The 144179-nt window shown below is 46.9% G+C and overlaps 1 protein-coding gene across 2 annotated transcripts; it reads right to left on the bottom strand.

The window, feature by feature from the left end:
- Nucleotides 1-60049: 60049 nt before the first annotated feature.
- Nucleotides 60050-132810, bottom strand: CYRIA (CYFIP related Rac1 interactor A). 2 transcript variants are annotated; one of them, XM_066589179.1, is made up of 12 exons: nt 132713-132810; nt 113959-114024; nt 87054-87133; nt 75782-75903; nt 74469-74574; nt 70732-70868; nt 70571-70648; nt 67992-68108; nt 67815-67894; nt 66764-66890; nt 64391-64461; nt 60050-60701 (listed from the first exon to the last, which is right to left on the bottom strand). In XM_066589179.1, exons 3-12 carry the CDS (start codon nt 87121-87123, stop codon nt 60638-60640), a joined length of 972 nt encoding a protein of 323 aa, XP_066445276.1. In that variant the 5' UTR covers nt 87124-87133; nt 113959-114024; nt 132713-132810; the 3' UTR covers nt 60050-60637. The 2 variants fall into 2 exon arrangements, with proteins under 2 accessions (XP_066445276.1, XP_066445274.1); XM_066589177.1 differs by lacking the exon at nt 87054-87133 and adding an exon at nt 86776-86855.
- Between the last annotated feature and the right edge of the window lie 11369 nt (nt 132811-144179).

The following is a 144179-nucleotide window of genomic DNA, read 5'->3' as shown; positions in this document are numbered from 1 at the left end:
AGAGGCTTTAACCTCTTCATTAGAGATGAGCGAGCATACTCGCTAAGGGCAATTGCTCGAGCGAGCATTGCCCTTAGCGAGTACCTGCCCGCTCGAGAGAAAAGGTTCGGGTGCCGGCACGGGTGACAGGTGAGTTGCGGGAGAGAGCAGGGGGGGGGAGAGGAGAGGGAGAGAGAGGTCTCCCCTCTGTTCCTCCCCGCTCTGCCCCGCCGCTCCCTGCCCGCCGGCACCCGAACCTTTTCTCTCGAGCGGGCAGGTACTCACTAAGGGCAATGCTCGCTCGAGCAATTGCCCTTAGCGAGTATGCTCGCTCATCACTACTCTTCATATATTAGGTGCATTGCGCACCAAACGCAATTAATAATATTAATAATAATCTTTATTTATACAGCACCAACATATTCTGCAGCACTTACAATACAGGGGGTACAGAATCAAAACCACGGTTACATGAAGTAATCAATTGATGGAGACGGTAGGGGTGAGGGTCCTGCTCCAATGAGCTTACATACTACAGATAATGGGGTGACATAGAAAGTAAAGGGGCTGCAGATGTGCATAGTATGGTGAGGTGGGGAGTGTGGGATGCTATACACACAGACAATAGTCAAATTGGGCCGTGTAGTGGCTGAATCGGTATGACTATTGGTGGCAGTTGATTACGGCTGGCAAGGACTGCCATCCATAGGACAGGGAGCATGTTATCAGGCGGAGTACAGAGGGGTTTGGTTTAGGGTATATGGTATGCCTCCCTGAAGAGGTGCGTTTTTAGAGCATGACTGAAGTTTAGTGTGTCAGTGTTTGCCCGCATAGTTTGGGGTTGCGTGTTCCAGAGGACCGGTGCTGCTCTGGAGAAGTCTTGGAGGCAGGAATGAGAGTTTTGAATCAAAGGGGCACTTAGCCTGATTTCATTAGCCTGGGCTGGGTGGTGGATTGAGATGAGGGAGGCAATGTAGGGCGGCACGATGCTCTGGAGGGCTTTGTGGATGAGGGTGCTGAGTTTAAATTGAATTCTATATTTGATGGGCAGCCAGTGCAGTGACTGGCACAGGGCAGAGGCATACGAGTAGCGGCTGGACAGGAAGATGAGCCTGGCTGCTGCATTCAGGATGGATTGGAGAGAGGAGAGTCTGGTGCAGGGGAGGCCGATCAGCAGAGACTTGCAGTAATCAAGCCTTGAGTGGATGAGTGCAACAGTGAGAGTTTTTAGCGTGTCCACGGTGAGAAAAGGGTGAATTCTTGCGATGTTGTTGAGGTGCAGCTGACATGTTTGGGCCAGAGATTGGATATAGGGGGTAAAGGAGAGATTGGAGTCAAAGATATCCCCAAGGGAGTGGGCATGCTGAGTTATGGTGGTGCCACACACTGAGATTGAAATGTCAGGAAGAGGTTGGTACGTAGGGGGTGAAAACAGGAACAGGTCTGTTTTTGAGAGGTTCAGTTTTAGGTACAGAGAGGACATAGTGTTAGAGACAGCGGACAGACAGCGGGTGGTGTTCTAGAGAAATGTTGCTGTGATGCAGCGGTAAGAGGTGCATAACTAAGTGTCATCAGCATAGAGATGGTACTGAAAGCCAAATCCTGATGGTTTGTCCAATAGGGGCATTGTAGATGGAGAAAAGGAGGGGGCCGAGGACCAAGCCCTGGGGTACCCCAACAGCAAGGAGAAGAGGGGGGGGAGGTGGAGCCAGAAAAGGAGACTCTGAAGGAGTAGTCTGATAGGAGGAGAACTAGGAGAGAGCAGTGTACTTTAGTCCAATTGAGTGAAGCATACTGAGGAGGAGTTTGTGGTCAACAGTATCAAATGCTGTGGAGAGAACGAGGAGGATCAGTAGGGAGTAGTCACCCCTCGATTAAGCCTTCAGGAGGTCATTTGACACTTTGGTCAGGGCGGTTTCTGTCGAGTGTAGAGGATGGAAGATGGACTGTAGAGGGTCAGGAAGAGAGTTTTCGGAGAGAAAGCTTATAAGGCGGGAGTAAACCAGGTATTCTAATAGTTTGGAGATGAAGGGGAGATTTGAGATAGGTCGGTAGTTGGCAGCATTGGTCGAGTCAAGAGTCAGTTTCTTTAGTAGTGGGGATATGATAGCATGTTTGAATGAGGAGGGGAAGATGCCAGAGGTCAGAGAGAGGTTGAATATAGTGGTTAAGTGGGAGATGATCACTTGGGAGAGGGACCGGAGGAGGTGTGAGGATAGAGGGTCGCTGGCGCAGGCGGTGGGTCGAGCAGAGGAAAGCAATCTAGAGACTTCTTTCTCTGTCGTTGGTCTGAGTACAAACAGTGAGCAGGAGCTAGATACAGTACTGACGAGACTAGGGCTAGTCTGGGATTGGGTTTTTTTTCCTGCGGGATGTCATCGATTTTCTTTTTGAAGTACCGTATTTTCCGGCGTATAAGACAATTGGGCATATAACACAATGCCCAACTGTCGACTTATACGCCGGGAATACGGTTTGGAAAAAAAAATCAATACTCACCTCCCCCGGCGCTACTGCAGGCTGTCGCTCCCTTTTCCTCGCCGACAGAGCATTGCTTTCTGGATGTGGGGCTTGAATGCCCCACCTCCAGAAAGCTAATGCTCTGATTGGCTAACTCAGAGCAGCGTCAGCCAATGAAAGCCAGCGCTGCATTAGCCAATCCCAGCCATTTAATGACATCATTGAATGGCTGTGATTGGCTAATGCAGCGCTGGCTTTCATTGGCTGATGTTGTGCTGAGTTAGCCAATCAGCGCATTAGCTTTCTGGAGGCGGAGCATTCAAGCCCCACATCCAGAAAGCAATGCTCTGTCGGCGAGGAGGAGGGAGCGACAGTCTGCAGCAGCGCTGCAGAATGCCGCTGGAGATGAGTACTGTTTTTTTTTCCTACAGCTTATACCCGGCGTATAAGACGACCCTCAACTTTGGAGAAGATTCTTCTGGGTTAAAAGGTCATCTTATACGCTGGAAAATACGGTAAGCAGCCAGCTCTTCAGCACTGAGATCCATCACCGGGGGCTGCAATTTTGGGCTGAGAAGGGAGTGAATAGTGGCAAAAAGTTGTTTAGGGTTGTGAGATAGTGAGGAGACAAGAGAGGTGAAGTAGAATTGTTCTGCATGGTGTAGGGCTAGGTTGTAGGTTCTGAGCACCAATGTGAAGTGGAGGAAGTCTGCAGACTTTTGGGGCTTTCTCCACAGCCATTCAGCACATCTAGAACACCACAGGATGAAGGGAGTTTGAGGCATGAGCCATGGTTGCAGCGGTCTGCAACGGATGGCTTGGATCCTGGGGGGCACCGCTTAATCCAGGGCATGTTTGAGAGCGGTGTTGTAGTGAGCGGCAGCCAGGTTGAGGCAGGAGAGGAGAGAGATAGGGGACAGAGAAGACTGTAGGGACTCAGCAAAGTTATGGGTATGAATGGCCTGAAGATTCCTGTATGTATGGTGGATAGGAGGGTCTGGAGAGATGCTAGGAAACTTGACAGAAAAAGAGAAGAGGTTATGGTCTGAGAGGGGGAGAGGGGAGTTAGTGAAGTTGGAAGCAGGGCAGAGACGGAGGAAGACCAGATCCAGAGTATTGGCATCCCTATTAGTGGGAGAGACAGTGAGATGAGAGAGACCAAGGGAGGAGGTGAGCGATAGAAGCTGAGAGGCAGATGGGGAGATGGGGTCATTGGTGGGGACGTTGAAGTCTCCTAGGATGAGGGTTGTGATTTCGCAGGAAAGGAAGTGGGGCAGATAGTATTCCAGAGACAGGCGAGGAGCACCTGAGGGCGGTAGATAACTGCTACTTGCATGGACAGCGGACAGAAAAGTCATAGGGCATGTACCTCAAATGATGTGAAAGTGAATGAGGGTACAAGGGGGATTACCTGGAAAGTGCATTGTGGGGAGAAGAGCACACCTACTACTTCCCCTTGTCTGTCTTCTGGTCTTGGGGTATGGGAGAACTGCAGGCCATTGTAAGACAATACAACAGGGGAGGCCGTGTCAGACTGCTGCATCCACATTTCTGTGAGAGCTAGCAGGTTAAGGGATTTAGCAGTGAAAAAGTCATGGATGGTGGGGAGTTTGTTTCATGCCGACTGGCAATTCCAGAGTGCATATTGAAAGAAAACCGGGGAGGGTATGCACAGACTAGTGGTTGGGCTAGAATGGTGTCTCAGTGGGGCAGGTTGAAGGCAGTAGGTAAGGGCACTAGAGGGTGGGATTGGGATAAATGTCCCCTGCTGCTAGTAACAGCAGGATAGCGAGGGTGAGCAGGTGGATAGGGGTTTTATGAAGGCAATAGTTATGTTTCACTGTGGCTTCAGGGGGATTTAGGTGTTTTAGGAAAGTGAAAAGTGCATGGGTGAAGAAAGGAGAGAGGGGCTGATATGGATAGAATGCCCCAGAGGTGGGTGTTGGAGGTAAGTTTGAAAGGCAACAGTAAAGATAAGAATAAAGACTACAGTAGTGGTGATGGTCAGGAAGTGCAGGGTTTTTAGACGTTTTTTGCGGCATACCTGTCTCTTGCCATGTCGAACTGCCATGTTTAAAGGGGTTGTCCCGCGAAAGCAAGTGGGGTTATACACTTCTGTATGGCCATATTAATGCACTTTGTAATATACATTGTGCATTAAATATGAGCCATACAGAAGTTATTTACTTACCTGCTCCGTTGCTGGCGTCCCCGTCGCCATGGTGCCGTCTAATTTCAGCATCTAATCTCCCGATTAGACGCGCTTGCGCAGAAGGGTCTTCTCCCTTCTCTTCGGTCTCGGCACGAGCGGCGTTCTGGCTCCGCCCCCTTCTACGCATCATCGTGTAGCTCCGCCCCGTCACGTGTGCCGATTCCAGCCAATCAGGAGGCTGGAATCAGCAATGGACCGCACAGAACCCACGGTGCCCCATGGGAGAAGACCCGCGGTGCATCGTGGGTGAAGATCCCGGCGGCCATCTTGGCTGCAAAGAAGAAAGAAGCTGCAGAGACGGGATTCGGGTAAGTAAAATTATTATTTTTTTTTTATCACGTCCCTTGGGTTTGTCCCGCGCTGAACGGGGGGTCTATGAAAAAAATTTAAAAAACGTTTCGGCGTTGGACAACCCCTTTAACTGCATAAAAGTACACTTGATCCCGATCACACTTTATCCAGAGAACAGCCACATGCATGTCAGTGAATGAAAACTACTTTTAAAACCAAGCAATAGCCAATAGCTGGCATGGACTAGTTTATTTAGTTTCATTAAGCAACTAGCCAGTGACCCGCCCAGAGGTTTTATAAACAACACCTCCACACTAAAACTGGACATAGAAGTGGGGGATGATACTATATGGGGAAGATGCACAAAATATGAGCAGTATTCAATCTAGGCAAGAGACACGAACCATAGACATAACATTGGAAATATGCAAGGATATAGCAATGATGCAGATTAAGCAGAGGTGAGGAGCACAGTGTTTCAGCACTTCAGTAGGAGCAAGAGACACGTACCTGTTGATAGGAGAACACCCAGGGAACATCCACATGTGTGCACTGCCACATTGGAAATACCAATTTTAGTAAATTTCCCCGCAACATCTGTGATGGATTTAATCTGCAATTCAGCAATTATATTTGCATTTTCAGAGTTAACCAATATCTCATATTTATCAGAATTTTTGCAGGACGTAGTTTGGTTTTAAAATGCATTGTCTACAAAGCCTCCCTCAGAGTAAGACCAGTCACACATTGTAGAGGTGACATTTCATTGACTTTGTAACATCTATCTGACATTTCAGGTTGGCATGCTCCGACTTATAGAGCAGCTTATTCTCTCTATATAAAGTACTGTCCAACTTTTTGAAATGGGTCATGCTTTGGCAGCATTTTGCACTCACTGCATTATAAATTATTCGATGCCCTAACAAAACTAAACTGCTGGGAGCGGTTACACAAATATAACAACTCAATGAACTTCCATTTGTAAAGATGTCGGCAATTTGCAAGCAGCTCTTTCCACAACACCCTTACAGGATGGAGGTCATGGAACAAGCCATGCGATTTCTCTTATCTGTTCAGTTTAGAGTGATGTGCTTCACGGAGTACACAAAACTCTATATATGCTGGCTCAGTGAGTTATTCCCAATGTGCAATAGTAGTCAACAGTTTAGAGTTCTTATATCAGCTAATCCGAGAGTAGACAACCTTTTTGGGTCCAAGGGTCACATTGTCATATTGAACTTCTCCCAGGAGTCGCAGTAAAACAAAGGGGTAGGACCATTTGAAGACTTTTATGGAACATCAACGGTATATACCATAAATGTCTGATAGTAGTCCTGTAAGAGGAACCTGGGCCTATCTATTTCAAGAATGGTGGTCTCCTTTTCCCTTAATGAACAGTCCAAGGAAGAGTAGACCACGCGTGTTTTGAGGGTCTTTCACTAAGCCTGGCTCAAGGGGTGCTGGGTTGGAGGTAGTAGTAGACTCTTGTAGCTCCAGGAAGCATGTTGCTGGTGTAAAACCTCAATACTAAAAGCAAAACTACAGCCTCACAAGGACTGCAGCCAAAGGGACCACTGCTGAGACTGTTAGGCTGGGTTCACACAGGGCGGATTTGCCGCAGAAATTCCGTCCAGTATTTTGCCGTGGCAAATCCGCCTGCGGCCGCTAATCCCAGAATTAGCCCGCCATGGGAACGAGATTTCTCACACGGGACGGCAAATCCGCCGCGGCAAAGCCGGCAGAAGCCGACGCTGAGGCGTGGATTCGCCGGCCGCAGCATGTTCATTTTTTTTCTTTCTGCTGCAGCTGCGCTCTCGTCTATGGAAGAGCCAGCCACAGCGGAAAAACATGCGGCCAGGCTGCTTCAAAACCCGCGTCTAAGTGCTGCAGGTTTTCAAGCAACGGATTCCCAGCGGAAATCTCGCGGTTTTTCGCTGCGGCCGAACCGTGAGATTTCCTCCCGGAATCCGCCCAGTGTGAACCCAGCCTGAGAGAGAGAGGCATGGTACTGCAACTCTTTGCATTAAACATCTCCTTCAAACTTTAAAACAGCTCTCTTGCCATCTGTGGTACCCAGTATGCCTGCAGAGCTGTAAGTTGAGGGCGGTCCTCGATAAAAATATGCTCGATATATAGCGTTTGCAATATTGCTGTAGTGTTTTTAGTGCTTGCTCAAGCACATTTATTGCTTGTTTGCTTGAGCAAAAACTAAAAATACAGAAGTGTGACTGGAGACAAGCCCATCAGTTGCAAACAAGTCATCAGTTAAAACTTTAGTGACATTCGGACTGTGTTTAGTATGTAAACTGCCCTTTATTACTTGGTTAACATGTTCTGTGGTAATATCACCTGTTCTAATTAAAGTGTATTACAGAGCTTTGTGATTAACGAGAGATTGCTACATCATCCACTAATGTTAAAGGGGTTGTCCCGCGAAAGCAAATGGGGGTATACACTTCTGTATGGCCATATTAATGCACTTTGTAATGTACATTGTGCATTAATTATGAGCCATACAGAAGTTATTCACTTACCTGTTCCGTTGCTAGCGTCCCCGTCTCCATGGTGCCGTCTAATTTCAGCATCTAATTGCCCGATTAGACGCGCTTGCGCAGTCCGGTCTTCTCCCTTCTGAATGGGGCCGCTCGTGCCGGAGAGCTGGTCCTCGTAGCTCCGCCCCGTCACATGTGCCGATTCCAGCCAATCAGGAGGCTGGAATCGGCAATGGACTGCACAGAGCCCACGGTGCACCATGGGAGAAGACCCGCGGTGCATCGTGGGTGAAGATCCAGGCGGCCATCTTGCTAAGGTAAGGAAGAAGTCGTCGCAGCGCGGGGATTCGGGTAAGTACTAAACTTTTTTTTTTAACACATGCATTGGGTTTGTCTCGCGCCGAACGGGGGGCCTAGTGAATAAAAAAAAAACCCGTTTCGGCGCGGGACAACCCCTTTAAAGCTATTCCTACTTTCAGTTAGAGCTAGTAATGTTGTCTGATGCTTCTGTAGTAACTGACAGAACCTTCCATTCCGATTTCATTCTCCAAGCTCAATTGTTATAATAAAAATATATGTTTTTGTTACCGTGGCATTGGTAGACGTTCTAGGAGCTAGGCTTTTAACCAGAGGCTGCTGCAGCGATGTAGTTAGGGGACAAGACCACACAGTGACACGGAAACAGAGATGATGCAGAAGAATTTTCAATTCTCAAGACTAAGGTATTTCAATGATACAGCTTCAGTGCAGCCGAGACTTTAATAGAATCCAGCACCAGTACTAGAAAAGCCGGTCCTCAGCAGGATCACCCAATCCACAGTTGTTTCCACTACCTTTCACAACTCTTGCGATACTATAGCATCCGGCAGTCCGCTCTAATTTGCCTGCGGTGTCCGCCACAGTAGTCATGAGAAGAACTACCCGTTTACTGACTACCAACACAATTTTTTGCTGCAACACAGCTCCCATTTTCTCACCTCTTTATATCTCCACTACACCTGCTAAATCTCGTGAGGAAACCTGAGAGCCTTCTTTTTGTCTCCCTGGCAACCGGAACTCTGAAACAAAACTGAGGAGGAGCAGGAGTATTACAGATAAGAGCTATATAAAGCAAATAAAAGCAAGAGTGTGTTCTGTATTCTAAAGTGTGCTGTTTCTTAAGTGTGTGACTTCAGATTAGTGACTTTAGATTCAGGGACTTTGGAAAAGTCACTTATATTTATTTACTGCTTATGTATTTTAATTTTCCTTTGCATATACTACTTGTATCTGATCTATCTGTATAATCCCCATTTAGAATATGCTCCATGATTCATGCGGATCTTGACTCAATATCAGTTGTGTATCCGCAGCTGATTTTAGCAAATACAGCACTCACCTCACAGTGCTTGTGCCAACACCCGGCATCCTCTAGTGAGCGTCGAACCACTAGTCAGATGATGCGACTTCTTTATCACCTGACCAATGGCTCTTTATTCACTAGCGGGTATTGGGGCAAGCTGACAGCGCAAGTATTGCAAGATGAGGCGAGCACTGTATCTGCTGAAATCAGCTGCAGATATACAGCTGATTTTCAGCCTAAATCCACATTGATGCTGCAGATTTTGGCTCTGTTTGGGATGTGAAAATGCTGAGGAATTTGCAGCTGTGGACATTCTGCAGCATTTCTGCTCCCTTTGAACATACACTAATATCAGTAGCTTTTGTGCTCTCATATTATTAGAGTATGTTCACATGGCAGATACCACTGCAGAATTTTCCAAATGGAATCCACCAGTAAAAATGCAGCAGAAACCCGTGGGTATTCTGCTGTGGTTTTTGCCATAGATCTGTGGTACAATAGCCATGGATTTTTGCCATCGTTTTTGCAGGCAGATTCCATGCGGAAAATTCCACTGTAGAGTCCACCGTGTGAACATTCCCCAGGGGTGCATTTGCACATTGTGGATTTTGGTGCAGATATGCACCAAAATTCTCAACATAGTTTTTACTGTAGATTTTAGTGTGGGTCCACACCAAAATCCTCATCAAAATCTGCACCATATTGTGTGGATTTTGATGCAGAATTTGAAGTGGTTTTGGTGCGGGATTTCCACGGCAGAAAACCCTCATGAATTTCATTATGAGTAAACATGCCCTAAATAGTGGCCCAGCTACTACTAGGGTGTAAAGACACAGGAAGGGTCACAATTTGATATGAAGGCACAGAGGGAGCCATTATTAGAATGTGGGGGCATAGAAGTGGTGACTATTAGAAGATGGGGGCACTATTAGAATATTGGGGCATGGAGGGGTCGCTATTGGTTTGTTGGGGCACTTTAGGTTTGTAGGCACAGAGCATCATTACATTGTGGGGAGTGGGGTACAAAGAAGAAGAGTTACTGTGTTGGGACTACAAAGGGGGCACTGTTACTATGTAGAGACATTGATAAGAGGGGTTAGTAGCAGGATGGGGAGAGAGTGTACATGCATGGAGAAAGGTTGTGGCTGAAAGTCTCCACGCTGGTCTGGAAATCTGACATGTGTCTCTTTAACATAAAATAACTCCATAAAGGTTTTGCATAGCCAAGTGATTCTGACATCGTTTTTTCACCACATATTGTACTTCATTTAGGTGGTAAAAATAGACCCATAGAATTTGTGAATATTTATTAAAAGTGCCAATATTGGGAACGTTTTGAAAAAATTGTAATTTTTCACATTTTCAACTGTAATATCTCAAATATGTGCAAACATACTGTACAAATTTTTGATAAGATATATATTTCCATCTGTTTACTTTATTCTGAATGCACATTTTTGTTTTTTTTTTAATCATTTAGGAGACGTACAAATTTAATATTACTTTTCATCATTTCGAGGAACACTTTGTTTTCCTACACAAAGCCAAGATTGCAAAAGCTCATAGATGTCAGAAGGATAGATGAGGATAACTGATAGGAGCAGCTGGTGGCTTTCAGAAAAGAGATTTTGCTCGAAGGCATTTTAGGCCTCATTGCCCACTTGTAGAGCCCTTGAGCGGCCAAAACGATGAAGAACCCCCACAAATGACCCCATTTTGAAAACTAGACCCCTTAACGAATTTATCTAGGGGTGTACTACCTATTTTTACCACACAGTTCTTGAATAAATTTAAGCAGAGCAGAAGGAAAAAACTAAAATTTCATTTTTTTGCCATTTGTGTCATTTTAATAAAAAGGTTTTTTTTGTACAGCACATATATGAATGAAGACTTGCACCCCAAAATGGATACCCCCATTTGTCCCGTGTTCAGAATCATACCCATTGTAGCCCCAATCTACTTACTGGACACATGGTGAGGTCTATTGGAGGGAACACCCTTTGGATTTCAGGACACAGCTGAATAAATTCCAGGCCTCATTGCTCACTTGTAGAACCATTAAACTCCCAAAACCAAAGAGAACCCCCCCAAATGACCCCATTTTGAAAACTAGACCCCTTCGCGAATTCACCTAGGGGTGTACTGTGTTATCAACCCCACGATTTTTGAATGAATTTAAGCAAAGTGGAAGAAAAAAATTACAATTTTCATTTTTTTTGCCAATTGTGTCATTTAAAAAAAACGGTTTTTTTTGTACAGCACACATGAATTAAGACTTGCGCCCCAAAATGGATACCCCTGTTTGTCTTGTGTTCAGAAACATACGCTTAGGGTCCCTAATCATATGTCTGGATGCACAATGGAGTCCAAAATGAAAGGAGCAGCCGGTGGCTTTCAGAACCAAAATTTTGCTTGAAGGCTTTTTTAGGCCGCATAGCACACTTGTAAAGCCCTTGAGTGGCCAAAACCATAGAACCCCCCCCCCCCAAATGACCCCATTTTAAAAACTAGACCCCTTAACGAATTCATATATGTGTGTACTGAGCATTTTAACTCCACTTTTTTTGCAAAAATTATTATAAATGATTTGCAAATGAAAAATAAATAAAATTTCATTTTTTTCATAAATTTGTCACTTTCATGACAGTTTTTTTTGTTTCAAGCAGGAAAAACTGGGGAGACGCACCCCAAATTGTATAGCACTAGTTTTTCTGTGTTCAGCAATAACCCATTATAGCCCCAATCTACTTACAGAACACATGGTTAGGCCTATAATGGAAGGAACACCCATTTGATTTCAGGGTGCAACTGAATAAATTCCAGGCCCCATTGCAAAGAAAACGAAAATTTAACTTCCCTAAAAAGAATCCCTCCCCCCTTCCTTTTTGGCATTCCCTACATATTAAATAAAATTAATAATGTAAGACTGTTCGGTAGTTTTCAAAGCAGGAGTAATTACAGAGGCCTGGTTTGGATGGACACATGGGGCAATAAAATTGGGCATCCCTCCTCCTCCCAAACTCGACACTTTTTCGAGGGGTACTTTTTGCCTACAGTTTCAGGGATGGGATGCAGAAAGTGGCACTCTGTAAGACTTCACACCTCCTCGAACTGTAATGCATCCTGAGGTGCGTCGGTCTGAAATAAAAGGTGCTCAACAAGCTGCACCTGGAACTGGAGGAAGCTCAGCGTGCCCCCGGATGACTTATAAATCATGTACTCGTTATATGTAGCGATCTGTATCAGTATTCTTTTTTGCGTTGCAGCCCCCTCTCCCTTACTGCAACACAGGTGTCTGTGTGCACCATTGAGAGCATGTAGACATCTTTCTTGTCATGCCACTTTATGGCAAACAGGAGGTCATTTGCCATCATGTAAGACGGCCCCCTTTCTACGCGCCTGAAAAACAGGGATTTTGGGAACCCCACCCTGTTTTTGCACACGGTTCCGCAGGCCCCTGTATCTGCGTCGTGTAAGGCTTTGTACAGTGGGAGACTGGTTCAATAGTTGTCTGTATACACGTGGTACCCTTTATTTAAAAATCTCCCACACAATTTTTCAATTTATGCCGATATTCTCTGGACTGTTAGGGAGATTTAGTTGGCGGTTAGAGATGAGCGAGCGTACTCGGAAAAGCACTACTCGCTCGAGTAATTTGCTTTATCCGAGTATCGCTGTGCTCGTCCCTGAAGATTCGGGTGCCGGCACGGAGCGGGGAGCTGCAGGGGAGAGCGGGGAGGAACGGAGGGGAGATCTTTCTGTCCCTCTCTCCCGCCCGCTCTCCCCTGCTCCCCGCTGCGACTCACGTCCTAGAATATAGAGACATGGGGTGCGCTGTAATATATTGTCCAGCGTAGATCTTAGTCTGCTGGACAATAAGCTCCAGGACGCTAATAGTGATGAACAAATTTAAAAAATGAAAAGGGATAAAATTATCGACATCCGTATTGACACCTTGAGTCGTGGTAAATTCGGGGATGCCGGGTGAAAATAAATTAGCGGAACTCCACATTGTAGCAGACACTGCGTTACTTGGCCCTGCTGCCGCAATCCCTTCCTCAACCTTCATGGGGCTAGCGGTAGAGTTGTTGCTATCGAAAGCCCCTCCTCTCCCGACTTGGTTGTGGTATCGCTACCAGACCTACTGGCGAACAACAGCGCGTACGCTTGCTCTGTGCTGTAATGTCTACACTCCATTTTAGAAAAAAAATGTTTAAATGGGAGTAGACAAAATGTCTACCTATCTGTAGGTAGCTGGGAGCCCAGAAATTTTAAATTTCCCGGGTGATCCAAGTTTCTGCGCATGCGCCGCAATTTTTCCTTGGCACACATGTGCAGAAGCCTACGGCAAGTGCAGATTGCCGTGGGACATCACGGAGGGCGGGGGCGAGTATTTTCACCTCCCTTCCTGAATCTGATCCATGAGGGAAGGTGAAACTTTTACTTTATTTAACTTTTTTCAACTTTTTCGTGATCCCCGTTAAGCATTGTTTAACGATGATCACGGGCCCAGGTATCTGTCACTGTGGTCCCCAGTGCCATCTCCTGTCTTCCGGCTACCTCTAGGTACCCGGGAGCCAGGAAATTTTCAATCTCCTGGGTGATCTGGGCTTCGGCCCATGTGCCACCATTTTTTTATTGGCGCGGAAGAGCAGAAGACGGCTGAGCGTCTGTTCTAGAGCAGGACATCGCCAGGCATCGCAGAGGACCTGGGTGAGGTGTTACAGATGCAATCTATGAGGGGAGCTGAAACTTTATCTTCTTTTGACTTTTTATTGAATTTAATGCGATCGGCGCTATCCATTGTATAGCACTGATCGCATTGCCGGGGGGGAGGGTGCTCCCCGCGGCCCGGGATGACAGCTCCATGCTGTCAGCTACCTCTAGTAACCGGGAGCATGGAGCTGTCAAGTCCACAGCCTGCAGGGCTTGAATCCTTAGAGGATGCACGTTTTTACAGCCCTGGGGATTAAAGCCCACTTAGGCTTGATGTAAAAAGCTAATGGGGCCGTCACTAAGGGGTTAAGAGACTCAGTGATATAGGGGAAGCCCCCTGCACACGGGCGGAAATGCCGCGGCGGCATTTCCCGCAGAATTTCCGCCCGTGGAAGCTGCCATAGGATTACGTTAGGAAACGCAATGCTAGCCAGATGGCCATGATTTGTCAGCTCGAAATCACACGCGGAAAACAAATCGCGGCATGCTCTATTTCTGTGCAGGTCTCGCAGAGCCCCGCACAGAAATGTCACTCCCCAGCTGCCGGCTCCGCAGGAGAGGTGAGTGCCGCACTGGTCCCTGCAGGAGTTTGGGTCAACTCCCGCTGCGAGAATTTTCGCAGCGGGATCCGACCCGGCCATCTGCAGGCCGCCTATACATCCAGTTCATTATTGCAAAAAAAGTCAACCACAATATATAGGAGACTGTATGACCCCACAGGGTCCATGCAAGTGTAATGAATAAGTCACGCCCACAGATGAAGGTTAACTTGTTTATTTGTTCTACTGCAGCATCCCATAGGGTGACTCTGGAAATAGGGCATACGTTGAGGAGCTGGGAGGGTAGAGTGGTCACTTGTCACGGTGGCACTTACCAGGCTCCCTCCCAGAGGAACACATGTAGCCTCGGCCAGAGAAGCACTGGGCCTCTTCTGGACACCCCTAGAAGAGGGATGGCCAATAAACATAAGGACAGGGGATAAGGTTGTCACGGGTGACACCACCATTCCGTTACCCACCAGAATGACTCTCGGGGGTAAATAAAGAAGCTTCAGAGTGGATTAATGTACCCCAGGCCCTGGAAATGGTCGGAGCCTGGCAAAACTTTCCTGAATAACTTTGCAAAAATACACTTCTTAAAATACTGTTGCATGTAGACAGAAGATTAGAGGTCAGGGAGGAAGCTCAGGATGAAATCGGTCCTGCAGTCCCAATTATCTGTAAGGGACCATTCCTGGAAGGAGAACTCTCCAATAGAGGATAGGGGTAGGGTCACTCCAAAGACACTCTTGTGGTACAGTACCTCTGCACGATGAATTTGGCCTTTCTGCTTTCACGCTCTCTGTCTCTCTCAGTCTCTCCTCCTTTCTATTCAGTCCCTGGCATTCGGATCCTCAGGGTATCGGTCTACCTCTTCCATTCTCTTCACCACATGAGGGTTAAAGATACCCCCATGTGGCCGGCACTCCACTCCTCTCTAACGTTAAAGAGGATAAACCTCTACCACATCAAAAACACTCATACTTATAGACAACCCAGATCACTTTACTAGACAAATATTGATACATTTGCAGGCAACATTAACCTCTCACTTGCTGCAGCTGTGCAATACACATAACAAATGACAAAACAGCTTTTGCACAGCCCATCTACAAAAAAAATTACATGTATGACATTTATGGAGGGGCCAGCATCATAAACTTCTGGCCACTACACTATGCTTTCATTTCAAAGTACATTTGAGACATTAAACTTTGTAAATATCAATAAAAACTGGTAAAATTGAGGTGTTCTAAAACTTTTGACCGGTAGTATATAAGTGATTCCCAGCAGGGTGCCTTCGGAAACAAGCCGTACAAAATCTGCACGGAAGTGGACATGCAGTGTGGAATTTAATTCTGCAGCAAAAAAACAATAAAAAACAATAAAGCAACGTCAAAACCCACTAAATAGTGCCGGTTTTTAGCCAGACTTTCTACTGCTGATCTGCTGCATAATATCCGCTGCAGACATTCTACAGCAAATCAGCCTTGTGTATAGCCAGTTTTAGAGTATGTTTACACTAAGTGGAAAAGTTACAAATTTTGCAGCATTTCCGTAGAAAACACGGAGCCAAAAAAAAGAACCATCGGTGTGGATTTTGACTCTAAACCAGCTGCGCTTCCACAGCTGATGTCAGAAGATACCGTGCTCCTTCTCACCTACAAAGTCTTCGCCAATGTTCAGGTAGGGAAGGGGTTAATTCCAACATCCAAAAGGGTCCACCGTCTTAGGAGAGGTGAGTATAAACATTGCTGATGGTATACTGTAGTTTAGGGGTAAAAAGCAACATAATTGGTGGTCTAGAGTAATTAATGAGTATATGGCAACAACATTAGTAGTCTATGGTAGTTAAAGTGTCAACATCCTTAGTGATCTAGTGTGTTTAAACAGTAAATGCCAAAATCCCTGATGGTCTTGTGTAGTTAAGGGGTATATGGCAACAGACTTAGTGATCTAGGATAGTTAAGGGGTCCATGGCAACATCCCTGGTGGTTTTGGGTAGTTACTGATTAGTTAGCAACATCACTAGTAATCTAGTGTAGTTAAAGGGTAAATGTCAACAATCCTTAATGGTTTATGGTATTTAAGGTGCCAATGGCAATGGTGGTCTAAGGTAATTAATGGGTATATGGAAACATCCCTGGTGGTCTAGGACAATTAAAGGTTCAATAGCAATATCAATAGTGGTTTAGTGTAGTTAAGAGGTAAATGATAACACCTTTAATGCTTTAGTGTAGTGAAGCGATAAATAGTAACATCCCTGGTGGTCTAGGGTAGTTAGAGTGTCAATAGAAGCATTTCTGGTAGTATTGGTAAATAATGGTTATATGGAAACACCCCTGGAGATATAGGATAATTAATGTGTATATGATTACATCCCTGGTGGTCTGTGGTAGTTAAACATTCAACAGCAACATCTTTAGTGGTCTAGTGTAGTTAAGAGGTAAATGGCAACATCCGTGGTGATCTGGAGTAATTAATGGGTAAATGCTGGCATCTTTGGTGGTCTAGGATACTTAATAGGTAAGCAACAACGTCCATCATGATCTATGCTAGTAAAGGGGTCAATGGAAACATCCATGTGGTCTAAGGTAATTAATGGGTATATGGCAACATCCCTGGTGGGCTAGGATAGTTAAAGGTTCAATAGCAATATCCGTAGTGGTTTAGTGTAGTTAAGGTGTAAACGACAACATCTCTGGTGATCTAGTGTAGTAAAGCGATAAATAGTAACATGCCTGGTGGTCTAGGATAGTTAAAGGTTCAACAGCAATATCCCTAGTGGTTTAGTGTAGTTAAGGGGTAAACGACAACATCTCTGGTGATCTAGTGTAGTAAGGCGATAAATAGTAACAACCCTGGTGGTCTAGAGTAGGTAAAGTGTCAATAGAAGCCTAACTGGCAGTCTAGATAAATAATGGTTATATGGAAACATCCCTGGAGATTTAGGGTAATTAATGTGTATATGATTACATCCCTGGTGGTCTGTTAGTAGTTAACCATTCAACAGCAATATTTTTAGTGGTCTATTGTAGTTAAAAGGTAAATGGCAACATCCGTGGTGATCTGGAGTAATTAATGGGTAAATGCCATCATCTTTGCTGGTCTAGGATACTTAATAGGTAAGCGACAACGTCCATCATGATCTATGCTAGTAAAGGGGTCAATGGAAACATCCACGGTGGTCTAAGGTAATTAATGGGTATATGGCAACATCCCTGGTCATCTAGGGCAATTAGTGGATATTTGGCAACATCCTTGATGGTCTAAAGTAGGGGTAAATAAATACCTACTTCCCTGTAGCTTTACAATGCTGCAAGGGTTATGAAAATCCTGGTGGGATCTCGTGCTGTTCTTGTAACTCCCATAGAGAGTAATGAAAAGACTTCATGCTTGAGCTCCTCTCTCCTTCTTCCCTATGTCTTGGCAGTCACTGACCACTTTGGATTGCCACGGGACCCTCTTTGGAAGTGGCGTGACCGTTCATTGAATCCTGTCTCTATGATACAAAAGATGTTTTCTAAAAATGTATGTACTTTATGTCAACAGCCCTCTCCGCATAAAGCTAAAGATTCTCTGGCTGCTCTACGGGGACTCGGATGTTACTGCTCAATTCTCCGGCCACGTCCAAGAATTTCAATTAGAACCAAGCAGGGCCGTTGTGACATACTGTAACTCAGCGGCAGCGTAACAGTGTTTAATTCCCACATATTTGCCATGTTGTGAGAAAAGGATCAGTCTTGTGAGACCCCAAACTTCACAGCGGTGTGCCATTAAGCTGTTTCCAAGTAAGCTGATCCAAAGAGCAGCACTGCGGAGGGAAAACACTGAAAGGTGTAACATGTACACCCCTAAGAAAACATTAGAGCTGCAATGCAGGAACCGGCATTAACGCTTTGGCCATGCCAATCCAAGCTGTTTCTGAAAGCCCCTAAGAAGCTGCTGCTTATATTGGATTCCCAAAAAAAATTTTTATGACGGCAAAAAAACCCAAAAAACGACCGGATCGGAGTTATATGACTTTTACGGTAATAAAAGCTTATAGGACTTAGTATCTGATACTGCCAAAGACCGGAATTAACAATGTAATGCAGCTGATACACTATCCTCCTCCTGGTTTAATGTTTAATTCTTTACTACATGCATCTGTGGGTTTCAATCATGGGAAAATCACTGGCTGGAGTGAGTGGGAAATCAACAGTTAAAGTGTAAACTCTAAGATCGGGCCGAAAGATTGAATTATACATTAGCAGACTATAACCTCCGGGCCGATTCCCACGTGTTACCGAGTATCCTACCTTCTAGTGAATCACATTGCGGGCACGCTGCATTAACCTTAATGATTACTTTTTCTTCAAGGCTTCAGGTTTTACTTGTCACCTACATGGGATGGAAGCAGCTATTCAATACTTCATATCAATTCTGTAAGGAATGCCTGTGCTAAAGCAAAGAAGCCGCCCCCGATATGAATGGGTTGGGGGGGGGGGGGAGTATTTTACTTTCTGTATATGGTACCTGCAACATTCTCTGATGTCGGCTTCTATGAACAATCATTGAACCACGGCTGATTACATTGCTTACTCAGGCAATGCATTTTCAGATCTGGCTTGGTAAAAAAAGCGACTAGGGACGGCGCCGACAGGAAGCTCTTACAGCAACAGGGCGATGGGTAACAGGAATTTTGCCAATGGCTACAAGATGGATTTTTGTTGCACTGACCTGCAGTAAATAAGACGGCGTATGTTGAATTCTTGCAAGTAAAGACCTGACATTGTTACTACCATCAGTATTGTTTTATATTATATATACTATGTACTGTTACTACTGTACTATACCGGACTGCTGGCCATGAATATAATATGATTCTATTAAACTCTACACTGATTGGACAGTTTGTTAGAGACCTCCATCTAGTAGAATGTTGGACCTCCTTTGGGCTTAGGAGCTGTAGCAATTCATCATCACATAAATTCCACTAGGTGATGAAATGGTCCGGCAGGAATATCGGCCCCTGCGGACAGGAAGCTTCTTGTAGTTGCTGGAAGTGGAGGTGCTGACATGTTCTGTACAGCTGACAGGAAAGGGTCATCGATTCATGCTGCTCGTGCCCAATTCTGACCTCCAATCAGCATGGTGCAACAGAAATTTGGATTCATCTGATTAGCTGTTTTTTCTACTGTTCCGTGATACAATTTATTTGCTGCTTTGCCCACTGGAGTTGCGCCTTTCTGTTTCTCTTAGACAGCAATGGTGTTGGAACTGGTGGTATGCTGTTATAGCCCATCTGTGCTGAGGAATGACAAGTTGTGCATTTGGACACCTTAGTTGGTGCCCCAGTGTTATATCTGGTTGCAATTATCTTCACTGTGTACCGCCTGTCATCACATGGATTCTTAACGTCCTCCTTTGACCCCTTTTGTCGATGAGTTATTTACATCCACATCTTTGCACTGGATGTTTTCCTCAATCACACCATTCTCAGTATACTCTCCCCACTACGCTGGCAGTGTATTACATCCTGGTGCCGGCTAGTCTATCAGCAATGTTCAGGCGTTGTTAGAAGTCACTTAAGGCCCATTTACACTGGATGATTATCGCTAAAAATTCGCTAGTCGGTGATTGTTTTAGCGATAATTGGTTCATGTAAATGGACACGGGGCACCTGCATTTCGGACACTATTAGTTGATCATTAAAATCAAGCTCACCTAAAAATCATCTCTCACTTTTATCAGTAGTTCTCCATGGGGGAGTGCTGATAGCATTGTTTTCCTGTGGAGAACAAAGGATCTGAGCACAGATAATAGGCCTCAGGCTATTAACTGGTGTCAGTGAAGGCTTCATTTGCATACCTAATTGGTATTTAAGTAGCTGAGTAACTACTTAAATACCAATTATTTTTTATGCAAAATAATCGCTCAAAACTGTCACTCAAACAATCGTTTGAGTGATCTTTGAGCGATTATCTACTCGTGGATATGGGCCTTAAGATAGCTGGATTTTCCCATCTAAAGGCCCATTTACTCCAGCCGATGATCGCTCAAAGATCATTCTTTTGTTCTCCAGCGGGAAACAATGCTATCAGCACTACCTGTGGAGAACTGCTGATAAGGCTGAAAGACGATTTTTAGTTTGGACTGAATGTAATGATCAGCTAACAGTGCACAAAAAGTGCCGTACATTTAAATGCAATGATTATGATTTTATGCTGCAATCCGGGATCACCGGTCTAATTTCCATACAGGGAAGCTCCAATCAAGGAAGGGCTGGGGGCTCTAATAAAGTGGCCATTTGGTTCATTATTTAGAACCCTACAGACTTCCCCCCTAACATGACTTGACCACTATAATTACCACAATGTCTTCACACCAGGAGCAAACCTAGTAGGTACATTACAGGCGTCTCATACTCCATTTGCTTAGTGTGATGCCATTCAAGCAGTATTGCAATAAAACAAGGGTTTGCTCCAGAACTTCAGGAAGAAATAAAACCAAACTTTATTCCCTCAACTTTAAAAAGTGCAGATATACAAACTGCCCTGGATGCCTACATGCTTCAGTCCAAACCAATGGGCCTTAAAGGGAACCTGTCATTAGTTTTTACTATAGTAAACTAAGCCCAATGGCAGAATCATTACTTGCACCTGTTTTCAAAACTAATTGTTCCATGGTTCTGTATGTAGTCATATCTGAGAAATCGCGGTTTCAAAAATTCCCACGCCATATGTAAAACATGAAGACCAGCCCAGTGGGCAGGCCGGATGGGCTGCATTGCCTGTGGCTATTTCCTTACATGATTCATGCTGCATTTCAAAGTCTCGCCCCGCTGCTGACCGACACATACATAGATGTGCGCAGGGGTTATATCCTCAAAAGGGAGCGCTGATCTGCACATGTGTAAGAGGGTGCATTATTGCACATGCACATTTCGGTGTACTGTTCTATTAAATATTGTTGTGTTGTAATGTTTGGTGTACGATGAGGCACATGTTGCCCCCTGAGTGCTGGTAAGGGCAACATGTGCCTGGCGGAGTGCAACAAATGATCCCCGTCCTCCTGGCAACCAGAGTGTGGTATATATTGGAGGGCAGTGCCCAAAGCGGGGCAGGGAGAGTAAGTATAGAGAAACCAAAAGTAGTCTGCGTAAGACTGTGGAGTGCAAAGCCTAAGGCCTAAGAGCTAGAAGAGCATGGATATGCTACTGAGGTCCACTGATGGTTTCCCCAGCACTCAAGGAGAAAGCAAGCTTCATATAAAGTTAATAAACTCAATCACAGAAAAGGAACCGCGAAGTGGTTAGTGGGCTCATGTATCTTGGCCAACATCCAACCAATGCCTTGCATTTATTATCTATCATTCACATGCAGTGTGGCATTAAGACTCCAGGGGGAGCCCAGGGTGGCAGTACCAATGTGGTTCACTGATGGATATGCAGGTCAACCCGCCGAATTATCATGGCGTCATTAATAGGTTGCTGGTCTGCATGGTGAACTACATATATCAGAATGGTCTGGCACCCTTTATCCACTATGTGTGGGAGTGTACGCCAAGCATCCACCCCCCTCATTATCAGGAGGCAGTGTGAGTGGGTGTTTCATCGGTGCCCTCACAGGTGTTATTGACTCCTCCATTTGGTAGTCAGCTACCTGCATGGTGAGAGGAGGATGCATCTATATGCACTCCTCACTCAGTAAGTAACGGCCATTTTCTGTGATTGTTTTTAATTCTTGATTTCCCCTTCTGTGATGCAAAGTTAATAAACTGTTTGAATCGGACAATGGATGTGAGTTCCGTCTGATGGTCAGACTAAGTCTGGAAACCAGAATGAGAGTTGGTTGGTGACAGCAGGAGACAAAGCAGTGTCTGAGAGGCCAATCCTGAGGAGCCGTAGGTGGGCTGATGACATCCCCCTGGAGGACTCTGACTCCGAAGCCATAGGTAGGCCCCTGACCCCCCCAGAGACCACAACATCCACTAGCTTATTCTGGGGAGTTGAACCTACCACCACCCCAGCTCCCACACATGCGCCAGTTAGTAGTGCTGTGAGATTTTGAAGCGCAGAATGGATGATATAGGGGGAAGCTCATGTGTGCATGAGCCGGTTAGAGGCACCGCAAGATTTTGAAGTGCAGCGTGAATGACATAGGGAAAAAGCCACAGACAAGACAGCTGACCTGGCCCAACCTCTGGACCAGTCTGCATGTTTTGCATACAGAGCGTGAATTTTTGAAACCATGATTTCTCAGGTATGACTACATACAGAGCCATGGGACAATTAGTTTAGAAAGAGGTTTAGGTAACGATTCTACTACTGGGCTTAGTTTACAACAGGAACACATAGACATATTTCTTCACTGAAGATCCTCCCAGGACAGTCCCTTTGGGAGAAGCAATCCATGATTGATCAGTTCTGCCGGCCAGATGTATGGCATCCCAGAACAGAGCAAAACTCCAGTTCTGACTCATTGAATCCTCACAGCCAAGAGCCGAGTAAAGTCCTACAGCGTGCGGAAGGATGGGGAAGCATTTGCTCCTCCCTGGAATCCTCTTTGATGTTTCGGTTACTCCTGTCTTCCTTGGATGAGTGTAGGTAGAATATTCTTCACCACTTTCCTTATTCTGATAGCAGGTACCTACCAGATGCTTGGCATCTGTTACTATGGCTTCAGCATTCCTACCAGCAAGCTTCATACCTCTATTAGCTTTACCCATTCTGCCATACAAACCTAGTATGGTTCTTCTAAACGCTCTTTTATCTCTAGACATTGGTGGTAGTGGTGTGCGGAGATAGAGAAATCTAAGGATGGCAACATTTTGCCTACAGCATGACTGTAGATGGTGGGGGTTGTACATATTGACGTGTGTTTTAGAATCCTGAACCTTTGTTGATGCAACTCTGTCCTCTTGATCAAAGACCCCAAATTGACCTGGCAGAGATGAGAAGTCTACACCAGCCCACTAACAACTTACTAGTAACATTGTTATTTAGGTATTTATATAAAAGTGTTATTTGGGCCCCATTCTGTACACCAGTGGTATACATTGACTGCCTTCTTTATTAGTGACCCCAATCCTTTCCCGATTGGAGTCTCCCTGTATGGAAATTAAACATGATGCCGGAGTGCAGCATAAAATCATTTGACGAGTGTTCTGTTGTTTAGTTTGTGTGAATCCACATTAGATTGGAAAATCCAGCGATCTGAGTGATTTCCAATGAGGCCCGGTCATCGGTACTAGACTAGCCAGGCCAAGATTTCATACACTGCCATTGCCAACCTTGTGGGTTTTCCTCATGCAGCAGTGTGGAGACTATACTGAGAATGGTGTGATTTAGGAAGAACATCCAGCGAAAGGGGATCCTGTGTACAGAAACAAGCTGTCAACAAAAAGGTCATGGGTGAGGTAAGAACCATTCTGACGAACATGCAGTGCACAGACAAGCAGATTGTAGCCGAATGCTGGTGCTCAAACTAATGTGTCTAAACACATAGTTTGTCATTCCTTAGCACAGATGGGTTATAACAGCAGACGACCGGTTCCAGCACCATTGTTCTCTAAGAGAAACCGAAAGACGAGACTCTGGTGGGAAAAAGAGCTGAAGAATTGGATCACCAAGCAGTAGAATAACCTCACTTGGTCAGATGAATCCAGATTTCTGTTGCACTGTGCTGATGGGAAGGTTAGAATTTGACACAAGCAGCATGAATCGATGAACCCTTCCTGTCAGCCGGTCAGAATATGTCTGTACTTCCACCTAATTTATAACAACTACAAGAAACTTCCCGTCCACAGGGGCCGATATTGCTGCAGAATGATTTTATCACCTAGTAGAATCTATTCAATGACAAATTGATGCTGTTTTTTAAGACCAAAGGAGGTCCAGCGTAATACTAGATGGGGGTCTCTAATAGAGTGTCCATTTAGTGTATACGCACTGTATAGAAGTACTTCATATCAGAGAGGAGCACAATTTGAGGTTACTACATAGGGCACCATCCAGCATCAGGCTATCCCTGGTTATGTTATTGAGACTCCAATATCTAATCTATGACTAGAGATGAGCGAGCACGCTCGGATAATGCAGTTACTCGAGCGAGCATCGCTCTTCTTGAGTAACTGCATTTTTGTCCGAGCGTGCTCAGGGGGCCGGCAGGGGTGAGAGGGGGGCGGTAGTGGGGGGGGAGAGAGAGATCTCTCTCACTCTCTCCCCCACTCCCACTCGCTCCCCCCCCCCCCCCCCCCCGAGCCTGCTCGGACAAGAATGCAGTTACTCGAGAAGAGCTATGCTCGCTCGAGTAACTGCATCATCAGAGCGTGCTCGCTCTTCTCTATCTATGACCTATAGCTATGATGTATGTAATTAGTTTGATATAATTCTTTTGTTACCAGCCCCCTATCCACATTGTTGAGTCATTGTAAAATTTTGAATTATTGCTATTCCAAACGTTCCCCCAACTAGCAATCCTGTCTACTAATCCCATGATGTGACTCTGAGACACCAAGCAACAGACAAACTTATACTTCTTATGGGCATTAAGAGGCTCTTTATTTTTTGGCCAGTCTATCTACAGTATATGTACTTTTATGTACTTTGGCTAGTCTATCATTGTCAAAAAGATCACTTCCTTGGAAGGAGTTGTCGGAAAGGAATGAAACTTTCTCTGAGTGATTGTAACGTTTAAGTAAGTGATAACAATATCAGAGAAAAAGCATCATTTATTGAGGAAGTATGAACCCTTGAAGAGAGGCTCTAGTACCCTGTTGTACCACTTCTGGCTTGGATATAAGATGTGATACAGGTGGGCATGGAAGCTCTAGTACCCTGTTGTACCACTTCTAGCTTGGATATAAGATGTGATACAGGCAGGCATGGAAGCTCTAGTACCCTGTTGTACCGCCTATAGCTTGGATATAAGATGTGATACAGGCAGGCATGGAAGCTCTAGTACCCTGTTGTACCGCCTATAGCTTGGATATAAGATGTGATACAGGCAGGCATGGAGGCTCTAGTGTCCTGTTGTACCGCCTCTAGCTTGGATATAAGATGTGATACAGGCAGGTATGGAAGCTCTAGTACCCTGTTGTACCACCTCTAGCTTGGATACAAGATGTGATACAGGTGGGCATGGAGGCTCTAGTACCCTGTTGTACCACCTCTAGCTTGGATACAAGATGTGATACAGGCGGGCATGGAGGCTCTAGTATCCCGTTGTACCGCCTCTAGCTTGGATACAAGATGTGATACAGGTGGGCATGGAGGCTCTAGTACCCTGTTGTACCCCCTTTAGCTTGGATACAAGATGTGATACAGGTGGGCATGGAGGCTCTAGTACCCTGTTGTACCACCTCTAGCTTGGATACAAGATGTGATACAGGTGGGCATGGAGGCTCTAGTACCCTGTTGTACCCCCTTTAGCTTGGATACAAGATGTGATACAGGTGGGCATGGAGGCTCTAGTACCCTGTTGTACCACCTCTAGCTTGGATACAAGATGTGATACGGGTGGGCATGGAGGCTCTAGTACCCTGTTGTACCACCTATAGCTTGGATGCAAAATGTGATACAGGGTGTTAGGTTTTATCTAATCACGTCAAAACTCTAATCATTTGCATATCTGCCAGAGACGTAACTGCATGACAAGTTTTGCAGTAAAATGACAACTACTTCTAGGTGCTTGACTTTATTTCACAAACACTGTACTTAGATATGTCAGAAAAAATGGATGAAAGTGAGGCAAGTCTGGGCGGGTTTCACTTTTCCTTAGGGAGAGCATCTAGTAGGCATGAGAAGACTTATAAGTACATCCATTCTCCTCTAGGAAATGTATGCAAATGGTAAGATGGAAGCATGCACCACCTATTATGCCCCATTTAAACACAATGATTATCGCTCAAAATTTGCTCAAAAGCCGTCTTTTTAGTGATAATTGTTGTGTCTAAACGTGCGGCAATCATGCACGAACAGTGCTCCGGCTGTCTTTTGTATACCCTGCTAGGAGCGCTTGGCTGGATACCAGCTGAGCGCTCCACGAACAAAGCAGTAGTACGCAAAAGACAGCTCTCCAGTTGTCTTCTGCATACCCCCTTTGGAGCGCACAGCGCTCAGCTGCTCTTTGGAATTTACTTTGTCTTCCACTGTCTGCATCTATGTATAGATAGTCAGACACATTCACAGGCTGATGCCAGACAGACAGAAACCACTTGATAGACAGCTCAGCTTCTGATACACCAGTGCCATCTGTTCGTACACGATTCGCTCATCGTTAACTTTCAGCTTGCTGAAAGACAACGATGAGTCTCATCAGGACTGCACGCTGAGTTCTCAGCGGGATACCGCTGATAGTATTGTTTCAGCTGGTATCCCGCTCGGAGAACACAGCAGGAGTATGAAGAAGACAGCGCTCCAGCTGTCTTCTGTATACCCTGCTCAGAGCGCTCAGCTGGATATTAGCTGAGCGCTCCATCAACACAGCAGGAGTATGCAGAAGACAGCACTCCAGCTATCTTCTGTATACCCTGCTCAGAGCGCTCAGCTGCATACCAGCTGAGTGCTCCAAGAACAACAACAATTATCACTCAAAAGATTGCCTTTGAGCAAATCTTGAGCCATAATCGTTGTGTCTAAATGTTCCTTTAGAAGGCGGCATTCCTGCAAAGTCAATATCAGACCCTTTCATAGGTCTTGTAACAATGACTGGGAATATAAACAAAAGCCAAATCCTTCTCCAGAAGGACATAATATCCATGTACAGACAGACTGTTTCAGGGTTTTTGCCCCTCATCAGTGTGTAGTAAGCAGCTAACTGGCAGGGTGAGAGACCTATACACATTGGGCAGGAAGAGTATTGCTTCTCCTTGCACCTAGAAGGTATGAGGAGACTTGTAAGACCATGCAATGGAAATGTATGCAAATGAGATGTGATATATTATATACATAATATAACTTTGTATACCGTATAACAAATAGGGGGAAAAAACTAAATCACATTGCAGAATCAGCACTTTGCCAGTCCCCCCCCCCCCCCCCCCCCGCCCCCGCAAATCACACCAGACAGATACATTTGTGGCCATAGTAAATTGTGAAAAGTTACATTGTCTGTATTGATCATCAGTTAACATTTATTGCTAATCATTATCACTTCCATCACATTGGCTGAGAAAATCCTGTGTAAAGCGATACAAACATTCAATGATTCGGATTTTTTACTACGATCGAAAAGGTTTTCTATAGCAAAATCGTTCCCATGGTAGCGAAAAATCTGCAACTGTAGTAAATGCATGCTGGAACACCTGTCAGATCAAGGTTTCAGGGTGGGAGGGGGGATCTTTATGTCTTAAAGTAAACCGTAGTCATTTTGCCACCACCCGCAGTCTTGGTTATGCTTCATCCATTTCTTTCCCCTTGGTATTGAATCCTTCCCTGAGTTCCTATGCCCCCAAGAGCCCCCCAGAATCTCCTTAATCAGCATCTAGCTGGCTGCTGTCACAGCAAGAAAATTGATAGGATCTGCATTGCAGATGAATCACTAGAGCCAGATTAGCTGCTGATGCTGAGGCGTCCGCTCCAGCTCCGCTGCTCTCTGCAATTTCCTTTGTCTTCCACTGTCTGCATCTATGTATAGATAGTCAGACACATTCACAGGCTGGTGCCAGACAGACAGAAACCGCTTAACAGACAGCTCAGCTTCTGATACACCAGTGCCATCTAGAGGTCAAAAATGATTATGACATGTCGCACCACTTATTCGCGAGAGTTCTGTTCAAAAATAACATTACAGCGAATATTCCGTGCATATAAAATCAATATGAAGAATATTAGGCACGGATACATAGACGACATCTTTTTTGCTCCCCGTTAAACCACTGCTAATAGAACTGCAGATTATATGAAACTGGGCGTTAATTGAGGAGCAAGGTCATTTGGTGGTCACACGGCCGCTTCCTGTGGAGATATGGTCATGAATGGAAGTGGCATGGTTATTTAGACACAATTGGGAGATAGTTAACAAATGACCACTATAGCTAAGTGATAGGATTCGGTTTGCAACCCATACACTAAATAGTGACTTTATTCAAGGCGCATTATTTCTTTCGGGATGTCACACTACTTAGGATACAATAAGGACAATGTGACATTGACTATTTCTTAGCATTCAGAAATGCCACTGCCCTATCAATGCCTTCTAGATAGAGATCTAAGTTCTTCCGAGCAGTAAAATGTGTTCTCAGAGAGGAAGGGTCAGAAGGAATGTCATGTGGCCACTTTGATCTTAATGCAATTATTGGAATTCAGGAGGCAATGTGTCGGTATATAGAGGACAGAGAACTGCGGCTAAAGAGTGAGGGGAAAACCGTCTGCAGGGAGAATGGTTTCATTTAGCCTTTCAGTAGGGGATGTGGAAGGATTTTGTCCAACAAGTTAACTTTAAGGGGAACGTTCACTCTTGAAGACCATTTAATTTGTTTCATTTTTTTTTACCAACAGTACTTTGGAAAAGTTTTAGGCAAGTGTTGAAAAAATGCTGCAAAGTAAGAAATATTTTAAAAAACTGTGATAATAGTTAAAAATGTAAAGTGAATGAACAAAAGAGAAATCTAAATCACATCAATGTGACCGTCCTTTACTTTCACAGCAGCATCAATTCTTCTAGGTAAAATTGCACACAGTTTTTGAAGAAAGTCAGCAAGAAGGTTGTTCAAAGGACCTTGGAGAACTAACCACAGATCTTCTGTGGATGTGACTCGCTCAAATCCTTCTGTCTCTTCATGTACAGACAGACTGGATGATGTTAAGATCAGGGCTCTGTGGAGCCATATCATCACTTCCAGGACTCCTTGTTCTTCTTTACGCTGAAGATAGTTCTTTATGACATTGGCTTTATGTTTGGGTTTTTCTTGCTACAGAACAAATCTGGAGTCAATGAGACACCTTCTAATTCTTACTTTGCAGCCTAAAACTTTTGCACACTGCTGCATATAGGTTAAAATCCTGCACTGACCAATTTGTTAATATACAGTATGTTTACAGTGATCAAAACTCAATTTTTCTCCATAGATCATAGAAGACAAAATTCGGGCTGCCTGGAGTCACCATTAGAGGGAGCTCAAGAGCTGGCTTACTTGAATTCTCTCCAGCATCGAACAGTATGCAATAAGCTTCCTCTAGTAGTGTCTGCAGGTAGTCAACATGTTAATTAAATTAAATTTATGTCAGTATGTATAGTAACCATTTAAGTAGAGGTGTAACTACCACCATAGCGGCTGCTATGAGGATCACATCTCAGGGGGCCAAGACTGACAGGTCTGGACTGGCAACCTGGGCCCCCATGAGACTGTGACTATAAGAAAAAGTGAGTGAATGCTGCAAATTTTTTAAAAAAACAACTGTATATTGAAGGGGGCATAAGGAGGTATTAATAGTTACTAGGGGAGAAAAACCCCTTAAGTAGCACCTACAGTGTGGGACAGTGTGGGAATACTATTATTGTGTGCGGCATAACAGGTGGTGTTATTACTATCTGGGGCGCTATAGATGTATTGTGTAGAGGTGTGGAAAATGTAGGGAAGGTGCTGGACAATGGTGTAGCCGTAGGGATCACAGCAGTTACAGATATGGCCAGGCCCCACCACCCTTACGTCATAACTCAATAGCCTGAGTCCCCCTCATACTGTACTGAGCAGGACCCTATGGGGGAGCAGTCAGGTTACTCAGTCAGTCATATCAGCATGAATGAGGAAGTCTGTCCTGATTACTGGCTGCTGAAGTGGTGTTGAGTTGTGAAGCAGGGAACTTTCTTTGCAGCTATGTGGGATCTCTGCGGGGCACGATACTATTTGGGGGCACTGAGAGGGCACTATACTATAGTATGTGGGGGAACTGCGGGGAAACTATAGCTATGCTGAGGCACTATGGAGGCTCTACAGCTATGTGGATGCACTGTAGGGACACTTCAGCCATATGGGGCACTATTGGGAGACACTATAGCTATGTGGGGGAATTGAGGGGGCACTACAGCTTTATGGGAGCAGTCTGGAGGAACTATAGCTTTGTGGAGGCACTACAGTTTATGGGGGTGTGAGGTGATAGCGGTGCCCCGCTGTCCTTTACTAGAGGCTCTGATAGCCGCTGTCAGAAGTGGCCGATGGCCACGATGTTAAGTCCCACACCCTAGGGTCCAGGACTGGGACGGGAAGGGGACAGGGAAGACAATGGAAAGAAGTGCTGGGAGCCGCTGTGTCCCCCCCCCGCTGGCCCAGGGATTGAAGAGTATAGGCACATGCAGCTCTGGTCCGCGCTCCCCTGCTTAGACCAGCGGTGGGAGTGGGGAACTAACAGGTGCTTCAGGTGCCATTTTCTTGAAGCCTCCTGTGAGGTTGCTCATGGAGGGTCCTACTCCATTGTGATGTGGGTGACGCAGCTAACACATCATCGCCCAGAATAACGCCCCGTTCACAGGAAATAATGTGGGCTAAGCCGGCCCTCAGTCTCTGAGCCCAGGAGAAACTTCTTGGTGTTGCAGATGTCTTCTATAAATAGAAATGTAGCTGGGTCACTGAGGAGAGAACAGAGCCAGACCAGTGACGCTGGAGAGCTGAGGGCAATACCATAACCAAGCTTATAATATAAATACAGCACAAACCAACCTCAGTACACAAATACAATACCCAAACCAAGTTCATGACATTTAACGCAGCACCAGAACCAAACTCATAACATAAATACAGCACCAGAACTAAGCTCATAATATAAATACAATACCAGGACCACGTTCAGAACATAAATACAGTCCCAGAACCAAGCTTATAACATATATACAGTAGCAGAACTAAGTGATTGTGTTGCAGGGGCACCAGTGGGCTGACATCCCGAAACATTGCAAGCGTGAAGATGAAGCCAGGAGAAGTATGATTCATGTTCCAGAAGATGCTGCCACAGAGGAAGAATATTATCTGGCCAAGCGGACCTAAGGTTGAGTGATAGCCCCTAGCCTACACCTGCCTGGTGCCCACCCTACATGCTAGTGGCCAGCGTGCTGTGCAACTGCATGGGTCACACATAGCTAAGGCCAACCATAATTGTATTCCCTCCTTAGCGGAGAGCAGGACTAGATGTGTACAGGTTTACTGTAAGAAGAGTGTTCTCATTCACTGATATCTTGGAAAATGTGAGGAAACAAAACAAATTATATTTAAAAGTTTTGGAACCTTTCATTTTTAATACAGGCATTTAGCTTTATTAGCATAACTGGACCCCCCCCCCCCCCCTTAAGTCCTCATTATAGGCTTCTATATGGATTTGATTAAGCTCTCCAAAGAGAAATATAAAAAAAAAATCCAAGTCAGTGAAAGCTTTCTAAAAACATATAGGAGCGAGTCTATGTCACATACAGTATGTGGAGCGTCATTCTCTGGCTCACATCGCCAATAAGCACCTTGTAAATATGAAGCAGGGATGCAGAAAAGGAAGGATCAATGGACTGTTTGTAATGTTACAGCGCAGCAGTTGGAGGGGCACCACAGCACTGCGTTTATGACGTCTGCTCGGGTACACACCTGCCCCTTCTATGAAAGGGGGGCTCAATATTTCTTATTAATATTAGTTTTTACTGTGTTGGATTATTTGAAAATTATGAAGAAATCTAATAATTGAAATATAAAAACTGAACAGTAAAACCAGGAACCGAGAGCTTTCCGCACTGTGAATATAGGATAGGGTAACCAGCAGGTTATATATAGGCCTTAAAGGGGTTGACCCACAAAAATATGTACCTAGCCAAAGAATAAGGATCTGATCTCAAGAAAAGGGATCTCGATTCTCTGGGAATGAATGGAATGGTGGTTATGTGTGCACAGTGGCAATACATTCACCGCTTGATGACTAGTACAAGAAAGTACTAGTGCTTGCACAGACCTTTATGTAGGCCAACCATGGCGACTGGCCTCCGCCACTTTCCCTGGCCCCTCTGCATCATGGCTCTCTTTCGGTTGCTGTATCACTATATTTTAGGTGAGCTGAAACAAAGCAACTAGTAAGTGAATTTTCACCCAATTGATGGCCGTATCTACACGGAAGAACTGTTGCTTACATTTGCTCTACTGAATGACCAAGTGACGACAGCTGTTCTGAGCAAAGCCATCTTTTACCTTGACTGTGATCATTTCTGCGACAAGTTGCCTTATCTTTAGCAACCGAGAAACGTTTGCTAAAGAAAAGTAACTAAAAGGGTAAATAAACCGTGGCATAAAAAGTTATCATAACATGTTGAGTCATGTACTGCAGTGTATTATGAATATGCCTAGATTATACAGTCATGAACTTCTGGCTGCCATGCCAATTCATGCCCAATCCCCCAAGATTGTAACATGGGGGCTGAAAGGCTGACAGAGAGCTCCCTTCCACTGTCAACTACAGACACACCTCTACTTTCATTGCCTTCTTCTTTGGCTGGTTTCCAGTTTCACCGATTCTACACTGCAGGATTTTGCCTCTACTTTCGTCGCCTGCTTCTAGTTTTGCTGCCGGCCACCGGCCCACGTGATCTTGCTGTTCAATCACAGTTATTCATGGATTGCTCCAATCACAGCCATTCATGGATGAATGGCTGTGATTGGAGCATCCAGTGCTGCCTGTGATTGGCTGAGTCGGTTGTCACTCAGCTGACTCAGCCAATCAGAGTCACTAGCAAGATGCTCTGCCAGCTTCACAAGCGTCCAGCAGCCTGCACGGAGGTCCAGAGAGCGTCCCCAGGGACACTGACGGCACCTGCAATATGAGCGTAGTGATTTTTTTTTCTCTCAGGCAGTGTAGCAAGGGCGTTTAGCGCTGCCAAAAATGCAGGTTCAATGGGCAATGCAGGGCCGAAAATGCTTCCGTAAACAGCAGCATTGAAATAAATGAGAGCGTTGTACAGCGTTTAGCGCTGCGCTGATAAAGTGTGTTTTTTAGTTTGGTGTGTTTTTTTGGAATGTCTAGAACAAATTAATTGGATTTACATTGATTCCTATGGAAATAATTGCCTCTAGTTTCATTGGTTTCAAGTTTAGCCGATTGCTTTCGGACTGATTACCAACGAAACTAGAGGTTTGACTGTACTTAGATACTGCTGTCGCTATTGACTGTGGCATCTGTGGGGTTAAAGCACTGGAAATATCTTCAATCTCAGCAGTTTGCACTGCCGCAGGAGCCCAGCTATGAGTAGTAGCCATGCTCCTTGCTGACCTCGCTGATGGCAGTACGCGGGAGATCAGCATGGTGTATATATCATGGAGCTCAACGTAACCCTTGGTATTCACAGCCACATTCAAAGCGCAACAGAGATAAGGAAGTTCTTGGGTTCTGTGTTCCTGCTTCGTTCGGGAAATCTCTGTGGCTGAACAGCTTTGTCTTAGGACAGAACCAAACAGCGCCAAACTGACTCCATTGCCTATAATCGGCTTCGTTCACTTTCCTCTCAGCTGCCCGGTATTTTGAGCCGGATCTGCAATGGAACCTCTGACCTAGGGATCCAACCAGATGTGAAACCACCTTTATATGTATCACACATGTTAATTGGCAGTGACAGGTGAGCTTCCATCTCGCCAGATCCCTCCCTGGGACTCCCGCTACTCCCTGACAGACCAGCGGTACGATATACAATCACACATCCCGTCACCATACATCTTTAAAAGGACAACAAGCCTGCAGGGTTCTCCCCTCGATGGTCTTCTCTTGTATTTGATACTCTGTTTTCTGTTCAGAGTGGAATAATAGTCATCAAATATTTTATTCTTCACTTTTTATTTAGCAGTTTCATCTCTGAAGAATAGAACGTCTTATGAATAAATGATGGCTCACTTATTATTTAATGCAGCAGCGGTTTGCCTCAAGCAATGCGGTCAATCTGGGATTTGTCTATCTACTTATCTTATTTACAGTTGGAAGAAAAAGTGAATCCTTGCATTTAATAACCTGTAAATCCCCCCTTAACAGCAGTCACTGCCACCAAACATTTCCTCTAGCTGCAAATACGATATGCACAACATGGAGGAGGAATTTTAAACTATTCCTTATTTTCAGCTCATGAATATTTCTGGGATGCCTTGTGTGCACAGCCCTCTTCAGATCATGCCACGGCATTCAGATAGGTTTAAAGGGGTCGTCTAAGGTAAAAATGTATTTTTACAAATGAGTCCCCATGGCACAATATAAATTCGCTGATATGAGTGCTTTACCTGCTTCCCATGTGTCTCACATTGGTGGCTCTGGGTATCTGCAGTCAGCCTGTGACATCCCGTGAAACTGCTGCTGCAGCCAATGACAGGGCTCAGCGATCATCACTGAGCACTGTGATTGGTTACAACAGCCTATTTACACAGGCTGAATGCAGCTTGCAAACATGACGTTCAGCGAGAAGACCAGGAGCCACTGGTAGTTGACACCCAGAGTATCAATTCCTTTGTTACTTATGTTGTACCATGGTGGACGCATTTGTAAAAAATATCTTATTCTGGAAAACCCCTTTAGCCTGGGTTCCCACACCGTGAAATCCCGGCGGAAATCGCGCGGTTTGGCCGCAGCGAAAAACCGCGAAATCTCCGCCAGGAGAAGCGCTGCTTTAAAACCTGCGGCACTTAGCCGTGGGTTTTGAAGTGGCCCGGCCGCTCGCTCTTCCGCTGCAGCTGGCGCTCCCAAGGAGGAGAGCGCGGCCGCAGCGGAGGAAGAAAAAGAATGAGCATGCTTCGGCCGGCTAATTTGCGCCGCAGTGCCGGCTTTGCCGTGGCGAATTTGCCGTCCCGTGTGGACGAGATTTCTGAGAAATCTCATCCACATGGCTGGCTAATACCGGGATTAGCGGCTGCAGGCAGATTTGCCGCGGCGAAATTCTGGACGGAATTTCCGCGGCAAACCCGCCCTGTGTGAACCCAGCCTTAAAGGTCAGGACTCCCAAAACATAGATCTTCTTTTTCAACCATTCTTTAGTTGATTTACTTGAGCTTGAGGCCATGGATGGCTGCCTGTATATTCTCCTATGTTGAACTATCTTAGAATTCATTGTTCTCTCTATGATCACAAGGTGTCCAGGTCCTGAGGCAGCAAATCAACCCCAAACCATGATGTTTTGGTGTTCTGGCTCCTTTTCCTCCAATCATAGTATTGTGCAGTTGTACTAAAAAGTTCCTCTTTTGTTTCTTCCATCCAGGGATGAATGAATGTGACCAGGGGCTTAGTGTTAAAGACTCATAGGCCCCAATAAAAAAAGTTTAGCTTTGGCGCCCCCTTTACAACTTCCCTTCATGGCTGCTGAAAAAGTCTGCTGCGTCACTGGGTGTTTTAAGTCAGGGGTCCCCAACTCCAGTCCTTAGGGACCCCCAACAGGTCATGTTTTCAGGATATCCTATGGTAAGAACACCTGTAGCAATGTCTGAGGCACCAGCAATAATTGCATCACTTGTGCAACACTGAGGAAATCCTGAAAGCATGACCTGTTGGTGGTCCCTGAGGATGGGAGTTGGGGAACACTGTTTTAAGTGACCCATCAATGCAGCACTAGGAGCCAGAAATGGCACTTGTGGTATGCTTTAATCCTTTGCAATCAAATTTTGGATTCAGGGTTTCCTAGGGGGCTTTCTCTTTCTGCCATTATACAATGGCGGCACCTGCTGGCTAGAGCCAGTACTGCAGTATTGGACATACTGGAGAGGCTTCCGACAACAGAGCGGCCAGTAATATACAGTAGGAATACCCTGCCGGACAACTTCCAACATTGGAAGCTGTACAGCTTTCAATCAGAAAGTCTTTAGATGTCAGACAGTGGATTGGAAAGGGTTAAGCTTCTATCCATACAAAATAAATATTCTCTATACATATGAACACACATTGTTAGACAGATAAGACCCCTTTTTAAGACTCAGATGGGCTCAGATATAGCAGCTCTGATTTAGTATAGCTCTAAATAATGCAATCAGCATATAATAGTCAGATACCAGCAGTGATAGTGATTACAGTGCAGTTACTTCCAGTGATCATAGGTGACGTCTCCTCTGATTAGTGTCGTTAACTTTCCATTCTTGTAAAAATGATGTGTCTCTGCGCACTCACCTCATCCTGCCCCTACCCCCAATACCCCTCTCCGTGCCTTCCCATAGTAATAATGCTTGCATTTGTAATACAAACTCTACTAGTGCCCCCTGTTGTGCCCTGGGGAGGTAAGTGGAGGGTCTTCCACGACTTTGATGTGATGTCCTGTCCGGTCAGACCATCACGTATTCCCTGTCTGGACCGGGCAGACCTTACTTTGATCACAGAAAATCACTTCTTTCCCGTGTTCTTAGAAGAACTGCCCTGGGAATATCACTGGTTGTAGGAGCTAATTCTACCAGACGAGCTGATTTGTGCCAGCTGTTGTAATGTAATTAAATCACTGCCCTGTAATCAGGGTGGATCAGCTAATTTCTTTCATCATTTCCAATTTAGAGTCCATTAGCACTGCAGGAGATAAGAGAGAAAAATTTCCTAGGCCTCCACTATGCTCTAAAAAAAAATTAACAAAACTCTTTAAAACTCATCTCAGTAATACCTGGATTATAAAAGGTATGGATTCTTGTGTCCAAAACGGGACGAGCTGCAGCCAGAGGTACTACCTGCCCAATAGATGACCTGCCCAGTTGGTAATTATGTTATCCGCATTTTTAATTGTGGGTAACAAACTAATTAAGCTGTGGTGTGGCAGGGGCCGAATGGCCACATCCAACTACCAACTCGCCAGGTCTCGCTCTTATTCATCCAGACGGGTAGCAAAGAGTTAAACAACCGGAGATCAGTCACTCATGCTTTTACAAGGTTCAGAGGCTGTAATGGATGTCCAGAGCTTATGATAGTGTGAGATCTCTGCTGTTTATTAACCCTTTGCTGCCTGCCTGGAGGTAAGCAGTTAGGGCCACATATGAAGCAGCATTACTACATGGGGCCACAGAAGGGGACATTATTACTAAAAAAATACCCACAGACGTACCACTATTACTAAATAGGGCCACATAGGTGCACTATTCCTGAATGGAGCCCCTGTTACTAAATGGGGCCACAGAAAGGGCATTATTACTAAGGTGGGCCATAGAGAGGGCAGTATTACTAAATTGGAGCACTATTACTACTTTTTTAAATTTTTTTGACGGGGGGCAATTCTGAGATTATCTAGGGATCTATGGGCATCTTTGAGTGATATGTACATCCCAGATAGCTCATTAGCCACCCATATGTTTTTATGAAGGCGGCATTGGCCAGTATCCCGATATAGGGGGCCTCTGATGCTGATGGGGCAATTGTCAGCTGGTGACACAATACAGGAGAGATGAAGAAGAAACCTGTTTATTCTGTATTAATTACCCCTTTCTGCACTGGATCGCCACAATTTCCCAGAGGGGCATAGATGGCTTGGTAAGTCTCCTCATACCTACTAGGTGCTCTCCCTAAACTTCAGCCCTTCCGACCTACAGTCTGGGCAACCTGTGCAAGGTTCTACTTCATGTTACTATAGCAGGTGGGTTGGGTAACCAGGCTGAAGACTACATCTTCTCTCAGCTCCTACAAGGTATTCTATAACAGGGCGGTTATTAACCAGAATAGGCAATGAAATGTCTGAAACAAAACTGTAATCAGATGTGCAGAAGAAGTTGCCTTCAAGCTGTACAGCACATCACAGCAGGGATAGGAAGCATACAGCAGGCCCACCTACTATGTACCATTTAGAATATTGGTGTCTTATGTCACACAGGGGCCTTTGGACCACCTTGGGTATGAGCCGAGTGCGACTGCTACTTCTGCCCTCCTTATAGTTACTCTCCTGGAGTAACGATAATATCAACCTTATATGTATTGAGAGGTAAAGAGAAAATGTTAATGTTTCTGCTTTTTGTGATGATTTTGCCAGTGTCGGCAGTAATGGATTGTCTCCACGGGTCATAAAATAGAAGCACAGGGTGCAGTTTTATGGCCACACCGGTATTGGCTTCCACCATCCATATGTTGTGAGTTAATGTCAAAGGCAAGGAATTGAAAGCAGGCCGATGGAGACATTTATAAGATGACCATTTCCTTTCTCTCTGTCACATGGCAAGTTCACAATTCGTAAATATTTCAGACTCTCTATAACAAATGCATGAAAGGTACCAGGCCAGCGGGTTTATGGGGACTAGTAAAATTCATCACAACTGTTGTGCAAAAGGAATAGCCGCATTCCTAGGTAATCAGCACTAAACTGCTTGTTAAATAGGATTTTAATTTTATTTATTGCAAGAAACAGGCTTCATTAATCAGTGGCTCTCCTGCCGTGCTTAAAGCAAATGTCCAACCCCTGGTGTCCACCGCTAATGTTTAAAGGAGTTCACGTTTAACCCTATCCACGGGATTAGGCATAATTCGCTGATCGGTGGGGGTCTCACAGCCGACACCCCCACTGATCTTGAGAACGGGACTCCCGTGTTCTACTTTCCTGTCATTGCGAGGGTCGCTTCTTTCCTTGCAGTGACATCACACTAAATGGAACGCTGGCTGCACATGCAGTCAGTGCTCCATTCATTTCAATGGGGTTGATGGAAATACCCGGGTGGTTGCCTCTTGAGTATCTCGGCAGTCCCATTAAAAGTAATTAGAGCGGTGATGCATTTGAGCAACCAGCGCTTCACTCAGTCTGCTCCTCAGGGCTCTTTCACGCGAGCATATATCGGCCGTCATTGTCACAGCCTGCCATTATACGCTACCATCTGAGGCGTAAAGACTTGTGAATGAACACATAAATCTAACGTTTGTGCGCCCTTTCTGATGGCATGGACCCGATGCGCATACACCGAGGCCACCATGCTGTTGCCCCTTCCCTCACCCTTGCTAGCTCACCTCTTCTCTGGCTGTTTGCAATGGGAGGAAGTGGGACAGGGCAGCACTTTGCAATGGGTTGTGCGGAACAGGGGCGGAGCTAGGTGTTGCCCTGTCCCGCCTCCTCCCATTGCTGTCTGCAGACGAGGGGCAGGAGCTTAGCTCCAACCCCTGCCATTGCAATCAGCCGGAGGGGAGGAGAGAAGAGAAAGGGAGTTTAGCAGTCACACTGCTAAACTCCCTCCCACCTCCCTTCTCCAGCCGCTGTTATTGGCTCCCATAGGGACCCTTAATGAGATTTTTAGAAGACAGGTATACCTTCTGTCCCACCCTGTAAGGTTCAGATACTGACAGACTCCTCCAACTACGCAACTGCATACGAGACCCCATTTTTCTGTATCTCTTTCCATACTCCCTGCAGCGTGTCTGTGGTGACTTCAGCTGCAGGACAGATGGAGTAGGGATCGCTGTAAGGAAGGGAGGATGCTGACCGTATACACATAAGAATGGAGATACCCCAGCGGAAGAACAAGTTCGGTTGTTTAGCGCAAACTCTGCCAACGGGAGGAACTATGCCCGCTGATGAGCCTTTTCGCCAGCAAACAACCGTAAGTATTGCACTAAATCTTGGTTCTTCCGCTCAGTCTGACCATTAGTTTGCGGGTGGAATGCTGACGAGAAGGAAAGCGACGTTCCCAGGTTTCTGCAGAAGGCTCGCCAAAACTGCGCCACAAACTGAACCCCCGATCAGATACAATGTTTTAGGGAACCCCATGTAGGCGAATTATTTCTTTTACAAAAATTTTGGCAAATTCTATTGCCGAAGGTAGCTTCTTAAAGCCACAAAATGTGCCATCTTTGAGAACCAATCGACAACCACTAAGATAGTGGTGAACTTCTGGGATTCCGGTAGATTGGTGATAAAATCTACCGATAACTACGACCACGGACAAGAAGGTATCGGTAACGGTCTCAGAGGACTCTCCAGAGGACGCCGACGACTTTTATTACGTGCACAGACAGAGCATCCCTTAACAAAGTTGCGGCTCTCCTGAGACATGCCTGGCCACCAGAAGTGTCTAGAACAAAGATCCAGGGTCCCCTGAAACCCCAGATGGCCTGCGAGAACCGTCGAATGAGATTCTTCAATGACTCTGAGACGTAAGGTCTCTGGCACAAACCAGCTGCCCTCCGGCACCCCCGAGGGAGGGTCCTGCTGACAGTTCTGTAGTTGAGGGACGAAGTTAGATTCTACAGCTGCCACCACCACCCCAGGTGCCAAGATATTCTCGGGAGTCATAGTCTCACTTTCCGGCGCCCCGAAACTCCGTGACAGGGCATCTGCTTTCACGTTCTTCTCTCCTGGGATATATGTCACGACGAAATTAAACCTGGTGAAAAACAATGCCCACATGACTTGACGAGCTGTAAGTCTTTTAGCATTGGTGAGATATACCAAATTCTTGTGATCAGTATACACGGTAATTGGGTGTCTAGCACCCTCAAGATGGTGTCGCCACTCTTCTAAAGCCCATTTGATAGCCAGTAACTCACGGTTACCCACGTCGTAGTTGCGTTCTGCTGAACTAAAAACTTTCACGAAAAGAATAGAGATGAGCGAATGTACTCGTCCGAGTTTGATGCTCGTTCGAGTATTAGCGTGTTCGAGATGCTCGTTACTAGAGGCGAGCACCACGCGATGTTCGAGTTACTTTCACTTTCATCTCTGAGACGTTAGCACGCTTTTCTGGCCAATAGAAAGACAGGGAAGGCATTACAACTTCCCCCTGCGACGTTCAAGCCCTATACCACCCCCCTGCAGTGAGTGGCTGGCGAGATCAGGTGTCACCTGAGTATATAAATCGGCCCCTCCCGCGGCTCGCCACAGATGCATTCTGACAGAGATCAGGGAAAGTGCTGCTGATGCCGGAGCTGCTATAGGGAGAGCATTAGGAGTGATTTTAGGCTTCAAGAACCCCAACGGTCCTTCTTAGGGCCACATCTGACCGTGTGCAGTACTGTTGAGGCTGCTTTTTGCAGTATTGCACTTTTTTTTTTTTTTTTGTATATCGGCCGTGCAGAGCATTGCGTCGAGAGCATTGCATCCTGCAGTAATTTTACAGAGTCCACGGCCAGTAGTGGTGGTGAGGCAGGGACAGTGAAAGACATATCCAGTCTATATAGGCAGTGAGCTTTTCCAAAAAAATTGGGAAAAAAAATCTATTTGGGCTGCCTGTGACCGTCCTGACTGTACTGCGTCTCTGCTGGGGGTAGTTGTCCTAATTCATACGCAGCCAGCTAAGTGTTACAGCAGGCTTGCGCAAAATTCTTTCCTGGCTCTGCGTTGCCTCTTACATCACCGCTGTCATCCTGTCCAGAGTGAAACAGTCTGCAGTAATTTTACATAGTCCAGGGCCAGTAGTGGTGGTGAGGCAGGGACAGTGAAAGACATATCCAGTCTATATAGGCAGTGGGCTTTTCCAAAAAAATTTGGGAAAAAAAATCTATTTGGGCTGCCTGTGACCATCCTGACTGTACTGCGTCTCTGCTGGGGGTAGTTGTCCTAATTCATACGCAGCCAGCTAAGTGTTACAGCACGCTTGCGCAAAATTCTTTCCTGGCTCTGCGTTGCCTCTTACATCACTGCTGTCATCCTGTCCAGAGTGAAACAGTCTGCAGTAATTTTACATAGTCCACGGCCAGTAGTGGTGGTGAGGCAGGGACAGTGAAAGACATATCCAGTCTATATACGCAGTGAGCTTTTCCAAAAAAATTTGGGAAAAATTTTTTCATTTGGGCTGCCTGTGACCGTCCTGACTGTACTGCATCTCTGCTGGGGGTAGTTGTCCTAATTCATACGCAGCCAGCTAAGTGTTACAGCAGGCTTGCGCAAAATTCTTTCCTGGCTCTGCGTTGCCTCTTACATCACCGCTGTCATCTTGTCCAGAGTGAAACAGTCTGCAGTAATTTTACATAGTCCACGGCCAGTAGTAGTGGTGAGGCAGGGACAGTGAAAGACATATCCAGTCTATATAGGCAGTGGGCTTTTCCCAAAAAATTTGGGGAAAAAAATCTATTTGGGCTGCTTGTGACCGTCCTGACTGTACTGCGCCTCTGCTGGGGGTAGTTGTCCTAGTTCATACGCAGCCAGCTAAGTGTTACAGCAGGCTTGCACAAAATTCTTTCCTGTCTCTGCTGTGCGTTCCGTAAGCGAAGTCAGCCTCCAACCACAGGCCAATAAGCGGCACATTTAATTACAGCGTTCTGTTTCTGCACTACTGGTAATACAGCATGCTGAGGGGTAGGGGTAGGCCTAGAGGACGTGGACGCGGGCGAGGACGCGGAGGCCCAAATCAGGGTGTGGGCACAGGCCGAGCTCCTGATCCAGGTGTATCGCAGCCGACTGCTGCGGGATTAGGAGAGAGGCATGTTTCTGGCATCCCCACATTCATCTCACAATTAATGGGTCCACGCGGTAGACCTTTATTAGAAAATGAGCAGTGTGAGCAGGTCCTGTCGTGGGTGGCAGAAAGTGCATCCAGCAATCTATCGACCACCCAGAATTCTACGCCGTCCACTGCTGCAACTCTGAATCCTCTGGCTGCTGCTCCTCCTTCCTTCCAGCCTCCTCACTGCATTACAATGACACATTCTGAGGAGCAGGCAGACTCCCAGGAACTGTTCTCGGGCCCCTGCCCAGAATGGGCAGCAATGGTTCCGAATCCTCTCCTACTGGAGGAGTTTGTCGTGACCGATGCCCAACCTTTAGAAAGTTCCCGGGGTCCGGGGGATGAGGCTGGGGACTTCCGGCAACTGTCTCAAGAGCTTTCAGTGGGTGAGGAGGACGATGACGATGAAACACAGTTGTCTATCACTCAGGTAGTAGTAATTGGAGTAAGTCCGAGGGAGGAGCGCACAGACGATTCGGAGGAAGAGCAGCAGGACGATGAGGTGACTGACCCAACCTGGTTTGCTACGCCTACTGAGGACAGGTCTTCAGAGGGGGAGGCAAGGGCAGCAGCAGGGCAGATTGCAAGAGGCAGTGCGGTGTCCAGGGGTAGAGGCAGGGCCAGACCGAATAATCCACCAACTGTTTTCCAAAGCGCCCCCTTGCGCCATGCCACCCTGCAGAGGCCGAGGTGCTCAAAGGTCTGGCAGTTTTTCACTGAGAGTGCAGACGACCGACGAACAGTGGTGTGCAACCTTTGTCGCGCCAAGATCAGCCAGGGAGCCACCACCACCAGCATGCGCAGACATATGATGGCCAAGCACCCCACAAGGTGGGACGAAGGCCGTTCACCGTCTCCGGTTTGCACCGCTGCCTCTCCCCCTGTGCCCCAACCTGCCACTGAGATCCAACCCCCCTCTCAGGACACAGGCACTACCGTCTCCTGGCCTGCACCCACACCCTCACCTCCGCTGTCCTCGGCCCCATCCACCAATGTCTCTCAGCGCACCGTCCATGCGGTCGCTAACGCAAGTGTTGGAGCGCAAGCGTAAGTACGCCGCCACGCACCCGCACGCTCAAGCGTTAAACGTGCACATAGCCAAATTTATCAGCCTGGAGATGCTGCCGTATAGGGTTGTGGAAACGGAGGCTTTCAAAGGTATTATGGCGGCGTCGGCCCCGCGCTACTCAGTTCCCAGTCGCCACTACTTTTCCCGATGTGCCGTCCCAGCCCTGCACGACCACGTCTCCCGCAACATTGTACGCGCCCTCACCAACGTGGTTACTGCCAAGGTCCACTTAACAACGGACACGTGGACAAGCACAGGCGGGCAGGGCCACTACATCTCCCTGACGGCACATTGGGTGAATTTAGTGGAGGCTGGGACAGAGTCAGAGCCTGGGACCGCTCACGTCCTACCCACCCCCAGAATTGCGGGCCCCAGCTCGGTGCTGGTATCTGCGGCAGTGTATGCTTCCTCCACTAAACCACCCTCCTCCTCCTCCTACGCAACCTCTGTCTCGCAATCAAGATGTGTCAGCAGCAGCACGTCGCCAGCAGTCGGTGTCGCGCGGCGTGGCAGCACAGCGGTGGGCAAGCGTCAGCAGGCCGTGCTGAAACTACTCAGCTTAGGAGAGAAGAGGCACACGGCCCACGAACTGCTGCAGGGTCTGACAGAGCAGACCGACCGCTGGCTTTCGCCGCTGAGCCTCCAACCGGGCATGGTCGTGTGTGACAACGGGCGTAACCTGGTGGCGGCTCTGCAGCTCAGCAGCCTCACGCACGTGCCATGCCTGGCCCACGTCTTTAATTTGGTGGTTCAGCGCTTTCTGAAAAGCTACCCACGCTTGTCAGACCTGCTCGTAAAGGTGCGCCGGCTCTGCGCACATTTCCGCAAGTCCCCCACGGACGCTGCCACCCTGCGCACCCTGCAAAATCGGTTTCATCTGCCAGCGCACCGACTGCTGTGTAACGTGCCCACACGGTGGAACTCTACGCTCCACATGTTGGCCAGGCTCTATGAGCAGAGTAGAGCTATAGTGGAATACCAACTCCAACATGGGCGGCATAGTGGGAGTCAGCCTCCTCAATTCTTTACAGAAGAGTGGGCCTGGTTGGCAGACATCTGCCAGGTCCTTGGAAACTTTGAGGAGTCTACCCAGATGGTGAGCGGCGATGCTGCAATCATTAGCGCCACCATTCCTCTGCTATGCCTCTTGAGAAGTTCCCTGCAAAGCATAAAGGCAGATGCTTTGCGCTCGGAAACAGAGGCGGGGGAAGACAGTATGTCGCTGGATAGTCAGAGCACCCTCCTGTCTATATCTCAGCACGTTGAGGAGGAGGGGGAAGAGACAGCTTGGCCCACTGCTGAGGGTACCCATGCTGCTTGCCTGTCATCCTTTCAGCGTGTATGGCCTGAGGAGGAGGAGGATCCTGAAAGTGATCTTCCTAGTGAGGACAGCCATGTGTTGCGTACAGGTACCCTGGCACACATGGCTGACTTCATGTTAGGATGCCTTTCTCGTGACCCTCGCGTTACACGCATTCTGGCCACTACGGATTACTGGGTGTACACACTGCTCGACCCACGGTATAAGGAGAACCTTTCCACTCTCATACCCGAAGAGGAAAGGGGTTCGAGAGTGATGCTATACCACAGGACCCTGGCAGACAAACTGATGGTAAAATTCCCATCCAACAGCACTAGTGGCCGAAGGCGCAGTTCCGAGGGCCAGGTTGCAGGGGAGGCGCGGAGATCAGGCAGCATGTACAGCACAGGCAGGGGAACACTCTCTAAGGCCTTTGACAGCTTTCTGGCTCCCCAGCAAGACTGTGTCACCGCTTCCCAGTCAAGGCTGAGTCGGCGGGAGCACTGTAAAAGGATGGTGAGGGAGTACGTAGCCGATCGCACGACCGTCCTCTGTGACGCCTCTGCCCCCTACAACTACTGGGTGTCGAAGCTGGACACGTGGCCTGAACTCGCGCTGTATGCCCTAGAGGTGCTTGCTTGTCCTGCGGCTAGCGTCTTGTCAGAGAGTGTGTTTAGTGCGGCTGGGGGAATCATCACAGATAAGCGTACCCGCCTGTCAACCGACAGTGCCGACAGGCTAACACTCATCAAGATGAACAAAGCCTGGATTTCCCCAGACTTCTCTTCTCCACCAGCGGACAGCAGCAATACCTAAACAATACGTAGGCTGCACCCGCGGATGGAAGCATCGTTCTCTATCACCATCAAAAACGTGGACCTTTTAGCTTCATCAATCTGTGTATAATATTCATCCTCCTCCTCCTGAAACCTCACGTAATCACGCCGAACGGGCAATTTTTCTTAGGCCCACAAGGCTCAGTCATATAATTTTTGTAAACAATTTTTATACGTTTCAATGCTCATTAAAGCGTTGAAACTTGCACCTGAACCAATTTTTATTTTAACTGGGCTGCCTCCAGGCCTAGTTACAAATTAAGCCACATTAACCAAAGCGATTAATGGGTTTCACCTGCCCTCTTGGTTGGGCATGGGCAATTTTTCTGAGGTACATTAGTACTGTTGGTACACCAATTTTTTGGGGCCCTCGCCTACAGTGTAATCCAATTAATTTTTTGCCCACCTGCATTAAAGCTGACGTTACATCAGCTGTGCTGGGCACTGCAATGGGATATATTTATGTACCGCCGGTGGGTTCCAGGGAGCCACCCATGCTGTCGGTCCAGACAGAGTTGTAACTGCATGTGTCTACTTCTAAAGAACCCCAGTCTGACTGGGGCATGCAGTGTGGGCCGAAGCCCACCTGCATTAAACATGACATTACCTCAGCTGTGATGGGCAATGGAATGGGATATATTTATGTACCGCCGGTGGCTTCCTGGCACCCACCCATGCTGTCGGTCCACAGGGACTTCACAATAGGGAGTTGTACCTGCCTGTGTCTATGAATTAAAAACCCCGGTGAGGTTGGGGCATGCAGTGTGGGCCAAAGCCCACCTGCATTTAATCTGACGTTAGCTCTGCTGTCCAGGGCACTGCAATAGGATACATTTATGTACAGCCAGTGGGTTCCAGGGAGCCACCCATGCTGTGGGTGCACACGGAATTCCCATTGCGGAGTTGTACCTGCCTGTGACTATTTATAAAAAAACGCGGTCTGACTGGGGCATGCAGACACCTTGACAGAATGAATAGTGTGTGGCACATAGGTTCCCCATTGCTATGCCCACGTGTGCAGCTCCTGATGGCGATGGCACAGGATTATATTTCTCATTGCTTCTGTACAGCATTGTTGGCTATCGCCCCGCCCCTTTTAAAGAGGGTCGCTGCCTAGCCGTGCCAACCCTCTGCAGTGTGTGCCTGCGGTTCCGCCTCATGGCAGACGCACTTATAAATAGACATGAGGGTGGTGTGGCATGAGGGCAGCTGAAGGCTACGCAGGGACACTTTGGTGTGCACTGTGGACACTGGGTCGTGTGTGTGTGTGTGTGTGTGTATGTGGGGGGGGGGTGGTTGGGCAGCATGTAACCCAGGAGAAGTGGCAGCGGAGTGTCATGCAGGCAGTGATTGTGCTTTGTTGGAGGTAGTGTGGTGCTTAGCTAAGGTATGCATTGCTAATGAGGGCTTTTCAGAAGTAAAAATTGTTGGGAGGGGGGGGCCCACTCTTGCCGCTATTGTGGCTTAATAGTGGGACCTGGGAACTTGAGATGCAGCCCAACATGTAGCCCCTCGCCTGCCCTATCCGTTGCTGTGTCGTTCCCATCACTTTCTTGAATTGCCCAGATTTTTACAGATGGAAACCTTAGCGAGCATCGGCGATATACAAAAATGCTCGGGTCGCCCATTGACTTCAATGGGGTTCGTTACTCGAAACGAACACTTGAGCATCGCGAAAATTTCGTCCCAAGTAATGAGCACCCGAGCATTTTGGTGCTCGCTCATCTCTAGAAAAGAACGCACATGGACTATACCAGAATCTCCCACTGACTTCCTGAGACAATACAACTCCTGCCCCCACCTCAGACCCATCTACCTCAATGAAAAAGGGGTCGTCGTGCATCCGGCTGTACTAGCACCGGGGCAGTAGTAAACACTCTTTTTAGACGACTAAAAGCCTCTAATCCCATTGCCTCTTTAAGTATTGCGGGAGGGGGATGGGAAATAATTAGATCCTTCACAGCATCAGAAAGACCCAACAAAAACACATCTTTGAGGGAGCCATCATTCCAGGAGGTTTCACCAGCATACTGTCTAAACTTAGAGCAATAGTCTTCAGCACACTGCTGTCCCTGAAACAAAGCCATGAGGTGAGACATTGCTAACCCCGCCCAGTCCGGCTCATCAAAAATACCTCCTAGTTCCCGAAAAAACGAATCAACAGACTGCAGGCAAGCCGGACTCGCGGGTAAGGAGCAGGCCCATGTCTGGGGGGAACCCTGCAGTAGGGTCATGATCAATCCCACCTTCTGGGACTCTGAGTCGGAAGATCCAGGCCGCATCCAGAAATATAATCTACATGCCTGCTGAAAAACAAAAAACTTGCTTCTCTCCCCAGAAACCACCTCAGGGAGAGGACGCTTGGGCTCAGGGATAGACGGGGCGGCAGGAACCTGCGCCAACACCCGCTGCTCCCGGGCCACTATACGACAGGTCTCGGATCACGCCCACTAGATCCTGCAACTGAATAGCAAGGGCACTCATATAGTCTCCATTGGAGAGCAAACAAAAACCCACAGGGTAATTTTAAGGGCCAGTTATTATGTTACGGTATCCTACCCGATGATATGCCAGCCCGGGTTGCCCTAGAACTTACCCGCAACCCCTGTCCCTGCCTGCTTGCCTCCACTCCTGGCTAACCCCAGGCGGGCAACTGGGCAGCTGTCCCTGCTCTCACTAGGGACCAAGAGGGGGGGACTGGCGTACCAAGATGGAACAGGGTAGAATACCGACAGGAAGGGCAGATGAAGAAAACCCACAGGAAATAAATGCAGACCGAGGCAGATGGATAACCTGGCAGATAAAGCAAAAAGCTGAAAAACAGGAGACTGACAGAGGAAGGATGCAGACACACTGAACAGAAACCAATAACTGGCACTGAACGGACCTCACTGCCAGTCTTATAAACAGAAGCCTCCGCCCAGGGACTGAGAGAGGAAGGGCGACTACCTCCCAGCAAAATCCCATATGGGCTTGTGCATAGAGCTACTCTCACTGGCATGCGCGCGCACGTCACCGCCCGGACCCACGGACGCGCGCACCATGCTGACCAGCCACCCGCGCCCCCGGCAGCCACCTGGTAACATGGGGAGTAGAAGGCTAATATGCACACAGGGGTTAGAGCAGAGATTCCGCTCAGATTCTGATGCAGCCTTGCAGGCGCTGATTGGATAACCCCTTTAAAAAAGTTACAGAAACTTTTCCTACAAAATACAAGGTCTACAGGTAAGCTACCTTCCAATAGGTGGTGTGGCAGAGCATTATACATACTATCTGCAATTTGCATACAAAATATGTGCAGCATAAACATACTAGAAAATGGTCTTATTGTTTAAGACGACAGTTCCCCTTAAAGATGAATGTCAATCTACTAAGAACAGGATACAACGTTACTTGCGGAGAACATTCCTGTAACATTATGTCAAGTATGTTCTGAGAACAAGAATTAAAAATCGCACGGAGAAGCCCATTCCATTAGCTGGCAGTGGTCCAGAGGAGAACATTTGGGACGCATTACCAGCCTTATCATAGGTAGCCTACCTTCTAGCTCCTGTATGGAATATTTTAACATGAGACATTTGTCTTTCCTGTACAGGGTGCATAAGGTTACCAGCGTTCTAATACATTTGCACAAGGAAATGCAATCTATTATACAGAAGGAATGCCTGTGAGCACAACGCTCTTCGCTACTTTGTAAAGCCTACATTTTTTTTTATCCTTTAATCTGAAAGCGACACACGGGGGTTCAGCTCGGAGCCCCTTTCACGGGAAGGAAAAACAGATTTGCACATTTTAAAAGTCTCCAGTCGGTAACAAGTAAAAGGACATATTGTTTCAATGTACATTTATTACAGTTATTATGTGCCGGCTGTGGACAATTGCAGGTTAAACTGTTAACTAGTGAGCAATATGGCATTGCTTTATGCCAACAGCTGATCTGGAAACTATATAGCTTTAGGGACCCATTCACATTGCGTTGGAAGATCCATTGGCAGCCTCCGGGCACAGATCCAGCAGAAAATCACAGGCAAAGCCATGCAGCATGCTGCGTTATTTTGTCCAATAAAATGACAGAAGGACCCTATTAGAGTCAACGGGTCCATTTAGTGCTTTTTGGCTTCGGAAATTCCAGTATTTTCGTTGTTCAGCTCCAAAACCGAAGCTCCGGGTGCAAATGTGAAGGGGCCTAAGTTAAAGGAAATATGACATCAACTATAAGCACCGTAAACTAAAGGCCCATTTACAGGCAAAGATGATCTTTTAAACAATTGAAAGTTTTAGCGATCTTTTTGCATAAAGTGTTAATGGGCAGTAATGTTGATTAACACTTTAGCATCTTTATTTGCATGTAAATGGGCCTCCACAAGGTGTTTGCAGAGCCCACTGTGTTTCTAATCACACACCCAGCTGTGCGCACAGCGGCATTGTACTTCACACAGCTCCTGGCAGAATACAATGCAATCTCCTGGCTCCCACGTAGAACAAACAACGTGGTCTGTTGAGAGATACTTTATTCCTCTGCGGCTGGATGATGGATTTTACGTTCACCTTAAAATCAGCGTTGACGAAAAGAGCACGATGGCAGCGTTTACACGTAACGATTATAGCTCATTTTTGGTTGTTTGAACAAATTTTGAGCAATGACAGTTACGTGTAAATGGGCCTAATGTTAGGGTTGGTTTCACATCTGCATCGGGGGTTCCACTTTCCTGCTCTGTTCGGAAATCCCATGGCCAAACTGCTCTGTCTTATGATGAAACCGAACAGCGCCGGACAGACCCCATTGACTATAATGGGGTACATTCTCTTTCTGCTCAGCTGCCCGGCTCTTAGACGCAAGAAAACAGAGCTGCATGCAGCATTTTTTCTTCCAGTATTTTGCGCCGGATCTGCAATGGAATCTTCGTGCAAAGGTTCCAACGCAGATGTGAAACCGGCCTTATAGTAGTTCCAGAAGATTAAATGCAGCCACAGCACTCACCAGAGTTATAAAAGGATAATACTCCGGTTTCCTCCAATATATCATCTATTGTGGAAAATGAGGAGAGATTTGCAAGAGCCTGGTGTGGTCCGGATCCAAGACCCAAAAACAGCTGAAGATATAAAGTGACCAGGCAGCAACTGATGATTTTTTGCAAAAATAGAAGATAACTTTCAGGCCTCATGTCCACGGGGAAAATCAGGCCCGCTCCGGATTCTCCATGTAGAATCCGTAGCGGGTCCCTCCTGTCCCGCGGACATGAGCGCTTAAAATAAGAATTAACTTACCTCTCGCACGCGCCGGTTCTTCCCTTCGCCGCGGCGTCATCTTCTATGCTTCGCGGCCGGATCTTCTTTCTTCGGCCCAGCGGATGCGCATGATGACGTCGGTGACGTGCCCTGCGCATGCGTCGTCCCGAAGAAAAAAGATCTGGCCGCGACGGAGAGAAGATGGAGCCTCGGCAAAGGGAAGAACCGAAGCGGGTGAGTAAATTCCTATTTTGGTCTCCCGCGGATCCGGACGGCTTCCATAGGCTTCAATAGAAGCCCGCGGGAGCCGTCCCCGCGGGAGACCCGCACGAAAATGGAGCATGGTCCAGATTTTTTCATGCTCCATTTTTTTTAAATTCACTTTTATTGACCATCCGCGGGTATTTATCTACCCGCGGGTGGTCAATGCATCCCTATGGGGTGCGGATCCGCGGGCAGGAGAAGAGTTAAAATCCGCTGCGGATTTTAATTCTTCTTTTGCCCGTGGACATGAGGCCTTATTCCTCCATATAAGTAAGACAGGCGACGTTTCGGTTTCCACTGAAACCTTTCTCAAGCCCCGGGCTTGAGAAAGGTTTCAGTGGAAACCGAAACGTCGCCTGTCTCACATATATGGAGGAATAAAAGTTATCTTCTATTTTTGCAAAAAATCATCAGTTGCTGCCTGGTCACTTTATATCTTCAACCGGCCTTATAGTACTTACAGTATAAGTGACAGAGAGCTGTGCCTCATACTCACCTGCCCCCCCCATTCTTGTGGCATCACCCTTGAATGCGCACAGCAAGCTCGACTTCTTTCAGAAGTCTGTGACCGCGCCTTCTATAGAGATGTGTGGTAGTTTGATACATGACATATAACACCAAGAACACAGAGCTAATATCACTACTAGGACTCTGTTCACATGGGCAAGTGGCATTTTGGTCAGTGCAAATCTTACAGTTTTCCATGCATGTTTTTCTCTGCTCTTCTGAGTTCTTATTTCCACATGGTCCCCATAGCGTTAAAAATGGATCAGAACCACATGCAACTGACATTTTTTTCCCCCTCACCCCCATAGAAAATTGGAGATTCTTGAACAAGAATTGCACAAATATGGGACATGCAGTCATTTTTCTAACTCGGACTATCGGCCTGAGAAAGAATTGCTCACGTGAATTAGCCGATTCATATGAACGGGTTCTTTTCCCATGCGAGTTCTGTCCATCTTGGAATCGCACAGAAAAATCTAACCGGTAAATACCCTCTAAAGTAGAGATGAGCGAGCGTACTCACTAAGGCAAACTACTCGAGCGAGTAGTGCCTTATGCGAGTACCTGCACGCTCGTCTCAAAAGATTTGGGTGCCGGCGGGTGAGAGCGGTGAGTTGCGGGAGTGAGCAGGGGGGAGCGGGGGAGAGAGAGATCTCCCCCCCTCGTTCTTCCCCGACGCCCCCTGAATCTTTAGAGACGAGCGGGCAGGTACTCGCATAAGGCACTACTCACTCGAGTAGTTTGCCTTAGTGAGTACGCTCGCTCATCTCTACTCTAAAGTAACCAACTATACATGACTCCATGCATCGGTGATGTGGTATTGTCCGCGGCCCTGACTCATGAAGGGGAGACCTTAAAGTGATCAGAATTTCAAAAAAATTGAAAACAAAAACTCACACAAGCCAGCGTGAAGTGGTGAACCAATTTTTTATTTCAATTTCACACAAACTTTTATACAAAAAGAAAAAAAAAGCAATCCAATGCATCACCCTCCACTACTAAGGTTTTCAATAAAAAGTTTCTGCCATAATTTCTTTACCATTTTGGAAGGCGTACATGATGTAATACTGACCGTACGATATTACGTCTTCTGAGTTGGTGTTTATTTCATATACATAAGTCTCAGTTTGCACACGGCTACTAAATAGCACCAGAAAAATGGTGTAACTGGTGAATTTGATGTAGAAGTTATAAATTCAGTGAGAGAACGCCCGAACGAGCAGCGCATAGGGTATTTTATGAAGAGCGACCCATACAGCGGTGTCCTCCCATAGGCCGCAAACAGCTAATTCACGGTGGTGGGATTCTAGTGCAGTGTTTACGGCCTGTGTGGAGGCACCCTTAAAGGGGTTGTGCCAAGTTATTATAAGGTTATCCCCCATCCGCAGGATAGAGGGTAACTTAATGATCTGTGGGGGTCTGACCGATGGGGTCCAAGAATGGAGGTTCAGTTAGACCCGGAGTGAATGGAGTGGAGGTTGAGCAGGTTCACCGCTACTCCATTCACTTCATTGACAGCACCAGAGATTGCCAAAGTGCTTGAATTCAGTATTCATTGAAGTGAATGGAGCGTCGGCGCTCTTGCACAACCTCCTCTTCATTTACTTAGGGACTGACACCATTCTTGGGATCAGTTGAGGTTCCAGTGGTCGGACAACCACCAATCATATATTTTTATAACGCCTTTAAGATCTGGTCGGCTGGGTTTTTGTTTCTTTTTTTTTTTTTTTACATTAGTCCCTATGGGAGGCTAAAAAGCAGCATAAACAAGGCATCAACCTTATTTAAAGCAACAGTTACCTATATATAATATGGTAGTGGAATCCTAACGTTAAAACCATATTCCTATCATCCCACCGTGCAGATACATGGCATGAAAAAGGAACAGAAGAGCCTGAACAAGCAGTAATAGATTTATAGATGACTCTGATGAGAATTCTATTCACATATGGCTACTGCAAACACAGATATACAATTCTAAGCATCGTGCATGAAGCTTTACTATGGATCCAATACATTACGGAGTTAATGGACAGCTTTCAGAAAGTTTGAGTTTCTTTTTAGCTTAAAGAAACGCTGCAGAAAAAAGTGATACTATGTTATGCCCAGTGCAGGATCCGAGGGGGTGGAGCAGGATACTTGCGTTGTCTACCGCCTCGGACTCTGCTCTAGCTAGAAGCACAACTTTTCTTTGAAAGCTCTTTCACCAAGGCTGAAAGAGGATTGGATGGGGCTTTTACATGGGACAACTTGGCCGGCACAGATTCCCGACAGGTCGCCCTAGCGATAATCGTTTTCTTGTGGTTTTGCTTTGGCAAGGGGAGCGGGGGGGGGGGGGGGGGGGGGGTATTTAAATGCAGTAAATGTAAAGTTACCTGTTTAGTTTAGTTTTTAGAACTTGAACAACCCCCTCTAATTTTGGTTGCTTCCAATACGTTTGTATGAACTTAGGAGAAAAAAAAAAATCTTAAGAGAAACAGCACCACTCTGATCCCTGGGCTTTGTCTGGTATTGCAGCTCAGTCCTAATTCACTTCATTCATGCAATTCCAGACAACTCAGGGAAAAGAATGGCGCTCTTTCCCAAAAAAGGCGGCCATTTTTTTCTTATCTCATACAAACACCTTTAAAGCACGGATAGGGTTTAATCCTAAATGTGCTACGGTAGCTTAAACAGACCCTGAGGACATCAAAAGCGAGGGAAAGGCCATAGAGGAAGGAGGCAATAAAATATATTGCTGGCGTAAATAAGCAGCCATATGCTGTAATAGAGGAGAACAACAGTAGTGGAAGAAACTCCGGTAATAGGACTGAACCAAAAAAACTTTGTACACACGCAAGGCGGCCTGCTTATAAGGAATCTGACCCAATTTTTAAGACTTGGTTGTGGTTATCTTTGGAGTGAAAAACAGAAATAAATCAATATCGTCAGTGCTTGCTCAGGACTACAAAGTTATACAGGACTCTGACCAATAAATTACATTTCTCAGCCCGCTGCTGGACACACAGACCTTGCAAAACCTGCAATGCACAAAATAGTTTTGTGCACAAGTATGACCGGTTAACGGTACAAGCCGGAGGCCCCTCTTGGGTTCACGGTCTTCAGCCAACACTTCCTGTACAGTGCCCAGTTCGGTGGATCCAAATCACCGTTTGGCATCATGGTTTGGAAGATCAGTGTTCACATTCTGACTGGATCACGGGAACGAACGATAATTCATTCGCCAATTGTATCTCCGTTTAGTTAAAATAACCACGACCAGCCTGTGTAAACAGGCAGTCGCCCATTTACGAACTGCCTGTTTACTGTGAAGAGAGGCAGGAAGCAATCTCCAATTCTCCCACTGCTCTCCACTTCCTGCTCCCAGTGATGACGTCACCGACACCAGGGACACTTGACCGTTGCAGCCAATCACAAGCTTTCTTTGGCCAGCGATTAACTTCCACAACTATATAACCTGTTGTCAAGATGTCGATGCAGCAAGAAGTGGAGATCAGCAGAGAACTGGTAGAGCAGGAGCCGCAGGGGATCAGGTGAAGTGAGCGTCTCTTGCGTTTTTACACCACGCTGGGCGGGCGCTAGGGGGTTGGTATATCGCTAAAACTGAAATACTGTATGTACATTACTAAAAAACTTTAAAGTGAGATGGCATCTAGAGAAATTCATGTCACATCACAGGGTTCCTGCATTATCCAGTGTTCTACTGCAGCACATTACAAGTCCGTTTCTAAAAACGGTACTTGCCAAGATGCAAGAAGTGGTTTAGTAGCACGCCCGCACGTTACAGGGGCAGTCCTTTAATTTCGTGTGTGTTCTGCATGGTCTTTTCATAAAACTCTACATTGCGCCATTCCTTGATTTCTCTTGGGAATTTATGGTAACAACTGAGTGTTACCATTCTGGGTTTTCACACCCAGCCGATATACGTCGTCTCTCTCTGCAGGGGGGTGGAGGCTGGAAGAGCCGGGAGCAGTGCTCTGAGCTCCCGCCCCCTCTCTCTGCCTCCTCTCCACCCCCCTGCGCTATTTTCAATGAGGAGAGGTGGGACAGGGGCGGAGCTAATTCGTGGAACTTAGCCCCGCCCCGTTCCACCTCCTCTTAGGGGGCAGAGAGGGGGCAGGAGCTCAGTGCACTGCTCCCGGCTCTTCTAGCCTCCCCCCCCTGCAGAGAGAGACGCCGTATATCGGCCGGCGTGAATACCTGGCGATATACAGTCGTCTGAAGCCGCCCTGAGGTTGTATTCACACAGGCGAGTGCAATTCTGGTTAGTGAAAACTGACCTATTTTCTTGAGTTTTATTTTGTTTTTCTTTGCCCTGTACCTGTTTTTTGTCACATAATCCCTGTAGTAACCTGCGTTAAAAATGCATCACATTTGCATGAAAATCCAGTGCAAATTGCATGACATGATGCTTTTCAATGTTCCCATAGAAAATAATGGGCGATTCTTGAAGAATTGCCCAAAAATAGGATATGCAGCAATTTTTCTAATTTGTACTATCGGTCGGAGAGGAAAATAGCTTGTGTAAATTAGCTCAATCAAACGAATGGGTTCTTTTCCCATGCAAGTTCCGCCCCTTTTGGAATGGGACAAAACTTGCGCGGTAAAAATCCCCTGTGTGAATACAGCCTGACACGGTCAGCCTGGACAATATCAGCATGGGCGGGGCCATCGCCCCAGATGGTAACACCCAGTTGCCATGTGCACATTATGACGGTATACCTAAAGGGTATGTTCAGATGTCCCAAATCTGTTGCAAGATCAAACACAAATGGCGCGTATTTTGCACTGGATTTTAACCCCTTGACGGGTAAAATTTGCAGCGCAGGTCAGTTTATGCTTTGAATTTCTTGAAATCCCACATAGCTTATACAGTAACATGCCGCAGATCTTCTGTCACTAATTCCGCTGCTGAAAATCCGCAGCCTTCACACAACGACATTTGAACATACCCCTAAAGTTCCCAAAGAATCCAGAAGTCCTTGAGGATAACCTGTATAAAGTCTCAGCCGCAGAAAACATAGGGGTAACCCTACACAGCGCCAGCGACAATCTGCAGCCAATGTCATTATACCGGTTTTAGCAGCACTACTACTAACAAAGGCAAAAGCTATGGAAAGAAAACTGAAAAATCAGCGCCGGCTATTACAATGGAGTTTATTTGGTACTGCAATGGAGTAGCAATGAGGGATTCTATAAGAGGGACTTCATAGATAGAGCATGGATATATAAGATCTGTGACTCTATACTGTATAGGGAGTGTTATTACATGCTCTGTAACGGAGTACAATAGAAGCGGACATCTGTTAGCAGCACTGATCCACAATCAACCAACCTTTACATCAAAACTGGCCACAAAAAAACGAGAAAATCTAGAAAAAGGAAAAAAAAATTGGGAAGAGCATAAGAAGCCGTGATCTTCTACAGCGGGGGGGAGCGTAGACATCTAATGTCCCCAGTGCACACCTTATGTCTTCTCCATCGCTTATCGAAATGTACCCGGCCCCAGCAGACGACAAGAAGAGGTTGAAAGAGCCTTTTCCTCAATTCCAACAATAAATCCCCAGTAAACCTAAGAATATTCCTTTATTTTTCCTCCTTTGTCAAGTTGTTATAAATGCTATCCAACTTCTGGTGAAGGCAGGTGGCAACCAATATGGCCGCCGGCAGAGCTCCCGCGGGGGTGGTCACGCAGGGAGGATTCACACATGGTGTCCTTTTACGCCGCAACACAATAGGCTGGCTGCACCCGGCAGGTTGGATTCAGCATGCGGGACCCTGCATACCTGTTTTTTTCTGTCTTGCGGATGACCGCCGTCCGCCATGCGCAGTACAGATTTTCTTTCAATATTAGCTGCTCCTGCGCCGCCGCTAGGTGATGGCGCGGGTATCCTGCGACCTATCTGCAATATCAATTGTGGATGGGCTGCGGCTCGGACGGCTTCCATTCACTTTCAATGGAAGCCGTCCGTGCGAATCCCACACAAAAGTAGAACATGCTGCAATTTTTCCTCCACTCGCAGATATCGCAATTCGTTTCCGCAAGGAAAAAGCGATTTGCCATAGCATGCTATGAACGGTTTTTGCTATAGATCCTCTGTGTGGAGGCCGACCGCAGCAAATATCGGCTCGTGTGCAGCCATTCGTATACTGGGGATGTTCCATAGCGGAATTGGTGGAGGTAAATGCACAGGGTATTACAGCAGCAAGAGGGAGGATATTGAGAAATCCCCCGTTCACATGCCGCTGGAGGGGAATCAGCCGCGCAAACCGACCTGCAGTGCATATTTTAGAGTGACCTTCCAGGCCTGGACAAAGATGGCCACAGCAGCCTCCCTGGTGCACACTGTGTATTAGTATGTATCATTAGTCTAAGACACTGCAACCACTATGATTGACCAGGGCTGGCCACATGAGCCGTGCTGGACCGTCAGAGCAGCATGTAGTGTCTTAGACTACTGATGCATACTATGTGCAGGTAGTCAGAGAAGCGGTTCGGTCATTTCTGTTTGCCCAGGCCTGAAGAGTCACTTTAATTCTGTCGGATGTCTATTTATGCTGTGGATCTTCACCTTTTCAAATGAGGGCATTATGCAGATTTTGACATGGATCCCCACTAAAAACGCTGTGCAAACACTGCAGGGTGACATACCTTCAGCCATTCAGGAGTCTAGAAATGCTGGGTAGCAATCACTGTGAAAGCTGTAATGGCAGCCATATTGGTTGTCACCCTGCAACCCTAGAGTGACAATTCTGTTCAGCTCTTTATATCCAGTGGGTGATGGAAAAGTAGCTGACCTCTGACCCCGACACCACATTCTTATGAACACGGTCTAGGAGAAAATTCTTGTTGCCCATAGCAAAAAAGATTATATTTTTTTAGGCCGTTTTCATAAGTGTGTGGTGTCGGGGTCGGAGGCGAGCGACTTTTCAATGGCCCGCTCTATAATTTAGTTAGAACAACTTTTTGACGAGGACTTGTTATTTATTAGGATCATTCCTTTCTCTTCTGCTTTAAGAAATGCACTTTTAAGGCCCCAAACTTGACATTGGAAAAGAAAAATCTAATAAAACCAAAAATAAATACAATGGATACAAAAAAAAGTCTACGCGCCCGTTAAAGCGCTACCTTTGGGTCATGTTGAAAATCTGACCAGATGAATCATTTCAGACTTATTTCTGCCTTCAATGTGACCCGTTATCTGTGCCATTCCACTGAAATACAACATGTTATCTTCCTTGGGTGAAGCCATTCTTTTGTTGATCTGGAGGTCTGATGGGGAACATTGTTGTGCTGGAAGGTGAAGTTCATCCACAGCTTTTTAGCAGAAGCCTGAAGGTTTTGTGCCAAAATGGACTGATATTTGGAACAGGTCACAATTCCCTCCATCTTGACTAAAGCCCCGGTTACAGCAGCAGAAGAACCGCCCCAATGCCTCCTCCGCCATCTTCACTGCGGGTCTGGTGATGCACAGTGCTGGCTTCATACCAAACATACCTTTTGAGGGAGGTCTCATCAGACATAACACGATCTCCCACAGACTTCACGTAGGTTTGGGAAATCATAGGTGGGCTTGGATGCTTTTCAGTGATAGAAAAGGCTTCTGTCCCCCTACCCCCCAGCCCAGACATATGAAGAATACGGGAGATGGTTGTCACGTGCACTATACAACCAGTACTTGCCAGAAATCCCTGCATCTCCTTTAATGTTGCTGTAGGCCTCTTGACAGCTCCTTGGCTGGTCTTTTCATCAATTTTTCAGGGCCGTCCAGTTCTTGGTAATATTACTACTGTGCCAAATTTAATCCACTTCTTGATGACATCTTCACCGTGTTCCATGGTATATGTAATGCCCTGGAAGTGTTTTGGCCCCCTTCTGATGACTGATACCTTCCAACAATCAGATCCCTTTGAGGTGTTCTAAGCACTTTACGGCTTTTGCTGAAAAATGCAACTAAGAAAATATCAGGAAAATCCTCCTAGAATATCGGAACTTTATATGGGGTAAATCAGAATCCCTGTAAATAATGGCAGCGGAGTGCTGACTACTGTTTAACATGAGCTTAAAATGTGATTGGCTAATTCTGAACACAACCACGTCCACACTTATGCAAATACATTATTTTAGTGTTATTTTCATTTTTTCCACCCTAAGGGGGCTTATTCAGACAACGGTATATCGGCCGCGTACTCACACCGGCACATATACGGCGTCCCTCTCTGCAGGGGGAGGAGGCTGGAAGAGCCGGGAGCAGTGCTCTGAGCTCCTGCCCCCTCTCCGCCAACTCTCCACCCCCCCCTCTGCACTATTTGCAATTAGGGGAGGCGGGTTCGGGGTGGAGCTAATTCCAAGAACCTAGCCCCGCCCCCGTCCCGCCTCCTCTCCTTGCAAATAGTGCAGAGGAGCAGAGAGGGGGTGGAGATGAGGCAGAGAGGGGGCGGGAGCTCAGAGCACTGCTCCCGGCTCTTCCAGCCTCCTCCCCCTGCAGAGAGAGACACTGTATGTCGGCCAGCATGAATACCCGGCCGATATACAGTCATCTGAATAAGCCCTAAAATATTGTACAGATCACGGGTCGCACTGAAGGTGGAAATAATTCTGGAATGGTTCATCTTGGTTCGACTTCTAACATGACAAAAACCTGTCATTTTCCCCGGGTTGTGTAGACTTTTTACATCCACTATAACAGTGCCTAAACTGCATCATTGGACAGACAGACAAGTAAAACACAACAGCAGATACAACCAATCAATTCACACCGTTTTAAAGTATGGTTTAAGCACTTTGGTAAAATAAAAAAAAACAAAAAACATTTGTTCAATTTGCAAGTCCAAAAAAAAAATAATAATTATAATAATAATAGAGAGTATGTAAATGTAAGGTTGTGCTAAATCAGTCATATTAATTTACCCTTCAGGTGCCAGGAGTGACTTCACTGCCCAGCAAGCTGAGGAGTTCAAGACAAGTATATAAGTCTAAGATTCAGTGACGAGAAGGTAATGGCTATGTAAATACACATAAGTATTAACATCAATCTGTATTAAATTATGTAAACATATACATCTTCTGAGGTCAGTAAAAGAATCCTCTTCAAAAGCAGGATCTTACTGAAGCATCGTTCGAATCTGTTTCGAAGTTGACTCGTCGTTCAGGTGCTTTGTAGTAAACCTGCGGCGGAAGAGAAGAAGAAAGAATTAATCATGTGTGAGTACGTGGGCGCTGATAGCCCCCATCTGTTAGAGAGATGATACACTGGCCCAGGGGCGTAACTAAAGGCTCAGGGGCCCTGATGCAAAACGTAAGCTGAGCCCCCCCCCTCTATCTGTATCTGTACCCGTACCCATAGAGGCATAACTTGAAGCTTCTGGGCCCCAATGCAAAACTGGTAACAGGGCCCTCAACTATAATGCTTTACTTATAGTACTGGGCTCCCTATATGGAGAAGAGAGACCTTATGGGCCCCCTAAGGCACCTGGGCCCGGGTGCAACCGCATCCCCTGCATCCTCTATAGTTATGCCCCTGCACTGCCATTTAATGTATAAGGCTAGGGGGACACAGGTCGCATGACCAAAGACAGCTGTCACCTTGTACTTTCACTGAAGTCAATGGGATTGCAGTGCAACGTGCAAATTGACGCGGCCCAACAAAAAAAAAAAAAATCCATTGAGGTTGGATTTTTTTTTGCAATCTATAGATCGTGGTAACCCACAAGGCGCGCTGTGACCCCATTGATGTCAACGGCTGTGTGAGGTCGCATGGCTGCACAGCTATCTTCGGTTGAAGCCAAAGTCTCCATGTAGTCCATACTTAGACCCCCGTTTAGTAGTGCGTTGGATCTCCTTTGGCCTTTAGAAACACAGCAATTTGTCATAGCAGATTCCGCTGATTTCCTGCAGAACGATTTTTTATGCGGACAGGAAGCTTCTTGCAGTTGGTGCAAATCAGCAGGAGGCGGGGACATGTTCTGTATAGCTAACAGGAAGGGGTCAGCGATTCATGCTGCTTGTGCCGAATTCTGACGGGGCAACAGAAATCTGGATTCATCTGACCAGGTGATGTTTTTCTGCTGCTCAGTGATCCAATTTTTGATCTCTTTTGCCCCCTGGAGCCTTGCATTCTTCTGTCAGGGCTCATTCACATGAGTGTATTTGCACAGTGAATAGGACCCAATGATTTCAATGGGTTTGTTCACTTGAGTGTAATCTTCCACGCAATGTACGATCGGGTGAAATAAATGTGGCATGTCCTATCTTGGTGTGTATAACACATCATAGAAGCCCAGTGAAATCAACGGGTGTGCGAAAAACGTAAGATTCGTGTGCGTATTTACGGGAGTATAAACACGACCGATGGCCAGAAAAACCCAATGCAGCGTATTCACAGACTTCAATACACTTACTCCCGTGTGAATGCACCCTTGGACAACAATGGCGCTGAACTAGTACTCTGCTGTTTAGCCAATCCGTGCTAGCGAACGGCGAGTTGTGCGTTCACACACGTTCGGTGGAGCACCAGTGTCGAAGGAACAAACACAAGTTAAAAAACAACTAAAACGTAGAAACTGCATATTCAATCCAGAGCTGCCAATACAACAAAGGGAAATTCTGAGCACAGCCAACAGTAGTATATATCAAGTATTAGGATGGTCTCAAGCAGCCCCCGAAACAGGAAAATACATGGCAAAATAGAATTGTATCCAAGAAAATGTTCCCGGAGAACCATATAAATCTAAAGCAATGTGACAGCTGATACTAAAGTAAGTGAAGTCCAGGAATAAAGGAACAATAATGATACCCAAAGAGATAGAATTATGTCAGGGGGCCGAAAAACAACAGGAGAGTAGTCAGCGGAGGAGCAGGGTGGCTCAGTGTAACTCCTGTTCACTGGCAGCACTTGGTCCTAGGACAACATCTGCATGGAGTTTGCAGTTTTCCCAGGACTGACAAGTGCTCAGAATTAGCTGGACAGTCTGCAAAAAGGGGCACTTTTTTCAGGGTCTGTCGAAAAAAACAAGATGCGTCTGATTTTTTATATATTTTTTTGAGGCTGATGGTAGTTGAGCCGGTCATTAGGACTGTAATTATCGTCATTTTACAGATCATATGAAATGCTGCTAATGAGTCCAAATCAGTATCTTACCTGCATATGTATCACCTAACTTATCCGTCATTAGAGTTTTCAAATTTGTCAAAAAAATGCACTACAAAAACATGGCAACAAGTTAAAACTTGTGAGCCCCAATGGTGACAAAACACATCACACATCAAGACATGTGCTGGGTAATACAGATGTGCCATGTAATAATATATTATAGAATCACTCAGAAAAAAACAATCCCTCCCCTAGGAGTGGTCGGAATCAAACTAAACCTTCTCTGTGTGATTGTAACGTAATCACTTACATTAACATCAGAGCCAAAGTATAATTGTGGAAAATGGGACTCCTTGTAGAGAGGCTCTGTTATACCGCCTCTAGCTTGGATACAAGATGTGATATGGGTGGGCATGGAGGCTCTAGTACCCTGTTATACCGCCTCTAGCTTGGATACAAGATGTGATACGAGTGGGCATGGAGGCTCTAGGACCCTGTTGTACCGCCTCTAGCTTGGATACAAAATGTGATACGGGTGGGCACGGAGGCTCTAGTACCCTGTTGTACCGCCTCTAGCTTAGATATAAGATGTGATAAAGGTGGGCATGGAGGCTCTAGTATCCTGTTGTACTGCCTCTAGCTTGGATACAAGATGTGATACAGTTGGGCATGGAGGCTCTAGTACCCTGTTGTACTGCCTCTAGCTTAGATATAAGATGTGATAAAGGTGGGCATGGAGGCTCTAGTATCCTGTTGTACTGCCTCTAGCTTGGATACAAGATATGATACAGGCGGGCATGGAAGCTCTAGTACCCTGTTGTACCCCCTTTAGCTTGGATACAAGATGTGATATGGGTGAGGATGGAGGCTCTAGCACCCTGTTGGACATGGAGGCATACAGGTTCCAGATGGTATCATGCGGCATATCGGTCCACATTTGCTGCAATGGAGCCTCTAGAACATGCAAAGCTATCAGTGTTGGCATCCCGGATGGCCCCATAAGTACTCTATTGGCAATAAATATGACGACTGGCCAGCCACAGAAGTGTGACAATGTTGTGGAGGCATTCCTGTGACCCCCTTGTGTGTGCAGCTGAGGATTATCCTGCTGGGAAATGCCTCTTCGAAGCCGCCATGAGAGGATCACATGTGGCTACAGGATGTCCTGAACATATCGCTGAGCTGTCATTGTCCCTCGTATCACTACTAGGGGTGACCGACTGTTGTATGCGATTGCTCCCCCAAAACCATCATACCAGCAGTGGGGGAGACAGAGAATATATGCGATTACTACTACTAGCAGCAGTGTTGAGAATTACCCTTTATTATATTGACAACTCTAGATTGAGTATGCAATTAATTCTTGCTTTTTACTTGTTTTTAACCTGTTTTTGTTCCCCTTTATTACATGCAATCCGGTGACGTTTCCTCTCATTTTGTGCTCATGCCCAATTGAAAAATCACTCAGATCGCTTGATTTTGCCATTCAAATGTAACTTCACACTGAAAATGCTCAATGGAAAACTTGCTCCCTTGATTTTCTGCTGCACTCCAGGGTGACGGGTCTAATTTCCATGCAGAGAATCTCTGAAAAGGGGCGCTGCTGCTGACAAGAGGCCCTTCAGTGTACATTACACACAACCAACATTACTCCCCCCTCCCCATCATTGTATAGCACACAAAAACTAATCCAAAACATTGCAGCTCAAAAGCACTAAAATCCTTTTTCATGATTGCAGATTTGTACCCACAAGCTGTACGGTACCTGAGTGCATTTAATAGGCCCTCCACAGAATCAGGGGGTTGCTCTTTCAAAACTTTTATACAGCCTTTCATCTGCAGAGAGAAAACCATCAATAAGACCCCAAAAAAATGGTCACATCACAATATACATCGTCACCAAAAAGTCAACCAACAGTGACAAAGTATCATTAGAGATGACATTTTCTTTCCATCCAGCTTTATGAAGCTGAAAGTATTTTATTTCATGTAACTACGCGTGTAAAACACACAACAGTCTGACATTAACCCTTTCCAATCCACTTTGTATCCTGGTTTTCCTAAGGGGCTTACTCTTTCTGTAGTTATACAACAGCGCTATCTGCTGGCTAAAGCCAGTACTGCATGAGGTGACACATTGGAAAGGCTCTAACAGCAGAGAGGCTGGCAATATACAGTAAGAGAACCCCGACGGACGTCTTCCAACATCGGAGCTGTACAGCCTTAAATCATAATGTCTTCAGACGTCAGGCAGTGGATTGGAAAGGGTTAAATCATAATGTCTTCAGACGTCAGGCAGTGGATTGGAAAGAGTTAAGGCCTCATTCACATGGCGAATTTTCACAGTGGTATTCGGATCATTTACCATGAAAATCCATGCCATAGTTCACAAGATTTGTAAGCCGTATTGCAAGGGGGAAAAAAAGAACGGACATATTCATTCTTGGAACGGAAACTGCTAAAGGCGACCGCATGCGGATTAACTGGGGTTAGATCCAAGTGCAGATCCACAGAAAAATCTGCGGCGCATTAAACGGCCAGATCCACATCCAGAAAAATCTGATGTGAATCTGACCGTTCATGCGCGGTGTGAACATGCTATTACGCTTTCTGCAGCTCACCTGCCAGCTTTACTGTGTTGCCTGGGGCATGGCCAATAAGAGGAGGAGGGATTTCAAGTCAGCTCTATTATACTACAGGAGGCGTAATTAAAGCAGAATAGTGAAGGTGCGCATGATATAAAAGTTACCTGAAATGTCTGATTTTGACCCTTTTGGACAACCATTGTTTGAACCAGATTATTAAAAAACATGAACTTGTGTGGCCATGTACAAGACTGAGCGTGTGGCCACCTTGGAACATTAAGGGCTCATTTACACGGGCAGATGCAATTCTGGTTTGTGAAAATTGGACCTATTTCACCACGTATGTGCATTTAGCATGTGTTTTTATTATGCATGTGCAATAGTGTTTACTTCCATGTGCAATGTGTCTCATCAGTATTTTACATGCAAAATAAAAAATAAAAACGCAAGATGGCCCAATTGAGCTTACTTTTTTCCCCAGTTTCCTGGCAACATCCGTAAAAATAAACCGCACACAAGCACGAAGCATCTGCATTTGCTGTGTGTGTAAATACAAAAAAAATCCTTATTATAGACTGGATTTGACTTGAAACAATATACTTTGTGGGACATCCCCTTTAACACGCTGGTAAAGCTGTGAATGCAGCTGCTCAGCCGCTTCATGGGGGGGGGGGGGGGGGGGGGGAGAGGCTGTACTCCATCTCTTTTTGGAGACTGTTATAGTCTACAACATATTCAAAGATGAACTTGAACCTATAGACAAGTGGCAAGGAGTGCCTGTAGAAAACGGAGAAGCTGCAAGTCCAAGGATGACCAATACAAATCCAAACATACAATAGGGTGGGACAGCACCCCCCAGAACAAGGGGAAATAAATAGTGTATGTTACAGGGGCTATAGGCCAATTTTAATTTGAGCACACAGTGTTACACTCCCAGTTTACTTTGTAGGAGAGGTATTGTCTGTTAGAGCCGGGTCTCATCTGAAGAGGTCGCCTTGTCAGGGCAGACGGGCTCTCATACCTAACAAAATGTGTGCCAATAACCTCAAAAATAAAATTATATCAAATATATTTGCTGTGTAATTCAATAATTATATTTAAATGGGTTGTACCAACTTGCTGAAGCACCCACCGATCCTGAGAAGGGAGGTCTTGTGACCCTTTCTGCCTGTCACTGTGGGGGTCGCTTCTCTCCTTGTAGTGATGTTAGAATAAATGGAGATCTGGCCAACAAGGCGCAGTCGGTGCTCCATTCATTTCAATGGAGCTGACAATTAGCCAGGCAGCAAGCACTTGGCCAACTCTGGCAGTCCCATTGAAAATGAATGGCGCACCAGCGTCCTTGCATGATCGATGCTCCATTTATTCTTCTCTTCACTGCGGGGGGTGCAGTAAGAAGGACTGGGGACATGGGACCCCGTTCTTGGGATCAGTAGGGAAATAGGGGATAACTTGTGATCTTTGCACAACCCCTTTAAATGTTGGCATATTTCTTGGTGCTTGTAGTGCGCCGTTATGCCCAGTCTGTAGTATAACATGCTCTGACAACTTACATCAATCTTCGATGTCTTGCAGAATGCTCCTACTGGATGTACATGATCATACAGAATGATAACCCCGACCATTACTCTCATACAGAACATGAGCGTGTCTTCACTGGTAAACCGGCTCCGGTATTCTCTGAAGAAATAGAAAAAGTAAAGATATATGAAAATACTACATGACCGTCCTGCGCCGCTCTAGAAGACACCGCAGGGTTAATTCTTCACTGTTCATATAAAAACAAAAACCAAAATAAATAATTGACTGACATCTTGTAGGACTTGCAAACTCTGGCCATACACGTGAGACACCCATTGGCCTCATCATTCCTTGGCTTGTGCAAAACAGCATGATCCAATGGATTCAGTCCACCATGCCACACACCTACAATTTTGGCCACGGTCTACAAAGTTTACTCTATTTTTGCAACCAGCGGTAAGCCCAAAATGGCCAAAATCAGTAGACCATTATTTTATGCATGCCCGGTTTTATCTGTAGCAGGAATAGGAGCTCCTGAATCCCAACTGAATTGCAATTGTATGGTGGGCATTGACTACAATTACTGCAGTAACTATTTGTTTCAGCGCCATATTTACAAAGAAAAGCCAATATAAACATTAATCCCATTCATCAGTAATACGGACGTGGCTTTCAAGCTGAGCCATTTGTACATTATATATGAAAGTGCTCTGCAGACCTCAAACCAGTTTAAAGGTACTTTGATACTGATCAGCTGTCCTTAGGAAGGGTCCTGAGCACTTGGGCAGGCACTGTGGTCTCTTCATTGTATGCCACAGTGCTATAACGTTCCGGCCGTGTCTGGCATTACAGCTCAGTGCCACGCACTTTAATGTGACAGATCTGCAGAAAGGCCATGTGACTGATGAACGCTTTTCCTACATTCCCGCGGCCGCGTACGAACTACCACTTCGGCAGCGGTTTCTGCACAATAAGCCGGTCGGAACAAATAAATATGGGTGCAATTCTGCTTGACAGGTCAGCATTACTTGGTGCTAAGGATATCAAAATTATACCGACATACCCTCCAGAATATGAACTTACGGCGTTTCGAGCATGACTTTGCACACGCTGGCCATTGTACTCAGGCAATCTGTTGTATTTTCAATGGGTAAAGTTTTGTTCTATGAAGGAGAGAAAAAAAAACAACAAAAGAATCGATGAATAGCACAATCATGGACAATGCATGCGAAATGTCAACTGTACGCTCCAGAGACTCACATCAGACACAAAGCTGGTGGTGGCGTTGCTAAGCGTTTTCAGCATTGGTGTGGCTTCGGCGTAGAACAAGGACATCCTGTTAGCCATTTCATTGTTTACTTCATTTTCGATATCTAACTGTGATCAGAACACAGAAATGTCATTTACCCTCTGAGTATTGCAGGCTAGAGGCACATAAGAAGTTGAAAAAAGTGTTAGCGGTTACCTTGGGATGAAAAGAAAAAAGTTGCACCAAGTTTTAAACTGCAATGCCGATCCATTTTCAGAGACCCCTATTCAGTTTGCAACCTGCTTCTGCTTTCAGACTTTCCTCATGCAGCCGAGTCCCTTCCGGTAATACAAGCTGAGTTGTGTGTGTCCAGGATGCTGCTGCTGTCACTAGAACTCATGTGTTCCCAGATCCCCCTCCTACGGCCCATGAGGGATTTCTTCTCTCATGCCGGTACTGGTGCAATGTGCGTATTGCTTTCTGTGGGCGCTCCGCCCTCACCCTACACAGCCTACATAATCCACCCTCCTCCTGCAGACCGCCTTATGTGCGTGCTTTCCTCAAGAGAGCCTGTGTGATCTGACCTGCCTGAAACTTTGGTTACACTCACCATCCTCTGATCTGTTGTCTACAACATAGAAAAGGCATAAGGGCACGGAGCAGAAAGAGCCAGCAATGCGCAGTCGGATGTGGCCAGAAGCAGCAAGGCAGCCAGCTAGGTGAAGTGACACCCACTTTGCAGCAGCAAAATGATAGGAAATTTCTTCAAGGGGTTGCCTCAATTATAGCTGTTTTGCTGCAGGAAGCAGACAGCTCCACACAACACACAGTGGCCGGGGTTGGGACTACAGGCTAAATTCCAGTTACTGCAATAGGACTCAGCCTGCAGTCCCAACCCCGGCCACTGTGTAATGTATGGAGCAGTCTGCTTCCTGCAGCAAAAACAGCTAGAAGTGGGATAACCCCTTTAAGGAAGACCACTGAGAAATTCAAGAAGCAAGTGAACAATTTAAGATTTAAAAAAAAAAAAAAGTGCAAAGATGTCCGTAGCCTTTAAAGGGCCGCTTCAGTGAAAACACATTTTTCTACGCCTGCCCTTTCACTTGATTGCCTGTCACACTCTGGAGGTCTCCTCTGTGTATTGCAGCCACTTCCCCGCAGTGCAGCCTCCTGTCTGATGCTTATCAGGCACCATCTTCAGAGTGAAACTTTTTACTTTCACTGTCAATCAATCCCATGATGCATCAGCACAACATTAGCTGAGGCTATACTATTTTTGCCTGCAGAGGGGGAAGAGGGGAGGTTTAACAATCATCACCTTCTGTATTCACCTAAATAAGCTATGTATACAGTCAGGAGGATGAGCTGTGATCTCCTCTATTCTATCTGTGTGACAAGAGCTGTGTAATCATCATCGGTAACTGTGACAAAAGTGTCTCTGTCATCCTTTAAGCAATTTCTGTGGTAAGGATCATGTACTAGCATCATACAAACTGAGAAACTGACTAGAAAACGAATAAACACCACCAAGCAGATCTGAGTCGGTCAGAACTGAGATCAGAAAAAAGTTGCACCAAGTTTCAAACTGCAGAGGAGTGGAGTGCGGCCGGCCTCTCCCCACCTGAATCACCTACACTGACAGGCCTCTCCCTACACACAAGCAGGGAGAAATCTGTCAATCTAAATGCTCCAGGCTGGAAAAGGTGAGCGAGGCCGGCCCACGTCACTGAGCGCCCTTCCAAGCGAATCTTCAAAGCATGCTTTCTTCTGAACGGCGGCAGCGTCAATAGGGTGTGTTCACATACATGCTGCTAGCGCTGAATGGGCATTGCTAGAGTGCTTCTAGAAATCCATCCACTATATGGGTCCGTATGAGAGGCAGGTGGTTTTGAATACAAGTGCGGAAGAAAAACCGAGCTTGATCTGGTTTCAAATATGGACAACTGAAGAAAATAGAACAGGCGGACTACAAGACCCAGAGAGGTTATCAAAATTAGAGTTATTTAGTTAGGAAAAAAAAAAAAAGACACCTGGGGGCGACCTAATAACTATGTATAAATATATTGGGGGACATAGATCTCCCCCATCATCTATTTATACCCAGGACCGTAACAAGGGGGCGCCCTCTACATCTAGAGGAAAGAAGGTTTCTACACCAACATACAAGGGGGTTCTTTACTCTAAGAGCAGTGGAACTGTGGAACTTTCTGCCTGAGGACGTGGTGATGGTGAACTCACTAAAAGAGTACAAGAGGGGCCGGGCCAACTTTCCTGAGTGTAACAACATAACATGTTTTATCACCGAGTCGGTGATGAAGGGAGTTATAAGATTTGGCGTTGGGAAGGAACTTTTGCCCCCCAAAGAGGAGGAAAATTCGCTTTTGCCTTCCTCTGGCTCATCACTGCAGGATAATGAATTGAACTGGATGGACTTTATCAGACGTATGTCACTAGACTCCAAAAAACACTACATACCCTGTGAAGCATTGCAATAGAAGATGCTACAGACATGCACTGCAGCAGAGGCGCAGATTATACTATCATAGCACAACATGGATTTCTCAGGGGTGTTCACCACGTCTATACTCACATGCATGTTATTTATCCGGTTACGACTTATCGTTCGCCTGTAGTAACTGAAGTCATTCTGGATTGCAGGATTTCTCATCTACGAACAGATTACAATTAGTAAGGTAACAATGCCATATTGTCCCCCCACCACCATCTACAAGTGCAGACATACTGTGGTACCTTCAGTTCATCAAAGCGAAGTGTAAAGTGCAGGATTTCAGCAAACTCTTTAGCCAAGGCCTGCTCCCTCTCCAAGTGTTGTGTAGGGGTATATGGGGGGCAGGTCAGAGACTCCAGTAAACTTTGCAAGGCCTTTTCTGTAGGAATAAAGAGACTAAAAAGTCAACAAATGGAAACAAACACAAACTATTGGTACTAATCATTTTGTAACCATTCTAAATAAGACAAATTATAAAGAAATGCTAAAATGTGTAAAAGAATACGAAATATAAAAATTCCAAGCACTTCCTAATATGAGGCGACGCATATTGCAAGATTGAGAAATCTATAAAGAAATTTGTTTGTGCCCCAGGAAGTCGACTGCATCCCCATATCTCTTCCACATGACTGTCACGTGTCTGGCTGCAGCAGGGGCAAAAAGGGAAGCGATCAGGAGGAGACGGCCCGGGTTCTCCACAGGGGCAATAAGAGAAGCAATCAGGAGGAGACGGCCCGGGTTCTCCGCAGGGGTAATAAGGGAAGCAATCAGGAGGAGACGGACCCGGGTTCTCCGCAGGGGTAATAAGAAGCAATCAGGAGGAGATGGCCCGGGTTCTCCGCAGGGGCAATAAGAGAAGCGACCAGGGGAAGACGGCCCGGGTTCTCCACAGGGGTAATAAGGGAAGCAATCTGGAGGAGATGGCATTAGGTTCTCCGTAGGGGCAATAAGTGAAGTGATCAGGAGGAGACAACCCCGGGTTCTCGGCAGGGGCAATAAGGGAAGCGATCAGGAGGAGGTGGCCTCGGGTTCTCCGCAGGGGTAATAAGGAAAGTGATCAGGAGGAGATGGCCCCGGGTTCTCCGCAGGGGCAATAAGGAAAGCATTCAGGAGGAGGCGGCCCCGGGGTCTCCACAGGGGCAATAAGAGAAGCAATCAGGAGGAGACGGCCCTGGGTTCTCGGCAGGGGTAATAAGGTAAGCAATCAGGAGGAGATGGCCCCAGGTTCTCCACAGGGGCAATAGGAGAAGCAATCAGGAGGAGAGGGCCCCAGGTTTTCAGCAGGGTCAATAAGGAAAGCATTCAGGAGGAGGCGGCCCCGGGGTCTCTACAGGATGTGCCCACCATTTCAGTACAACCTTTGGACTAACAGCAGTGAGGTCACATCTAACTGCAGTTTACTTTTATCACTTATTTCTAGGTTTAGTGCTCCTTAAAGGTTTTTTTTCCAGGACTGAACTATTGATGATCTATCCTCAGGCCAAGTCACCAATAGTTGATCAGCGGAGGTCACCAGCGGTAAACTCCGGCTCCATATGGCTCAGCAATTGACAGATGTGCAGAAGGAAACAAACCGCTTCATACACACGGCCGAGGATGGACAGTTCCCATTCATGGGAGAAGGAAATGTGCCTGCAATACTCTACTTTCTGCTGCAGTGTGTATGCAGCTGTGTGTTACACCGACACAACAGCCCAGGGAGTGGACCCTGCCCATCAGCTATTGTTTACCCCTTTAACGATGCAGAAACATTGGATGAACCAACGACTATGCGCATCAGAATGCCACTTCCCATAATGCAGTAGTCACCAGGAGCAGACTTGTCATCTGGGGTGCATATGTAAGAGTTTACTTCAGGGGGGTTGTTTCATGCCAGAACCATAAAACCACCTCTGCAAAAAAAATAAATAATCAACATCATCCGTGTAGAATTTAACCCTTTCATGACTGGAGGGTCACACTGATGCATCCAGGTCACATTCTGCAGTTCAGGTATCCACTCTTTAAAAAAATCATAACCTCACTTTGCCAGTGGTGTATCTACAGGAGGGCTTCTTTTTGTGGGAGGAGTTGCATTTTTCAATGCTACCATGTAACCCTTTGCAATCCAATTTTGGATTCAGGGTTTCCTAGGGGGCTTTCTCTTTCTGCCATTATACAATGGAGCCATCTGCTGGCTTGAGCCGGTACTGCGGTATGCGACATGCTGGAGACAATGGAGCCATCTGCTGGCTTGAGCCGGTACTGCGGTATGCGACATGCTGGAGAGGTCCCCTGACAAAAGAGTGACCGGCAATATACAGTAAGAATACCCTGCCGGAAGTCTTCTGACATCGGAGCTGTACAGCCTTTAATCAGAATGTCTGAATACGTCAGACAGTGGACTGGAAAGGGTTAAAGTATCATATGTATTGGAAGACTTGGAGGGAATAAAATATAAATGTTTCTGTGGCCATATTATTTTTCTGTTGACGGGGTTGTGTGAAGGCTTATCTTCTGCGGTGCAACCCGTAGTTTGTATTGGCTCCATTTTAGGGAACATACAACTTATTGATCGCTTTTTATTCAAATGTTTCTTACAGACGGAGCGATAATTTGAGCGCTTATTAACCCCTTAAGGACATGGCCTATTTTGGGCATAAAGACGCAACGACTTTTTAAAAGCCATAACTTGTTGGCCTGCTTTTTGCGTCGAACTGTAGTTTTTATTGGTGCCATTTTTGGGTGCATAAACTATATTGTAAAACTTTTAGTAATTTTTATTTTTTTATACACACAGAATCAATTATGCAGCATAAATGACAATACATTTTTTTTGCGGGTCGGTACGATTGCAACGATACAAAAAAAATTTTTTTTTTAAGGTTTTTCCACTTTTCCGCAATAAACACCATTTTTTGAAAAAAAAATATTTATTTTTTTTAAAATCGCTGCATTCAAAGTCTTATAACTTTATTTTTCCATGGACGGAGCTGTGCGTGAACTTGTTTCTTGCTTGACGACCTATAGTTTTTATGGATACCACTTTGGGGTACATGCGGCTATTTTGATCACTTTTATTGCTTTTTTTTTGGATGGCAAAAGGAAAAAAAAAAAATAAGCACTTTGCCTCAGCTTTTGAAGAATAAAAAGTGTGTCCAATTTGTTGTACGAGTCATTATGGATATGACAATACGAAAAATGTGGGATTTTTTTTTCTTTTATACCAATAGGGGAAAAGCGCACAAAAAAAAAAAAAAAAAGTTTTTTTTGGCCACTATTTTGTGGCACCCCCCCATGGTCTTATCATGGAAGGACTATTGGGGACATTTGAATCTTCAATGGATGGGGACATTTAAATGCCACTATCAGAACTGACCGTGGCATTTAAAGGGCTAACCGTCGCGATCAGAGTTCTCTTCAATGGCAGCTGTTGTGGGCGGGTGTCAAATGCCCGATTCCCACCGTGTATGGAGCCGGTTCACCTACCGAGCCCACTCCGTACACAGCATATGCTGTGAAAGGCTATTAGATGTATTCAGTTAGGATGTATAAAGCCGTATGTATGACGGAAAGCAGTTAACGTTGCAGGCACCTAATTTGTCATGACTGTAGCAAGCGATCAGGAAATCCCCGGCGCACGGATGCTTCTAACACTCGTCGTTGGTTCACAATTCAGACCAAGGTTGCCTCTGAATACAGCCCATGCATGAGGTCTGCCCCAGTATCCGTGTAGGGGTAAGATCAGGCTCTCAGAACAGGGGAGTTCGGATTACCTTCAGCTATTCGGTAACCTTGTAAGAGGTTTAAAGTGTCAAAATTGGCAAAAACTGTAAGTCTTCTAAAAGCTGTTTATTTTATATTAATGTAGTATGACTTCAGCACCTTCTGCGCTGCCAGAGAACCGTCTTCATAGACTACAAGGAACAGCTTTACATTTCCTGAGGAGCCGCTGCCAGAGAGCAAGGAGGACGTACCTAGGAGGACAGAAAGAACTTACCGAGTCTTAGAGAAAACTCATAAAAGCGCTTGAGCCGCACAACAAGGGGGCAGACGGAGTTCCAGGCCTTCTCCTGAAGCTGGATGTCATTAGGATTCTGTATAGCCTAAAATATAGAGGAGACCGGTCTCAATGGGGCGACTTCTGGCATCTTACTTTAACCTTTGATGAGCGGAGGAATAAGGGAAAGAGGATCAGAATTCGGAATGCATGTTCTTCTTAGAGCGGGCTCACATGAGCGCCATTTCAGCGCGTATTACATGGTGAATGGCGCCAATGACTGTACATTGATTTTCATTGACCCATTCACACTTGGGTATATAAATGGTGTATAGTACGTGCGTAAAAAAGAATGCGGCGTGTTTCATCTTACTGCGCTCTCCGTGCGATAGAACCCCATTGTTCTCTATGGGCATGTAACAAATGCAGCACATACGCAAATACATTGTGGCGTTTATATGCAACGGTGCTAAGCGACAGAGCAGAAAATGCAAAAAAATGCAAATAAAAAATGAAAATCAGGAAGACTGCACGTGGCACTGCGATATGCCTGCTCGCCGCGGTCTCCACAGCGGTGTAACTGTAAAAACACATTTTACCAAACGTTCGTGTGAGCCTGCTCTTACACTACCATATTGGAATTGCATATTAAGCGGGCTTTGTACGCCCGTGTGATACGTGCTAGCTCGCAGGCAATCAACTACACTGTCTTACGCAGTTCCGCTCAGATTAGGGTGTCGGAATTGCGTAATTTGCGAGTGCAAAATAGAACGCAGCAGGCTGTATTTGGCCACATGGAGTCCATTGTTCTCATGGATCTATCCATGGCCCAGGCGCAATTACATCGCTAAGTGATGACACGGGAGAAGAGGGGGGGGGGGGGACGACGGTGTACTGCACATGACCACCTGTGTGAATTCTGTGGCGATACGCGGTCGCAGCTGGGTTCAGATCTGTAAAATACTGTGGGAGCGCCGCGGCGTTTTATGCTTACGGCTGTGTGAGCTCGGCCTCAGGGTGAATGAGCCCTAAACGTTAATGTGATGCAACTTTCGGTCTCTATTATTGGGACACTACGCAATTCTCTCTCGCAAAATGCATCTCAATCGTGTGTAAAATCAGAGGTTTTCAAGTGCGATATTGGTCCAAGTTCCTCGAAGCGATATCGCAATTGGTGTATCGTAAATACACTCTTACCGCATATTCGCACATGCTCCCAATATGGGGAAGGATATAGTGATATATAATATAGTAATACGTAAAAAGTTTGACAAAGAAAAAAAAAAGTAGGCGAGGGCAGCGTGAAGCCATACATCTCGTATCTCTTGTCCGGCTCCTTTGTACGCTTGCAGATCTGAAAGAATGCTCTCAGATTCCTGCAAGACGGCGCTGACTTGGTTCCACACCTCCCTCTCACAGTCGGTTGGTTGAGCATCTAGAAAACAAAATACAAGCAAATAAGAGTAGTCCTAACAAGTACAAGCCTTCACACCACTGCACATAAAACCCCTTTAAAAAGGGGTTGCTGCGAATTGGAAAACCTGGCTTCTTTCATCCAGAAACAGCGCCATTTCTGTCCATGGGTTGTGTCCGGTACTGCAACAAAGCTCCATTCACCGCAATGTAGATACTCTGAAATACCAGACACAACCCATGGACAGAAATGGCGCTGTTTCTGGATGAAAGAAGCCAGGTTTTCCAATCCTGGACAACCCCCTTAAAGGGGCATTTGAGACTGGACATCGTAAAGGTGTATGTGGAGGAAATTAAAGTCAATGTACGCTTTTGCACCCTTTTCTTTTAATCAGTGTGCTTTTTGGAAATGAAGACTTTTTGTAATTGGATTTCATTTTAAAAATTCTGATTGTTTGATTTCTAGGTTTGCATTATTTTCCAAGGCGCTGGAGACTAGAGGACCGAAAGCTAAGCCGATTTTGTAGGAGAGTAAATTGGTAGAGGAAATCAGGACAGAGAGCAGAGAAAACTACTATTACAGAGGGCTGTAATTCATCCCAGGTGAATTATCTGCAGTGATGGGGAAAAGCAGCAGCTACTCGGGGAGGGGGTGTAAGATAGCTGTGTGGTATTAAGTGGGTGTGCTTATTCTACAGCGTCTATGAAAGAGGAGAAGAGACGGAGAGCTGGGAATGCCCCCCGCTTTGAATGTAGGGGAGCCTACAAACAGTAAAGCTTTCTAAATGCATGAAAAGGAAAACTCAATGCAAAAATAAGTGCATTATTTTTTTTCCTGCAAGATATGTGTGTATTGGTTTTTCATGCTCAAAGGCTTCCATAGCCTTGAAGTTATTAGATGGGGAAAAGCGGCAAATGGACTTGTTATAAGTTGGCTTAAGGAAACAGTTTGTGTCCAACTGAAAAGGAGAAATTATTAGATGTTCTTTAAAAAAAAAATAGGAAAAATTTTTCAAAAAGGGTGGGCAACTGATAAGTATCGAACTCGAAAGAAACAAACCATTGTGTAGAGCAGCGTTTCTCAACTCCAGTCCTCGGGGACCCCCAACGGGTCATGTTTTCAGGATATCCTATAGTACACCTGTGGGGATATCTGAGGCACCGACAATAATAACATCATCGGTGCAATACTGAAATCCAGAAAACATGACCTGTTGGGGTTGAGTTGAGAAACACTGGTGTAGTAAAAAGGTATGCAACTAGAGATGAGCGACCATACTCGCTAAGGCAAACTACTCGAGCGAGTAGTGCCTTATTCGAGTACCTGCCCGCTCGTCTCTAAAGATCCGGCAGCCAGCGCGGGTGAGAGGTGAGTTGCGGTGGTGAGCAGGGAGAAGCTGGGGGGGGGGGGGGGGGGTTGGGGGGAAAGAGAGGGAGAGAGAGATCTTCCCTCCGTTCCTCCCCGCTCTCCCCCGCTGGCACCCGAATCTTTAGAGATGAGCGGCAGGTACTCGCATAAGGCACTAGTCGCTCGAGTAGTTTGCCTTAGCGAGTATGCTCGCTCATCTCTATATGCAACCTGTTCCACTGGACAGACGGCATGACAGGCCCTCTTTAAGCAGGTTGCCCTATAAAGGCATATTGACTCCCCACTTGGGAACTCTCTCTAGAAGCTAGCACAGATGCTCAATGTGGTTCTTCCATACATAAATTTGGAAGGCTAACATTTCGTTTTAATATCCCCCACAGTAATTGGTGATTGCTTATTCCCAGGTCATTGGGAGTAAGAGCTGGCCACACATTTTATGGCCCTTTTACACGGGACGATCCTTCAGAATCGTTCCGGCTCCAGTGGGAATTTGAAGAACACGCGTTCCGTGTAAATGTATGCAGCGACTGAGCGAGAATCATTCAGTTGTTCAACAGTGAACTACTGATGTTTATACTGAACGACGGGGGTGGGAGAACGCTCTCCGGCCCGCTCCTCCTCCGTTCCGGCAGCAGTGTCAGAGATACTCGCTCCTTTGTAACAGCACAAGAACGAGCACCACTGGGACGAGCGTCAGGCATCATTTGTCCGACAGCTCGTCTCATCTAAAAAGGACCATTAGACAGCTACTAGCAAAAATGCTTTGTCGCCAAACCAGAAGATCACTTTAAAACTTGGCAGGAAAGTTTGACATGGATTTAACCCCTTGTATGCAAAGAGTGAAGTTCTCAAGAACTCTGACACATTGCAGATTTGGAAATCCATAGCATGTCCTAAAAGCAGATTTTTTTTCAGTGGGGGGTGAACATGTGGTTGTGAATTCCATCACTTACACTTTACTTGGCTAATTTGTAGTGAATCTAGAGGTAAAATGTGCGCCAGAAGTCGGCCGAGATGCTGCAGACTCTCAAACGCCATGTGAATAAATCCGTGTGTTTTACCTGGGGCTGCAGAGGCAATCCCTGCGGTTCGGCTCCTTACATTATGTGCTCTGTACTAGTAAGTGCCAATCTGATCTGCGCTGAATAGAAACAGCATGTGTGATAGATCTAGCAGGAGGGCTTGGAGGTGCCTTCTAGGACACAGTCTTGGCCCTCAAGCAAAACACACTATTTTTATTTTCTACGAATCTTGGCTGGCTCCGTCGCGCTCGGAACAATTCCGGCTTTCTGACAAGGACGCCTCTCAGGTAACATTGTCCGCCCTGTACTACTGCCAGGAACTTCAATGCATGGCGGCTGGGCTCACTGCGAGCACATTTCATGCCATACCAAGAGGCACAATCTATACATTACTGCATGCAGACCAGTAAAGTCCTGATCAAACAGTACGTGTCTAATGACCCCTCGAATATCGCTCCCCACTGTACTTCCATTCATCATGCTAAATTACCCCGACGTCCCGGCTAAGAAGTGGAACACATACAATATTATGTATGTGTCCATACATTACCTACAGGTTAACAGGACAGATTCTGTAGTCTGCGCACAGATTGGAGGACTTTAGCGAGGAGGGTCTGCTTCTTTTTACCCAGAAATAGTCCATCTTGTGGACAGGATGACAAGGCTGAGCTCGAAACTATATACACTGGATGGCCAGTTTATTAGAGACCCCCCATCGGGTAGTGTGTTCCAACTTCTTTGGCCTCTACAGTAAGGCCGCCTGCACACGGGTGGATTTTTGCTGTGGGATCTGCGGCGTGCGTCTTCACCGCGGGTCTGCAGAAAATACAGCATGCTATGGGAAATGGATTCTTCCTGCACGCGAGTGGAAACCAATTTGGGTCCCGAGTTGGGTCTGGGATGTCCGAGAGGCGGAGAGGTTAGCTCAAGAGAGGGTAGCATATATGGCCTAAATGTACATGAAGTGTGTGTGCAGGATACCAGTCAATCCATCTCATTACTTTATACATTAGAAGTCCATAGAAAACATCAAGAATTCAAACAAAGCAAAAAAAAAAAACAAGCAAACAACAAAAACACAACATTTCAGTTCAAAAATTGCAAAAACAACATTTATTGAGAAGATCTGGGATTGTGTGAACAGATCATAAAGCTGCAGTAATTCTCTATACAAGCCATGCAGAAGTTAGCCATGCAGGTTAGTGAGGCCGGCCCGCAGACAACACTCACGGTCACTCACCTGCGTTCCCTCCGGAGAACTAACAGCACAGATGTAGCAAGGTTTAACTTTACTGTCCTGACTTTCAGAGAGAAGGTTTCTTACATTAAACAACTGTATTTTATCCTAGTACAACAAAAGCCAATTAAATGGGTCAATAAATCGGCAGGCATCTAAGAGTCAAGATAAACATTGCTACATCTGACAGGGCAGTTAAAAGTGCGTGTGACCTGCTGCTACCCCTCCTGACATGTCCGTTTACTAAAAAGGTTTGTATACATATAAAGTAATTTTGGGGAATATTTTCTTAAAACCCTGCATTGTGCGTTCCTCTGTTATTCCTCCTGGAAATGCATGAATAAATTGACAACTGGGTGTTACCATTCCCCTAGACCAGCTGTTCCCAAACTGTGCTCCCTTTGGGCTCTGTGAGTGACAGTTAGGGTCCGTGGTGGCGAACCTATGGCACGCATGCCGGAGGGGGCACACTGATCCCTCTTTGCTGGCACGTGTACCGATGGCTGCTCACCACGGTAGTGATTACTGGCTCTGGTGCCGCAGCGGACGGTAATCACTCAGCGCTGCTGCTCCCGATGCACACTCTGACGTCAGTGTGCACCCGGGATCCTCCTCTTCGGAGTCCTTTCCTCCTTAGTTCCGCAGAATAGGAGAAGGGAGGAAACGTTCCATGATCACACACTGCCGTCAGTGTGTACCTGGGATCAGCGCTGAGCAGAGGAGGAGCGGTGCTGACTACAAGGATGAGGTAAGCATATGGGTTGGGGAGCTATTACCACTGGGGCCACTGTGGTGGGTCACTATTACCACTGGGGCCACTGTGGTGGTGGGGGGGGGGGGGGTTCACTATTACTACTGGAGTCACTGTGGCGGGGGGGGGGGGGGGGGGGGGGTCACGATTACTACCGAGACCACTTACTACACGGGGCTACAATAGGCATTGCTATTACTACATGGGGCCAATATAGAGGGTCGCTATTACTACTTGGGGCCAGCAGTATAGGGGTCACTATTAGTACATGGTGCGGACTTGCTGTGGATTTCACAGTAGCTGCAGCAGCAGAGTGGTTGAGATTTTGAAAATCTCATCCACACGCTGTGGAAAAAATCTGCGCACAACCCATGTGGACCCTGACATGTGGTGCGGGGTTTAAATATCATGTATATCAATAGCCCATCCAGCGCTCCAGCGTTACTCCTTGTCCTTTTTATAACGACGGAGGTAAAAATCATATGCAGTGATAACCCCTCCCTTGACCAAACCCTTTGTCTAACTTTGGGGCTCCATGGCTGAAAAAGTTTGGGAACAGCTGCATTAGACAGCAGGCAGTGTCCGTAACAGTCTGACCCCCGAATAGACAGTGAGCACTCGTTTTATCAACGAGGGGATTGGCAACACTAGCTATACAAGGGCTCCTGTCCACGGCCGATCTGGGTAACGCAGTGCACACTTCCCATAGCGTTGCTATCGAAAGCGTAGCCTGGACGTCCATGAGCGGAGAATCCTAGCGATGCTGCGAGTCTCCGTGGTGAGCCTCTCTGTCAGATAGGCTCACCGCAGAGAACAGAGTTCTCTCCCCTGCTCCCCAGTGGCGGAACATCGCTAGCAATATTCCTCCTCCCCTGTGGACAGGGGGCCTAAATCTATTCATACATTTCCAGGAGGTGTAACAGAGGAATGGCACATCATCATTTGAAGAAAAGCTGCCCCACAATTGCAATTTCATGGGGAATGGAATTATTTCTTGAACATCAAACTTGACAAAGACCCCAATGGGGTCGAAACGTAGCAAGATTTTGGAGGAATAAATTACTGCTTTGCATTACGCCCAGGATGCTGCCATTCCTTTATTGAGACATTGGAGTATTTCTTGAACAGACATTGGGGAGATTTGACAGGTCCTCTTAAAATGGGTTGTCCCATGAAAGGAACCCGTCCCTCTTAACCCTTTCCAATCCAATTTGTATCCTGGTTTTCCTAGGGGAAGTTTACCACTAGGACCTTCCAAACTGATAAAATTAAAAAATACCTTTTATTAAATTACTTAAAAGAAAAGAAGAACAAAACACACACAAACAATCACAAGAGGAGTTATGATGTAAATAGACACCTATAACTAGTAATCAGAAGGATGTTCGAAACGTAAGTTTTACGCTCGACTTGTAGAGCAAAAACACTTGCCACTCGTGTAATATGAACAATGACAGATTAGAGTCATACGATAAGACTCTGTTGATGTAAATCATTGGTCATAGTCCAAGTGAAGGTGATTCAGTCTAATAGGAGGACGAATCCCATACTTGGTCAGGTATAACACCGTGCGTCAAAGGATGGAAATGACTAACACGTGAAAAAATTAGCTCATCAACAGCGCGTCACCCAACGCGTTTCCCCCACCTAGTGGGTTCTTCAGGGGTTACAGTACGCTAATCCCAACTGATGTGTCAGGTCGTGGCCAAAGTCTACTTATGGAGACCACATAGACGTCCCGAATATAGAAGGCACGCTAGTGGTCGCCAAAAAATGGTCTGTTTGCGTCCATTTACGGATGCTAAGCACCGAAAAGATAAAGGTGCGTTGTAGGTAAAAACAGACCAAAAAAAAAAAATAATAATAATTGACCCTAAGCGTGACAAAAAAAAAAAAAAAAATTTTTTTTTTTTTTTTTTTTTGTCACCACTGTGGTCATAAAAAGAGCATAACTATCCTCTTAGTACAAGAAAAGGGCAGGGAGATATATCCCAAGCCCTAAAGCCGTTAGATAGAAACACGATCTGCAGTCCCTATGGTCCTAAAGATAGAACAAAAGTACCTAGCAGATATAAACTAGCTTAGGTTGCTAGATACATGGATAAGTGCAACCAAAGTAAGTAGTAACGGGGAACTCGCCCCTAAATCAGGACCCAAAACTGAAATCAAATAAAAGAAAAAAACGGCGGCATGTCAGTCCTTGTGGTGGAGTGACAGCATAATGAATAGCTAGTCCAAGGAGCTTTAAATAGGGTTCCCAGAGAAACACCCATGGGCGGGTGTGTAAACACAGAGCCAATCAGAGTTGAATTGGGAGGTGTCCACCTTGTCCCTGGTAGCCATGGCTACCGGTACACTAATGCTTTGTGCTGTTAGTTTAAATGAACCCAGAGTACTTACATCTAATGCATAATGCAGAGGGATATGAAGCGCTTATAAAGCGCCAGCCAGCGATCACATGGCACTGACTGATCCCTTCTGTAGCATATCATAAGCCTCTGAGGTCCGGATTGTAGATGGGTGACGTCATGACGTTAAGGGGGCGTGGCTACGTAGCCAGCGCCGAGATCACATGACGATGCATGTGATATTATACCCGATGCTTTATAGAAGAAGATAAATGGCACTACGGTCATACAGACCGCCAGCCAAAGCATCAGAGATGATAACAGGCATCACAACCAAGGCATCCGTTATCCGGAGCCCAGGTAGTGACGTCATGACTCTGATGCTTTGGCTGGCGGTCTGTATGACCGTAGTGCCATTTATCTTCTTCTATAAAGCATCGGGTATAATATCACATGCATCGTCATGTGATCTCGGCGCTGGCTACGTAGCCACGCCCCCTTAACGTCATGACGTCACCCATCTACAATCCGGACCTCAGAGGCTTATGATATGCTACAGAAGGGATCAGTCAGTGCCATGTGATCGCTGGCTGGCGCTTTATAAGCGCTTCATATCCCTCTGCATTATGCATTAGATGTAAGTACTCTGGGTTCATTTAAACTAACAGCACAAAGCATTAGTGTACCGGTAGCCATGGCTACCAGGGACAAGGTGGACACCTCCCAATTCAACTCTGATTGGCTCTGTGTTTACACACCCGCCCATGGGTGTTTCTCTGGGAACCCTATTTAAAGCTCCTTGGACTAGCTATTCATTATGCTGTCACTCCACCACAAGGACTGACATGCCGCCGTTTTTTTCTTTTATTTGATTTCAGTTTTGGGTCCTGATTTAGGGGCGAGTTCCCCGTTACTACTTACTTTGGTTGCACTTATCCATGTATCTAGCAACCTAAGCTAGTTTATATCTGCTAGGTACTTTTGTTCTATCTTTAGGACCATAGGGACTGCAGATCGTGTTTCTATCTAACGGCTTTAGGGCTTGGGATATATCTCCCTGCCCTTTTCTTGTACTAAGAGGATAGTTATGCTCTTTTTATGACCACAGTGGTGACAAAAAAAAAAAAAAAAAAAAAATTTTTTTTTTTTTTTTGTCACGCTTAGGGTCAATTATTATTATTTTTTTTTTTTGGTCTGTTTTTACCTACAACGCACCTTTATCTTTTCGGTGCTTAGCATCCGTAAATGGACGCAAACAGACCATTTTTTGGCGACCACTAGCGTGCCTTCTATATTCGGGACGTCTATGTGGTCTCCATAAGTAGACTTTGGCCACGACCTGACACATCAGTTGGGATTAGCGTACTGTAACCCCTGAAGAACCCACTAGGTGGGGGAAACGCGTTGGGTGACGCGCTCTTGATGAGCTAATTTTTTCACGTGTTAGTCATTTCCATCCTTTGACGCACGGTGTTATACCTGACCAAGTATGGGATTCGTCCTCCTATTAGACTGAATCACCTTCACTTGGACTATGACCAATGATTTACATCAACAGAGTCTTATCGTATGACTCTAATCTGTCATTGTTCATATTACACGAGTGGCAAGTGTTTTTGCTCTACAAGTCGAGCGTAAAACTTACGTTTCGAACATCCTTCTGATTACTAGTTATAGGTGTCTATTTACATCATAACTCCTCTTGTGATTGTTTGTGTGTGTTTTGTTCTTCTTTTCTTTTAAGTAATTTAATAAAAGGTATTTTTTAATTTTATCAGTTTGGAAGGTCCTAGTGGTAAACTTTCCATAGGTCTAACTGGGACCCTATTGCCCTTGTAAACTTGTGGTTTTCCTAGGGGGGCTTACTCTTTTTCTGCTGTTATAAAACGGCGCTATATGCTGGCTAAAGCCAGTACTGCATGAGGTGACACGTTGGATAGGCTCCAACAGCAGAGAGGCTGGTAACATACAGTAAGAGAACCCCGACGGACGTCTTCCAACATCGGAGCTGTACAGCCTTATATCAATGTCTTTAGAAGTCAGACAGTGGATTGGAGAGGGTTAATCCTACAGCTAGTGGATAAGTGTCTGATAGGTGAAAGCCCGATTGCTGGGACCTACCTGATTGCAAGAAAAGGGGTCTTGGGTGTCTGAAAATTACAAGGGGGCGATCAGACATGCAAACTATCAGTCCGTTCACTTCTATGGGACTGCGAGAGACCGGTGATACTGTTAACATTCATTCAGGGACACGTGGACCCCCGTACTAATCATCGGTAAGGGTCTCATCAGCCAGACCCTCACCAAGCTGATCCTTATCCCCTTCCTACAAGATAAGGCATAATCTTTTCATGGGACAACCCTTTTACTTGATCCTTACAGGATGGAGTATACCAACACTTGGGACTGAAAGTTACATTCATACCGCCAAAAACTTTTTTTTTTTTTGGTTTTAGTGAAAAATAAGAAAATTGTTGTTAATTAGACCAACACAGGCAGGAAGAAATATACATGCAGAAACAGATTTGCAACAACCTAGAATCTCAGCACAAAAGCTTCCATGGTGAAATGTTGGATCGCTCCCCATAATTACAGAGATCGGGCTCTCAAATTTTTCGACTTGTGGCACCCATCTGCAAACATTTTTTGGCCAGTAGTTTAAAAAAAAAAAAAAGAATGTGCTCCCCCTCCTCATGACACACCAGGGTGGCGCTGCAGTACAGTGGCTGGGATCACTGGTGTGAGGGTAACCCTCGCAAGAGCCATTCCTTCCCCTGTGTGGAGGACTCCTAGGGATCACCTTTTGTCCACGTGTGTTGTGCTAATGGCTAAGTATGGGGAGTCTGGGGGGAGGGGGATATTTCATTATGGTCTGGGGATGTGTTGCGTGGCATGGTCTCAGTCCGTTGGTTGTAGTGGTAAGAACCATGAACATGGAGGTGTACCTTGACATTCCAGACAACGATGTGCTGCTGACAATGTGGTAATACTCTAGGAATGGTCGGCCATACTTCCGACAAGACAACGCGCCTCGTGAAAAAATCCAACACAGTTTTATGCTGGTTTAAGGCTATGGATGTTCCACGATTCAACCGGCCAGCATAGAGTCGTGAGCTGAACCCTACCGAACTGGAATGTCGGGACAGGAAATATGAACAGCGCCCATCTTCTTTGAGAGAACTTGCCAGACGTTTGAAGGGTGAATGGAGGGTAATATCAGTTGAAGTGCATCAGACATTAGTAGAATATATATCACAGAGAGTATGGGATGTCATTGGGGCCAGAGGAGCCCCACTAAGTATTAACATATGTAAGTAAATACTACTTTTGATTCTTGCTCAGGTGTTCAATTACTTTTGGTAGGATAGTGAACGCTCACTGTAAACACTGAAGTTTAATGTGCTACTACTATCAAATTTAAGAGCCACTGTTGGTAGAATTTGTTCTTTTTAGTGATTATTTGGCCATTATTAGTTGCCCTGCATAAAAGGTATCTTTAAGTCACAGTCCGACAGCTCCATTTTCAGCATGGACTCCTTGTTTGGTCAAATGGCTTGATGAAGGCCAATGTCTGGCCGAAACGTTGCCTGAACTGGCTACATGGATTACTAAAGTTCTTGGTATATGTTGAATAACTAGTTGCACCCTTATATGCTGCCGCATTTACATATTCTACAGTCCGACAGCTCCGGCGGTGGCTTATCTCCTGGATAAAAGGATCACGCACTAAAATGTAACGCCCCTGATACTTCTCTCTCCCAACGTAGTCTGTCAAGGGAAGCTGAGCCGTCCGTATATACAGAGTCGTCCAGCACAGCCTTAATGAGCGGGTTTGGATGACTAAACTCTAAATGCGTATGGAAGGGCCTTTAGGGCAGCCAAGAGCAGATGTTACACCACAGCCTTACCCTACGATGAGGAGTCATTTTAATTTGACGGTTATATCCCAAAGGGCCGATCAACATTGGTAGACCAACCGCTTTTACATATATCAGATTTTCAACGCCTCCGACCCCCTCACAGGATCCTCTGAGCCATGGCCAAGATTTTTTCACCATTGGTCTGAACATCTAGATTGCTTGCAAATCTTCAGAAAGCATGCAGAAGTCAACATGCAACAGTGTTAGTAAAAGAAATCATCACCACCAAAGCAAGAGGTGTGCTCACTTTCAAAGTCAAGGAAAAAGTTTGGTCCCTGATCAAGCTCTGTGCATGTAAGAACTTTTAAAAGATTTCCCATTTGGCTCCTGAAAAAGGAAGAGAAAAATAAAAAAAAGAGAAAAAAAAAAGGAAAGAGGTGCTAAGTGTATGAGATATAAGAGTAGACATGCAAGCAGATGGCAGTCTCCGGTGCAGAGATGGTGGCTCACATCCTGTCTCATCAGCCCAAGAAAGAAGAAGAAAGTTCACCGATTGTCTTGTGACACATTTAGCAGAAAACTTACTTTCAAAATCCAGGAAAAAATGTGGATAATTTTCTATTTCCCTGGTTAGCACTTTAAGAAGATTACCCATCCCAGCACACCTGGTGATATAATACAGAACAGTACACAACAATCAATGCATGGGTTAAAGGCAATCATCAGACCAAATAACATATGCCCTTACAACCTGTGGCCAATCACTGGCAGGGTGGAAGAAGCGTACCCGGTCTAGCTGTAGACCAGCGATGGTGGCAGCTTGGTTCTGACACGAGGCAAATGGATATGGACCCTCTCCATATTGAGGACGTCAATTCAATAACTAAGGCAGCCCCCTTCTTGGTCATGGTTGATGCAGAATCCGAAAAGGGGACTGGTTTTAGTAACCGCTTTGCCGCAAACAGCCAGCCCCATGCTAAAACGTCCCCAAGAATTGAGAGGTCCACACCACATGACCTAGTGTCGGAACTAGAGGGGCCAGAAGCGCTGGACCCAAAACTGGATCAGGTTAGCGTTTCCCTCCCCAGAGAACCCCTTGATCAGTGTGATCCCCATCGATCGCTTGAGAGAAGAGGCAGGGCCGCCAGGAACCACTTTGTTTCACGTTGCCTCCACTCTGCTTTTTCTGGTTGGCCACATGAATAGCCATTTGAATCAATGATCGCCCATGTGGCTACCCAGAGAAAACAGCTGAGCCAACAGAAGTGAGATGGCATAACCACCAACTCTGCTGATTAGACACTGGTGTTCAGCAAACCTAACCAGTAGAGCCAGTTTGGGTCTAACTTGGCTAAAAGTTCAATTCGGCACAAACCAGAATTGAGCTTTTAGCACTGTTCCACCCAAAACTGTTTTCATGAACTTCTGGTTCAGTTCAAACAAATTCGGACGGAACCAAACTTTTTGCACAAGTTCGGCTGAACAGAACTTGTCAAAAGCTTGCTCCTCACTCATGTAGGCACTATGCTATCAAGATCTTTGAAGAGAACACCTCATTAAAGTTAGTTCCCACTTTGGGAACTTCAGCTTCTGAGTTTGCATTTCCAGTCTAACCAAAATAACCAAGTTTGAGTTGAGTGCTTCCTTCTGTAACTTGACTACACGACGGGGTCTGAAGGACTTCTTGGCGAGTGCACCGTCATGTAACAAGATCCAACTCAATGCGACGTCTTTATACTGATAGAATCGATACTTTTTGGGTACACGATGCACCGAGGAGGACAACCTACACCACCGATTGGATATCGGATTATACAAGGAATTTACTGAACGATGTAAGGAGCAAAATCAATGCACAAATTAAACCTTGTAGGAGTGGATGTAAGAACATTAGTCGTGAAGGGACCTTCTGCAACAATACTGGAAGTCAGATCAGAACCACAGAGACTTGCTGGACCATGGAAACATTCCCTCAAAAGTTCTGCTGTAGACCAATTACTCATGAGCAGCTGGGTGAGAGAGGAAGTTAAAAGCAGTTGTACGACAAACTGTATGACCCATCGTCGGGATAGGTCATCAAGAAGGAGTCCATTACCGGTGACTCTCACAGATTAGCCGATTGCTGGGTCGCTGGGTCAGTACACAGACATGCTGTGATGCTGAAATGGAGACTGTGCACTGCAGTACTAATAATGCACTGCAACGATCTTTGTTACACAAAGTAGCCCTCTTCAAGGGGTTGTCCAAATTCAGAAAAACATTGCCGTTTTCTTCCAAACATTCTAATCAAATAAGGCAACTAGTCTGGGTTTAGCTGTGCCCAGAAGGTAACATGTATGTGGATCGTTAGCCATATCACAACTGTTATTTCACCTTCTCATCTACTCTTAGTTTGTTATGGTCCATTCTGGTTCTAGACTTAGTCTAATTCGTTCAATGCTCCTAAGTGGATACAATTCTCTATACATACGGCCACTGGTTTGCAAAGCAGAATCTTAAAGTGTACCCAAGTTTTCAAGAAGTTCTCCATACCCTCTTCATTTGCTGCTGTTTGCACCCTATTTCATGTCCGTAGGTTCTGGTTTTCAGGTGGTCTTCCCTATTTTTCTGCCATTTGCCCCTCCTGAAAGTAGCAAGTCTAGCATTCTGCCAGTAGTTTACTGTCCTGCACTTTCTTGCCCTGTCTGTGGTCCAATCAGCATGGAAGGTAGTATCTGAATGCCCGCCAATGTGCTTTCCCAGGACAATTCCTGCATTCTGGCCAAATGGTGAACAAACCCAATAAAATGTGTGTACATGTATACACACACAGGGGAGGCAGAGACTATGGAGATAGTTATCACAGTGTCTACAGATCTGTCAGCCTGCAGCCTCAGTGCAAGGGAGCCGCTTGTGAAGATAGCCTCCCCATGTTCTTGTTACTAAAGAAATTGTGTACCCAACAATACAGTGGACTGCAGAAAAGCTGGAAGGGAGACGACTAATGGCCGCCACTTCAAAACGAGATTTACAGTGATAAAGCAACAACATTTTTAATGCAAGTATACTACAGAAATGGTCCCATGGTCCACGTGAAAAAACGTATGGCATATCCTATTCCTGTCCATCTCAATGGACAAGAAGGACACGCCAATGTATGGGACAGCACACGACTAGTGCCCATGTGCTGTCTGCTGCAATTAGAGTTGTACCCAAGTGTTTTGTGTGCAACTTGCAGTTACATTAGTATGCCACTTGCCTAAGGGGGCACTCACACACTGCTGATTTACTACAGATTTTGGTGCAGATCTATACCAGATTTCACCCTCTCAACTGACTTCAAAACCCAAGACAAAACCTGCAGCAAAATCAGTGATGTGTGAAGTGTGTGCAACATGCATAGGATAGAACGCATTGATTTCATTTTGGTCGCGTGCAAAAAACCCCAAAACACTGCACTTTCTATTTTTCTATGTATCTGCCCACCAAAGGTCCCGATTATAGAGTCAATGGAGGGTGCGCAAATGTGAAACGCTGCGCAATTCTGCTGGAAAAAAAGAACACATCTAGAACTCACAGACCAATTAGCCATTTTAATCAGTGCGTACTTCTGCCACGCACAAATGAATATGCCTTGCTGGGGCAACGAGTTCAGTAAAATGCACCGATCTGTGCACAAAAACAAAACATAACTCGTCCCACAAAAAGTGCTACGCTAATCTGCACGAATATGCGTACGCTCGATTGAAGCCGGCCTAAAAACGCGGTGTCAGGATTCCTACACAATGTAGTACGACATGGTTCCCACTGAAGTGAAAGGCCGAGCGTATTGCTAAAAAAGCGTGCCCGACTACCAGCCTGCGTATATACTGTATGTCTGCAATCCACTGACAAACGGGCGGATCGGATCTTTTATGCCATCACAGAAATCCTCAACTGTCGGCAGGTCATCTCCTTGTGCGGGATGTGTGGCCAACATACAGGGAAAAAGAGCGGCCACACTAACGATTGCAGGTAGCGAATGACTGTTCCCACATTCCAACTCTAGAAGAAAGCAGGTTTCATCACCAACACAGAAAAGTGTTCTTTACTGTAAAAGCAGTGAGACTGTGGAACTCTCTGCCTGAGGACGTGGTGATGGCAAAATCCATAGAGGCGTTTAAGAGGGGACTAGATGCCTTTCTGGAGGGGAAGGATATTACAGGATATAAATCTTAGGTTAATTGTTAATCCGGGTATACAAGCAGGTAAGAACTATTAGGGGTTGATCCAGGGAACAGTCTGATTGCCATTAGGGAGTTGGGAAGGAATTTTCCCCCAGATGGGCTAATTGGCTCCTGCTCTTGGGGTTTTTTCCTTCCTCTGGATCAACAACATAGGAGGATAAACAGGCTGAAATAGATGGACATTGTCTTTATTCGGCCTTACATACTATGTTAACTCTGTCCTCTACTTCCCTCCTTTAACCCTTTTCAGTCCACTGTCTGACCTGTGAAGACATTATCATTTAGGGCTGTACAGCTCCGATGTTGAAAGATATCCGTTGGGGTTCTCTTACTGTATATTGCCAGCCTCTCTGCTGTCGGAGCCTATCCAATGTGTCACTTCATGCAGTACTGGCTTTGTATAACGGCAGAAAAAGAGTAAGCACCCTAGGAAAACCAGAATACAAATTGGACTGGGAAGGGTTAAACTGAATGACTTGTTATATCGTTGATTGACGCTCATATGCGCAATTTGTGTGTCCGTAAAGAGAGCCCCCCCATCACCCCCAAAAACCACCTCCTTTGCAGCAGCTCTTTGACACCCATATGGGACAATGGATGCCGACCCTTCTGTGCAGAGTTCAATCCATTTGCACGCGTTCTTGTCCGGCACCGACGTAGTCTGTGTCAGCGTCTACATATTTTTTTTGCCGTTTTACCTTTAACGCAAAAATCCCGAATATATCCCAACATGTGCACTAAAACGGGGCACGAGAGAACTCTATCCGACCACCTACAGCATACATAACAAATGACAGCTTTACCGACTGCGAGGGGAAAGATTAACCCCGATAACCTGGATACTTCCAGCCTTTTCTAATAAAACCCACCAAACTTCCAGTGATGAAAAGGCGCTAGAAAGCGTATATGTGAGGGTCTGTTTATTTTCCCGTAAGCTGCGGTCGCAGGATCGACCCCGGCCTGTGCAAAACCATGAAAAGGAAAAAGGCCGGCGCTTGTCTGCCGAAGGAAAACTTGTTTTTATTTTCGGTTAATAAAGGCCCACAATGTGTAACCTTATCTGAGCGGGGAAGGTGGCGAGGAGGATTTGTTTACTTTGTGCGCAGCGCAGGATCTCCCCGGGGGCTCGCTGGTTATGTGATTAAGCCCAGTCATGTGAATTAAGGGCGTACGTTTGTTTAGTAGACGCTGGGCTGTTGTAAATGTAATAAACGTGTCCACATTACGGAGCAGACAGGAGCTGGAGACTGTGGCTTCCAGGCTTAACCAGGGGCGAGGACGCCACCTCAATCTGCTGCATCTAATGGGAGCGTGCCCGCGGGTACCGGGCCTGGCGTTGGCCGAGCTCTAATCCTTCTTCCAGGTCAATGAGGCTATTGACAAAGCGGCGACCGCAACATACACGGCGACAATGTACCAATACTTACATTTACGGAAGCCACGAGGCTGTTCACACGTGAACCGATTATCGCTGCTACCGGCGGGGGACCGGCGAGTGTGACGTATGTTAAGTTGTGGCCGTTTATGGATAAAACGGATCTCAAAACAACAAACTTTCTTTTTAGGCCAGGCTCACAGGAGTATTGCGCAGTATACGGGCTGCGAGGTATACGCGTGGCAGGACGCAACAAGATTGCCACATACTATCTTGGCGTAGAATACGTGCCAAGATAGAACATACTGAGACTTTTCTCGAGCGCACCATTTATGTAATTTGTGTAAGTGGCCATGTTGCTCAATGGGAAACTGGTACCGTATATTAGGCGCACGCACAGAATACGCAATTCCCATACGCTCGTGTGAGACAGCCCCAAGATAGACGATTGCTCATTATTTCCCAGAGACGTTGATAGGTTAGCCACAACATGCAGTTCTTGTCAGGCTGGGTTCCCACGGGACATATTCTCGGCAGAAATCTCGCCGTTTGGCCACAGCGAAAAACCACCGGGAAAGCGCAGCTTCAAAACTCGTGGCACTTAGCTGTGGGTTTTGGAGTGGCTTGGCCGCGTGCTTTCCCATTTCGGCCGGCTCCTACATAGAGGAGAGCGCGGCCGCAACAGAAAACAAGGTAGACATGCTGCGGCCAGGGAAGCCACGCCACAGTGCCAGCTTTGCCACGACGGATTGGCCGTCCTGTATGGACGAGATTTTTGACAAGTCTCGTCAATATGGCTGGCTAACACTAGGATTAGCGGCCGCAGGCGGATTTGTTACAGTAAAACTCCGCGGCAAATCCGCCCTGTGCGAACCCAGCCAAAGGCCCCCTGCACACGGGCGGAAATTCCACGACGGGACTTCCCGCAGAATTTCCGCCCGTGGCCGCTGCCATAGAATTGCGTTAGAAAATGCAATCCTAGGCAAACTGACGCGATTTGTCCGCGTGAAATCACACGTGGAAAACAAATCATGGCATGCTCTATTTCTATAAATGTCACTCCCCGGCCAACGGCTCTGCGTATGCGTCGGCTGGGCGGCAGCCGGCACATCAAAGAGACAGAGCCGCGGAAGCAGGCGAGTGCTGCACTGGTCCCTGCAGGGGCTCGGGTCTGGTCCCGCAGCGAGAATTCACAGCCGGCTGTCTGCAGGCGGCCTAAGGCATTCAGCTGTACCCCCTCCTTTTGTTTCTCGTTAACTTAAAGGGGCATTCTGGAGACTACAGTCCCACCGGATGGGTAAAAACTGATAGATCAGTGGGGATCCGACTGCTGGAACTCTCAAATATCCCAAGAATGGGGGTCTCTTTTCCCCAAACGCCTGTGTGGCTTCTCCCACCTGCAGTGATGTTGCTGAATGAAGTGTTGGTGGCGCAGCGGCCGCTTCATTCATTTTAATGGTACTGATGGCAATAGCCATCTCCGGTAATCCCAATGAAAATAAATGGCGCGGCGCAGCACGTGGCACGGCCAATGCGCCATTAAATCTACTCCGTACTGTGGGCCCACAGTGAGGAGGAATGGAGAAAGGGGGCCCATTTTACCCCAGATCGGTGGGGGTCCCAGGGGTTGGACTCCCACCAATCCATTAGTTTTTACCCATCCAGTGGATGGTAAAACACATTCAGCCTTTGAAATACCCTTTAAGGCTATATTCACACGGGTGAGCACGATATTGGGGTGAGAAGCCCAGCCTGATATCGCGCTCGTCAACATGCGTTTTACCTGTGGACGCAAAGCCTTTTTCTTGTAAAGTCTTGATTCGAACACGTCGTTTTTTAAGCCCTTTTCACGTGAAGAAACTTACTTATAAGGCCATTAATGCTCCTCTGGGTAATATGCAAATAAAGGAGATGGAACAATACCTCTGCAGCACCACCGATTGGAATGGTCCTCTAATAGGTGGCGCTGTAGAGGTAATATCCCTTATTTGCATATTACCCAGAAGAACATGAATGGCCTTATAAAAGTCACCTCCCTCACCATCTGGGTGCTCTCCCTAAGGAGAAAAGATCCTGACCCGCGTTACAGGCCTCTCACTAGTCAAGCCAGAAACGTACTGCATACTGATAAGGGGCAAATACCCCGAAACAGCTGTCTGTGTATGGATTCTAGCTTGATTTTCAATTCCCGGTCATTGTTACAAGGCTTGTATAAAGAGTCTAACATAGATTTGCAGGAATGCTGCCTTCCAATTGGTGGCGCTGCAGAGATATTGTTCCATCTCCCTTATTTTCATGTTAAGACGCGCCCATGTATGCAAAGCGGTGTGTTTTTTCAGATGCTGCGAAAAGGTTGCCAAAGGCCACTTTCACACGGCGAGACTTGTGTATCTCACATTGCACAAATATAAATCCCATATATTCGTAAATGAGCAATTTTTTTCCGCATCGCGGTGCGGGGGAAGAGTAAAAAATAAATAAATCAATAAATCACAGCATGTCCTATCTTGGGGCGTTCCCTTGGAACACATTGCCCATGGTTTTTAATGGGGTCGGCAAAAGCGTCGCACTGAGTGTCATGTGCCCGCGGGTGCAATGCAAGGCTTCCCATTGAAATGGGAAACACTCGCCGATCCTACGGTCAGCCGTGCCGGAGCATCGCTACTTCTCTGAAGGGACACTAAACCGCTTCGCATCCACGGGAAAAAAAAACAAAAAACGCACATTGGCGAGGGAGGGAGCTTAGCAACGGAGAGCGCTAGAACAATGCAGGGAATCCCTGCAGCCACCAAAACAATGAAAGGCATCCCAGCCCGGCGGGTGAAGGAGGCTGCGCAGGATCGTCTCCACTCCATTCACTTCAATGGGACTACTGAAGACGGGAGCACAAGCGCCGGGACCTGCTGGTCTCTGACAAACTGCTGACAATGGTGGCTCAGTGGTTAGCACTGTTGCCTTGCAGCGCTGCGGTCAAATCTGACCGAGGACAACATCTGCTAGGAGTTTTCTTCGGTGAACCTTTTAGTATGTTCTTGGCATGGACCGCACATAGGGGATAGCGAATCCCTGTACGGCGCTGCAGAATATGTATGCGCTGACTAAGAGGAAAAGAACATCAAAGTGTTAAAACTAAACTTGTGGCAAAAGGTTAAAAAAGACTCAACTTGCAAGCAGCGTGGAGAATGTCTGAATAGCTAATAGTGCTGAGCAGTAGTGGGGTTGGAGACAATGGCATGCGAGCGGCTGGGTAATAACCGCTGGCAGCGGGAGGACAAAGCCCCGTATTGTATGAGGAAAGGTATTGTCCGCGGAAACCAGAAAGCCAAACACACACAGAAGTAGACATTGTGCAGCTGTTTTGACAACCCTGCAATGCTACTCCGTGGATTTCCTGAGAAGGAGACGCTTACGACTCACAGACTACCCTATAGACCTATACGTGAGGGCGATCTGCTGTCGTCTGCTGCCCCCTGCTGGAGGAAAATGTAAAAAAAACCGCCAAATTACCTGAAAACAGTAATCGGTAATTAACAGTGTATGAAGGCGAGATCCTGTCTTGGGTCCTCAGGGTACGCGTCGCCCGATGCCGTTACATGATCATGTGATCATCTTCACTCCTATTGTTTTAAAAACAATAGAAATAATCGGCCAGAATCCGTCATTTGTCCCCAAACCCTCTGGAATAGTAAAATCAGCACCTTCCGCAGTAAAGCTATACACACGGGGACAATCCGATTCGGAAACATTGTTGTACTAATTGGCTGCACTTTTCTGCTGCGGATTTGCGGATCCGTATGTATATTAGACCCAGATTTCCTGAGGAGCCATGGAGGAGCGCCCACAGTGTGTGGACCAGGTTTTTGTAGTCTCAGGCTTTAGATTGCAGACGGAATTTCTGTGTTGAAAGTCTGCACGGAAATTCCACCCATTGTGAACCCGCCTAAGGCCTCATGTCCACAGGTGGGTTGGATTCCACATGCGGGAGCCCGCAGCAGACCGCGCTTAGCTGTCCAGCTCTTCACTGCGGATGTGTGCGAAAGCGCCGGTGGAACCTCCTGGGATTAAGGCTCAATTACATGCAACGATTATCGCTCAGGATTTGCACGCTAGCCGTTACGTGTAAGTGTGAAGCCATCGTGCGCTGTTTGCTCATTTGTCGTTGAGTTTCAGCCTTCATAAAAATGGTCGTTCCTTCATTTGCTTTTCGCTTACTTTAAATGGCATTGGTTCAGTCTTTCAAGACTGAACAACTTGAGGGGAGGGGCGATTGTTTGCCTTGCCTGAACACAATGACTACTTGTTTACTCATGGAGTGGTAGACAATGGCTTATCTTCCTACTAATTAAAACCCTGCAGGCCAGAGATTCCTCGTATAAACACACGCCCGCCTGATCAAACATATACAGTGTTTACTTTAGCTAATGAGGGAAATGGAGAGGATTTCAGATGATTAGCTGTACATTTAAATGTTCAGCATTTCTATGCAAGTGACACTAATTTGGTCAGTCGTTCGTTCAAACTATAATCGGTGTGTGTGAGGCTTTGGCCGAGTATACACTGGTGTTCACTTCAGTGTTCATTTTTCAGTGTTTCTCTTCTGTCCTAAGAGCAGAGAAGAAAAACGTATCTTGTGAAACCCCCATGGCCGCCTGCAGACGGAGCCCGCATCGGAATCTGGTCCTGACAGCAGCAGTGTCTGCACATACCGTTTAGTCTTGTCTTCATCTCTATTGATGATGGACCCGGTGGCTCGCCATCGCACATTCGCAGTAGATTCACACCCCCACTCCCCCACCCAGGTGATGAGGTGGAATCCGCACACTGACTGCAATTTAATTGTGGACGGGTCGCAGGTCAGACGGCTTCCACTGACTTCAATGGAAGCCATCGGTGCAAAAATAGAGCATTCCGTAACCATACAGGAAAAAGCGTTTTTCCGTAACATGCTATGGAGAGCATTTGCTGCAGATATGCATATAAAATAAAAGCACAGTAAATGCGTATGCAACACGGATGTAAAAACGCACACATGGGCGCCAAAATAAATCTCACAGGAACACGCTGTAAAAAAAAAAAAAAAAAAAAAAGTGCATTTTCACAGACAAAAATGGCATACGCCCGTGTAAATGTAGGTGTATATCAGTATTCGGGGCTTCATGGCTATTTTCCGCTAAAGTCCTGAATGGAAAAAAAACAGACCCCATTATAACCATTAGAGTTCATCATACGTTCTATTCATTCAGCCAATGGATTTCATAAGGGAGGGGGTCCCAGACGGGGAGGGTGGGCCGTGTAATTTCCGGGTGGACGCTCCGTGCAGAAATTCCGCAGCATTTACAGTAGCAACGAAATGCAAGACATTTTGACAATATCATCCAGAAGCTGCGGAAATTATCCGCACAAAACCCGCGTGAAAACTGACATGCGTAATTCACGATCTGGTGAACTCCGCACACAAATACGCGGTAAAGCTTCAAAATCTGCACCAAGGGGGCTTTCTGCTGCATACAATGCCTGACATTGTCTGAACCAGGAAATCCCATCACATTACTTGGCTCATGTATTATTCCACAAGGTGACCACTAGGTGGAGCACAAAGCTCACATATTTGGTAAGGCAGTGCTATGCTAGTTATTATATAAGGCCAAGCACAAGCGTGATAGACCCATTATTATCCCTCCCTTACGTCAGACAAGAGTGGCGCTGGGAAAGAGGTGGTAGTTCTGGTATAAAGGGCAGTAGGGTGGCTCAGTGGTTAGCACTGCTTGCTGCTGGGTAACATCTGCATGGAGTTCTAGCTTCTCAATATATTTACCTGCCATCTATTACGTAGGACAGCATCGGCTGCCGCGTCTTCCCTACTAGATGATGTCCTATTTGCCATCCCCGTTCCGCGCTCCTCGGGGCGGTGACACCGCTGCGCACAAATCCATTTTTACATCCATGATAAAAGGTCAACTTTAATCCAGAATAGATGGGATCAATGGACATTTTAATGAGGTCTGCTGCAGGGGGGGCGACGAGCGGACCGGCGCTCCAGAGACAATCTGGGCACAACTTGGGGAATTAGGGAGAAGTAAAAAGTTTCAACTTTTTAACTGTCCCCCATAAAATATTAGAGGTCGTCGTCTCTCCTGATGCCAGACCCTTTCATGATGCCTACTGGGGTGTATTGACATCCCAGACCCCATATATAGCAGAGATGCGCTAACAAACAAGAGTTCTAGCAGTTACGGGCTAAAATGTGACTGAACAGCGTGTAATGCTGCACTTACCCTGTAGGTGGCATACTTCAGCCTAAGGTGCTGTAAGGAAGAGTGCCATCTATGTGGACAAAATGACCCACTAGATCCACAGATACACTTTCTTGCAGATCCCCAACCATGAGCTTGTGGACTTTTTTTTCTCCCCCCTATGGAGCTTCGGACGTGAAAAATAATGCATGCCCCATTGTCATCGGTTTTCGTGGACGAGACTTGTGCATGCAGTATGCAGGTCCGTGTAGCGGTGTCCTTGTACTGTGCCAAGGTGAGTTGCACCCAAGTTTCATAAGTGCAATTTACAGTATGGCCATATGACTTGCGGTTTAAGGGGTTGTCGGAGTTAAGGAATCCCCTTGTCAACGGGTCCCACATGCATTAAAATTAAAAAAAAAAAAAATCAGCAGTTCCTCACCTCCCCGAGTTGTCCTGCACTGCCGGCTCCAGCTTCCCTGTGACAATTTTCTTGCTCAGCCCGTCTACAGACAAGCTGCAGCAGCCAATAGCAGCACTCGGTGATCATCGCTGAGCGCCGTCATTGCTGCTGCAGCAGGTTTATGGGACGCCTCAGCTGCCTGCAAACAGACAACGAAGCCAACGGGCAAACGGGGAGAGGCAACTGCTGGTTTTGTATTTTAATGCATTGCGGACCAGTTGACAGGTTTCCTTTAACTCGAAAAACCCTTTAAAAAGAACGGGCAGCTGAGCGGAAACCGAACGGACCCCGCAATAGCCAATGGGTTCCATTCAGCAATGTCTGGTTCCGTCCTCAGCCAGTCATGCTCCCCAAACAGACCAGGAGAGCTGAACCCTGGGCGCAGATGTGAAACCACCCTTAGACTAGCCCTTTCTCCTACAATGCCCCTTGTCACTAAGCTAGCCACTGTCACAACACCCCTCCATCAGCAATGTGGAAGAACCTGACAGTTAGTAGTCAGCCCCCTGCAGGTAAGATTAAGCATTGCAAGGGCCTCAGACTAATCCAGAGGAAGCACCCAATGGAGATAGCCCCAACCTTCTATCGGGGGCGAGAGTACAAAGGTTGAATAACCCCGACCACTAGAACCTGCCCAGCGTCCTCCTGCCCCTACAGAGCGAAGGCCACACAGAGGCCTACTGTATGCGGCCCTTACCAAAAGGACTATGATGGTGGATCGGTCGGGATCTCTGGCTCCCTCCTTCCTGAGGCTGGGATTCTGGGCTCCTGCACACTGGCATCCTTTGTTGGAAGTGACAGTTTTGCGCGATAATGCGCTCGTTAGCAGGGCCTGCGGGTGAGGTCACGTCGATGGAAGTTTGAATATCGCACTGATCGTTATAGCGAGAGGAGGCAACGCTGGCGAGAACACTTCCCCTCCTGAGATATAACATTGGGGCGATGTGTAATGCACAGAACTCTGGACACAGGTTTAGGATCTTTCCCTGGTTTGTACCAAGATGGAACGCAAGCGCAGGGCAGCCCAAATCAGGGGGACATTCCGCTGCTAATATTTCCATGAGTAGAACCCAAGGCCCATAAAAACCTGTTTTTCCCCAGTTAAACTAGCCTCAGGCCCATTGTCCACGGGCGGATCAGATTCTACATGCGGGAGTTCGCAGTGGAATCCGACCCTGCCCGCGGCTGAGTACCCTGCTTACCCGTCCACGTCTTCTGTGTGCCTGTCTGGGTCTTCTATTTTCTACCTTGCAAATGTGTGCGAAAAGGTCCAAAAGGTCCACAAAACCAATCCGCATGCTTTAACTTATGTGGGGACGCCCATGCTTCCCTATGGGCAGCTTGAGTTGCGGATCTTGTGGGTCACCCGCCTGGATTTGGCAAATGAGATCCGCCCCTGGACAATGGGCCTAAATGCTCCGACAGAACAAAAGAAATCACGTAGGAAATATGTGGAAGAGTCATTTAAACGAATATTGCGACTACTTCTGTGAGGAGTTCCATGGTCCTTTGGATGAATCAATTAGAAAAACTTTTGAGATCCAAGACCCCTTGTGAGGATATTCTAGATTAGATCCCTTTAGTGAAAATGGCTGTTGGTTTTCTTGCAGACGCATCTGCGGAATCTGTACGATTTGGTGCCCCTACTAACGCCACTCGTAGAGCCTTATGGCTCAAGCTACGGTCGGGTGATACATTTCTAGAAATAAATTATGTGCCATAGGGTTTAACCCTTTCCAATCCAATTTGTATCCTGGTTTTCCTAGGGGACTTACTCTTTTTCTGCCATTATACAATGGCGCTATATGCTGGCTAAAGCCAGTACTGCATGAGGTGACACGTTGGATAGGCCCTGACAACAGAAAGGCTGGCAATATACAGTAAGAGAACCCCGACGGACGTCTTCCAACACCGGAGCTGAACAGCCTTAAATCATTATGTCTTCAGACGTCAGACAGTGGATTGGAAAGGGTTAATGGTGAACGTGTCTGGACCAGAGCTGGATAAAATATTAGAAGAGGCAGCAGACAAAAGAAGTGGTTTCCTAAAACAAGCCACCTAAGAAGCATGCTACCCCATATGTGGTGTGGGATGAGGCAAAGGCTTCCTCCTCAACCCAAATTCTACTTCAGGAACATCTTCCAAGGAATGACGCCAATCTTGTGGGGGGGAAGATTATTATGTTGTTCCAGTACCTCCAGATCAACAAGGAAACGGCTTCTATTTAAGCGGATTCTTTTACAAGTCTTCAGAAGAATGATAAATCTAAATGACTTGAAGTTGAATATTTACAGGAAGTCCAGGATGAAATCTTTGAAGCCCATCATCCCTCTCATACCGCAGAGCTCCCTAATGTGCGCTATGGACTAGAAGGACGCCTATATACAGATACATCCTTGGTATCAGCGATTTATGAGATTTGCAATAAAAAAAAAGGAGGATCAATCCTAAAATTTCAGTGTCTTCCCTTCAGCATCTCTTCGGCTCCTGGGGTCTTCACCAAAGTGCCGATGGAGATGGTGGCATTCCTCAGTGAACAGCGGATGAAGGTTTTTCCATAACTCCACGATTTCTTTCTTGTTACAAGTTGAGAAATAATGAATGATCATTTGTTAAAAACACAAACTGTATTTCAGAGGCTTGGCCGGATCAGACGCTTTCAAAAATCAGATCGGAATCCCCATAAGGCAAAAATTGTTTCTTCTGGATTCGTCCGCTCAAAAAACCTTCTTGCCAGAAGACAAAAATATAAAAAATGGTGTTGAAAATTTCTTCATTCAGCCCTTCAAGATCCTTACAGCAGATGATTCTGTCTGATTGGGGCAGAAAACATCTTGAAACAAAAGAAAAAAAAGGTAACAAGTCGAGTAAAAAAAATTCTTGTTGGTGGAAACAGATCCCAAATCTATCTGAAGGGGTGGACTGGGTTCAAGAGCCTCTCAACAAGAACCATGGACGCAAGTGAGCGAGGCCGAGGAGCGGTCTGTTCTGTTGTCCGAGGGCATTTTATATCATGGCCTCAGTTTCTCAGGCATCAAGGAGGTAGCAGATTCACTTCGAGGTCTAGCAAAAAAAAATAAAAAATTCTGGGCAGAAGGCGAGTCAGATCCATGTCAGTAATTCGTGGGAAAGGAGAAGAAAATATGGTAGCAGCAGAACTTATCATAGTGGATGAACTGAAGAGCAAGGGTGCCGGTCACAGTCAACTCTTGCAGCCTGGAATCACTTCCTAAGGCCCAAAGTCCGCGAGAAGGGAGGGGGGGCGCGGGGGGGGGGGGGGGGGGGGTTGTTTGATTTTTTTGGAATTTGCGCATGGCCCCCTGCAAATCAAGCCGCCTATTGTCCGCACTTCATTTAACATGTGCGGATTTGTTTTTATTTGATTTGCGGATGTCACGCACGGATAATAAATCCCAGCATGCTCTGTTTTACTGCAGATCACGCACGGATGTGCTCCATTCATCTCTATGGGAGCTTATGATTCGCAAATACATTTGTGAATTCACTGCGAATTTGAAGGTTAAAATCAATTATGGTGGTGGAAAAAAAACCGCGAACTGCGATCTCTTGCAAACAATAAAAAAAAAATAAATTAATTAATTAAAAAAAAAAAAAAACTAATTTAAGGCCTCATGCCCATGGCATGCCTGCAAAATATCACAGTAGAATCAGACCCGGGTTCCCCCCCACCTCCCCCTCTCCCCAAGACCCTGTACTCACCTCTCCGGATCTGCCGCGAGTGTCTCGCACGGCAAGCCGGCACGTATACGCAGTGCAGTGCGAGATGCGCCGGCACTGGGCGGTGACGCGGATTCTCGCAGTACTTCCGCAGTGCTTATAGTGGAAGTACTGTGGGATGGACGGATTCCATTGACCATATTTCCACATAAAATAGAGCATGCTGTGATTCTCCCTCGCGAGCGGAAAATCACAGTCGATTTACGCTCGTGGGCATGGGAGAATCGTTTACCACAACATGTCTATGGACGGACATTGCTGCGAAATTCGCAGCGGGTGTCTGACTGCAAAATCCGCAGCGATAATCCGTCCATGGACATTAGCCCTAACAATGACTCGCAGTTCAGCCGCTGCGCAAATCCACATAAAAAATATATATATACGCGTGTCATGTCAAGCTTAGGAGATTGGCAATAAAGCAGACGAGTTTTTGTTTCTGCAAAAAAAATACTCGCAAGTCCCAAAAAACCTACTGAAGGCCAATCCCAGCGCAGCAATAAGGAGATTCACACAGGGTAATTAGCCCGGAGTATGTAGCATTCATTTCTCATTTTACAGTCCGCCTAGTTTATTCTACGGAGTCGGTTACTTCCAGGTTGCATGGCAACCACTTGGCTTCCCCCTCCGCGATTCTTGGACTACATTCTTCAGATTTGTGAGTAAGACGGGCGAGAGATGATACAGGCTTTGGTAATGGGCGATAATGGAGGTCCAGATACAAACACGTCGGCCCATGGCAAGAAGAAGGAAGGAGGGTCATTATCTACAAGGTGATGTCACAGCTCCCGGAGGAGCGAGGGGCTTACGGACCTTCCTCATGTAGGATGCCTGGCGTTGACTCCCTCCGCCCCAGAGCCTTCATGTAACTTCTGATTTTACCGTGTTCCGGGCTGCAGTACTGGATGTAGTAAACATAAAGTGGAAGCCTTCAATGCGCTTATAATAAAGCTCCGGCATCCCGTGTGGGAAATCCCAGGAACAGCAGCGGGCGCTCTGTGCGAGGAGGGAGGTCTGACATCCCCTCCATACTGAGCCGCTCACACAATGACAGCCTTGTGGCACACTCATTTATGCAGCTCACAACTATTAGACGTCACGGCGGACTGGCAGCTAGGGGAGAATTAGGAGTCCAAACTACTAATTAAACTTTTTCTAAAAAGAGTGAAGAAGCAAAAAAAAAACAACAAAAAGTTAAAAACAAAAAGTAATAAACTGTAGAAAAGTCAAGGTTATGGGGTACGCTGCGTAGTCCAGCAAAAGGAGAGGCTGGGTCACACCGGCGCTTTTTATTTCCATAACTAGTGGCGAATCCGGCACACGACTGGCACGAACGGCGCCCGATGGTTTCCATAAACATCTGGCATCTTATGCCGGACTGGCACTGGAGGCCCCAATCAGATGCGAACATGATATAACACATATAGGTGACAACCAGCCTATAAGAAGGGTCACTTAAAGGGATGGTGTGGCTTCCATATAAAAACAAACATTTATGGGCCGGGCACGAGGTAAAAAAAAACAAAGCGTATTCACCTGTCATCGTGCCGCCAACAACCACCCTACCCCCTCCTAGGCATAGCAAGCAGGCTCCTGCTACTGAGAACCCAGCTTGGTGGGGGGTAATAAGTAATAATTACCTGAAAGCGCTGCGAAATAAGTTGGCGCTATACAAATACCACGATTTATTTATTTACTCCGTCTACCGCCATGAGAAATGCCTGCTGTGGCCAATCAGAGGTTGCAGTGTCAACTTCTGAAGTCCTGGCATTAGCGCTCAGATCTTAGGTGTCATGATGCCAGGAGTTTGCTGCGCCCGCTGATTGGCAGTAGTGGTCACCTGATTTCTGGCGGATGGGGGCAAAGCAGCGGGAGTCGGTTAGCTGTGACCAAGGCGATGGAGGGGGTGTGCAAGGGATGGTGAAGGCAGGTGAACATGTGCGGGTTTTTTTTTATTTTAACCCATGCCACGACGAAGATTTTTATATTTAAACCACCCCTTTAAGTAGCCCACACACCAATAACTATCGGATAAAAGATCATTCGGCCAAAAAGTTTCCCCCAGCTGTCCCATACACACGAAGAATGGGCTCAGGCGAATGGGTGTCTGCAATTCACTCCTTCTTTCCCATATCATCTGTTGGGGAAAAGCTAAGCCACCCCTATACCAATTAAGGCCGGTCTCACCCGGACATGCGGAGCCCACAGTGGAATCCGGCCATGTCCCCGTGCGTCGTCCATACATACCTGCATTGTGGATGTATAATCTGTAATGCGGATGGTTCGGACAGCTCACCATCGGACATGCGCAGTACAGATCTGTTTTTCAAAAATTAGTTTTTTTCCTGCGCTAACGTGGGTACCCATGACCTATCTGCAATGTCAATTACGGAAGGGCCGCGGGACGGACGGCTTTCATTGACTCTAATGAAGGTCGCCCGTGCGGAATCCGTAAAAAGATAGAACATGCTGCGATTAAATTTCCGTTAGTGGAAATCACAGTCCACTCATGTGAGCGGTCATAGCGAATGTTCTATTTTCGGAATGCATGCAATACCACGGCTCGTCCGTGCGGGTGAGAATTCCGAAATGCAAATTTGGTCATGTGAGACTGACCTAAGAAAGTTGTTCGGCCAATGTCTAATTGCTGGGAGCCCCGCCGATCACTAGAAATGGGGATCTTAAGTTCCCATTCCACTTCTCTGCATGACCACAGGAGGAGTTTGAATAGATCGATGAGGGTCAGAAACGCTATCTTTTCTCCTTAGGGAGAGCACCTGGACGGTGAGTGGGGAGACTCAAAAGGCTATTCATGCTCCTCTGGGTAATATGCAAATAAGGGAGATGGAATAATACCTCCACAGTGCTTTAAATCCCAAGTCATTGTTACAAGGCTTGTATAAAGAGTAGAGTTGAGCAAACGTACTCTGCCAAACTTGATGCTCGAGTCTCCCATTGTAGCCAATGGGGTTCATTACTTGAGTAGAGCTCTCGAATTTTTACGAGAAGCTCGACTCGAATAATGCGGACCCGAGCATTTGGGTGCTCGCTCATCTCTAATAAAGAGTCTAACTTTGGCTTTAAGGAATGCTGCCTTCCAATAGGTGGCGCTGTGGAGGTATTATTCCATCTCTCTTATTTGATTAGCTCAATGGTCACACCTGAGCGTTGTTACTCTATTCAAAGTTTATGGGATGGGCAGAGACAGCCTATTGTGTGTTCAGAGCGGTGTGAATGTACCGTTATTTTAGGAGCCCACAGACTTTGAAGAGAGAGAGTCTGGAGAAAAAAAAAGTTTTCTTCCCTGAAGTTTCCCTTTAAGGCCTGCTACAGCAGAATGACTGGCACGGAGGGCCGTCTGCCACATTGGTCCCATACAGCAGGGAGTATCCCGCACAACTCCTTGTGGTGCAGACATAACATCACTTAAATTAGTCGCCTGGGGATCTGCCCCATCCCAGCGACACTTCATGCCATGATGAGTAACTCCTTTAAGTCATGTGTGATTCACGCGCCCTGCCAGTATAGAAGAGCAGACCTGCAATATTCTATGGGACACACAGTTCTAGGTGCAGAAGAATCCCGCAGCGGCCCTCGCTTCGCCTCGGCAGCCCAGTCATGCATTGATGGTTGTCTTACCACCTGTGGTTGGCATTGCAGCTGCACCGTGGTTTGCCCATTAGTTTGCACAAAAGCGGAATGATGCAAGAAATGTCGTTAAAGAATTCCTTTTCTGTAATTTTAGGGGGGCGAATGTCCTGCAAATTAAAGGGAAGTGCGTGCCCGGCCTCACAATGAACAGTCAGCAGAAGGAGAAGGTTTACCGCCCCTCAGTACATAATAATGGTGTCTCTCAAAAGGGATTAAAATCCATGGAGGGGACTTAACAAACAGCACTTGTCTTCTTGGCAGCGGAGTACAGCGTGGGTTTGGAGGACGCACAGAGAGAGGAATGACATGAGGCCAGGAAGACGACTCCGAGCAGAGCGAGGGGGGTGCGCGGCAATCTGCAACATCATGGGGGGCATGACCGACAAAGCAGAGGATGAGAGGGCTGAAACTGGGCCTGGGAGCCACATGCCCGCCATCAGTAAGGATACTTACCCCGGTAGTGGCAGAAGTGTGTCTGCGGGAGGAGTCATGAAAAAAAACATGACTTTTAGGCAAGTGTGGAACATGCCCAGAGGAGGGGCACAACTCTGAAACCCAGCTGAGGGATAACTAGGGATGGCGGGTGCAACAACGCATGCCAGCACCGTACACCAAGCTTGTAGCGCCAATGGGGTACATTTACCTAGGCCGGTCTAAGGGGACACTGCCGACAAATGTATTAAGGCGCAAGCATCTCTGTACATGTAAATTTGAAGGGCCGCGTGTAGCCGGACCCCCCAATACTAGGCTCCACCCACTGTTAAAAGCAGCATTGCCATGAGTTTAAAAAAAAAAAAGTATTAAAGTTGCAATTTTGCAATGTACACCAAAATTGTAAGCCAGAAGTCTGGCGCACAAGTAATAATGAATACGCCCCATTGTAGACCGTGCTCTCCCAAACCTGAAACCACCGGACGATACAGGATGGGTCCGGGCAGCCCTAGAGAGATGAATGGGAAGACAATGCGCTTGCTCGACTGCCGCTCCGTTGATACGGGAGGACGCAGGACCCTCGCTCTTATGATCATCTTCACCCCAACATCTATGTACCCCATGAGGTCACAAGACCTCTGGGGATCATTCACATTGTCATTGTTTTTTCTTTTTAAGCTGGGGTATTCATTAGGAGCCCTAGTTACAGGTAAAAAACATCCCCCTGTAATGACAGTAGTCACTAACCGAGCTGATCTGGGTCTGCTAGGACCACGCATCTGTGCCTTGGCAGGAGTTTTCATGTGATCATTAGGTTGAATAGCGGAAGGGACACTTTGCTTTCTCTCTTCACTGCATAGTGCTCATTGAGCGCTATGTAAACTATAAAAGGAGAAGGCAGAAGTGGTTAAAAACGGCTACTGCCTTCTCCTCGGGGTCCTCGGCTGTGTCTTAATAGCCAAGGACCCGAGCTACTCCTGCTACATTGCAGGAGATTTAATCCCGTGCCATATTTTTACTATTGTCTGAAATTAAAGCTTGGGACCAAGGGCCATAAATTTACTGTGCTTGGTCCTTAAGGGGTTAGAAACCATGGCCGTCCATAACCTACCGTAGCAGACCCAGCTTCACATTAACCCTTTCCAATCCACTGTCTGACCTCTGAAGACATTATGATTTAAAGTATGTACAGCTCTGATGTTGGAAGACATCCGTCGGGGTTCTCTTACTGTATATTGCCAGCCTCTCTGCTGTCAGAGTCTATCCAACGTGTCACCTCATGCAGTACTGAATTTAGCCAGCAGATAGCGCCATTGTATAAGGGCAGAAAAAGAGCAAGCCCCTTAGGAAAACCAGGATACAAATTGGATTGGAAAGGGTTAATACTGGATGCGGACTATAGAGAGCAGTGAAATGTGCTTCTGGCATCTCCGTCTATGTAGACTGATGAGGGACCCACATTACAGTATATGAGCCTCTACTCTGATCTGTACACAGAGGAGATTTACTCACAAATCAGCAGCAGATCGTTGGAGACCCAAAGAATGTCACATCTACTTAAGAAATCAGTCATCCTAGTGAAAGAGTCATAAAAGAAGTCTTCATCTAAGGGTAAATAAAGAGCTGGTTGGAGGGAAATCTACTGGGGGAAACCAGTATAAACGAGCAGTGCAATAGCGGCCCACAGCAATCCCGTCTTCTGCGCCAGTTGTGATGCATCTCCACGCTGCCCATACAAAGTATATGTAAAGAGTTGTTATAAAGTGTTTGGAGGACGGTGGATTCTTGTATACTTCTACACTCCGGCCGGGCTCACACGATAGTTATATAGCGGACTGCGTAAAAATCGGAGCGTTTTGGTATGTTTTTTGCTCAGGCATGCCTGCGCAGCTATATCGTATTTTACGTGCGCGGTCATCAACTGGCTTTTTCCCCCTTCTGATCTCTCAAAGCAACAAGCGCAAAAAAAAGCCACACACACACACAATATAATTGCATATATACAGATGCTCCCCTACTTGCGAACAAGTCCATTTGTTTGCAAGTCCGAATAAATGTTTGTATGCAGCGGGATTGCGGGTGGATCCCGCTCCATACAACGTCGGGTGCCTGCTGTTCTTACAGCGGACACCCGGCGGCTGCAGTTCCGACGAGCCGCGCCGCTTGTCGGAACTGTTAACACTTTAAATACTGCGGTCAGAGCGTTCAGGGGGCCCGGCTTGATAGGCGCTCTGCATAGGCAGCATTACATCATACTGTGCAGGACACATTGTTCGCATCTTGCGAAGTTCGTAAATCAAACGTTCGCAAGTCGGGGGACTATCTGTAGTGCGTTTCGAAAGCACCCATAAAAGAAAAATAAGGCTCTTACATGCACAATACGCGGTAAAACTGAACATGCCGTGTTATTTTTTACCCGTGCAACATATATAATCAATATAGACAAGTGTGAGCGAAACAATGAAAATCAATGTAGCTTCATTGACTCAGTTTACCTGTATTACGCACGCAATGCAAATACGCTCGTGTGAGCCCGGCCTCCGGGTGCAATGGTTTACTGGGTGGCTGGGATCTGGGATCTCTGGGGTGCATGTGCATTAGCTCCTGGCCTGGCTACTACCTTCCACTGCGCAGAAGCCCTTCTATGCAAAGAAACAGAGCGCAGTGGTAGCCGGCGGACGGCGCTATTGCGTATGCGCCGCAGAGATCCCAGCCACCCAGCAGATCGCTGCATATGGAATTTGTAGTGCGCAAATGCAAACCATCTCTGTTCAATAGTGGAAGTTTTCGGTTCCTCAAACAACGAGCAATAAACTTTAACCCATTAAGGACCAAGCACAATAAATTTATGGCACTTGGTCCGGGGCTTTAATCTCAGCCGATAGTAAAAATACGGAGGGGGATTAAAGCCCCTGCTTCTGCAATCAATCAGTTGTTGGCTGTTAGACATAGCCAATAACCCAGAGGAGGAGGGAGAAGTGGTTTTTAACCCCTTCTGCCTTCTCCTTTCACAAGTACACAGCGCTTAATAAGCACTACATACTAAAAAGTGGAAGTGTTCCTTCCACTATGTGAGCCGGCAGTCACATGACCACTGGGATCCCCTGTTACAGCAGAGCTACAGGGCCAAGCAGACCCAGATCTGCAAACATTCAATGATTTCCATTTGCATACCAAATTTCCCAGGTAGGCAATGCAGTGCTTCTAAGTTTCCTCACGCTAGTGCTCTCCACAAGGAGAAACCGTATAACTTCCAACATACATGAAACACTAAAAAAAAAAAAAACACAACACCATTTTCTTGCCAACACATGAGGGTTAGCATCGCCCCATGTCTCGCCCCGTCTAGAAGTGGCTCAGCCCCTTAGTGGGTTTTTTTATCTTTTCATACAAATAGTTCACATATGTATCTCAGTGATAAAAGCCCTAAAAGTAAAGCAGTACTGTAAGCCATAACTCCATGTACATCGCCAGCGCTGCAGCGGCGGGTGTAGGCGGGGCTTATTCATGGATGTCCGTATAATAGTGGTGTAAACGGATAATATTTCAACCAAACGGCACAACCATTCCTACTTTGAGGGCCATATTCGTCTTCCTACACCACTTTGGCAGTCCATGGTATAATAGTCTGATGGGTCGGCATTACCACTTCTGGGACTCCCCCTTGTAGAGAGAATTAGGGGCTCCAGTTCCCCATTTCACAATTCTCATCAACTACAATGAAGAATGTACTTGCATGGCCGCCTCGCCCTCACCGGACAGTACGAGACTACCTTGCACATTACACTTTAAGGCCGGCTTCACACCGGCGTATCTGCAGAGAATAGAACCCACTGATTTCAATGGGTTCATTTACATTTCTGTATTTTGCGTGCGCAATGCCATGGCTGATCGCTCATGTGTATGACCCCATTCTCGCGTCATTTTCTCAGCCGTGTGAAAACGGCCTTATTTTTCTGCACATTTGCATACCAAAGAAGTCAATGGGGATTGCGCAAATGAATACAAAATACTCAAGGAGATGCGTGAGGTACTGCGCAATTCCACTAGAAAAAAAAACACATATCTGGAACTAATTAGTCATTTCAATCAGTGCATCTGTTTGCTGCGCGCCAATAAACACGCCATGCAGGCGCAACATCTGCAGTAAAATACGTCAATGCGCGTGCAAAAAAGCCTCATTCATTTCGCAACTACGCAGTCTGCGTATAAGCCGGCCTTTCTATCTTCTATGCAGAAAACTGCACGTTGTTTAATATGGGAGACCGCCACCTCTTTGGTCATTAGCCGAACAGAAGAGCGCCGTCGCCATCTATAAAGCACCTCAGGGACAGAAGGCATGCCACAAACCAGAGGTTGGCAGCTCACTATTAAGGCCTATGATGCCATGCAGGTTTTGCCCGTATGCAATATTCTGAATAAAAGACGGAAATCCAACATGGCAGCGGCGCCGGGAGTAAACGCACAACGTGAAGGTAGCGCTATAATAGTCTGATCACACGGCATGTCGCTTTTTGATGCAGAAACTGGATTCTCCGCTTCAGAATTCCACATGCGAATTTTGCCCGGTCAGAGCTAAACCTGCGTGCAAATCCACGCCAAAGTCTGAGGTAGAAACATACAGATTTTGCCACAATTTTTAGAGGAGGAATTCACACAGAAAATTCTGTGTCGAAAAAAAAACAAAACGCAGCACACGCATTTGTGCGCCAAAAGCCCCCATAGAAGTCAATGGGGTGTGTGCAATACGTGAGGAGATGCGAAGTACGCTGCGCGATTCCTTTGGAAAAACGCACATCTGCAATTAGCAATTTTAAGCTGTGCGTCTTGTTCACGGACATTCCCTGCGGGGGAAAAAGTACAGAAAAATACACAGATACACAAAAAACGTCACTCGTCCAGCAAAAGCGCAGCGCTGAGGCTTGCGCAAATGTGCATACGGTGGTGTGAAGGAGCCCTTAGACACCAGTAGCTGTGTACCGTAGAGAGCCGCGCATTTGTCAGCTCATCACGTGACCGGTACTCCCATCCACTGGTGTGTGGAGGTCCTTCTAATAACCTGTATTAATAACCTGTAATAAGCCCTTAAAGGGCACCCGTCAGGTACTTTACGTCCCCCTCAGTGAAGTAGCGACGGATCAGACGATTCTAGTGCGCTCATTCAGAGCGCTTACTGATCAGCATAGATTATGTCCAGTACCTGTACAACATTCATGACCGCTGGAATCAGCATGGCCGCCGCCACCTTATAGTACAGCGTGGAGTACCTGATGTCAATGTGACTACGGTCAGACAAGGGGTCCCGAAATATACAATATTAATTACTTCCGGGACGACCGTTGTATGTTGTGAATATTGTATGCCAAAACCGTAAGCGGTTCCAAGACTCCAAAATGTCCTCCAAAAGGAAGAAAACATTAAAGCTACAGAAAAGGAAGCAGATAAGTGATGCATATAAAGGGACTCGTTACGTAGAACAGTCCGGAAGAGCTGCTGGGAAGGGATTTACGGGACACACTGGGCCTCACTTATAAAAACCATCCCAAAATAGTCTGTCCTCGTCGCCCATAGCAACCAATCATAGCGCAGCTTTCATTTTACCTCAGGAAGCCAAGCTGACTGGTTGCTATGGGCGACGAGGAGTTTCTCTCAGGCAATTCTGATAATGGCTACTTACCACAAGTCAACGTAACCAGGATTATGGTCATCAAAGAGCCATAAACTGCCTGACTGTAAACCCGTCCTTGTTGCCCATAGCAACCAGAGATCAGCTGCCATTTCTGCCTGTAGTAAAATGTAAGCTGGGCTGTGATTGGTTGCTATTGGCAACACGCAGAGTCCTGTTAGCTGCTTGATAAAGGAGGCCCATAGTGTAGTGGAGCCGCTCAAGCTGGTAACACAAACACAGGGCAGAATATGCAGTACCGCACTGTACTGCAGAGAGGCGCTGCTGGGAAGATTGATTGGTTGGATTTTCTATTAAAGCCCATGCGCTGCAGGTCGGGTCTGGTTTCAGGTCCCCATAGTGTGAGAAAGACCGTGAGAATATAGTACGCAGCGGTCATTGAGGGATCGTCATACAGTAAGACATTAGGAGTGCGTTCACACGGAATCGGATTTTGGCGCAGATCTGCAGCAGATTTCACCCCATCAATTTTAATTCAATGGGTAAAACCTTCTGCAGAGCCGCACTCAAATCAGCAATGTGTGACGTCATCCTAAGGCCGGCTTCACACAGGGGCGAGTGAATCGCGCAAGATTTGTGCGTTGTGAGACGCGTGAATATGAACCCCATTCTTTTGAACGAGGTCATACACACGAGTGATTTTTTCCTCATTGCGCCGTAATGCTGGAACACAAATCGCGGCATGTTCTATCTTCCAGCGTCCTCATCACACCATTGGGCTGTGGTTGCCCGTGATGCCAGGTCTCCCAGGAGAAACTCCGTAATCCGCCGCGCCAGCTAACAGTCTTGCGACTTCCCCAAGGTGATGCAAGGCGTTTTTGACATAAAACAGCCTCGCACCCGCAGGAAAATTGCACATTGACGAGCGCAATCTAGGACTGCGATTCACGGTCCGATATCGCACTCGCCCGTGTGAAGTTAGCCTAAGGCCCGATTCTCGTCTTCACCTGCTCCTTCACACCCATGCAGCCCGTTTACGCAGGCAGATTAATTGCGGACTCGTTCATCGAGAATTGCTCCCTTACTGCTCAACGTTCACATTCGCTACGTAAAACGCTGAATTGGCGCCGTTAAACGCAAGGACAAGTGAACGAGCCGACGATCATTTTTAGTCCTGCAGAAACTGAAGAGAAGCCAACGATTCTCGTTCATCGTTCACTTTTGTCCACAATTTGAACCTTTTTTTGAACGTTCCGTCTAAGAGCGCCCTTGGGCCGCCTTCAAGCGTGAAATATATTCGCTTTAGGCTTTCCACAACAGAAACCCGCATCTGACACGCACCAAATCCGTATCTAAAAACGGTGCGGATTTGAAAGGGTTCGTCATTGCAAATCTGCTGGGGGATTTAACCCCGTATCCCCACGGCATAAATAGCCGTACTGCGAATTTAGAATCTGCGGCAAAATGTTATGGGTTCACTGCAGAAATTTCCCGCACCCTGAGAAGGAGATTTTTTTTTTTTAATCCCCACCGCATGGCTCTTACTACCAACGCTACGGAATTCTCGCAGCCACTGGAAATTCCGCAGCACTTCCGTCCAGTGTGAAAGCGGTGTAAAGGTAAACCCTGGAGTCAGGTCACTTTTCATGAAGTGGCGCATCATCCGCTATATACCTAATATCATCGCCATTTATGGCTTCCATAGACTACCCTCACACGCACGCACCATTGGATACACATCATAAAAAATTCATTAAAAACAAAGGTTACCTTTTCCACCAAGTTTCTGGACGACCACTTCAAAGGATTTCCTCTCTTAACATGAGTTCCCCAAAACTGTGGAGAAAAGAGACATTTTAGTCACCTGTTACTCGGAAGCACGTGCGAGAACGACGCGTACAAAAGGCATTATTTACGTCTGCATGGCCGTAATACACACAGCGGAAGATCAAAGCTAAAGAGTAATGAAGGGTTAATGCACCGCCACCGGATGAACGCATCGCTAGCGAGCCTTAATCAGCACGTCCGCGCATCCCTGCCGCTCGCACGCCCCGCGGGACACAATACCTTAAATCAGAAGATTTTTTTTTTTATGCAGATCCCGATATTAAATCCGGCAGCTGCAATGTGACCGCCGGCTCGTAATCAGTACAGCGCGGCCGCTTGTTCACACGCCGGGCGCTAATTCACATCAACGTCCTTCAAAAAGGAGGAGGAGGAAGAAAGGGAGAGAAAAAATGTCAGCAGCAGCAGCAGGAGAAGCAGTAGGTAACCCTTAGTGACAATGGTGCCGGCTATGGCAGTGACCATATATGGGCATGAAGGCTCTCACATGGCAGGAACATCCTTTATCAGCCGTGGATCCGTGCCGCGTTATCAGCACTGCAGGCGGCGGGCAGACAAAGCACCGCACCATGCAGGAGGGCGCACACACTGCAGGGGGAAGGGGGCACACCATTGGGCTTCCCCCCCCCCTCTTTTGCACTATGGATTAGCTGGATGCTGATCAAACGGCGGTTGCGAACATCCCTTTAAATGACCAGATGTCGTCTCCAATGACAGGTTCCCGTTACATGAGCGGGCTGCGGGGGGCTTCGGACTGCTGCTGCACCCCCCCGTCTTCAGACATTACTGCTGGGGAAGGCACAATGAAAGGAATCGTTTCAGCTTCTACGGCTTTGGCAAGTAAAAGGTTAACAGAGACCCTCATCTAGCTCAGTACTACCGAAAGGATGCTGTGAAGCGGTCGACCCCATTAACCAGAAGTGCAGAAAAATCGGAATATTCATGGTGGTCTGTAACCTGCTCCTTCTCGGCTAGTGCAGGCTGGGAGTTGTAGTACTAAAGCAGCGGACTGCAGACAAGTGCTTTATGGTGTCAGCCCAACCTGCTACAATGGAGCATTACTGCGTAGGATCGTACATAGCGGAAGTGGCGATTTTCCGTAGTGGAAAATCCACACCAAAATCCGTGTCAAAAACCGAACCATTGTGCAGATTTTATCGCAGAACCGCAGCAGACTTAGGGCTCCTGACCACGGAAAATAGTGCATTGCGTTAGTCGCGGCAATAATCCGTTCGCGAATAACGCAGTGCGCGCTAGCGATATTCCGCCTAGCCCGTGGACAGGGGTCCTTACAGGATGAAATATGCTGCGGATCGGCACCAAAATCTGTTCCGTGTGAACGAACCCTTATAGTCCTTTCTAAATGAAGGGCACGGTCCCATGCCGCGGTTACCGAGATGTAACCACGGTGACATACCAGTAGTCACGGTTCATAAGTGGATTGTTGCTCCATTCCCCAGAACCATTAATGCTTGTGTAATAGCACAATGGCAAGAAAACCGCGAATGTTAACAGTCGTCGTTGGCGTTCGTGGAACAGCAGCCTTAGGCCGGGTTCACACGGGCGGACAGGATTCCGCATGCGGGAGAACCGCAGCAGATTGTGGCTGCAATCCCGGCCGGGGACACTGCGTACCAGAATTTACCGTAATGCAGATGACCGCGGCAACGCGCCGTCGGTCATGCATAGTAGTTTTTTCCCCCCAATATTTGTATTTCCCATGCCGTCTCTTAGCGATAAAGCGGGTACCTGCAGCCCATGCGCAATGTTAACTGTATATTGGCTGCAGGTCGGATGAGCTCCATTGACTTCCATAAAGGCCGTCCATGCAGAGCCCACGGAAGCACATCTGTGTCGGAACCTCCGGATTTCGCTGCTGTCACACAAGTCTGCTTTTTTCCGCGGTACAACGCTCCCATTGATTTCAATAGGGCTTTGCAGACCGGCGCTTGAACGCAGCGTTAAGATTTTCGAGTGCTGCCCGCTCTACTTTCATGCATTTTAGCACTTAACCCCCCTCACCGCCCGTCACAGGGTGTGTTAAACACTGTCAAACGCTGTAACACGCGTTCGAAAATGCCACGCGGAATCGTTTAGTTCCCTTTTACCACTTTTCCACAATTGAATCTGCATCGCCGCGTTCTAAGATCCAGAACATGTTCACACTTGCAGCAAGTAGCGTTGTGGTTTTTAATTCTTTCAATTAAACTTTAGTGAACTTTTTTGATGCTCTAATCCCTCAGGGGGACTTGATTCATGTGATTATTCAATCACTAAGATAGTACACTGCAATACTTATGTAGTGCATTCTACTAAGCCTGTGACAACAGACTATTGGACTGTGAGAGGCAGACTCTAAGGCCTCATGTCCACGGGGAAAATCAGATCCGCTGCAGATTCTCCATGTAGAATCTGCAGCGGGTCCCTCCTGCCCCGCGGACATGAGCGCCGAAAATAGCAATTTAAAAACATTTACCTATCCGGCGCGGGCGGGGAATGTCAGCTGTTCCTCACGGCCGGATCTTCATTTTCGGCCGGCGGATGAATTCCTGACGCCGGCGGCACGTCGCCGACGTGCCGCGCGCATGCGCCGGGCACATCCGCCGAGCCGAAGCAAGGAAGATGCGGCCGTGAGGAACAGCTGACATTCCCCGCCCGCGCCGGATAGGTAAATACTTTAAATTCCTATTTTAGGTCTCCCGCGGATCCGGACGGCTTCCATAGGCTTCAATAGAAGCCCGCGGGAGCCGTCCCCGCGGGAGACCCGCACGAAAATGGAGCATGGTCCAGATTTTTCCATGCTCCATTTTTTTTAAAATCCCTTTTATTGACGATCCGCGGGTATTTATCTACCCGCGGGTGGTCAATGCATCCCTATGGGATGCGGATCCGCATGCGGGAGATCCGCTGCGGATCTTAAATCATATTTTGCCCGTGGACATGAGCCCTAAGGCCTCATGTCCACGGGCAAAAGAAGAATTAAAATCCGCAGCGGATTTTAACTCTTCTCCTGCCAGCGGATCCGCATCCCATAGGGATGCATTGACCACCCGCGGGTAGATAAATACCCGCGGATGGTCAATAAAAGGGATTTAAAAAAAAAATGGAGCATGAAAAAATCTGGGCCATGCTCCATTTTCGTGCGGGTCTCCCACGGGGGCGGATCCGGACGGCTTCAATAGAAGCCCGCGGGAGCCGTCCCCGCGGGAATTTACTCACCTGCTCCGGATCTTCCCTTCGCCGCGGCGCCATCTTCTCTCCGTCGCGGCCGGATCTTTTTTCTTCGGGCCAGCGCAAGCGCGGGGCACGCAATAACAATTATCCCGTGGACATGAGGCCTAATAGTCTCAGTTATAACACTGACATGGATGCCTTTCTCAGACTTCCGCCTACCATGGGAACACACTGGTACCTTGCAATCACACTGCAGGTCGAAAGAAGGTGCCCCCCCCCTCCCATGTCATCTGCTATTGATTGTGGCATTTAGGAGGTTAAACTGCAAGGATCTGATGTCTCTCTGTTCCTGTCAGTTAGAGCAGAAGCCTGGCTGTCAGCAGTCAGTGCCATAAAAAGCGGTATGTACAGGTTTAACCCTTTCCAATCCACTGTCTGACGTCCGAAGACATTACGATTTAAGGCTGTACAGCTTCAATGTTGGAAGACGTCCGTCGGAGTTCTCTTACTGTATATTGCCAGCCTCTCTGCTGTTGGAGCCTATCCAATGTGTCATTTCATGCAGTACTGGCTTTAGCCAGCAGATAGCGCCGTTGTATAATGGCAGAAAAAAGTAAGCCCCCTAGGAAAACCAGGATACAAATTGGACTGGAAAGGGTTAAAGCCCATTAAAGAGGCTAGTAAAAGGAATATTGGCGGTCACTAGGGCTAATATATCACGATTGGATGCAAGCGCAGCAAAATGTAACCAACGTGATAACGTGTTGCAACAAGTTACCTGATCTTAAAGGGGTTTTCAAGTACCATTATCTAAGTAATAGAATACTATTGATCACCTATCATCAGGATAGGTCATCAATAGTTGATCGGCTGCGATCCGTCGCTCGGGACCCTGACAGATTAGCTGAGCTGGTGCATGCAATCAGTGCCGCAACACAGAGGTCAGAGCGGTAGCCTCCACGCCGACCTCTCTATAGTGGCCGGCGGTTGTAAGTACAGGCATGGCTCCCATTGATTTCAATGAGAGCCGTGCCTGCAGTTACAACCACCGACCACTACACGGAGGTCGGTGTGGAGGCTACCGCTCCAACCTCTGTGTATTTGGAGCAGAAGTCTCCACAACGACCTCCCATGAAGCTTAGCTATCTGTCGGGGTCCCAAGCGACGGACCCCAGTCGATCAACTATGATCCTGATGATAGGTCATCAATAGTATTTCCCTGGAAAACCCCTTTAACACAGCTACAGCCATTGAAAAGCTACTGAAAGGGCAAGAAAAAGGTTCTGCATCAGTTTAACATGTGTCAAGTTAAACTTTGCTACATTCATGTGCCAAACAGTAAACACGGCTCCTTACTACCGTGTTTCCCTGAAAAAAAAAAAAAAGACCTACCCCGATAATAAGCCCTATTCTCCTATTTAAATCAGAGCACTTGCTTGCTGGAGGGCAGGGTATTCAAGAGATGCTCTGTCAGTATTGAGGACTGAACGGAAGCCTGTCGGCACGCCGCAGCCTAGAAGGAGGGACCCAGACTGCGCCTGCTAGGTGATTATAAGACACCCCCTGAAAATAAGGGTCTTCTGGGGCAAAAATTAATACAAAATAAGGGACTGGGTCTTATTTTTGGGGAAACGCGGTAAGTTAGAGTCTTGTAGGAACGTGTAGGCTGCCTCTGTAACCTCGAGACGGTTTCTGCCCGAGAGCGGATGTGACCTGCATGAAGCCGCAGACCCTGAACCAGCAGCGCCGCACACGCCCTCTGCAGGCTACTACCTTACCTCCACCATGCTATGGTGTTGCAAAGCAGCGATCAATGCAGACAAGAAAGTCCCCATCTGTGACAGCTTCAGCCCGGACGGATGACACTAGACGCTGCCATGACACCGCGGCGCCATCAGGCACTTGGCAACAGGTACCAACATCCAGCAGCCAAATCTACCGTGCGCCAAGACCAAATTTCTAGTGACTATGACAACTGGGTTTTCTCCAGCCCCGACCTAGATTAGCCGTGGCTTATTTCACCGGAAACTACCTGTAGGCATTGGGCATCTTTCAAATATTCGAGGACTACATGGCAACTTGGATTGCGCAATATTAAGACTCTTAAGAAAAGTCACATGACCAAAAAAAAAATCTAGATCTGGATTGTGCCTCTTTTTGGGTCTACAGGTGTGAAGTTGGGCTCTGCCAGGAAGAACTTTCATAGATCCAAAACTCAAACAAGATGAAAAATCAGCCATCTGGACTGCCTACAGTCTACAATACCTGTGACTACCAAGGGTGGATTCACATAGGACATCTATTGTCTAAATAGTCCTTACCGTGCCATGTGAGGTTTCTCATTGACAAGCGCGATAGCGGCAGAGTTTCTCGACCCAATATCGCGCTCGCCCGTGTGAATGCAGCCTCACCCAGATCCTCTCTGGTCAGTCCTCGGACCGGAGGCACAAGTCAATCGCTCCCCCAATGCCCAAGACTGTCTGCATGAACTGCAAAGCCTGAGGAGCCCGTAAAGGAGAAAAGATGGCGGCTGCATCCTAATCCGAGCGCCAGACCAACTGCCATAATCATATACGTCTCTTGACCCAGTGCCAGACCAGCAGGAAATCCAGACCATAGTCTCCCGGATCAAGGAGTGTCGCTGTGATGAGTCTACGCATATGTTCCAGTATTACACCGCACGCTTGGCATAGCGTAAACTATCAGTTATGTCTGGCATTCATCTCCAATGACACGCTTCCAGGCAAGTTACCACCGTTTCATTATGTCAGCCGCTGGCAGAACGCGCCGGACCAAATGGGAATAAAGGACTTGGTGCCAGACATCTGGAACATGTGCGGCTCGCAGAAGATAAATGTTATGCAACTCATCTCCACATACTGGTGTTCTCACAGTGTCAGCTACACATCGGCTGCACCTTAAAGGGGATGTCAGCAGGGGTCCTGGCGGACTAAAGTGAATGGGAACTTTCCCCGCAGTACCAAGTCCATCCACCGCAGAGAGAACAGAGCTGTGTGCGTCCATCGCAGATCATTATCATGAAACAGCACAACAGCCCTGCAAACAGATGATCCTTGGCATCGGGCAGAGTAAGGTCTGATAAGATCAAGCAGCTCTGCCATGCCAGGGGTCACCGACGATCACATGATTGATGGGTGCAGTAGAGAGAACGGCACTGCTGCTTCCTCTAATCACTGCACAGTGCTGATTGAGGACCAGGTAGTCTATAAAAGGGAAGGCAGGAATGGTTATAAACGGCTTCAGTCTCCTCCTTGGGGTCCTTGGCTATCTCTGAAGGCCGAGCACCCGACTTGCTACTGCTAGATTGTAGGAGAAGCTCTAATCCTGTGCTGTATATATACACAATAGCGTGGGTTTAAACCCTTAAGGAGGTGTCCCTATTTGCGTGTTCTCAATAGGCAGAGGGAAGTAAGCCGCTGCCACAAACTCCTGGAAAAGCATAAGAATCGAGTCTCGGAGGATTGTTAGCAGGTTCCAGTGGAACTGTCAGGTTCCGGTGACTTCTCCCTAACGCCTGGGTGGCCCTTCAGACAGTAAGACAATTATAGGGTTTTTGCCAACCTGCATAGCCCCTCCTTGAAAGCTGAAGAGCTGATCGCCCCGGAGTGCCGCCCTCTGCACCCCTGCCACTCCTGGAGGCGAAATGTAGTATAACAGGATGGCACAAAGTCCGCCAGAACAGAAGCCTTTCTCCGTTCCGGCTCGTAGAAGAGGGGTAATGAGCAAGGAACCATGCTCTATGACATTCACATCGGACATATTATTGGGGGTGGGGGGGGGGCATATCAAAAGATAGTCATTCCCTTTAAAGGTAGCAATTTCTGAATCCCTGTGAAGGTTCATCGATGCAAAACTATTACAATATAGTTGCGCTAACGCGCCGTAAGTCTTTCCCACGTGCCAACGCTGGAAGCAGGGATTCCTCCAGGAATACGCGGACATTTTTTTCCCCTTCTCGTTTAGATTTGGTAATATGTACGTCCCATTAAAAAAAAAAAAATTAAAATTTTCGGCGTGTGATGACTACTTGTACGCTTGTAGGACTGACCTTTTTGATTCCTCTGAGGTACAGCTATTAACAACCGTCCGCAAGTCTTACCGATCCAACACACGGCAGTAAGTTCTCACCATACTTTGTAAAATGCCACGTACGGGCAGGACAGAAGTAAGAAGAGCCAAAGTTTGGATGACCGATCCTTTTCAGTCACCTTACTGGTATATTCACACTCCTAGAATGATCAGCGGCCGCCCCATACATCTGAAGGGCATTTGCAGAAATCCAGGGACCTTGCAGAAACAACTCAATTCAGACGCACCAAAGTTTCAGCTGCTGCTGTCGAAATTTCTGCAACAAACCTGCGGCGTGCACATCCTTTTATTTTGTCGCCTCAGCCATGGCGTATAGTTATATAAGAGCGTCGCCGCAGTTTCGCACTCCTCACAGCCCCAGCGCACATGAGAAACCACGTAGGACAACATTCACAGCTTGGCTGTATTTTCTCACAGGTTGGTGCGACTGTTGTGTCGGAGGCGTTACAGAAAGAAAATAAACTAAAAAGACAAAGAACGAGTATTTCCACTATCAAGCGGGAGTGTCTGTATAATATAGAAGATGCACAATTTATTCCTGTCGGCTAGACAACCGCAGGTCCAGAATGACCCAGAAAGACTCCATTCCGTTCACATCCATCAATTTCAATGGCAACTGCGAGCCATAATCTAGAAAGGAGAATTGCAAGGAAACTGATCAAATTTGCTGCAAGCAAAGAGGGATCGATAACACTAGAGAAGAGAGGGTTTTCAAAAGGATCTGCACAAGCTTGAATAGTGGGCAGCGAGTAACAGAATGGGATTCAGTAAGCAGAAACGTCCTACATTTGGGCAAGAAAAATGAAAAAAAAAGTACAAACAGAATGGGATGAATTGGGCTAAGCAGCAGCACATGTGAAAAAGACTTGGGTATACTAACATCAAAGACTGCATTTTTGCAGCTGCATCACACTGCTCACTCATGTTCACACAACTCTGGGATACATATGCAGAACAGCCTCCCATGTCGAAGAGCTGTCCTGCGTACTCCATTTGTAATTGACGTAAGACTATTCACTTCTAATTTCTCTAATGACATCCATCTATCCGTCTACCATTAGAGAAATTAGAAATGAAGAATTCTATAAATGTATGTCATATCACTATACACTTCTGTACAGGATTATGACACACGATCTTCCCGATGTGAAACACTCTGAACTGACGTTACAAGTGTTCATTTTTACGTTGAGTAATTCCAAGGAGTCCATATCGCACTTTCCCACCCAAAATCAATGAGATCTGGGCAGTGTGCGGGGGGCAGGGAAATTGGATTGGAAAGGGTTACTTTAGAAGAATAATCATTCAAAAAAATTAAACTACGGTAATCGTGAAATCCTGAACAGACAAAACATACATTCTCCGACTGCATTCTACTAGACAAGTCATGTTCGGGGGTCAGATCGTCAGAACAGTCAATAAAATGGTATTTACTGAGCTTTCACAAACCACACTGAAGTCGTAGATGTGGGAGCGAACCGCCACATGTACACCTGGTGAGCGAGACACAAAAGGATGCTGACAGAAGACGGGGCGACGCTCATCACTACTTGGTCTTTCCTTTGTCAGGACTCAGTATTACCTTATGAGCCAGGCGTTTCCAGAGACAAAGCTACTAATATCCTGCGTGATACAGAAGCGGCAACGTACTGCTAATAGAACAAGATAGAAAAGGCAAGGCGGTGTCGCCAGAGCCCACCGGGGCCAGCGGCAAAGGCGGTGTCGCCAGAGCCCACCGGGGCCAGCGGCAAAGGCGGTATCGCCGGGGCCAGCGGCAAAGGCGGTATCGCCGGGGCCAGCGGCAAAGGCGGTATCGCCGGGGCCAGCGGCAAAGGCGGTATCGCCGGGGCCAGCGGCAAAGGCGGTATCGCCGGGGCCAGCGGCAAAGGCGGTATCGCCGGGGCCAGCGGCAAAGGCGGTATCGCCAGAGCCCACCGGGGCCAGCGGCAAAGGCGGTATCGCCAGAGCCCACCGGGGCCAGCGGCAAAGGCGGTATCGCCAGAGCCCACCGGGGCCAGCGGCAAAGGCGGTATCGCCAGAGCCCACCGGGGCCAGCGGCAAAGGCGGTATCGCCAGAGCCCACCGGGGCCAGCGGCAAAGGCGGTATCGCCAGAGCCCACCGGGGCCAGCGGCAAAGGCGGTATCGCCAGAGCCCACCGGGGCCAGCGGCAAAGGCGGTATCGCCAGAGCCCACCGGGGCTAACGGAAAGGCGGTAAAGCGAGCATTCTAAGGCTACCTTACTACTACTCCCTGTATTTTGCATGATTACAGGGCTTTCCCGTCCTATGTACATAAGCCTCTCATTGTATTGTAAATGATGATTTGCATCCAACTGCAAGAGCCAAAAACACAAGGAAAGTAATCCTCCCTCCAGTTCTGACAGTTTGCCTTTCATTGACTACAACCATCTCGAAAGGCACAAAATGACTTAGGCTGCTAGTCCACGGACGTTGCGGTATCCCGCGGCGAAGAGCCGCTCCCCGAGAGCAGGGCCTGCAGACGGATCTCCGCTGTCAGCCTGACAGAAAGGCTGACCGCGCAGAATCGCGGCAATTCGCAGCATGCTGCGCATTGCCGGCCGTGAGTGGAGAATCGCAGTGATTCTCCGCTCGTGGACAGGGGCCGGCGCTTTCCATAGCAACGCTATGGAAAACTTCAAACGGCGTGATTCACACCCGTGGACAGGGGCCCTTAAGGACCCTTTTACACAGGCTGATAAATCATCCAGATTCCCACATCCAGCGAGAAACTGAACAATCATTCAGTGTAAATGCACGCCTTGAATGAACGAACAAGAATTTGTTCGCTTTATGTTCGTTATTCAGTTTCTCCATACAGAAAACTGAACGACTGTTCGGCCGTGTAAACAGGCAGTCGTTCACTTATGACTGCCTGTTTACTGTGAATGGAGGCGGGCGGACTGGAACGATCTTTAACCCGCTCCGCTTCCATTCACGGGCAAGGATTGTTCCTGTGTTAAAGCTGTAACGATTATCGCTGGGGGGACCTGTCAGGCATCTGCATCCGACACGTGGTCCCATATAGAAGGGTCCTAAATATTAGAGTGGAGAGAAAAAAAGGCACCCTTGGCTTGTACTCTGCGTTATTTACTTAGAGACCCCCGTTTAGTAGCACGTTGGACCTCCTTTGGCCTTCAGAACTGCAGCAGTCCATCATCACAAATTGCACTAGGCATTGAAATTGTTCTACAAGAATATCGGCCCATGCGGACAGGAAGCTCCTTGTAGTGGTCTCATATTAGATGGAGGCATCGATTCCTGCTAATTGTGCCAAATTCTGACCTCCCACCAGCACGGGGCAACAGGAATCTGGATTCAGCTGATCAGGAGATGTTCTTCTAATGCTCGGTGATACAATCTTTGCCCACTAGAGTTATTTCGGTTTCTCCTAGACAGCAATGACCCTGAAACTGTCCGTCTGTTATAGCCATCCGTGCCAAGGCAAGACAGGTTGTGCATTTGGACATAAGTTGGAGCAGCAGCGTTGTATTAGGTTGCAATTTGCTAGTTCATCACAGCGATTCTTGACATCCTCGTCTGACCCTTTCATCAAAGAGCTGTCTACATCCATAGGATATAGGATAGTTGGATATTAGTAGATGGAGAGCACTTACATAGAGAAGCCGCAGCACCCAGAACGAGCAGAGTACGATTATCCAGGAGGCCCGGCCCAACCTCCGTGATTGACACTTTTCTAGCCATTACTCTGCACACTGACAACCATTAATCACGGTAAGTAGGCACGGCCTCATGAATAGTCAGACTCCCCTCATCCGGCTGCAGCGGATTCTCTATGTAACTACGGAATCTACTAACCCTTGTCGCTGGACCGCTGGAGTACTTCATGGTGCTCGTATTGAGGGCAGCCTAAAATACCCAACAGGTTCTCTTTAAAAGGTGCATTCACACGAAGCGGATTTGGTTCAGATTTTCTACAGCGGAAAATCAGCATCAAAATCTGTGCCATTGCTGTGGCTTTTGACACGGATCCGCAGCAGACTCACCCCTTCGATTTAAAGTGTGCAATCGGTTGCGGATCACCATCAAAATACGCACCACAATCCACAGCACAAAATATACTGCTGATCTGCACCAAAATCTATACGTATGGACGAACACTTAAAGGGATATTCCAGGTATTTACTACCATCCTCAGGATAGGTCATCAACAGCTGATCGGTGGGAGTCCCCCGTTTGGGATCCCCGTTGATCAGCTGATCCTCTCACTGGCTGTGGAAACCCTTGCAAGTCTCAAAAACAGGGATCCTGTGTCCCCCATCATCCCCACTATTCAGTTACTGCATCCCCCACAGTGAGGAGGAGACTGAATGGAGTGCTGGCCATATAAGCACACCAGCACGCCATTCACATTCAATGGGACCGCGAGGAAACCCAAGCAGTACCTGCTTGACTAGTTTCGTCAACCCTATAGAAATAAATGGAGCGCAGACCGCACATGCTCGGTCTGTGGATAGGGGTAACTTATAGTTGTGGCACAACAATGTACAGAAGACATGTAAATTCAACGCAGGCAGCAGCGTCGGGCCCTGGCATCTGCCTGCCCTTCGAAGGTGCTGATGCTATTGGTTGCCATGCACAATCCTTTACAGCAAGGCCAGTTTTTCCTATTAGTCAATTCTGACCCAACGGATCCATAAGGCTACCAGTAGACCTCTACGAATCAAACTACTAACGATGGACTGTCTGTCCGTGCGTGAGTGAGTGGGTTTGTGAGTGATTGACATGCTCCACCCCGGGTCACATAATGGTGACATCATCAAAGATTCTTCATCCTCAGTGAGGGAGTTACATGCTCTGCCCCTGATCACATGACTGTGACATCATCACAGGTCCCGCACGCACATGGCTGCCTTCTGGCTAGATGTTCATTAGTATTCCATAGCAACTGAGGCCGCAGGGGGTTTGTAGTCCGCCTGTAATCTGCACAAGGATGCAAGACCTTTGATGACGCCACGATCATGTGAAAAGGGGTAGAGCATGTAACTCCCTCACTGGCGATGAAGGACCTTTGATAACATCACCGTCATGTGATCAGAGGTGGAGAATGTAAGTCATTCACTGGGGATGAGCGTCACCGTCATGTGATCAGGGGTGGAGCATGTAAGTCATTCACTCGGGATGAGCGTCACCGTCATGTGATCAGGGGCGGAGCATGATGGAAACGTCTTCACAGGTCCTTCATCTCCAGTGTTGTGCTGCTTCTGATCCCTGTTGTAGGGATGATCAATGTATGTATCAGAACTGTGTGTGTGTCGTGCATGTAGCAGAGCTGTGTGGCGCATTGCGCCACTAGAAACACTGGTACTATAATTTCCTAATAATTACTAGTATATCCCATATCAAAGAACTCGAAAAAAATATGACTACGTACAAGACGCGCAGTGACAAGTTAACAGAGCAGCATCAGGAATAAAACCCGCCAACCAGAGCTTGGCGTGGTGGACTTCGTGAGCTACGTACAATGATATTAAGGTAATTGTATGTGTTAAACAAGTGTATGCTGATTACAGGTCTTCAAGCTCCTGAGCCGCCAGCATGATGCCAGACCTGAATTACATGGCAGGTGCGTGGCACAGCAGGATGCCCGGAACGGTACACTGCGGACGCTGCTGGGGTCTCTACACCGCACACGTATCACACTCAAAAAAAGGCAGATAATCACAACCTGGACTTAATCTGCACCAAAAATGACATAACGGTAATGGAAGGATCACAGTGTACTGTATACGGAGGCCGCGCTACGGGGTTCACTGTGTGACTGAGATGTGGCAGACGTCTCCAGCTATCTGTGGCCTGGGCTTACTAATGATTTAAAGGGGGTTTCTAGGACTAAACCACTGATCACCTATTCTCAGGATATCATCAATGGTGGATCAGTGGGGTCAGGGGCTTGGGGGGGGGGGGGTCACAGCTGATTAAAGAGGTCACAACGCCCCTGTGAGCACAGAGGTCTCTCCTTATGCATGCAACATCATGTTCATTGCCCACAAGGACTGAGAGCATCTCAGTCCCGTTCAAGTGAATGGGACCGACCTGCAATACTGGGCCCAGCCACTATACAATGTACAGTGCTGTGCCTGGTAAAAACTGAAGTGACAGCGGTGCTCACTTGAAGGCAGATGTCACTTTAATCAGCTGATTGTTGGGGATTCAGAGCGGAGGACCCTCGTTAATCAAATATCCTGAACATAGATCATTAATGATTTAGTGCAGAAATGCAGTCTTAAGCTCTCGCTCACGACCTGAAGGTTGCAAATTCAAAGTAGCCTACCTATTAGCTGCTTTCAAACATACATTTTTATTCCGGATTTTGCTCATGTTTTGCAAACCGTAAACGTAACAATAATGGCTGCAATGTCCCCTGTATTACAATCCGCTCACGGATTAGGGAAGGCTCACACGAGCGCAATTTAATAGTGTATTACACGGCCGCAATACGCAGTGAATGGAGTCAATGAATGAATGATTTTCACTGATCCATTCACACTTGTGGGTAAACATGGGCAACCCCGAATGAAGGGAGGGGGTCTCTGCATCATGTCACTGAAACTAGCATCTGCTCATGACTGATCGCCGACTCCTTTATCCGAGGGCATCGGGGGTCTTCTCCCACTGGGGTCTGATATAGGACAGCAATAAGACCCCCGAAAACTAGAGGGGCCGTCAGGAAAGTCTTCAACGAGGGCGACTTCTTCTTCTTCTGCTGGCAAGAAGTTTACTCCAACTTCTGGACTGAACATGTGAAGAAAAATGTCAAGTGTGGAAGACAAAAGGGCTGAACTGTCCAGAGCTAATGGATTATTCAGGAGAGGAGACATGATCCGCGGCCCCAGACAGCTGACATCATGCTTTCCTGCCCCGACAGATGTACACAGATTTGGGTGCGAGAGGAGGGGAGAGAGAACACAAACCGGCTCGTTCATGTCCGATCCCAACGCTCTCCCGATAGAGAAAGGTTTCCGGTAACGATCCCGCCGCACCTACAACTGCGCCCGCTGATCAACACCGCCGGAACATGATGACTTCTGTTCAAATCACGGACGAAAAAAAGCGCAGCACGACTACATCCAGGAAGATGCCAGACCGCGGTACGGACACCGATCAGAGCCCGGTATAACCAATCATCGGGGTCTGTTGGCCACCGTCATAAGGGAGATGGATTTGGCCGCAGGACTGCAGATCTCTTCTCTAGAAAGGGCTCATTTACGCGGGCGTATTTTCTGTCTGTGTCAAGACCGCCGTTTTTACGGACGTGCTATACACAGCGTAGATCGGCGTTGTTTTGCGCTGATGTATTCGGACCTGCGGGTTTTTTTTAAATTGCGCAAAAAAAATTGCTGCATATTTTGGTCTGTATTTACGGACCGAATAGAAAATAGATCGCCTATGTGAGTCCCCGGCACGTTCACCGATTGGACGGAGCTGAAAAAAAATCCACCTATGTATATGATACAAACACTCGTTTATTAGGTTTTTTTTGCATTTCACACATTTTGAAGTCCCCCTGATTTCTATGGCAACAATTAATGTGGAAAACAGGGGGGGGGGGGGGGGGGGGGGGAAGTGACGTCACATCTCATTTTCCGCAATTTTAAAATCGTTGCATCAATACACGGATATAGTTTCCCATCGCAATCATGGGACACGCACAGTAAGCGTATTTTGGCACGGCATGCGTTCCAAAACACACCATCTGAGAGGTTTTGAAAAAAAAAAAAAAACGGAGTGATTACGCATGCAACCTGTGCATTTGCTGCTTTTGCACAAGTTGTGCGAAAAAAGTGACATCAATTCGAACTTTTTTTTTTTTGCAAGCATGAAAAATGCAGTAAATACGGATGCAAATGTATGTAAAAATGCAAATAAGGAAGATGGAACAATACCTCCACAGCGCCACCTATTGGGAAATTCACACGAACCGATACGGCATACACTCGTGTGAAAGGATATATGACAAGTATTCGGACCTCAATGATTGTAATGGGGCGGTTCGGTTTCCACCATACTATTCGGCATTCTTAAGGACAAAATAGCACAGCATGCTGCACCGTTTCACCCAGGATTTTACTGGAATTTAGCAACAGAACTCTGCATAGAAAAAGGAGCCTAAAGAGGCTGTTGGAGAATTTTAGAATTGCTGATCTTTCCTCAAGGAAGGTGATCAATAGTTGATCAGCAACGGTCCATTGCTCAGAATCTCCAGCCTGCTGTAAGAGCGGATAGCTCTGTCTGTATTGCAGTGGCCTGGTTTGGCACTGCAGGCACAGCCCCAATTGAATTCAGTGGAAGCGTTGACTGAAGTTTCAAATCAGGCATCTTGCAGAAATCAGCGGGTTAGACAAGTGTCTGATCAGTAGTGGTCCGGCAATAGCTGGTACTCTACTATCAGACAGCGACGCGCATGTTCCGTCGTGGTCCATTCTAACGTCTCCTTACCGCATGCCGCCCACCCGTTCTCATGGTCGGTAGTGGTCTGACCACCAATCGGACTTATCAAGCATCCAGGTGATAAGTCAATTCTGGGACAACTCCTTATGCCCTTCAGGATGTATGGAAAGATGGATGGGGACGCTGTGTGCCCCGTGCGATGGAAGTCAGACTTTAGTAAACGGATGCGGAACACAACAGAAACAAATGTCAAGACTCTTCAAAACCGGAGGACGAGTCTCCATACAAGTCACTATCACCCCCAAATCAGTTACAAGTCGGAACAGACCATAAAGCATCTGACAAAGCCGTCCGCCACGTAACAGGATTCTACTGCAGCAGACGCACTACAAGCCTCAGCGGAGCAGACCATTCACCCGTACGCCGGCTAATCCACAAATAATAGTCACTGCCCCCCGCACGACCTTTGACACAATGGATGCTTCACCCATTCAAAATGCAAAAGGAGTAACTGAGCGGAGAGTCTCCAGCCTGCCACCATCTGCCGTCACCACCACCCCCGGCCGGTGGAAGCAGGACAGATGGATGCAAGCGCTCTCAGCTAAATCTGGATGTATTGATTGGCCGGCTCCGGCCTCCTTGTACTTCTTGTCAGGCTGCAGGAATCGATGAGGAGGAGAAATATTAATAACGTGAAGGCAGTAAGTGGCTGCGGACAGAACACTGCGCTTGGCATCAGTAGACATGGCGCGGGTCCTCTCCCGCCGACCACCCGTGTATATCCTCATAGATTAGAATGGAGCCCGGCCCGAAACTATGGCTGCCATGAAGGAGTCTGTAGTACCCAAATGGGCAAGAAGGCACACATAGGGGCAGTGCCAGGATGGGCATCAGAGCTTCAGTCGCACCTAGCGGCACCACCTCCTCGGAAATGTACGCCAAGTACGCGCCAGATAAGGCTTCTGGTATAATTCACACCAATTTGTGGCGCAAATTATAGTAAACGTGAGCGCGAACACAACCACGCCCCTAAAACAAGGCCCTGATGACTTTTTGGCACAAGAATGTAAATATCTGGCATCAAGCCATAATGAATGCCATGCGTGCCACAATCCTGACAACTAAGGCCTCGCCACATTCGCATCGGAGGTTCCGTTCCAATAAGTTCCACCGAGTTACGGGAAAAATGAGCACAGCATGCAGAGCTACTACAGACCCCAGTATAGTCAGACAGGGCTGTCAGGCGCCATCACTGTTGGGTACCGGTTTCCTCCAACGCCACTGGCCCTTTAAGGCTACGCCATGGAATTGTGCCGGAATGTTCCATCACAAATTCCGCCTCTAAAAATTAAGTTAACCCCCACCGATCCGGAGAAACGGACTCCCATGTCAGCTCTCCATCACTTCTGTCCCCGCAGTGACATGACTCTGAACAGAGCTCTGACCAAGCATGTACGGTGGATCAGCGCTCCATTCATTTCAATGGGAGTGACGGAAATACCCAAGCGGGTGCCAGTCGGGTATCTCGCCCGTACCATTAAAAAAGAACGGGGCGCTAGTAAAAGCAGCCTTCAGTCTCCTCCTTACTGCAGTAGTGAAGAGTCGGGAACACGAGCCCCCCGTTAGCGCGATCAGTGGCGGTTCGCACCGATCAGCAAGTCACCCCAATCCTGTAGATATTCGGGTACAACCCCATTAAATTCGGCATCAGATGTCAATTTCTGCACTGATTTAGTGCGGATTATTTCCACTGCGCCATTTTGAAAATCTAATCCAATTTGCTGTCAATGCCGCAGATTGTCCGACCGAAGAGTCTGGACAGAAAATACGCAGTAAATCCCCCCCCATGTGAATGCGGTCTTGGGGTGCGTACATACGGCGGATTACGGTGCAGGTTCACGCCAAAATCCACACCATTCAATGCGAATTTCGACACGACTTTTAACGGGATTCTTACGCAGATTTAGCCCCGTCAATGGCGGAAAATCGGTGTGGGGAATTTCCGACACGTTTCTGCGCGGATCCGCACGAAGCGACATTTCGCTTCTTTCAACGGAACGTCCACCGCAGCTTTTTTTTTGCCGCAGGTTCTAGAGGTGGAATCCACGCGGAAAACTCCTCGCCAGGTTCCGCTGCGTGTGAGCGTACGATTATTGTTCTGGGCACGGCCATCATCATTGTGAATGGAGCCTAACACGCGGCCGTGGCGTTTTGACACGGAACGTGTGAACCTTACACACACGCTTGGGACGTATCGCCACACGTAGGACTTGTTCTTCACAAGGCGGATCACAGAAAATGCAGACGCAGCCAAATACGGTACGGATGTTAAAATCTGAGCATTAATTTTACGTATTTTTAACTCCGCGCGCAAATTTTGAGGTCTCAATGCAGAATTTGCATTAAGAAGCGGCAAGTCACAAAGCCGCGAACATCTTATAAGCATTGACATGGTAAAACGACCGATAGCGAAGGGTTTGCAGGTTTGGCGCGGATTTTGGTGCAGACTGTATGCCAAAATCCGTGTTTTGGCGATTCGATGCGGTGAACCCATAAGCAAATAGTGACCCTTATATGGAAAAGCGTGTTTTTTTGGGATCTCCTATAAAAATACCCTCTCTGATATGTGGGGTATGAGAATAATGCCACCAAAATAGGTGCCAGCTGCAGTCCTAGACTGGTACCACAACAGGCATCCCCCTGGCATCACGGTCCTAGAATATAGTGCGGCATGGCGGCTCCCCCGCACTGTTATGGACGGTGCCCACCTCATGGACATGGCACAGTTAACCGTCAGGGTGCCGGGAGCAGGAGCCAGCACCGTGTGTGGGTGGAGCGGTAGCCGCAAGGAGGATGCGCTCGCCGTTCCCGGCTCTGGTTGCCTGGGATAAGGTGAGCGGAAGGACACACACCCGTTGGGGAGCGGAGGGATATAACGGTACATACAGAACGTTCGGTTACTTACAGCTCGGCTCCTCTTCTCCTCGCCGCTACTATTGGGCTTGTTGCTGCCGCTGGTGTGAACTGGGGAAAGTACGCATGCGCGATGATGTTACAGCCTCCCCCCCCACCTTCTGTGTGAAAGAAGGCGGTTTCTTAGTTTGCGCAGGCGCAGTAAGGGAGGTGTAATCATAACGTAGGCGGGTGGGCGCCGAGGCTGCGTCACAGGTTGCTAGGGAGATTGGTTGCTGCAGGAAGCGGCTGTGCTGTCACTCCACTGGCTGCCTCTTGTCAGGAGATGGCTACACACCTAGTGCTAGCAGAGTGGGAGGGAAGAGGCCATGTCATAACGAAAGACCGTGGCATACTTCCATAATTGGGCTGCAGTGGCAGCTGTAGGGAATTCTTGTTCATAACAGCAGGTGTGTCCAGCCTTGTGGCATCTGTGCGCCATACTGGAAGAGGACGAAGACATACATTAAATGGACAATAATCATTCACACAACTCTCATCATCCAAACATCTCCTATCATCCTCCAAACATCTCCTATCATCCTCCACACAACTCTCATCATCCTCCACACAACTCTCATCATCCTCCACACAACTCTCATCATCCAAACATCTCCTATCATCCTCCACATAACTCTCATCATCCTCCACACAACTCTCATCATCCTCCACACAACTCTCACCATCCTCCACAGTCCACACAGCTCCCATCCTCCAAACAATCCCTTATCATCCACACAACTCCCATCATCCTCCACAGTCCAGACAGCTCCCACCATATTCCACACAACCCCCATCATCCAAACAAACCATATCATCCTCTAAACATCTCCCATCATCCTCCACAGTCCTCCAAACAATCCCCCATCATCCTCCACACAACCGCTATCATCCTCCAAACATCTCCCATCGTCCTCCACACAACTCCCCCAACATCCTCCACACAACTCTCATCATCCTCCACAGTCCACACAGCTCCCATCCTCCAAACAATCCCTTATCATCCACACAACTCCCATCATCCTCCACAGTCCACACAGCTCCCACCATACTCCACACAACCCCCATCATCCAAACAAACCATATCATCCTCTAAACATCTCCCATCATCCTCCACAGTCCTCCAAACAATCCACCATCATCCTCCACACAACCGCTATCATCCTCCACACAACCGCTATCATCCTCCACACAACCGCTATCATCCTCCAAACATCCCCCAACATCCTCCACACAACTCTCATCATCCTCCACAGTCCACACAGCTCCCACCATACTCCCCACAACCCCAATCGTACTCCAAACAATCCCCCATCATCCTCCATACAACTCACACCATCCTCTACAGTTCTGCACAGAACCCCTAGAGTCCCCTAAACAACCATCATAGTTCTCCACACAACCCCTACCATCCTCCACAGTCCTGCAAACAATCCCCCATCATCCTCCACACAACTCCCACCATCCTCTATACAAGTATCATCATCCTCCACAGTCCACACAACCCCCATCGTACTCCAAATAATCATCCATCGTCCTCCACAATCTTTCAAACAACCCCCATCATGCTTCAAGCAATCCCCACATTCCTCCAAACAACCCATACCGACCTCTACACAACTCCCATCATCCTTTACAGTCCTCCAAACAACCCTGAAGTCCTCCACAGTCCTTCACACAGCCCTCATCTTCCTCCACACAAACCCTATCATTCTCCAAGCAATCCCCATCATCCTCCACAGTCATGCACACAAGCCCCGCCGCCCTGTAAACAACACCCGCTACTGGCACCAGGCCATGTGGACCCCAGGAACACCTACATGCAAGCCTGGTCACAGGAAGCTGTCCAGGCTCGCATGCCGTTCGTGGCCACGGGTTCATTCCTAACACCAGTGAAGGGTTACAGAGTGTCGGCTGACCAAGATGAGCCCACCATCTCTCATCCGCACCTCCATACCCTATAGTGGTCAGGACTCGTTAGGACAGGAGGAGGAATCGCCGCTGCACACTGGACCCGGAGTGACTGAGTGGGTCAGACAGTGCTGCCCAGTGCCTCGCTATCTGTATGAGCCAGTATGTGAGCAGAAGCTCACCGCCAGCGGCTGCCAGGTACCGCCTGTGGCATTGCCTCCTTCAGATGTAGCCTGTGCAGGACCCCTTCCCTCTGAGCCCAATTCGTAGCCATCCTGGGCCGCACCTCTGCCCTCCTGCTTCCCTGTTCTTTGTTGTTTGTACAACACATGAGGAAATTGCAGACAATGTGATTTCCTAATACAATCCTCAACATCGAAATTGCAGCACCAAGAAGGACAAGCCGTAAGGTTACGCAAATCAAGGAAGCACAAGATGCCAATAAGATGTGAAAATTATCAATGTTACAAGCACCTGGCGCCAATCTGTGGCAAGTGGGAGGGGCCACATCTAAAGCAAATATTTTCAGCTACATGAAACCTCAAAAATCGAATAAAGTCTTGCGGTATGATTGTGCGACGCCTCCTGTTCGTCACCGTGCCAGTTGTCACCAAACTGAGAGTGACAGAATCTTTGAACTGAGAGATCTTGGCTTACCACCCCGGCAGATGACTACATGTGTAGGCCAGGAAGGCATCACTGTTCAACATGGTGTGTCCCACTGGTTGGGAATATGATGACCTTGAATGGCCGCAAGAGGTGCACAGAGGCGGACCTCTGCATTGACAGCTCGTCCGATTAGAAGAATGGCGTAGTGATGCATTCTGTACTGTGAGTCAAATTGGACAGCACATCCCAAGTCTAGGGCGTCGAATAATGTCTACACAGACCATCAGAAGTAGCTAGCAGGACATTGGGCTATGAGCCAGACGTCCAGCGACAAGTGTTCCGTTGACCTCACTCCACCGCTATCAAAGGCCATCGTGGTGCAGATCAAGACGGCAATGGAGGTCTATCCTCTTTGGTGATGAGCTTTTGTCTTGGATACACGGGCAACACCATGAAGAATCCTTCCTGAGGGAACCTCACCGGTCCTACTCCCAGGATTTTAGTGTGGGGTCATCAGACCCTTCTAGTCTTCATTCTACTAAGAGCTCAGTGTTATGTTGATTTGGTTGAGGGACCAGTGGTAGGGCCATTTCTCTTAAGCTTCCCAGGAGCCATTTTTCAACCTGTGCAACTGTATAGCCTAAATATGGTACCATTGCCTGCAGCGTCTCCAGTCTTGTCTCCCATCAACGTCATTGGTTGACACTTGCAAAGGAAGCTACCAACAGCACATGTTCACGACTTGCGTGTCCAAGTGCATTCAGCGTAGCAAGACATTCCTCAGACAGCCATTAATAACCGGGCCTCGTCTCACGCAGAATGTTAAGGCAGCACTATGTAGCCCTAAGCTCTCGCTTATGACCTGAAGGTTGCGAGTTCAATCCCTGCATGGTTCAGGTAGCCAGCTCAAGGTCGGTAAAATACCCAGGTTCTTAGGTTGGTAAAATGAGTACCCACCTTACTGGGGGTAATAAATAAATTACCTGAAAGTGCTGCAGAATAAGTTGGCGCTATACAAATAAAAAGTCCCTTCACCCATAGCATATCAAGGCGTATAAGTGCATGTGCTTATATGCATGGAGCTCATACTCAATACTGAATAAACTGAGATATTTTGTTTCCATTTTTTCATCATTTCTACATCATTAACATGTCTATCAATCTTGTGATTTCCATAATTCCACAATTTTACCTTCTTGGTATTGCAATGTGAATGTTGAGGAGTGTTTGTCTACTTAATACCTACACTACCAGGCAATAACACAGTACAGTGCAGTGCAATAACACAGTAATGCAGTACATTTTGGCCTTCCTATTTTGAACTGCTCATAGTCCCATACGGACCGAGCTTAGATGACTATAGGGTTTTATGGAGTGGATTAGTAGAACCACGGCAGGTCCGGGTGCTGCAGCCATAGTATAAAGGCATATAAGACCAACTTCGCGGGGGCAATATCGGGCCGTATATCACAACCTGATATCACCCTCGCCATCCGTATGAAATCCTGAGGATGCAAAGCGTTTTCAATGGGAGACTTTGCACATGATGCAATGCTGCCGCCGGCCCCACTGAGAACAATGGGGCTGCGATGCAAGAACTTGCACAAGATAGGACATGCCGCGAGTTTATTCCCGCACCCTAGTGCCATGCAGGAACAAAAATCGCCCATGTGCATAACCCGATTCGAAAAAAGGAGGTTCATATTTGTGTGAGATTTGTGCGTCTCTCAACAGACACAAATCTCTCGCTAATTTCTCGCCCGTGTGAAGCCGGCCTAAGGGCTCCCACCCACTAGCGTTTTTTTCTCCACGGCGCTGCGAGAGTAAGTGAAAACTCTCGTAGAGCAGTGCGAGAAATTGCAGCGATATCGCTGCGACAGTCTTTTCAATGGGGCCAGCGGCAGCAGCGCTAGCCCCATTGAAAAGATATGGAGAATGCCGCGGACTTCTGTCACAGCTGTGGTAGGAGTTTCCTTCATCCCCGCGGGGACCGAAGCAGCATTCTCCATATCTTTTCAATGGGGCTAGCGCTGCTGCCGCTGGCCCCATTGAAAAGACTGGCGATGTCGCAGCGATATCCCAGCGATTTTGGGATATCTGCCTGCGTTTTTCTCGCACTGCGATGCGAGACTTTAACTTTAGAATCGCATCGCAGTGGAGAAAAAAAACGCCAGTGGGTGGGAGCCCTGAGGGAAGGATCTACTAATGATGCTCTTCTAACTTATTAGTAAAATACATTCCCTGCAGGTCCACTACTTAGGTAACTATACGTTGTCATCACTGACCTAATGTGGTTACAGCCCTCACTGGCGTCCCATGAAGGCATGAACTAGCATGAAAATAAAAGTCTAATCATTTGTTCTCAGCACATATAGAAAAAGGAAGTAATTTATCTGCTAATCCGTGGGAGAGTCACAGCGGCAGCGGAGTTCCCTTTTCTCACTTGATTAGCTATTGTGTAGTCAACATGCTAAGTGGATATTTATATTCCGAGATTGACACATCCCTATTATTATCATAATCATACTTGGATGTGTATATTGTGTGCGTGCTGCATATTAATGCACCAGTCACTATACCCAGTATATCACTATACACAGTACATATATCACTATAACCTGTGCACCATTATATCTAGTACACTACTATACCCAGTATATCACTATACACAGTACATACAGCACTATAACCTGTGCACCATTATATCTAGTACACTACTATACCCAGTATATCACTATACACAGTACATATATCACTATACACAGTACATATATCACTATAACCTGTGCACCATTATATCTAGTACACTACTATACCCAGTATATCACTATACACAGTACATACAGCACTATACCTGTGCACCATTATATCTAGTACACTACTATACCCAGTATATCACTATACACAGTACATATATCACTATACACAGTACATATATCACTATATCCTGTGCACCATTATATCTAGTACACTACTATACCCAGTATATCACTATACACAGTACATATATCACTATATCCCGTGCACCATTATATCTAGTACACTACTATACCTAATATATCTATATACACAGTACATACATCACTATACACAGTACATATATCACTATAACCTGTGCACCATTATATCTAGTACACTACTATACCCAGTATATCACTATACACAGTACATATATCACTATATCCCGTGCACCATTATATCTAGTACACTACTATACCTAATATATCTATATACACAGTACAAATATCACTATAACCTGTGCACTATATCTAGTTCACTACTATAGCCAGTATATCACTATACACAGTACATATATCACTATAACCTGTGCACTATTACATCTAATACACTACTATAGCCAGTATATCACTATACACAGTACATACAGCACTATAACCTGTGCACCATTATATCTAATACACTACTATACCCAGTATATCACTATACACAGTACATACAGCACTATAACCTGTGCACTATTACATCTAATACACTACTATACCCAGTATATCACTATACACAGTACATATATCACTATAACCAGTGCACCATTATATCTAGTTCACTACTATACCCAGTATATCACTATACACAGTACATACAGCACTATAACCTGTGCACCATTATATCTAGTACACTACTATACCTAATATATCTATATACACAGTACATACATCACTATACACAGTACATATATCACTATATCCTGTGCACCATTATATCTAGTATACTACTATACCCAGTATATCACTATACACAGTACATATATCACTATACACAGTACAAATATCACTATAACCTGTGCACCATTATATCTAGTTCACCACTAGAGATGAGCGAGCACGCTCGGATAAGTCAGTTACTCGAGCGAGCCTCGCTCTTCTCGAGTAACTGCATTCTTGTCCGAGCATGCTCGGGGGGGGGGGGGCAGCGGGGGATAGCGGGGGGTAGCGGCGGAAAGAGTGAGAGAGATCTGAAGAGGTCATTTTTAGAGCACGCCTGAAGTTTTGTGAATCAGGGATTGCATGGATAGTTTTGGGTAGCATGTTCTAGAGGACTGGTGCTGCTCTGAGGAAGTCTTGGAGGCGGGAATGAGATGTTCAAATTAATGTCTGATTTCGTTAGCAGAGCGTAGGGCCCGGGCTGGGTGGTGGATTGAGATGAGGGAAGCAATGTAGGGCGGTGCAAAGCTATGGAGCGCTTTCTGTATGAGGGTAGTGAGTTTAAATTGTATTCTGTATTTCACGGGCAGCCAGTGCAGTGACCGTTACAGGGCAGAGGCGTCCGAGTAGTGGCTAGACAGGAAGATGAGCCTGGCTGCTGCATTCAGGATGGATTGGAGGGGGTAGAGTCTGGTGTGGGGGAGGCCAATCAGCAGTGAGTTGCAAAAATCGAGAGTCGATAGCCAAGAGTGGATGAGGGCAACTGTGAGTGATTTTGGCGTGTCCACTGTGAGGAAAGAGCAGATTCTTGCGATGTTTTAGAGGTGCAGCTGACATGTTCGGGCCACAGATTGGATGTGGGGGGTAAAGGAGAGATCAGAGTCGAATATGACCCCAAGGCAGCGGGCATGTTGTCTAGGAGTTATGGTGGCACCACACACTGAGATGGAGATGTCAGGATGAGGTCGGTTAATAGAGGGTGGAAACACCAGTAGGTCAGTTTTTGAGAAGTTCAGTTTTAGGTAGTGTGAGACAGTCCTTCAGGGGGTGGGGCCGGCACAGACATTCTGGACTAGACAGTTGATAAACTTACTCCAGTTTATTTCAGAAGACAAACAGAAATAGTCCATTTCAACATAATAAATGATGAAAGGTGCACCACGCAGGGTGCTCAGGTCCACACAGCAGGATATTGCTCTCTCCTCAGCTTGTCAGACACTGACTCCCTGGAGCTGCAGTCTTTTATGCTCCAGTAATGGGGTCAGTGCCTACAGTTGAGCTTCCTGAGAACTAGGGTGAAATTGTGGACTGGACTGCCACCCTGTCCAGACTAAGAGCCTGGGAGGGAGATATACTCCATCCACAACTTCACCCTTTAATTGCCTACATATCCCCCCTCTCTTCTCCAGACCGGAGGGCTGGGCCTTCTTGGTGATCAGACAATGCACCCTAGACAGGGCATCAGCATTACCTTGTGACTTGCCTGGTCTATATTCGCAGGTGAACTTGAAGTTCTGAAGCGAAAGAAAACACCTCCTCACCCTCGCATTCTTTTCCTTATTTTGCTTAATCCAGGTCAAGGGGGCATGGTCTGACACCAATTTGAACTCTCTCCCCAAGAGATAGTACCTCAATGTTTCCAGTGCCCATTTTACCGCTAAACATTTACATTCAACAATAGCGGAATTCTTCTCCGCAGGAGATAGTTTCCGGCTTAAATACAGTACTGGATGTTCTTCCCCATTTATGGACTGGGACAACACTGCACCCAACCCTACATTAGAAGTATCCATCTTCACAATAAACTCTTTCGAGAAGTTGGCCGTTATAAATACTGGCAGTTGGAAAAGGGCCACTTTTTAATTTTGAAAGGCCTGCTCGGCCTCGGGTGTCCATGCCACCCTTACCGACTTGCCCACTTTCGTCAAGTTCATAAGTGGTGCTGCAATGGAGGCAAAGTTAGGCACAAACCTATGGTAGTACCCAGTCATTCCTAAAAAGGCTCTGACTTGTTTTTTTGTTAAAGGTCTAGGCCATGCCTGTATGGCCTCTACCTTGTTGACCTGGGGTTTAATGACGCCATAGCCAATAACATAGCCAAGGTACTTGGCTTTCTCCAGAGCTAGTGCACATTTTCCGGGGTTTAAGGTTAAACCTGATGCTTTTATGGCATCCATGAACGCCTGTATCTTCCCAAGGTGACTCTCCTAATCGGTACTAAAGACCGCGACATCGTCTAGGTATGCGGCAGAATAGTTACGGTGAGACCTCAAAATCCGATCCATTAATCTTTGAAAGGTAGCAGGCGCATGATGTAACCCAAACGGCATGTCTTTGTACTGATACAAGCCCTCTAGGGTGGAGAAGGCCATTTTTTCTTTGGGCTTGTCAGTCAGAGGTATTTGCCAGTACGCTTTAGTAAGGTCAAGTGTGGTGATATATCTGGCATTACCCAGTCTCTCAATTAATTCATCAACCCTGGGCATGGGATATGCATCAAATTTGGAGATTTTGTTTAACTTCCTGAAATCATTGCAAAACCTCCATGTACCATCTGGTCTGGGGACTAACACAATGGGGCTTGACCACTCGCTTTTTGATTCCTCTATCACTCCTAATTCCAGCATGCGCTTAGCCTCGGCAGAAACTGCTTCCCTATGGGCTTCTGGAATCCTATACGGTTTTAAGTTTACCTTCATCCCGGGTTCAGTTATGATATCATGTGTTATGATGTGTGTACGACCGGGCAGGTCAGAGAATTTGCCTCTGTTTCTTTGCAGGAACTCTTTTGCCTACTGCCGTTGGCACACCGAGAGGGCCTCACCTACTCTAACATCGGACATGGTACACCTGATACAGCTTCCTTTTCCCCGGCTGATGCACTCTATAGTTTACGTCGCCTACCTTCTCAACGATTTTGTAGGGACCCTGCCATCTAGCGAGGAATTTACTCTCTACATTAGGCACCAAGATGAGAACTCAGTCACCGGGACTAAAAGTTCTCACCCTGGCAGAACGATTGTACACTCTGCTTGGGGCCTCCTGTGCCCTCTGCAAGTGTTCCCTGACAATGGGCATTACAGTATTAATGTGGTCCTGTCCTGCATCTGAGCCACATGCTCTATGACGCTCCTATAGGGAGTAGACTCAGTCTCCCAGGTTTCTCTGGCTATATCCAACAACCCCCTGGGGTGCCGACCGTATAGCAACTCAAATGGTGAGAGCCTGTGGAATTTCCTGTATGGAGAACATGAGATAAGGTAACAGACGGTCCCAGTCTCGACCATCTTTCTCTACTACCCGCGTTAGCATTTGCTTCAGGGTCTTAATGAACCTCTCCACCAACCCGTCCATCTGAGGGTGGTATACCGAGGTTCGTATGTGGTCAATTTTAAAGAGTTGGTGCAATTCTTTCGTTACTTTGGACATGAACGGGATCCCTTGGTCCGTGAAGATTTCCTTAGGAAGACCTATTCTGGAGAACATAAGGGACAACTCTTGTGCAATGTTTTTGGCAGTAGGGATTTTTAAAGGGATTGCCTCCGGGTATCGAGTGGAATAATTTAACACTACCAAAATGTATTGATATCCTCTAGCCGACTTGACTATGGGACCCACTAAATCCATTCCAATTCTTTCAAAGGGAACCTCTATAATCGGGAGAGGCACTACGGGACTGCGGAAGTGCAACACAGGAGTGGTGATCTGACAGGTGGGGCACGACTCACAGTACTCCTTTATGTCCTTATATACCCCTGGCCAGAAGGACCTTTGAAGAATTCTATCCTGCATTTTATCAGTTCCTAAATGTCCTCCTAATACATGATTATGTGCTAAGTCTAGCACCTTGCGCCTGTACAGCTTTGGCATGACCAACTGTTCCACCACTTTCCAGCTTGTTTTTGTTACTCTATACAACAAGTTATTATTCATGGCAAAATGGGGGAACCGTTGGTCAGAACCCGGTTCTTGTGACACACCATTTATTACCACAACATTTTCTTTTGCATTGATAAGAGTGTGGTCCCTTAACTAGGCTGTCCCAAAGTTCCCAGGCGCATCCTCCAGATCGGACACATCCTGAGCCGAGGGGTAGACTTCCTCTTCAGTATCATCTCCAGCCAAGACCTGTAAAGGAAAAGTTACATTTTCTGGTTTAACGTCCACATTTACCCCGCAATCCTGCGGAAGTGTAAGGTTAGCTGGGTTTGCGTCAGTCTCTTTGGGAAGGATTGTCATTTTTCCCCACTAGTCCCAGAATACAGGAAAATCATGCCCCAATATCACGCTGTGCATTAACCCTCTGACAACACCTACATCATAGGTCACAGTTCCGACATGAGTTTCAAAGTTACACTGTGCCACAGGATAGACCCTTATGTCACCGTGTATACATACCACACTTATGTGCTTATCCGGTATGAAGCCTTCTGCTATCAGGCTGGCATGCACTAAGGTGACCAGGCTACCCGAGTCCAGTAGAGCCTCCACAGAATGTTGGTTTACACTTATGCGACACAGTTGTGGCTCTGTCTCTAGTCTCTGTGAGGCATTGCAAATAGTACTTGCGAACAAGGACCAGTGCCAAGCACAGTCACACTCCATAGGCTTATCAGTCACTGAGCCAACACATGCCCAAGCTCCTGGCATCTCCAGCACCTCCAAGGCCCTGGTTTGTTTGGCTTAGGAAACTGACTGCGGCTATCAGAGCCTTTTAACTCCAGCAGTGCCCTTTCTGGGGGCCCGACCTCCTTCCCGCCATGCCACAGCTTTCCACTGGCATCTAGTGGTCTCTTACCCCGTGCAGGTCTGGAACTCGTAGGGGGTGTCTGGACGTAATGGACGTCCCGGAGATAGTTCTCTGTCACAGTGTAGCGGTCGATCGGGTCTATCAGCTGGTTAGCATCCTGGGGTCCTCCATGGCCAACCCAGCATTGCAGATATGTCGGCAGGGCACGGGTATAGCGATCCACCACAACCTTATCGACCATCTAGGCGGGTGTGCAAACGTCCGGTTCCAGCCATTTTTTATCAGATGATACAGGTCAAACATCTGCGACCTGGCTGATTGGTTGGACCTGTAGCTCCAATTATGCACTCTTAGAGCCTGGACCGCCGCCGTAACACCCAGACGAGCCAGGATCTCTGCTTTTAATCTGGCGTAGTCATTTACCTTGTGACGACTGAGATTGTGGTATGCCTTCTGTGGTTCCGCCGTGAGGAACGGTGCTATAACCTCGACCCACTAAGCCTTGGGGAGTTTCTCTCGTTCGGCGGTTCTCTCAAACACAGTCAGAT

The sequence above is a fragment of the Eleutherodactylus coqui genome, chromosome 1 (assembly GCF_035609145.1).
Source record: "Eleutherodactylus coqui strain aEleCoq1 chromosome 1, aEleCoq1.hap1, whole genome shotgun sequence".
In the NCBI taxonomy this organism is placed as follows: Eukaryota; Metazoa; Chordata; class Amphibia; order Anura; family Eleutherodactylidae; genus Eleutherodactylus; species Eleutherodactylus coqui.
Note: the sequence above shows the minus strand (reverse complement) of the source record. Positions and strands in the feature narration are given on the sequence as shown.

Coding starts and splice junctions, on each gene's coding strand:
- CYRIA (XM_066589177.1), bottom strand. CDS start 86,848: ATGGGAAATCTTTTAAAAGTTCTTACATGCACAGAGCTTGATCAGGGA. Junction 74,575..75,781: donor CCGGACAAGAGATACGAGAT/GTATGGCTTCAC, acceptor TCTATATTTTAG/GCTATACAGAATCCTAATGA. Junction 70,869..74,468: donor TGAGTTTTCTCTAAGACTCG/GTAAGTTCTTTC, acceptor TTATTCCTACAG/AAAAGGCCTTGCAAAGTTTA.